Below are 144,179 nucleotides of genomic sequence, written 5' to 3'. Positions count from 1 at the left end.
ACGGAAACCCTCCCTCACGGGGCAGCAGGAGGATGAAATGAGCAAGCCCGAGGAGCTGTTCTGTCCTCAGCATCGCTGCCACCCCTTCTTACTTCCAAGGTATCCTCTGCTGTGATCCTGTGCTGGCCTCTTCCCTGGGTGACTCTAGCACTCACCATGGGATGAGGGTCTCCAGCCTTGATTGCTCACAGCATCTCTTCCTCATCCTTCTCCTCCCTTTTTACATCAGTGGGAATTAGGACTTTCCCAGGAACCGGTCTGGGTGGATCAGTCACAGCTGGTTCTTGACATGCCGAGAGCTGAGCAACCAAGGGCCAGTTGTCAAGGGGCCAAAAGAGCAGAGGAAACTCAGGCTCGCCTCGTGCCAGGGTCTCCATCCAGCGGGATCTGACCCAGCGGTACTTTCTGGGCTCCTCACTTGATACTTTGGAATCCTGTGAGATTCACAAACCAGACACTGTGATTTTCAACTTAGTGAGAGACCTATAAGTGACTTACCCAATGCAAGGCCAAAGTCAACAACAGGACAAATGCCAGGGGATGAGGAGCCAGAGGTACCGCTCAGCCCGGTTCAATCAGTTTAACAAACACTCACTGAGAACCAGGACATCGTTAGACCCAGTGCAGAAAACAAGGGCCCAGAGCAGCAGCAACTGAGACCTGTCTCTCCCTGCTCCCAGGAAGAGGGAGCAGACCTCGTATATTCGGAGAGGGAAGTGGGGGCCCTGGAGCAGGAGTGACCGACCCAATCCAGGGGCTCAGGGGAAACTGGCAACGTGGTAGAAATGCGAGGAAGGGAAGAACTGCCAAGCAGAAAGTGGAAGAGGGAAGCGAAAAGAATAGTGTGGCCCACCTCTGCAAAGGGCTAAGGAAAGAGCCACACACCCTGAGCAACATTCCCTTCTGCTAACTCGGGGGCCAAGGTGGCAGAACCCGAGCTGTTACTACAGAGGTGGAAGAGGAGGAAGGGGGTTAGACCACAGGATAAATGATAGATTATCGTGGAATTTTACTCAGCCATAAAAAGAAATGCATTTGAGTCAGTTCTAATGAGGTGGATGAACCTAGAACCTATTGTATAGAGTGAAGTAAGTCAGAAAGAGCAAGATAAATGCCATATTCTAACACATATATTCAGAATCTAGAAAAATGGTACTGAAGAATTTATTTACAGGCCAACAGTGGAGAAACAGACATAGAGAATAGTTATGAACATGGGGAGAGGGGAGGAGAGGGTGAGAAAGAGTAACATGGAAACTTACATTACCATATGTAAAATAGATAGCTAACAGCTGTATGGCTCAGAAAAAAAAAAAAAGATTATCAATACTTCTTAGCATATGTTTTAAATACCAACTATTCATAAACAGTCCATGCTACTCTCTCTATTCATCTCACGCTCTCCCCAGCACTTGTCTATAAGTCTGTTCTCGATGTCTGCATCTCCATCGCTGCTCTGCAGACAGGTTCGTCGGTACCACATACACTAACATCTGTAAAGACAGAGCCAATGGGAGCTTGCTGTTTGACCTAGGGAACTCAAGCTGGGCTCTGTGATAACCCAGAGGGGTGGGAATGCACAGGAGGTGGGAGGGAGACTCAAGACGGAGGGGACATATATACACCTATGGTTAATTCACGCTGATGTGTGACAGAAATCAAACCAATATTGTAAAGCAATCAACAATTAAAAATAAATATTTTTTTAAAAGGGACAGAAAAGTGCAAAATCAGAGACTCTAAATGTTGCCTTAATTTGCTAATTGCCTTCAGAAAATATTAGCTAACAGTGACTTGGAAATACAGTGTGGTCTGTTTTATGCATGCAGGCTTTTACCTTAGGGAATAATCTAGGTCATCTCCTTTAAGCACCACGGTAGGAAATGTATAATTGGTATTGTATTGTTTTATTACTAAGACTATTCTCCATCGATTGTTTCATTAAATTTTACAGTAAGGGGAAATGCCACAAGCACTGGTTTTCACCACTCTCTACCAAGGTTTTAAGTCTCATTTCTCTCGACTATTATTAAAAATACACAAATGATTTTATTTATTAGAATAACAACTAAAATAGGAAATACGCAGAAAAACATTCAGTTATCATCATGCTAAATTTGGCAGCTATCAATTCCGACATGATCCCCATTACTCACATGAATGCACTGTGTCTATTTCTGAAATGCTCTGCTGCATCAGATTTTAACTGAGTAGATCTTTGAGAGAAAGGTTTGTGTGTGCTGTGTCTTCTCAATGCATTTCCCACGCTTCAGGGACCCACACTGGGATGTTTAAGAAACACAGTTTTTGCCGTCTGGTGCAGAGCTCCGTTCAGTTGATCCTGGAGGCGCCCCTGTCTCCTGGGTGGCCTGCGGCTCAGTGTTCCTCCAGGGAAGACTTCCTGGGTGGGCTTTGGGGAATGTGGATAGTGGCCCGCAGACCTGCAAGAATTACTGCAGCTTTGACTGTGGCCCCTGCTTTGACCGGTAGCCCCCGGCCAGCAGGCAAGCACCCTAGGGGTACCAGACCCCCCACCAGTGAGAAATCTTTACTCCAAGATTCCATATGTACTGATAGATTTTTCACTGCATTCTTCCCTCTGATTGTAAACTCCATGAAAACAGGGCTGTGCTGTGCTCAGTGGTGTCTGACTCTTTGTGACCCCATGGACTGTAGCCCACATGGCTCCTTTGTCCATTGGATTCTCCAGGCAAAGATACTGGATGGAGTAAGTTGCCATTTCCTCCTCCAGAGGATCTTCCTGACCCAGGGATGGAACCCACCTCTCCTACACTGGCAGGCAGATTCTTTGCCACTGAGTCACCTGGGGAATTGTATGAAAATAGGGACCATGACCATTTTATTCACCCATTTTCACAGCAGGAGCAGAGCTCTTGGTACCTGGTGAGAGTGATGCACTGAATGCTTGCATCCTTGCCATGCATGAAAATTCACAGATGGAAGCCCTGGCCCTATGGCATGATGGTATTTGAAGGTGATTAGGTTCAGATGAGGTCATGAGGATGTGCCCCCCCCCAGTGGGATTAGTGCCCTTATGAAAAGAGGGAGAGACAGAAGATCCCCCTCATTCTCCAGATGCTCGCACCATGGAGGGCCTTGTGAGGACGTATGGAGCCTCGCCACTGGCTGCTGTTGGAACAACACAGATTGGGCAGCCTAAACAACAGAGATTGATTTCTCACCATCCTGGAGGCTAGAGGTCAGAGGTCAGCCTCTTATTCCCTTGGGGACAATGTGACCTGAGCTCTGAAGGGAGAGTAAAAGGTCAACTGGACTAAGAGGAGGTGATGAGAAACAGGATTCCAGGAGCGGGGGCCATGGGCGCCGACACGGTGGTGAGCACATGACATGTAGACAGAGGCGGGGAGAGGGGTGAGGCCGGGGGGCAGCGCTGCAGACCCTGCCATGCTTCATCACACCCGGCAAGGACTTTCATCGTCATCCTGAGCCTGCCCCTCCTTAAGAAGGGTTTCTTGCCTGGAGAATTCCACAGACGGAGGAGCCTGGTGGGCTACGGTCCTCAGACTCTCAGAGTCGGACATGACTCAGGGACTTACACTTTCACTGTGGGCTTCTCTGGTGGCTCAGTCTGAAAAGAATCTGCCTGCAATGCAGGAGAACCCAGTTTGATTCCTGGGTCAGGAAGATCCCCCCTGGAGGAGGGCATGGCAACCCACTGCAGTATTCTTGCCTGGAGAATCCCCATGGACGGAGGAGCCTGGCTGGCTGCAGTCCGTGGGGTCCCAAAGAGTTGGACATGACTGGGTGACTAAGCACAGCACAAGAAAGTTTACCCTGACTTCGCTAATGAAGCAAATTCTCTCATTATTCATTGTTAGGGAACCACCTACCTCTTTTTAGAAGCACCCCAGCTGTTACTTGGACATTGTTACCATCGGATTCCATTAGCCTCTGTCTCTCCCACTGTAGCTAAGCTCCCTGAGGGCCAGGGCCAGGCCTCCTTGGTCCTGCAGTTGCCACTTGGCTCACTGTGTTGTCTCCAGCCCAAGGGGCCACACCTGACCCAACTAGATGCTCAAACAGCATTTGCTGAATAAATGAACAAAGAAAACTTATACAACAATCATGAAAAGGCTGAGGTTCCCTCGTGCCAAGTTCTATGATTAAAAGATGAGAAAATGGGGCTGGGTTCCTTTCTGTGCTTTTGCAAACCTTTTTCCCAGTTTCTCTTCCTGGAATCAGTTAATACCATGAACAAGTTTAAGAGCTGAATTCTGAGACCCAGCCCTAAACAGAGCGCAGTATTTGTAAACATTTAACCCAGGCCACCGTCCCAAAGAGCCAAGGTTGGCGTGCACTGCAGCCATGTGGCGTGGGCTACAGGGAGTTCCTTTGTGGGTTTTAATTGAATTGAGGGTTGGAGGTCCCTCCCTACCACAAATAAAAACTGTTTTTAAATCACTAGAAAACTCCCATGTTCGAACCAACTCTCAACTTTCACCCCTTCCTACTGCAAAGTTCAAAAGTTGGCAGTTTCTCGAGTTTAACTCCCCAGATTCAATTCTGTCCTAAGCTGGGCTTTTCTGTCTATAATGGTGGTTACATAAGTCAACCATTCTCTCAAACTCCCCACCCTCGGTTCAGCATTATGGAACCCATAAACGCACAAGGAAGCATTAGCAATTCAGAAAGAATGAACCATTTCAATAGGAACGCGTTTCTTCCTCCAGCCTCCACTAGGAATTGGAAACGCCTAACGTCAGCAAAGCTAGCAAGGCCTGTGTGGCTGTAACCTCCACATGTTTTCAACATATGAGGGTTGTGCGATGTGAAGAAAAGGATGAAACCGTAAAGATCTTTATGGCTCCATGCCCCTAATAATAAGCTCCATGCAGGCAAATATTTTCACCTGGGTTATCCACAGCCTAAAACAGTTCCTGGCACATAACTCAATAAATACTTCTTGAATAATGAACGAGTGAATGGGTAAATGAATTGAAAGCTTAGTATAAGTTATAGACACTTTTCTAAATACTTGACATGGAGCAACTCCTTTCATCCTGACGACCACTTTTTAAGGTGGCCACTCTTGCTCTGTCTACTTTGGGATGAAGAGACTAGACAGAAGAGGGACTACCTCGTGCAGGGCCATGGCGCTTGATGGTCACTTTTTAAAACACATTCATTGATTTGGCCCTGCGGGGTCTCTGTTGCTGCACTGGGGCTTTCTCTAGGTGCGGCAAGTGGGGGTACTCTTGTTGGGGAGCACAGATTCTAGGGTGCTGGGGCTCAGTAGTTGTGGGCATGGACTTTTGTTGCCCCACAGCATGTGGGATCTTCACAGACCAGGGATCGAACCCAAGTGCCCTGCATTGGCACGCCGATTCTCAACCACTGGACCTCAGGGAAGTCCTGAGGTCACTTTTAAGAGTGAGGCTGATCCCCTCGCTGGCCAGGCCCTGAAGCCAGTGCTCTTCCAGGTAACGGGCCCAGTTCATACAGCCAACCACACTCTACGCCCCCAGGTCGACGTTTCCATGCCATAAGGACACCCGGCTCCATACATCTTCCCCGATTTCTAGGAGTGGAGAACAGCAGCCCAGCACATCCCACCACCCCCCAGCTAAAGGAGAGTCCGTCTACTTATGGGTTTTCTCTGCTGGGCTGAGTCACCCACCAGGGAAGCGTTCTGTAAGCAGGGGAGGTACCTGGCAGGAGTGACAGGTCCTCGGGCTGAAGGAGAAGCAGCTATTCTTTGCTGGGGTCGATTTTCCATATTTGCTGGCTTCACTAGGCTGTGACTGTGAAATGAGGTCACGCTTCTTTTTAAGGCCTGAGTACTTGTGGTAAAGACCCCGGGGCCTTCATGCCCACATCCATCCCAACTTCGGGCATCCGCGCCATTGTCTCTGGTTTTCAGGACACAGCATCTCCCAAAGACAAAACCCTGTGTTACTCCACTTTTTCTTACAGAAGGAATTCCACCTCTTTCATCTCCCCAGCACAGATGGCACCACACGTGGACTTTAACAAGAATGTAGGGGAGGTTCAAGGTCAGCAGAGAGATGGCCCCCTGGGTCACAGTCACTCCTGGAACCGGGCACTTAGACACCCAGCTCCCACCAGACCTCAGCATCCCTGCCCAGCCCGGGACACCCAGCTGGGGGCAGCCACCTCTGTCTCCATCAGCAAATATCTCAGTGGCTCTGAACCTACGCGTCCCAGAGAGAGCTCCCCAAACTTGCCCCACGCTCACCCCGATGAGAGCAGCCACAGCTATTTCCTCCAGGGTGGACCCTGGGGCCCACCCTCTACCATCAAATTCAGAAGGCCTGGACCAAACAAGGACAGTAATTCACAGAGCAATACCCGAAGTCTGACGGATTCAGTTCTAAGTAACACCATATGTGGGACCCACCAGCTGGATCCCAGAAACTGTGCTGAGTCCAATTCCATTGTCTGGGTCCCACACACAGGCAAAAAACACCAGGCCTGCTGGGCTCACACCAGGGTCCAGGTTTCCTACTTACCATGTAAGTGCTTAGAAAAGAACACACACACACACACACACACACACCAGGAACTAGAAAGGATCTGCAGACACAGAGCATTGAAGCCACGATTCAAAGGGGAGGAAGAACATTGTAAACCATTCTGCATTAATCGCAGCCTAGGTAAAGTCTGCAGTTTTCGTGACTGGGTGAACTGCGATCCCCCAGCACGACACACGGGCCCTCACGTGATGCTGGGCATTCAGGGCTGTCCAGAAATGGCCCACCTGCCCTTCCACACCCACTCCGCTCCCCACCGTCTGTGTTCTCCGATCCCCTGACCTGTTTGGTGTACATAGGTCACAGAACTCCAGCTGGGCTTGGCCAATGAGGAGTCCGGAGGGAGCCTGGGAAGAAAGGCAGGATCTTTATCCCTGCAGCTCCCTCCCTGTGGGTCCCCCGAACTGCCTGTGCCCCTTTATCCTCCAAAAGCCATCCTCTCAGCGTGATGCTCAGTCATGTCCGACTCTTTGAGACCCCATGGACTGTACCCTGCCAGGCTCCTCTGTCCATGAGATTTTCCAGGCAAGAATATTGGAATGGGTTGCCGTGCCCTCCTCCAGGGCATCTTCCCGACCCAGGGATCGAACGCAGGTCACCCGCATTGCAGGTGGATTCTTTACCGTCTGAGCCACCGGGGAGGCCCTGTGATGCTCCCAGGTCCCCGTAACTACCCTCACCCATGTCCCTCTGGCTCTGGGGTGCGGACAGCTCTGTTTCGTCAACACAGCTTACTGCACTGTCTTTGGGGCTTCCAAACAGTGCATCTAACCTTTGTGAAAGGTCTCTTCATTCCACCCTCCTTCACCCCAGCTGGAGCTGCCAGCCGTCTCCTGCGGGGATGCCGAGAGACTCAAGGGTTTTCCCGGAATAGAGCCGACACCTGAAAGAGCTGGATGTATCTGAGCAAAAGAAGAGGCTGCTGGTAGCTCCTGAAAGCATGGCGGGCGTTCAGTGCCCGCAGGGTAGCGCTGTGGCCCCTGGTTCTTTTTCTGTCTCCTCCCAACGCTGTCTTCCTCCTGCTGCCGCCGGGCTTTTGTTCCCGAACACAATAAAGAAAAGAGTCTGGAAGGGACCAGCACGAGTCTTGACACCTATAGGCAAGATATATTATTAAGCTTGTTTTCCTATGACCTGGAAAAGCAACATCAGGAGAAGGAGAGGAATGTGCTTATGAGCTGGACAACCTCCATCCTGGCCTTCCCAGGCTGCGGTTCAGGACTGGCTTTAGGCGTCCCTGTTTTATAGGAAACATTGGCTTGCAGGCATATTTCTTGCCTTTTCTAACCGCTTGCTTTTTAGATATTATTAAAGACGTGCCCCTAGACGGAGTTTCCATTGCATTTCTAAATTTTAATATTTCTCAAATGATTTGGAAATGTCCCTTTGGAGCCATGTTAAAAGGGCCCTCACATTAACATGTGAGCATATCATGACGGTATGCTCTTAGCCGAGGAATGGGAATTGTCAGTCTCATGAAATACCCTTTTGGGGTCGAGGAGCTGCCTGCTCTGCTGGGGAGACAGTCCAGGGGATCAGATGGGAACAGTGGGGTTATGCGGAGCAGAAGTTTGGGGTGGGTGGGGGGCGCTCTAGGCTACCCGTGGGTCTGGCGATCTAGAAGGGGACTAGGGGTCAGGCGGGTGGGATCACTGTGCCCTCGGACGGCACATGGCCTGCCGTTGCGCCTCTCCCCCTCTATCTCTGGTTGGGAAGGACAAGCTGGCGGTGGAGACCGCAGGGAGGAAGGAGCCTTCTGTTTCCCTGCAGGGGGTTTTCTGTTCCCCTGGGAAGGCTTATGCCGGTGAGTGTCCAGAGCGCCCAGCGCCTTGGTTTCCCCCTGCTCGGAATCCACGTCTACCCCACTGTGGGTTTTTTTAGTTAATTTATTTATTCATCTGGCTGCACCGGGTCTTTGTTGCGGCACATAGGATCCAGTCCCCAGACGAGGGATCGAACCTGGGCCCCCGGCCTTGAGAGCACAGAGTCTTCCCCACTGGACCACCAGGGAAGTCCCTACCCCACTGTTTTTTGTGCTAATTGATTGGGTTGGATCATCAATTTGACCTTGGAAGTTGCTTCCCTGGTGGCACTAATTACCGTCAAGAAACTGGCCTCCGATGCAGGAGATGTAAGAGATGTGAGTTTGATCCCTGGGTTGGGAAGATCCCCTAGAGGAGGGCATGGCCACCCACTCCAGTATTCTTGCCTGGAGAATCCCATGGACAGAGGAGCCTGGCGGGCTGCAGTCCATGGGGTCACAAAGAGTCGGATACAACTGAAGCAACTTAGCACACACATAGCAGACACACGTGTCACTCACACAGTCTTTGCCTCCTTAGTTTTCAAGAGACTGGCTTCACCTCCATCATTGATAGAGACCTTCAGACCCCCCGATCCCACCCGACCCTGCATGGAGCAGAAGAAGCATCCTTCATCCCACCATGGCCAGGGTCCCTTGCCAACCCTTCAGAGAAGGTAGGGTAGGCGGCAAGAGGTGGGTAGAAATATAAGGATGGGAGGATGGAAAGAGATCCATGATGCCCATCCCACCAGACGGACCTAGAGAAACGGCCTCGTTCGAAGTAGGAGGACCTACGTTCAACTCTAGAACGCTGTCCTCACTTAAATCCCTCAAATTTCCATGTCCTTGGTAGGGAAACAGAGATGGTGACATCACTGGGCTGATGCGTGCCAAGAGTAACCGAGAGAAGACACGTGCAGGCATCTGGCACCAGGACCCTCAGGTAAGGGGCATACTGCGATCAGTATGATATTAGAGAGAGTGGATTTTCGTCTCTTGATTCTTTCTGTTCTTATTCCATGGAATGCCTATCATTTCCTCAATGGGAGTCTGCTGGACATTTGGTCTCTGGAGGAAAGGACTAGAACAGAGCACGCTCTGTGGACATTGATGCAGTTTCAGTGGCCAGTGACGCGGCTCCAAGGAAGCATTCCCCAACGGCTCTCCTGCAAGCATGAGTCTAAAAAAGAATGGAAATGCACTGGGCAAGATGGGAACAACTGGGAACATGGAGAGGTCCAGAATCACAAAATCTGTAAAACCAATGAAACACAGAGGCCCTTAGCCTAAAGGAAAAGAAACTCTAGAGGAGATTACTGGGCACCTTCTTTTTCTCTCTTTTTTTTTAAGATCATTTTTTATGTGGATCACTATTAAAGCATTTAATGAATTTGTTACAATATTGTTTCTGTTTTACGTTTTTTTTTTTTTTTTGGCAGTGAGGCACGTGGGATCTTCACTTCCCCATCAAGGATCAAACCCATATCCCTGGAGCTGGAAGGTGAAGTCTTAACCACTAGACCTGCAGGGAAGTTCCTTAGGCACCTTCAGTAGTAACAACAATGATAATCTGTTACTGAGTCCCCCACTGTATGTCTTATACACATTTTCTCAAATCTTCCCAACCACTCTGTAGGTCAGGTCTGATAATCAGCATTTCACAGAAGAAGAGACTGAGGGTCAGAGAGGACAGGACTCTGCCCACAAACCCTCTCCACCTCCCCGCTGAGAGCGGAGTGCTGTCACAGTGAAAAACAGGGCTTGTTTCTTTTCGGGTCGGAGGCATGTAACTGGGAACAATGGGTGGAAATTACAGGAAGGCAGATTTCAGTTTGATAGCAGGAAGAACTCTGGAACCCCAGGGTCGCTCACGGCCGGAAGGCGCTGCCTTTGGAGACTCACAGTTTCCCATGACTGGAGAAACTCACGCATTGTTTGGGAGTGGGGGGCGGGGGTTCTGGGTAGGGCAATGGAGCAGCAGAAGAGCCTCCGCATTAAATTACTTTTGTTTTGTTTTTTTTTTTCTTTTGGTTGCACCACAGAACACGTGGGATCTTAGTCTCCTGACTGGGAATCAAGCCCCTGCACTAGAAGCCTAGAGTCCTAATCACTGGACCACCACTAAGTCCTCTTGCATTAGATGACTTTTATAGGTCCTGTCCTGTCTTTTCCAATGAGTCAGTTCTTCGCATCAGGTGGCCAAAGTATTGGAACTTCAGCTTCAGCATCAGTCCTTCCAATGAATATTCAGGACTGATCTCCTTTAGGATGGACTGGTTGGATCTCCTTGCAGTCCAAGGGACTCTCAAGAGTCTTCTCCAACACCACAGTTCTAAAGCATCAATTCTTCGGTGCTCAGCCTTCTTATGGTCCAACTCTCACTTCTGTACCTGACTACTGGAAAAACCATAGCTTAGGCCTGACAGACCTTCACTGGCAAAGCAACGTCTCTGCTTTTTAATACTCCATCTAGGTTTGTCATAGCACTCTTAAAATGTGTCCAGCCTGTGAAATGATCGACTCCCCAATTCAGAGGAGAGGGGGCATCTCCGCTTTCCCCATCATGTTCTTGCACAGTGACTGAGCAGAAGCTCTCACGTGCCAGGGCTCCAGAGAAGAACTCCCCGACATCTGCTTCCAGCCCACCCCATAAACTGAAGTGCTCTCAGTTCATAAGATTTCAACAAGCTCTCAAACCCATCCCACTGTCTCGTGTGTGATCTTAGCTGGGAAGTGTCCTGAGCCCTGACCCTCGAGAGCTCTGCTCCCACCTTCCAGACTCTTAGAATCATGCATTTGGGCGAAGAAATTCAATATCTCACAAAACCTCCAGCAAAATGAAATGAAATATAACATGTGAAACAGAACAACTTTCTTGCACACAAAACTTTGAAAAGAAAGCCAGCAAGTGTGTTCTAGACATCTCACAAAGTTCATATTGTATTGTGAACCTCTTTAATGAAGCTGTTATTATGCTAGGAGAACGCAATAAAACATCTGAAACCTGAAATTTCCTATTTTTATCACCTCCTGTAAGATTTTCAAAGGGGCCAAAATGATTTGTTTCAAAATGCGTACAGAAATAATTGGATTGAGAGTTTTCATGCCAATTTTCCACTTGGAATGAAATCTAGAGACTGTTACTTCATAAACCACTGCAACTATGAGCACAAAATGAAAAGGGTAAAATATTATGAAATATAAGCATAATCAAACAGAACGTACCCTGGAAGGAACCATTGATTTACCATCTCCCAGTGTGGGGTTCAGCACAGGGACCTCTTTTACATCACAAATAATTGGTTTTAACTGAATCCCCTAATTACTTCTGGAAAGAGAAACGCTATATAGGTGAACTTCTGTGTGTGAACACGTAATACTAAAATACTAAAGTGCAAATCCTACATTGCCTGAGTTTTAAGCACAATAGTATTCTGGATTGTTCAGAAGAATGCTATCCTCGGTCCCTTAATTTTCTCTTGGCAACACAAATCCTTATTCCCTGTTAGAAAACTCTGGCAAAAATCGAATCCTTGTGTGCGAAGCCAATACATTTTAGCATACAAATTGAATCTAAGAAGTTTATTTCAGATTGTGATTTGTTGTAACAGTCCTGCCAAATGACCAGGAATTAATCATACGCCCAAACGTGTAACTATAACAGGAAGATGTTAGTTATCTCATGATTTCAGATTTAATTTTCAATTCGCACCTTTCTGAAAGTCATTCTGGAAGATCGGTCGCTTAGGAAACAGACAAACCCTCCTCGATTGCAAATCAAGTTTCTGGTTTGGGGGGCAACCTTTCCCAAAGCATTCATCTCTGTCAGCGTATCCAGTGCACCGTCTTTCATGAACAGCTTCCAGAATTAAGTAGAGCAATTCTGTCTACCATCTGGCTCTCTGAGCAAAAAGGTTTTTTTTTCCTATGTGAAAGTACAAAACTGGTGTGTCCCTTGGTCTAGACATACAATCTTTCCAAGGATATTGTCCATCTCCCCGTCCATTCCCAATGGATGGGATTTGAGATGGACCAGTCATCAGAGGTGAAAGGAATGGAATCTAATTTCATATGTTTACTCAAGTTGTTTTTAAAGGACATAGGGATTGGAATCAATTTTTTCAGAGTACCACCATCCCTGGGAACTGGCCCAATATTTACTTTTTACTATGTGACAATTGAGCACATTTTCAGAAATGCAGGAGAAAACACTGCATAGTGGAGGCGACAGGGGTCTTATTTAGTCGTTGCAGATGTTGGCAGTTAAAACTACAGCTTTCACTGGTTGATCTGCAGTTCGATCCCCTTCCTTCGGTCACAGTTCTAACCACACAGGCTTATGCTCACACGCTAGATAAAATCATAGTTGGAAAAAAAAAAGGCATAAAAAGTTACTACAAGAGTTTTATCTCTCTTTAACTGCTCTTTTAATTCAATGGATTGTCTGTATGTACTGGGTTGGCTGAAAAGCTTGTCTGTGTTTTTCCATGTCATCTTCTGGAAAAAGACAAACTTTTTGGCCAGCCCAGTCCAACGTGAGTGCGGGTTTCAGCCACAGAGTGGGTTTTCCCTCCATCTTTCTTCTGCCCCACCAGAACAATATTCTGGGTGTTGGAAAGCACAGCCAAGGTCACAAGGTACCCTGACTCCTGCTGCTGTGAAAACTTTAGAGTGGTCGTTTTTAAAACACTTAAACCACGAAGAAAAACTTTCTTAGAGAAATCTTGTCTTTGCTCTACAAACAGTAATTGATAAAACTGGTGCCCATTGGGGAGTAAGGAGCAGTCTCATCTCTATCATGCAATCTGGTAGGAACTGAGGCCACCCAATTCCAACTAACTCAGCCTAGAATCCTGAAGAACAAGATAGAATTCTGTGTGCTCAATCAAGCCTCAGTGAAACCCTATCCTTTTAGGAAGAACTGGTGTTCAGTCGCTAAGTTATGTCTAACTCCCTGCGACCCCATGGACTGCAGCACACCTGGCTTCCCTGTCCATCACCATCTCCCGGAGCTTGCTCAAACTCATGTCCATCGAGTTGGTGATACCGTCCAACCATCTCATCCTCTGTCACCCCCTTCTCCTCCTACCTTCAATCTTCCCCAGCATCAGGATGGACTGATAATCAATCAACATGCCCTAAAAAGTCATGGGCGATCTCCTGCAAAGATCAGATCAGCTGATGCTTCAAAAGCTCAGCTCCGCTGCCCTTCTCCACTGGAGGGCCACCTCTGGCACAGGCGCTAAGGTGCCAGCCCATCTCTTACTCTAGGCAAGTGGCTTCACCTTCCTCTGCCTCCGTTCATCTGTGCAGTGGATATTCTAACAGTGCCTTCCTCACCATGCTATTGGTAAGATTTGATGCATTAACACGCATGCGGGCTAGGTTCCTTCATTTGTGTCCAACTCTATGCCACCCCATGGACTGTAGCCTGCCAGGATCAAGAATGCTCCAGGCAAGAATACTAGAGTGGGTAGCCATTCCTTTCTCCAGGAGATCTTCTGGACCCAGGGATTGAACCTGGGTCTCTCGAATTGCAGGGCAGATTCTTTACCGTCTGAGCCACCAGGGAAGCTGCATTAACACTCAGGTAAAGGAAAGAAGAAAGGTCTTTCTTTCAGCCCTTGACCTACACTGCTAACATATGGAAGAGAGAAATTTTTTACAAAGACTCAGGAAATAGAAACATTTGAAAGAGGTGCCTGAGGACAGCTGGAGGGAAAGCTCCAAGCCTCCCCCTGCCCCTCCTAGGCTGCTCCCCCACCCTCTGTCCCCGCATCTCATCCTGTTCTTTAGTTTCCCGGCGGGGGCAGGAAAATAGACCCTGCTCCTTACAGAGCCGTTCCCACCTCTTCCCAGTGGCTCAGAGTGAGGCTTTGAGAGATTTAACAATGGAAGGGAAAAAGAGCCGAAGACTAATTGATTCTAATGACATCTGCCTCTTGATAGGAGCCTTTGACTTTAGCTCAAGGTTAAGCTCATCATTTCAGACCACATGACACTGGGTAACATTTTTAACTGCAGAAGGCTCTTCCTAGTCTTCTTCATATCATGCAGCTCACCTCACCTCTTTTTTTTTAGTTATATTTTAGGACTATAGTTGATATACAGAGTTTGTTAGTTTCTGCTGTGTGGCAAAGTGAATCAGTTAGACAAGAATCCACACTTTTTTAGATTCTTTTCCTATATAGGTCATTACAGTGTACTGAGTAACCTATGCAATACAGTAGGTTCTTATTAGTTTTCTATTATATATATACATGAAAGTGAAAATCGCTCAGTCCTGTCTGACTCTTTTTGACCCCATGGATGGTATAGTCCATGGAATTCCCCAGGCCAGAAAAGCAGAGTGGGTTGCCATTCCCTTCTCCAGGGGATCTTCCTGACCCAGGGATCGAACCCCGGGTCTCCCACGTTACAGGAGGATTCTTTCTATGGACAGAAGATCCTGGCAGACTACAGTCTATGGGTCACATCTATTTTATATATAATAGTGTGTATATGTCAATTGCAATTTATCCCATGCCCCTCTTCAATTCCCCTCTGGTGACCATATGTTTGGTTGCTAAACTTGTGTCTCTATTTCTGACCCCACTTCTTAGGACTATGGTCAGCCTTGGAAATACAGGCATAACCTAGCATTCTAACCCTAGGGTTCTCTTTCAGCAAACTAGTTGATTCCACTCAAAAGGGCAATGTGACCAATATCAGCTTTACAGAACCAACTTCATTCAGATTGCAATTTAGATAAAGATGATTAGCTTAAGTTTATTTCCCATCAATTGTATTGTTACCTATGATAACAGAAAAATAGCTAAAAGTCTTGATTATATGACAAAGTCTGATTTACATAGACATAATTTTTGATGTTTAATTTTTTGTGTCTGTAATCAAACAACAAAGAACAAATATCTCACAGTTTCAGACCGGACTGTCTGTTGTGCTTAAATCAGAAGCTGGACCTCCTCTGAGTGGTAAATACTGGACTTTCTCTCCTTTCAGCATCTTTTGTCTGCATTGGAGTGGGGCAGCTTGAGCTGCTGTCACCCAGGCTCCCTTGGGTGATTTACCGAGCCTGCCGTTAGGGGGAGCAGAAGGGAAGGCAGTGACCAGGCCTGCGGAGGAGCTGGGTGGGCAGGGGGGGAGGGGGGCAGGAGTGGAGGAAGGGGTGAGGAGTGTGGAGGAGGGTGAGGGGGGGAGAAGGGGTTAGGGGTGAGCAGGGGGAGAGGGTGAGGAGTGAGGAATGGGGTGAGCAGGGGGAGGGAGTGAGCAGGGGGAGGGGGAGGAGTGGGGAAAGGGGGAGTAGGGGGGAGGGGAGAGCAGGGGGGAGGGGCGGTGATGGCTCCTGAGCCCCAGTCCGGGAAGGAGGGGCGGCACCAGGACGCGGAGGAGTCCCGGCGGGACCATCAGAGGCTTTTAGGGAATTGGTCATCCTTGTATTCGGGTTAATGATCAGGCACCCCGATCAACAAGCAAAGGTGGGGGCCTGCAAGGTAAGGTTGTGGGGGGTCCAGTTTCTGGGTCGAGGGGGGATCTCTGCTCCTCTTTTCCCTGCCCCCCAGCAAGGGGTGCAGGGAGATGAAGTCCTGGGCTCCAGATGAGAACCGGGACTTTGCAGGAATTACCAGCCACGAGGGACCGGCTCCCATCACGCTTGGTTTCCTTTTGCTGTTGTTTAGGTTTCCTATTTAATACAGGCTCCCTCCATAACCTCGGTGAGGGGAACTGGGGGGCGGTGCTGGGAGGGGACAGCCTGTGGGTCGCTGCACACAGGCCCCGGGCGGCTCAGCAGGAATGAGCACCGCACCTGCGGTTAAAAAAAGCCACAGTCCCGTCCTAGTCAGCATTTCCCAAGCCTCGCGGCAAGAGTTGTCATTGAAGGAGGTTGTTCATTGTCTGGGTTCCGTCACTGATAAGAACAAACCCAATGAAGCCAGTGGGGCTTCTGTCACTGGGGCTCATACGGGTCATTGTTCTAGCACAGAGGGGTCCAGCCTGGGGCGGCGGGGGGGACAAGGGGAGATGGGGAAGGAGGACCCCAGGCCACTGCTGGCTGTCTAGGCAAAGCCCACCCGGACGACCGAGTCCACGGCAGGAAGAACACGGTCAGTTCTCCTTGTTGGTGGGGTGGGAGGGGGCACAGACCTTGTCTCCACGGAGCCTTTGTTCCACGTTCAAGTCAACACGGAACCCATGAGACAGCGACCTTTGCCAGCCCAGCCGTCACCCTCTCGCTTTATTCCAGTTCTTGGCATAGCATTGACCACTATCCAGCACTGACTCACCCACTCACTCAGGCATCCATTCCTTTCTTTCCCGTCCGTGCCTGCATCTCCACTTTTGTGTTGACCCTGCTTTTTCTCCCCTCCCCTAAGAGCTCAGGTTATAGCTTTGAACACAACATAACTGGCTCAGGGAAAATATTCTGTCAAAGTACTAGGACCACAGATCACACATACGAGTTCTTCCTTGGCCACACTGTTGTGTACATAAACACAAACACATAAAGCAGAAGTATAGTTCCCTTCTCCTCAAATCGAGCAGCACTCTGTGGTTGTTCAGTCACTAAGTTGTGTTTGACACTTTGTGATCCCACGGACTGCAGCACACCAGGCTTCTCTGTCCTCCACCATCTCCTGGAATTTGCTTTAATGCATTTCCATTGAGTGGGTGATGCTATCTAACCATTGCATCCTCTGCCGCCCCCTTCTCATTTTGCTGTCAATCTTTCCCAGCATGCTCTTTGCATCAGGTGGCCACAGTATTGGAGCTTCAGCTTCAGCATTGATCCTTCTAATGAATATTCAGAGTTGATTTCCTTTAGGATTGACTAGTTTGATCTCCTTGGAGTCCAAGAGACTCTGAAGAATCTTCTGCAGCACCACAACTCAAATGCATCAATTCTTTGGCACTCAGCGTTCTTTATGGTTCTCCAACTCTCACATCCGTACATGACTACTGAAAAAAAAACATATCTTTGACTATGTGGACCTTTGTCAGCAAAATGATGTCTCTGTTTTTTAATACGCTGTCTAGGTTTGTCATAGCTTTCCTTCCAAGAACAAGCGTCTACAGGGAACCAGAGCCAAATATGCATTCCACTGGGTTGAGTCTACAAGATGCAAAGTGACTACAGCCGTTCCACACCCACAACCCCTGTCATTCAAGTAGACTGGGAAGACTGCAGCCTCTTTCTGCAGATATTAAGCAAAAGCTCCGTCTGTGTCATCAGCTCTGATTGGGCTGTGTATCCTGAACCAACAATTGTCATCAGATAAACATGGGCTAAGGCCTATGCTCCCTTCCCCAGCTGAGGGTGGAGTCCTGCTCAAGGGCTAATCACGCTACACACAGCGGAGTTTGTATTGACAGCTGAGCTGACAGGACAGTGGAGCAGTGATTTTTCAATAGGGATGCCACCACTCAGAAGGGAGTTTTAAAGATCTGTGGGAGTATTTCCGATTGTCACAGTTATGAAAGGGGAGCTGCTGGGACTGAGGAGGCCAGAAGCCTGGGTTGCTGGATCTCCTGCCCTGCACAGGGTAGTTTGCATAGGAAGCTAGCTCTGAATCTTGCATAATTTCCATGAATCTCATTAAAAACCATGCCTGGGGCTTCCCTGCTGGAGTAGTAGATTAAGAATCTGCCTGCTGATGCAGGGGGCATGGGTTCAGTCCCTGGTCAGGGAAGATCCCACATGCCCCAGAGCTACTAAGTCCTTGTGCCCCAATTACTGAGCCTGAGCTCTAGAGACTGAACACCACAACTCCTATGCCACAGTGCTGAAGCCGGCTCACCTAGACTGTACTCCACAAGAGAAGTCTCCACCGTGAGAAGCCTGAGCACCACGATGGAGAGAAGCCCCCATTCCTCGAAACTAGGAAAGCCTTCACACGGCAATGAAGAAGACCCAGTGCAGTCAAAAGCAAAAAAAAAAAATTCAATTTAAAAAAATTAAAAAAAATTTAAAATTAAAATAAAATTTAAAACATTGAAATAAAAATTTTAAAAATGAAAAGAAAAGCATGCCTGACTAAGTACAGCAAGCTGACTTGCAAAGAGATTTGTTTTCCATAAGACGATCACCACCCTGACCCACATCACAACAAAGAAAAGTATTCTGTCCCTGCACTTACAAATAATACACAAAGCTGAGCTCACTGATAAGATTATCATACTTGCTCATTTTTTTCACTTTAACAGTCTCAGTCTGTAACTTGCCTTGACATGTTATCAACTCAGTTCAATACAGGATATTTCCCTCATCCTCTTATTTTGGAGCCCTGTAAGAAAAAGACTGCAGACTATGAAGCCCCTCTGAGATTCTCCCTCTGGTCCTCAGGGAAGAAGGGGCCACATACAGTCAAATATGAAAGCCAAGACATCCTGATTGCCAGCAGAGAAGGAAGAAGTGCAGCTACAGTCAAAGGTTAGCACATATTTAAGGGGAAGAAAAACAATTCAAAGAATACTGATAATATGCAGTTTAAAAAAGATTACAGCATTTGTCCAGGAAAATTATTAGGTTCTATGAACAAACCACTGTGCTTGTCCAGGCAAGTAAAACCTCAAGAATCTCCTTGTTTATTAAGTTTTTAAACTTAGAATACATGGTATGATCACTTGGCTACTAAAAAGGGATAATTTTTGTCAACACTGGAGTACTTCTGGTTTTCCTAAAACTTGTTTGTAAGCTAGGGCTTCCCCGGTGGCTCAGTGGTAAAGAATCTACCTGCAATGCAGGAGATGCAAGTTCGATCCCTGGGTGGGGAAGACCCCTGGAGAAGGAAATGGCAACCCACTCCAGTATTCTTGCCTGGAGAATCCCATGGACAGAGAGAGGAGCCTGGCGGGCTGCGGTCCATACGGTCACAAAGAATCAGACACGACTTAGCACGCAGACACACACACACAGAGTTTATAAACTGACATTGGTTTTTAATCAATGTCCACTCACATCTCTGCTCTTTCCCATAACTTTCTGCTCAGAATGACTTCTGATCATATTTCCCTTGCATCCTAATGATTCCCTAGAAGCAGATGCAAGCATCTGACAACTTCATCATGGAGTGTTAGTTTCTACTGATGAGTAACTCATTACCCTGAAATGTGGTGGCTTAGAACAACATTTATTATCTCACTTTTTTCTGGGTCAGGAGTCCAGGTAGAGCTCAGCTGGTTCTTCTGTCTCAAGGTCTCTGATAAACCTGCAATCGAGATATCTACTGGGGGATTGCCTGGTGGTCCAGTGGTTAAGACTCTGCGCTTCCAAAGCAGGGGGCGAGAGCTTGGTCCCTGGTCAGGGAACTAAGAGTCCACATTCCCCAGGGCAACAATTAGAGAAATCCTGTGCACCCAACTAAGACCCCAGACAGTCAGATAAATAAATATAAAATAAATAAACAGCTTCAACTATAAGGTTCTTGGACATTCTGAAGTGTCATTTGCTAAGAGACTGCTTTTGTGAAGACATCTCTGCTACATTCTTTGTGCATTCTCAAGGAGCTTATCGTTTAGAAGAAGAGAACTTTGTCTTTTCAGTTTATGTCCTGCTTCTGTGGGCCTCCCTGGTAGCTTAGACGGTAAAGAATCTGCTTCCAATGCAGGAAACCTGGGCTCGATCCCTGGGTAGGGAAGATCCCCTGGAGAAGGGAATGGCAGCCCACTCCAGTATTCCTGCCTGGAGAACTCCATGGACAGAGGAGCCTGGTGGGCTACAGTCCATGGGGGTTGTGCAGAGTCAGACACAACTTTCACTTTCACACTTTCTATGGAAGCTGCTGCTGCTGCTAAGTCGCTTCAGTCGGTGTCCGACTCTGTGCAACCCCACAGACAGCAGCCCACTAGGCTCCTCTGTCCCTGGGATTCTCCAGACAAGAATACTGGAGTGGGTTGCCATTTCCTTCTCCAATGCATGAAAGTGAAAAGTGAAAGTGAAGTCGCTCAGTCGTGCCCAACTCTTAGCGACCCCATGGACTGGAGCCTAGCAGGCTCCTCCGTCCATGGGATTTTCCAGGCAAGAGTACTGGAGTGGGGAGCCATTGCCTTCTCCATCTATGGAAGCAGAAGTCAGCATTTACTCAAGGATCTAGCCCTTACAGGGCAGAAGATACCTACTAGAATGATGACAATATGAGGCAAATGGACAACGTCCCATCAGAGGGCCAAATTACTGCTTCATTCAAAAAAATGTATTGGATGTCTTCTGTTGCCAGATCTGTGTTAATTATTGGACACTGTGCTAGAGGCTAGTTACAATTTTCATAGCAAGCTATTATCTGAGTGAAACTAGGTCAGGGAGACAGAGGAATTAAGTAGAACATTTAGCTCCGAAAGTATCAGACACATGACAGACTGGAATCTCAGCAAAGGTTAACAATAACAGGGAAGTCTCCTATTTGACACAGATGTGGACAGTTTTCCTCTCAACATCCAGCGATGAGCTCAGAGGAGCTCTCTTGGCTTGGGTTGCTAGGAACCGAGCCTGAGAGAGGTTATCTGCTCAGGAGGCGTATTCAGAGAGTGACCTTGGGAGAAGGGTCGGGGTTGGTACCGGAAGTGGGACAGAGCAGGAGGAAAAGCTAAGCCAGAATGTGTGACTCCCTTGAGATGAGCCCCCAGGGAGGCTCGGGGTAGAGATACACACGGTCTGTCCTACCTTGAGGCTATCTATGCCCACGTCACTAGGTCAGGGGCCACAGTCTACGTGGGTTTAGCAACATGAATAGCACTCAGACCTTAATGATAGCATCAACCAGTCTGTCCTAAAGGAAATCAGCCCTGAATGTTTATTGGAAGGACTGATGCTGAAGCTGAAACTCCAGTACTTTGGCCACCTGGTGTGAAGAACTGACTCATTGGAGAAGACCCTGATGCTGGGAAAGATTGAGGGCAAGAGGAGAAGGAGATGACAGAGGATGAGATGGTTGGATGGCACCACCAACTCCATGGATGTGAGTTTGAGTAAACTCTGGGAAACGGTGAAGGACAGGGAAGCCTGGCATGCTGCAGTCCATGGGTGCAGAGTCAGACGTGACTGAGGGAGTGAACAACAATGATGGCAGGCTGGGTAGTGAGGCAGGGGCACAGACCTACTGAGTGTATCCGAGAGAGAATGAGAAGGGAGGAACTGCACCCAGGGGTGGGGATAGCTACTTTTGGGAAGTACTACTGCAAATGGGGCAGCAATGCAGACTTGCAGCCAAATAAGTACACGGAATCAAGGGGTCTTTTCTTAAAAAAAAAAAAAAGAAAAATGGCTGCCCCAGGTCTTTGTTGCAGTGCTGGGTATCTTTTTCTGTTGTTTTTTTTTTTTTTTTTCCTCCAATTGTGGCGTGTGGGATCTAGTTCCCTGACTAGGAATGGAGCTCTGGCCCTAGTCACTGGACGCCCAGGGAAGTTCCAAGATCTTTTTTAAATGGAATTTTTTTTTTTGCTAACGGGGATGATCTAGTAGAGTAGAAACATGATCATGCCAAGAGGAAGGATAGTTTGGAGAGCACTAGCAGGTGGATCCTTTACCACTGAGCCACCAGGGAAGCCCCAGTTCGCCTCGGCAAACAGAGGAAAAGACAGAGTATATTTAAGGGAGTATATTCATGTGAAAGGAGGGCAGGGAGTCTCTGGAGGTTCTCTTCTGATTTCTTTTAGCTTCCCCTGAACTAAAGGAGGACAGGAGACTGAGGACAGAAAATATGTTGGAGGTTTGAGGCGAGCGAGAAAGTACATGGTACAAGGACAGACTTCCCTGGTGGCTCGGCTGGTAAAGAATCCGCCTGCAATGCAGGAGACCTGGGTTCAATCCCTGGGGTGGGAAGATCCCCTGGAGAAGGCATAGGCTACCCACTCCCATGTTCTGGCCTGGAGAATTCCATGGACTGCAAAGAGTAGGACATGACTGACTTTCACTTTTGCTTTTCTTTCAAGCAACTTTGCTGATTCAAGTCGTTTTTGGCTGATGACTTCAGACTGCCTGAAATCATGACTTCTTTCCATATAACAGCATGTCCTTTATTTCTGTTCCATTCCTTTTAAAAAAATATAAAGTTTTTTTTTTTTTTTTAATGCACTGGTCATAACAAATACCCTCTTCCAACAACACAAGAGAAGACTCTACACATGGACATCACCAGATGGTCAACACCGAAATCAGATTGATTATATTCTTTGCAGCCAAAGATGGAGAAGCTCTATACAGTCAGCAAAAACAAGACCGGGAGCTGACTGTGGCTCAGACCATGAACTCCTTATTGCCAAATTCAGACTTAAATTGAAGAAAGTAGGGAAAACCACTAGACCATTCAGGTATGACCTAAATCAAATCCCTTATGATTATACAGTGGAAGTGAGAAATAGATTTAAGGGCCTAGATCTGATAGATAGAGTGCCTGTTGAACTATGGATGGAGGTTCGTGACATTGTACAGGAGACAGGGATCAAGACCATTCCCATGGAAAAGAAATGCAAAAAAGCAAAATGGCTGTCTGGGGAGGCCTTACAAATAGCTGTGAAAAGAAGAGAAGCGAAAAGCAAAGGAGAAAAGGAAAGATATAAACATCTGAATACAGAGTTCCAAAGAATAGCAAGAAGAGATAAGAAAGCCTTCTTCAGCGATCAATGCAAAGAAATAGAGGAAAACAACAGAACGGGAAAGACTAGGGATCTCTTCAAGAAAATCAGAGATACCAAAGGAACATTTCATGCAAAGATGAGCTCGATAAAGGACAGAAATGGTATGGACCTAACAGAAGCAGAAGATATTAAGAAGAGATGGCAAGAATACACAGAAGAACTGTAAAAAAAGATCTTCATGACCCAGATAATCACGATGGTGTAATCACTGACCTAGAGCCAGACATCCTGGAATGTGAAGTCAAGTGGGCCTTAGAAAGCATCACTACGAAAAAAGCTAGTGGAGGTAATGGAATTCCAGTTGAGCTCTTTCAAATCCTGAAAGATGATGCTGTGAAAGTGCTGCACTCAATATGCCAGCAAATTTGGAAAACTCAGCAGTGGCCACAGGACTGCCAAAGGTCAGTTTTCATTCCAATCCCAAAGAAAGGCAATGCCAAAGAATGCTCAAACTACCGCACAATTGCACTCATCTCACATGCTAGTAAAGTAATGCTCAAAATTCTCCAAGCCAGGCTTCAGCAATATGTGAACCGTGAACTTCCTGATGTTCAAGCTGGTTTTAGAAAAGGCAGAGGAACCAGAGATCAAATTGCCAACATCCGCTGGATCATGGAAAAAGCAAGAGAGTTCCAGAAAAACATCTATTTCTGCCTTATTGACTATGCCAAAGCCTTTGACTGTGTGGATCACAATCAACTGTGGAAAACTCTTCAAAAGAAGGGAATACCAGACCACCTGATCTGCCTCTTGAGAAATTTGTATGCAGGTCAGGAAGCAACAGTTAGAATTGGACATGGAACAACAGACTGGTTCCAAATAGGAAAAGGAGTATGTCAAGGCTGTATATTGTCACCCTGTTTATTTAACTTCTATGCAGAGTACATCATGAGAAACGCTGGACTGGAAGAAGCACAAGCTGGAATCAAGATTGCCGGGAGAAATATCAATAACCTCAGATATGCAGATGACACCACCCTTATGGCAGAAAGTGAAGAGGAACTCAAAAGCCTCCTGATGAAAGTGAAAGTGGAGAGTGAAAAAGTTGGCTTAAAGCTCAACATTCAGAAAACCAAGATCATGGCATCCAGTCCCATCACTTCATGGGGAATAGATGGGAAAACAGTGGAAACAGTGTCAGACTTTATTTTTCTGGGCTCCAAAATCACCACAGATGGTGACTGCAGCCATGAAATTAAAAGACGCTTACTCCTTGGAAGGAAAGTTATGACCAACCTAGATAGCATATTCAAAAGCAGAGACATTACTTTGCCAACAAAGGTCTGTCTAGTCAAGGCTATGGTTTTTCCAGTGGTCATGTATGGATGTGAGAGTTGGACTGTGAAGAAGGCTGAGAGCTGAAGAATTGATGCTTTTGAACTGTGGTGTTGGAGAAGACTCTTGAGAGTCCCTTGGACTGCAAGGAGATCCAACCAGTCCATTCTGAAGGAGATCAGCCCTGGGATTTCTTTGGAAGGAATGATGCTAAAGCTAAAACTCCAGTACTTTGGCCACCTCATGTGAAGAGTTGACTCATTGGAAAAGACTTTGATGCTGGGAGGGATTGGGGGTAGGAGGAGAAGGGGACGACAGAGGATAAGATGGCTGGATGGCATCACTGACTCGATGGATGTGAGTCTGATTGAACTCCGGGAGTTGGTGATGGACAGGGAGGCCTGGTGTGCTGCGATTCATGGGGTCGCAAAGAGTCGGACATGACTGAGCGACTGATCTGATCTGATCTGATCTGATTTTTAAAGTCTTCACTGAATTTGTTACATATCGCTTTTGTTGTGTGTTTTGGCTTTTTGGCCACAAGGCGTGTGACATCTCAGCTCCCCCACCAGGGATTAAGCCGGCACCCCTTACACTGAAAGGTGAAGTCAACTGCTGGGCCACCAAAGAAGTCCCTAAAATGAGTTTTCTATCATTCTGTTGGCGTTTGGGAAGGGTCTGCTGTGCTAAGTCACTTCAGTTGTGTCCAGGTCTTTGTGACCCCATGGACTGCAGCCCTCCAGGCTCCTCTGTCCATGGGATTTCTCAGGCAAGAATACTGGAGAGGGTTGCCATTTCCTATTCCACGGGATCTTTGCAGCCCAGGGATTAAACCCAGGTCTCCTGTATTGGCAGAGAGTTCTTTACCATTAAGCCACCAGGGCAGCCCCTTGGGAAGGGTGTGGAGAGTGTTATTTACATGTTCACTGGGTCGCAAAGAGTCAAACATGACTTAGAAACTAAACAACTGTGCTTAAAGGAAAAGTCCCTATGGTAAGTGCTAACTGGAAATGAGAAAGCAGACTGGGTAGTAGTAATGAAGAAACCTTATTCCCTCTCAATCGGGATAAAGTTTTGCTTTTATTCCGACTTCTAAGTTTTCTAAATAAATGCTCTTGAAGGCACACATGGGCAATCCACCCACACACCCTCCCCCATGCCTGCAGAGCTTCGGTGACCAACCACGGAGGCCCACGTTTAAAATAAAATGACTGTGGACTCCGTGGTGGTGCCCAGCGTGATATACAGCTTAAGCAAAAATAATCATGACTTTCCCCACAGACATAAATTGACTCTGCCCATGCATGACTTTGCATTTTAATCCTATCACTATTGAGTGGAACCAACCTTGATGAAACCAACTTAAGCCATAGCAAGAAATGTCAGTTATTTAAAAATGAGCTGGAGTCCATACTCATCCAAGCAAGTAAGAGAATCATAAAGTTCTGAATGGCCTCTCTTTGTTCCGACCTTCAGATATCATGCAGGTGAATCTTTAAAGCGGTGTTGCCTGCCAATTGCCAGGCTTTCAAAGGCCACTGAAGCTGCCAGTCTTATTCAGATCCTTCCTGCCTTTCTCCCTGTCTCCCCCCGGAAACAGACACCCCATTCAGCAAAACCAGAAAGAAAGTGCTGGTGAGCCAATAGCATTCGTTTTGGTGGTGCTGCTGATCAGAGAGGTGAAGACTGTTTAAACATGGCAGGGTTAGTATGAGGAGGAGTCTTGCAGAGATAATTCCCAAGAGGTTGGAGAAAAAGAATCCTTAATTTTTTTTTGGTTAGAAAAGACAATGAACTTGAAGAACTTGGATCCTCCAAGTTTAGCCCCAAAGTGGAAGTGACCAAGTAGAATGGCTACTGTTTTATCCTTCTGTCGTTGGTCTACAGGATATGATGCAGCGTTGGCACATACACTTTTTGTTGGGATTTTTACCAGCTGAGCCACAAGGGAAGCTCAAGAATACTGCAGTGGGTAGCCTGTCCCTTCTCCAGGGGATCCTCCCAACCCAGGAATTGAACTGGGATCTCCTGCATTGCAGGCAGATTCTTTACCAACTGAGCTATGAGGGAAGCCCGGGTAAATAAACAGAATTATCAAAGGAAAATAGTTCAGTAACAATCCTGTTCATGTGCTCTGGAATATTATGTAGTGTTTAAAAAACAAGTTAAATCTCTGCTTTATTGACAGACCAAAACTCCAAAGACATGTGGTTAAGTCATTTAAAAAAGTAAACAAATAATATATTTGATAAATACAGGAAAACATCTAGAGGTATATGCAACAAATATAATAGACATTATCTCTGTGGAAAAAAATACTGAGGGAGACTGTCTTATCCACGTGTGCTGCGTGCTAAGCCGCTTCAGTCGTGTCCGACTCTTAGCAGCCCTATGGACTGGGGCCTCCCAGGCTCCTCTGTCCATGGGATTCTCCAGGCAAGAACACTGGAGTGGGTTGCCATGCCCTCCTCCAGGGGATCTTCTCAACCCAGGGGTCGAACCCACATCTCTTACATCTCTTGTGGTGGCAGGCGAGTACTTTACCATTTGAATATTTTCAACAAGAGCATATTTTTATATTACGTGTGTAGAAAAAAGATAAAGCAAGTGTGCCAATTACCAACTGGTATTTTCCTCTTGTGCACTTATGATAAATTTTCATATTTTACTTCCCTTTTAAATGTCCTATTTACATTTCATTTTTTTAATTTAAAAACTGTAAATTAATCTTTAGTAATTCCTATTTTTCCTACTGATAATACTATTTTTATTGTAATAGCATACTTATTTTGCTATGATTATCATATAATAAACATGTAAACAAACACAAAAATTAACAAAAATTGAACATTATCAGTTTTTCAACCATTTATTTACTATATATGAGGTATTTCCATATGAATATTATACATCTATATCAGTATTCATGGTGATTTCATTCTATTTCATTGGATATATATTATATGGATATATATTGTTATCTCGTAACCCCCTTCTTTTTGAACATTTATGCTGTATTCCTGTTTTTATTTTTAACTATTACAAACAATTCCAAGAAGTATACATTTGAGCTTGATTGGCTTGCATTTTTTAAAAAAATTTAGTAGTGCAAATTATTGTCCAGAAAAGTTGCACTGTTTTAAACTTGCAGTGAGCAGGAATACATTTTCCCCTACCAGTAAAATAATTGTTGATGTCAGCATTTTAAAAAATCTTCAGTATATGGTAAAAAAATAGAATCATTTAATGTTTAAATGTATGAGTCTTTACTTATTAGTGACAATGTTAATATTTGTCTTTCATTCTTTAGTGAAATTTATGCCCTTTCCTTACTGGGATATTCACTTTTGTTATTGAATTATAAGCTCTTTTTATATTTTAAGGCTATTTGGTCTTTACAACATGTGTTGAAATCTTTTTTACCAGATCATTTAATTTTAAACATTCTTTTAAAACTTTCATCATCAAGACTCTTTAAATTCTTATTTATTAAAATTTAGAAATATTTTCTCTTACCATTTTTTCCTCAGTCACATTTTGACAATCACCCAAAATATACATGTAAGAAAATAAAAATCCTTAAAGCACTATTACAGTTTCATTTTTTACCTTTAAAATATTTAAAATATGAATAAAAAAGAAAATGTGTGTCTAGGTGCATAAGACATAAAAACATTAAAGACTTTAATTCACCTTATATTTATTGATTTATTCATACACAAAACAGGTAGGACATGAAATTTATTTTTCCCCAAGTGGTTAGTTAGCTAATCATCCCAGTACCAATAAATATCATTTATTTGCTGTTGTATAATACCACCTTCATTATATCAATAAAATTATAAATAAACACAGCTTGTTTCTGCATTTCTATTCATTCATTCCTTTATTCATTCAACCAATCTTGACTGAGCAAACAGTACGTTCTGGGCACCGTTGAGGCACAAAGAACACGGCATAAATGAGATGCACGGGAGCCTTGCCTTTGGAAGCTTCTGGTGAAGTCACAGGCACAACAGTGAAGGCACTGTGATCAGCAGGAGGACACAAGGCAGAGGGTGGAGCGACAGCGCGGAAGGAGGGGCAGGAGAGAAACCTTACGTACAGGATCAGAAGTGTCCGGGAGGCCTGAGGTCTCAGCACGCCTGAAAGGAGCAAAGGGAACGTGAATGATGCACAGAGCCCCAGATGTAGTGAGGAAATAAACCTGTGAAAGTCCGGGGGTAGAGAAGCAGCCAGTGCAAAGGCCCCAGGGCAGGACCGGGGTGGGGGAGGGGAGGCCAAGGCAGCTGGACAGAGATCAACAAGCACAAGTTCAGAGATTTAGAGTGGCAGGGGGCTCTTTGCAGCTGTGGATCAAAGTGCAAGTGAAAGTCACTCAGTCATGTCTGACTGTGACCCCATGGACTATACAGTCCATGGACTTCTCCAGGCTAGAATACTGGAGTGGGTAGCCCTTCCCTTCTCCACGGGATCTTCCCAACCCAGGGATGGAACCCAGGTCTCCCACATTGTGGGCAGATTCTTTACCAGCTGAGCCACAAGGGAAGCCCAAAAATACTGGGGTGGGTAGCCTATCCCTTCTTCAGGGGATCTTCCTGACCCAGGAATCGAACCTTGGTCTCCTGCATTGCAGGTGGATTCTTTACCAACTGAGCTATCAAGGAAGCGGCTGTTGATGAAGGTTCTGTGTGTAGGAAGTGTGCTCTGATTCACATCACTTAAATGCGCGCCTTCGTAGCTGTGTGGAAAACTGACCACGTGAGCCAGCGCAGGACCAGATTCAAGCTGTGACGCTGAGCTGGAGCTCACAGGACTTGGTGACTGACTGGACACACAGGAGAGGAAGAGGTATGGCTGGAACAGCTGAGGTGGGATGAACTGGAGACGCATGAAGGTTCCGTAAGGAACATCAGGAATCAGGAGTTTGGTTCTGAACAGGTTCCGGCTGAAATTCTTAGGACCTCTCCAAGTGGAGCTATTAAGCAGGTGACTGGATATACAAGTCTGAACCTCGGGGGAAAAGGTCAGGCTGGAAATACAAGTTTGGGAGGGTCAGGAGCATAAAGCTGGTGTACAGGGCCTGTGGGATCTCCAAGGGAGACAAGATAATCAGAGGGCCTGGGGGAGAATGCAAAGGAATGGTCAGTGGGGGAGAGGGTGCGGTGCCCTGAGCCAGTTCGGTGTTTTCAGAACGGCAGGATGTGAGTAGTGACTAAGGTCAAGACTGCAAATGGACGGTTGGGTTCCGTGAGCTCGGGGTCATTAGTGACATGGACAAGTGCTCTTGCAGTAGAGGCTTTCAGCTGAAGAGAGTTCAGGGCAGAAGGAGTAAGGGTAAAGCTATTTCTACAAGACATGGAGGCTGTTTGAGAAGTGTGCACAAGCAGGCACTCGCATTTTTGTTCTTCCCCATGGAAGTTAATTCAGTATCTTTGCACACTGACGAAGTAACCCAGGAGAAAGAAGAAATTAACCATGCAGGTGAGGGGGATAAAGGCAGGAACAAGAGGAAATAAGGGGCTTTTCCTGGTGGCTCAGACAGTAAAGAATCTGCTTGCAATACAGGAGGCCTGAGTTCAATCCCTGGGTCAGGAAGATCCCCTGGAGAAGGGACTGACTACCTACTCCAGCATTCTTGCCTAGGAAATCCCATGGACAGAGGAACCTGGCGGGTTACAGTCCATGGGGTTGGAAAGAGTCGGACATGACTTAGTGACAAACAACAACAGTTCTTGTTTCATTGGCTACTTTTGTAAATATTACACTTACTTTTGTTGCTTAGTTGCTAAGTCATGTCTTTGCAACCCCATGGACAGTAGCCCACCAGGCTCTGTCCATGGGATTTCTCAGGCAAGAATACCAGAGTGGGTTGCCATTTCCTTCTCCAGGGGATCTTCCCCAACCTATAGATCGATCCCGTGTCTCCTGCATTGATGGGGGTTTCTTTACCACTGAGCCACCAGGGAAACCCCCAAAGAAGGATGCACATAAATAAAGACTCTACACAAAGCAAAGAAAGCAGATACTCTAAGCGAAAGACTTTTAAAAAATATTCTAAAACTGGAAAGACAACAGAAACTAATGTGACCGATAAACATCAGTGGTAAAATTCAAACTGGAACCTGTACCATTTCAGTAGGTACAGTTACAGGAAGACCTATAAAACCACAGCTCTGCAGAGGAGCTGGGGACCTACCTAGTACAGCTCTGCATCCTGCAGTTGAGGACAGCAAGGGCTAGAGAGCTGCAAAATCTTACTCAAAATCAAACAGAAGCCTGAGAGTATCTTCCACCTAGAATGCAGCACTACTTTCATTAATGTTCTTTGAAACATTTATTCGTAAAGGGTATGGTGATGATTTTTAAACACACCTGCACATTCTGTGAGCCCTCAGAAAGAGGCCTCTTCCCCTGAAATCTGCACCAACCCTGGTGACTCAATGGTTACAAACAGAATACAGTAGAAGCGATGGCATGGCTTTGGAAGTCACGTTGAGAAAAAGCTTGGGTAGTTTCTGCCTCACTCGTTCTCTTGGGTCACTGACATTGGGAGCACCGAGCTGGCATGAGGCCCCACGGTGTGCCCAGGCCACAGGTAGGTGATGTAGCTGAGTTTCCAGATGCCCCTGGCCGTCAAGTCGTGGTCCCCCTTCTGCTTTCTGCCACTGAACCTTCCCAACTGAGCCCCCAGACAACCTGGAGCAGAGACAAGCCATTTCCACTGTTGTTGTTCAGTCACTCAGTCATGTCTGAGTTTTAACCAACCCATGGGCTGTAGCACACCAGGCTTCCCCTTCCTTTACCATCTCCCGGAGTGTGCTCAAACTCAATGTCCCTTGAGTCAGTGATGCCATCCCACCCATCTCGTCCTCTGTCTTAAGAGGATGAGATGGGTTGGATGGCACCTCCCACTGTACACAGAATCTCTGTGCATGATAAAATGGTTCTTTTAGGCCAAAGTTTTGGGGTGGCTTGTTGCAGCAGCATAAAAATGAATACTATTTTTCCTCCACTACTATGGATTTTTAAATGGAGAGCAAAGAGGAAAAATTTATTCCTAGTCTATTTTATCTTCAAGTCCAACTAAAGCCAAAAGGCTGCACTTGATTGAGAAGAGAAATGAAATAAAACTTGGTTCTGAATTTTAACTTTCTGCAGCACAGAGGAACAAATTATAAGGCTAGCCCAAGAAGTTTTTCTTTTTTAAGTGTCACAAGATTTTCAGATAAACACTTGCTTAGCAGCACAGTTCAGTTCAGTTCATTTCAGTCGCTCAGTCGTGTCCGACTCTGTGACCCCATGAACTGCAGCACGCCAGGCCTCCCTGTCCATCACCAACTCCTGGAGTTCACCCAGACTCACGTCCATCGAGTCGGTGATGCCATCCAGCCATCTCATCCTCTATCGTCCCATTCTCTTCCTGCCCCCAATCCCTTCCAGCATCACAGTCTTTTCCAATGAGTCAACTTTTCGCATGAGGTGGCCAAAGTACTGGAGTTTCAGCTTTAGCATCATTCCTTCCGAAGAACACCCAGGACTGATCTCCTTTAGAATGGACTGGTTGGATCTCCTTGCAGTCCAAGGGACTCTCAAGAGACTTCTCCAACACCGCAGTTCAAAAGCATAGCAGCACAGTACTCAAGCAAATATCTTGGCAATTAATCACATGTATACAAGATTTTTTTTTCCCCTGGGGAGAAATTTTTTGTTGTTGTTGAAGAATAGAGCTGTACTTTAAAAGTATTTGAAAGCAAAAGCAAACCAGAGGCTTCTCTGCTCTAAAGTACAATAAGGCTGACTTACTTTCATAATGTAAACATCTTTTTTTCTTCTAATTAAGCCAAGTAAACAAAGCAGGATGAGGGCTTGTGTTGGTGTCAAGTGTTCTCGGCAGCCCCTGAAATGCCTGGCAGGTACAGACACATTCAGAGACCTGGAAAACCAAGATACTGTATTAAGTGTTTCTGTTAGTTCCCTATGGCTGCTGTAACCAATTACCTCAAAATTTGCGGTTGAAGACAACAGAACTGGACTTCCCTGGCAGCTCAGTGGTAAAGAATCCGCCTGCCAATGCAGGAGACACAGGTTCTATCCCTGATGTGGGCAGATCCCACGTGCAGTGGAGTCACTACGATTACACACCACAACTCTGGAGCCTGTCCTCTAGAGCCCGGGAGCCACAACCACTGAAGCCCACGGGCTGCAACTCCTGAAGCCTGTGTGCTTCAGGAGCAGCTGTGAAGCTGTGCAAAAGCCCTTTCACCTCTCCGGTCTCCCGATACTTATCTGTGAGCAGGGATTAGCCAAGGCAAATGCAGTCACAGACCAGCAACCAGGCATCACCCAGTGAGGAATGCTGACACTCAGGCCCCACCCTGGACCAACTGAGCCAGCACGAGCATTTAAGCTGGAGCCCCAGCAGCTTCCAGTGCACCTTCAAGCTTGAGGAGCACTGAGCACAGTTCCTGAGGCAGGATGACTTGCCAATAAACGCGAATCCCCCATGCCTATAAACCCCACAAAGGCACTTACATAAAATGGCTGAGTTTACATTTAATAACTGAAGACAAAAAGGAAAGAAAGGAGGAGAGTAGGCCATTCTTAAAAAAAAAAAAAAATGGCTAACTAGGAACAGGCTGATACTGAAACACTAATTTCTGGGACTCTTTTGGGGAATCTTTTTAAGAAAAGATTGCTCACGCTACATAGGGAAAAGAAATCCAGATATGAGTCACATCTCACTCACATTTTTTTAAGGCTGTATTATCTGAAAGGAACAGGTGAATTCCTAGGTTACTGGTATATGATTTTTGTGGGAGTTAAAACAATTAAGTGTAAAAACAAAACAAAAAGCTTGGAAGTCATGTCTCCATCTCTCAGAACAAGAAAAGAGCTGCATAAACTGAAAGTGTTAGTCCCTCAGTCATGTCCGACTCTGTGCAACCCCACAGACTGTAGCCCACCAGGTTCCTCTGTCCATGGGATTTTCCAGGCAAGAGGACTGGAGTGGGTTGCCATTTCCTTCTCCAGGGGATCTTTCCAACCCAGGGATCAAACCCAGGTTTCCTGTATTGTAAGCAGATTCTTTACCGTCTGAGCTATCAGCGAAGCCCTGTACAAACTGAAAGTCAAAGAAAGGCAATGCCAAAGAATGCTCAAACTACCGCACAATTGCACTCATCTCACACGCTAGTAAAGTAATGCTCAAAATTCTCCAAGCCAGGCTTCAGCAATATGTGAACCGTGACCTTCCTGATGTTCAAGCTGGTTTTAGAAAAGGCAGAGGAACCAGAAATCAAACTGCCAACATCCGCTGGATCATGGAAAAAGCAAGAGAGTTCCAGAAAAACATCTATTTCTGCTTTATTGACTGTGCCAAAGCCTTTGACTGTGTGGATCACAATAAACCGTGGAAAATTCTGAAAGAGATGGGAATACCAGACCACCTGATCTGCCTCTTGAGAAATTTGTATGCAGGTCAGGAAACAACAGTTAGAACTGGACATGGAACAACAGACTGGTTCCAAATAGGAAAAGGAGTATGTCAAGGCTGTATATTGTCACCCTGTTTATTTAACTTCTATGCAGAGTACATCATGAGAAACGCTGGACTGGAAGAAGCACAAGCTGGAATCAAGATTGCCAGGAGAAATATCAATAACCTCAGATATGCAGATGACACCACCCTTATGGCAGAAAGTGAAGAGGAACTCAAAAGCCTCTTGATGAAAGTGAAAGTGGAGAGTGAAAAAGTTGGCTTAAAGCTCAACATTCAGAAAACCAAGATCATGGCATCCAGTCCCATCACTTCATGGGAAATAGATGGGAAAACAGTGGAAACAGTGTCAGACTTTACTTTTCTGGGCTCCAAAATCACCGCAGATGGTGACTGCAGCCATGAAATTAAAACACGCTTACTCCTTGGAAGGAAAGTTATGACCAACCTAGATAGCATATTCAAAAGCAGAGACATTACTTTGCCAACAAAGGTCTGTCTAGTCAAGGCTATGGTTTTTCCAGTGGTCATGTATGGATGTGAGAGTTGGACTGTGAAAAGGCTGAGCACCGAAGAATTGATGCTTTTGAACTGTGGTGTTGGAGAAGACTCTTGAGAGTCCCTTGGACTGCAAGGAGATCCAACCAGTCCATTCTGAAGGAGATCAGCCCTGGGATTTCTTTGGAAGGAATGATGCTAAAGCTGAAACTCCAGTACTTTGGCCACCTCATGTGAAGAGTTGACTCATTGGAAAAGACTCTGATGCTGGGAGGGATTGGGAGCAAGAGGAGAAGGAGATGACAGAGGATGAGATGGCTGGATGGCATCACTGACTCGATGGACGTGAGTCTGAGTGAACTCCGGGAGTTGGTGATGGACAGGGAGGCCTGGTGTGCTGCGATTCATGGAGTCCCAAACAGCTGGACACGACTGGGCGACTGATCTGATCTGATCAGAGAACTGAGGTCTTGGGATAAACTAACACCCTGAAAACTACAGACAGGTGAGGACCAAGCACACAGGACCGCACAGCAGAAGCCCTGGGACCAGGAGCGGGGCTTTCGTGGTCCCCACAGCACACTGCTAGACGCTGACGATGGGCTACAGACCAAGCAAGGATCCCCACGTTTTCATGGATTTCATGTCCGGCATCCCCATCAGGTTTTCATGGGGAAGATGGGAGAAAAATCCCCTTGTTTGGCTGGGGGTGGGGGGAATAGTAGCCCTTTCAAAATATGTCGTGACAGAAGTTTAACCCAAGTTTGACTAACACACATTTGCTTCCATTGATCAGTGGGGACAAAATAGTTCAGCTCATTTAAGAGCTAAAGCACGGAAATTCGGAGGGTCTGTGTCTGACCTTTTCATAAGTAATCAAGGTACTCCTGTTAAGTCTCATTTAGTCTTATGGGGGAGACAGGTTCCTTGCAGTGAGCTTTTTCTCCCAACATAAAGTATGAGAAATCTCTTAATTGTCACTGTTTTCCAGGAGTATGGGGTTCAGATAACAGCACCATTAACAGTAAGGCTTTCCAAGGCTGATCTAAGATTCTTCACTATTTCTTCTCTGACTCTTCTTTTCTTTATGTAGATCTGAGTTTCTGACCCTTATCTGACCCTTTCCTTCTCTCTGAAGAACTTTAAAAACTGTTTCTTGCAAGGCAGGTATACTTTTGCTTCTCAGAGATCTGTATTTCTCTTTTACTTTTGAAGGATAATTGTGCTGGATACAAAATTCTAGGTCATTGTTTGTTGTTTTTTGTTTTTTTTTCTTTCAAAACTCTGAATATGTCACCCCAAGGTCTTCTACTATGCATGGTTTCCGGTAAGAAGTCTGATATGATGCTGACCTTTGTTTCTCTGCATGTAAGTTCATGGAGTGTGCAATGCTGAAACTTTGTTTGTCCCTCATTGGTTCAGTGCATCCTCAGAGACAAGTTCCCAGTATTGAGTGGCTCTGATCCACTTTTATTTTCCAGTTTTTTTTTCTTAAACTGTTCTTGATGGAGTGCCTCTAAGAGAAGCATGTAGGGTGCTCACTAAAAATGCAGACTCTTGGGTCCAAGCACTCTATGAGAATCTCTGGGAAAAGGACACAGGATTTTATATTAAAAACAAATCTCTAGGTGGTAAAACCATTGCTTCATAGTTACGTATTTTATGTCTCATATAATTATTTAAGAGTGATATTTTATGCTTTCCTATATATTTAGATTTCAATCCATCTTAATTTGCTTTCTGTTATGATGCAAAGGCATTCCTTGGTAGTTCAGATGGTAAAAAATCCACCTGCCATGTGGGAGACTTAGGTTCGATCCCTGGCTTGGGAAGATCTTCTGGAGGAGGGCATGGCAACCACTCCAGTATTCTTGCCTGGAGAATCCCCATGGACAGAGGAGCCTGACAGGCTACCATCCATGGGGTCATAAACAGTAAGACATGACTGAGTGACTAAGCACAGCACATGATGCAAAAATCTAAATTAACTGTATTTTTAATGTTTTTACTTTAATTATGCCAGTAGCATTTATTAATAACCCATCTTTTCCCACTAAATTAAAGCATCACCCTTATGATAGATTGTGGAGTTTCTCACAGTTTTAAAAAAAGACGCATTCCTTTATTCTTTTTGTAAAGTATCATGTACTAATCATAAAGAATTTATGACATGCAGAAAAATTAGGTTGTTTTAAAAACCCAGCTGTCTTAGATTGAACAGTATCCCCCAAAAATTCATGTCAACCTAGATTTGTGAACTTATTTGGAAATGCAATCTTTGCAGATTTAATTACATTAACATGAGATCTTTTAGGATTAGTGAAGTCTTTCAGTCATGTCTGACTCTTTGCGACCCTGTGGACTGTAGCCCACCAGGCTCCTCTGTCCGTGGGATTCTCCAGGCAAGAATACTGGAGTGGGTTGCCATTTCCTTCTTAGGGTGGGTCCTAATTAAAAGAATTAGTACTAACATAAGAAGGGAACCTGGGCTTCCCAGGTGGTACAGTGGTAAAGAATCCGCCTGCCAATGCAGAAGACACAAGAGACACGGATTCAATTCCTGGGTCAGAAAGATCCCCGGGAGAAGGAAATGGCAACCCACTCCAGTATTCTTGCCTAGGAAATCCCATGGACAGAGGAGGCTGGTGGGCTACAGTCCATGGAGTCACAAAGAGTACAACTCAGCACACATGGAGAAAGAACAGATGCACAGTGAATGCCATGAGGGCAGAGACTGAGACTGAAAAGCCAAGGAAAGAAAGCATGCGACTACCAGAAACTAAGGCAGAGGCGGGGTATATAGTCTTCTTCCGAGGCTCCAAAAGAACCAACCTTGCCAACATCTTGAGTTTGGACAGCTGGACCCCAGAGCCACAAGCGACTAAGTTTCTGTTGCTTTGTGCCACCAGTCTGACTGCGGTGCTCTACTACTACTACTACTACTAAGTCGCTTCAGTCGTGTCCGACCCTGTGCAACCCCATAGACGGCAGCCCACCAGGCTCCCCCATCCCTGGAATTCTCCAGGCAAGAAAGCTCTAGGAAACCAATATATCAACTACCAAGAAATAACTAACTTTAACATCAAATGGCCCTCATTCCAGATATATTTAGTTCAGTCGCTCAGTTGTATATGACTCTTTGAGACCCCATGGGCTGCAGCATCCCAGGCTTCCCTGTCCTTCACCAACTCCCAGAGGTTACTGAAACTCATGTCTGTTGAGTTGGTGATGCCATCCATCTCATCCTGTGTTGTCCCCTTCTCCTCCCACCTTCAATCATTTCCAGCATCAGGGTCTCTTCCAATAAGTCAGTTTTTTGCATCAGGTGGCCAAAGTATTGGAGCTTCAGCATCAGTCCTTCCAACGAATACTCAGAGCTGATTTTCCTTTAGGATTGACTGGTTTGATCTTCTTGTAGTCCAAGGGACTCTCAAGAGTCTTCACCAACACCACAGTTCAAAGCATCAATTCTTTGGTACTGAACTTTCTTTATGGTCCAACTCTCACATCCATACATGACTACTGGAAAAACCATAGCTTTGACTAGATGGACCTTTGTCAGCAAAGTAACACAGCATTTAGCATGATGTACTCTGCAAATAAGTTATATAAGCAGGGTGACAATATACAGCCTTGATGTACTCCTTTCCCAATTTGAAACCAATCCATTGTTCCATGTCTAGTTCTAATTGTTGCTTCTTGATCTGCATACAGATTTCTTAGGAGGCAGGTAAAGTGGTTTGGTATTCCCATCTGTTTAAGAATTTTTCAGTTTGTTGTGATCCACACAGTCAAAGGCTTTTGTATAGTCAATAAAGCAGAAGTAAATGTTTTTTTGGAACTCTCTTGCTTTTTCTATGATCCAACGGATGTTGGCAATTTGATCTCTGGTTCCTCTGCCTTTTCTAAATCCAGCTTGAACATCTGGATGTTCTTGGTTCATGTATCATTGAACTCTTGCTTGGGGAATTATATTTAAGCATGAAGTGTAGTGTGAAAGTGTTAGTCACTCAGTCATGTCCAACTCTTTGTGACCCTATGGACTGTAGCCTGCCAGGCTTCTCTGTTCATGGGATTTTTGCCATTTCCTACTCAAGGGGATCTTCCTAACCCTGGGATTGAACCCCGGTCTCCTGCACTGCAGGCAGATTTTTTACCGTCTGAGCCATCAGGCGAGTCCATAATATGTATACACATATTATATATGTAACAGATTGAGAGAAATATTTCCCATACAAGGTAATTCTGTACACTCTATATCCTTAATTATTATTTTACTTGAATGGAGAAGGCAATGGCAACCTACTCCAGTACTCTTGCCTGGAAACTCCTATGGACGGAGGAGCCTGGTAGGCTTCAGTCCATGGGGTTTCGAAGAGTCAGACACGACTGAGCGACTTCACTTTTACTTTTCACTTTCATGCACTAGAGAAGGAAATGGCAACCCACTCGAGTGTTCTTGCCTGGAGAATCCCAGGGATGGCAGAGCCTGGTGGGCTGCCATCTATGGGGTTGCACAGAGTCGGACACAACTGAAGTGACTTAGCAGTAGCAGCATCTTAAAAAAAAGAAAAAAACTGGATTTGTACTATTAGTCTGCTGATGGTTATTTCTGTTTCTGTGCTAACAGCTTGGTGTTTAATTTTTGTATTATTACTCCTTTTTTTAGAGTTTTCTTGACCATTCACAACCGTGTGATCCTCTACACAAAATTTAAAATTAGTTACTTTTAAGTCACCCTCGAGAGAATTTGGGATTTTGATGTCAATTGTGCTAATTTTCAAATTTGACTTGGGAAGAATTGGCCTATTTTTGGTCCTGACTTTTCATCCAAAGATCTGCCACGTTTTTTTCATTTACTCAAGTCTTGTTTTCACCAAGAGTAATGGATTTATTTCATCACCAGGATCTTGTAACTCCTTAAACTTTATTCCTAATTACTTTACAGTTTTTGATGCCACTGCAAATAAAATAATTTCCTTTTTAATAGGTTATTACTTGTTCAAAAGGAAAACTGCTAATTTTCCCTCTGCTTATCTCTCTCGAGTTTTAAGCCTCTTACTAAACTCAGTTTTGATGGAGACATCTGAATTTTGGCACTTGGCCTCTGAAGCGCTGCATTAACCCCTAGCTTTCCTGTATCCCAGCCTCCTTGCCAGCCAGTGAGCTGCACAACCGCGTCATAAAGTGCGGTGTCTCCAGGGCACAGCACCAGCGAGCTCAGCTCAGAGCAAAGTGGTCTGTACCCAGGGCCACTGACACTATTTTGGCCTGCTTGACGAAACCAGCTCCTAAGAAATAACGCCGTCAGTCAGTTCCTACTGAGGCACCTTTCACCTGCGCCAAAAGCAGACGAGCCCAAGATTACGACAGGAGCATCTTACCAGGAAGCAAAAGTGCTCTGGAGCAGAGGCCAGGGAGTCGGCCTCCCGCGCGGCGGGCCGGCGGAAAGAGCCGAGCGCACTCGGAAGCTCCGGCCACGCCTTCCGCAGAGAGCGTCAGGGGGCGGGGCTCGTGCGACGGCGCGTTGAGCGCGGGGCATTGTGGGAGGGGCGGCCGGTGCGGCCGCGGCTGCCATCTTAGCAACTCCTGGCGTTGCGGCCTTGTCGTTGGAGGCGGCCTTCGCGGCGGCCCTCGACCTCAGAGAGAGACGAGAGAGTCAGCTCGCTGACCAGCTTTCTTTCCCTCGGCCTCGACAGACCTGTCGGCCCGCGTCCGGAGGCGGAGGCGCGGGTAGCCCGGCACGTGCAGGGCCCGAAGCCAGCGGTTAGTCACAGCGTCGCCCGGAAGGATGGGCCGGTCTCGGAGCCGGAGCTCGTCCCGCTCCAAGCACACCAAGAGCAGCAAGCACAACAAGAAGCGGAGCCGGTCCCGGTCGCGCTCTCGAGACAAGGAACGCGTGCGGAAGCGCTCTAAGTCCCGGGAAAGTAAACGGAACCGGCGGCGGGAGTCGCGGTCCCGCTCGCGCTCCACCAACACGGCCGTGTCCCGGCGCGAGCGGGACCGGGAGCGCGCCTCGTCCCCGCCCGACCGCATCGACATCTTCGGGCGCACGGTGAGCAAGCGCAGCAGCCTGGACGAGAAGCAGAAGCGAGAGGAGGAGGAGAAGAAGGCAGAGTTCGAGCGGCAGCGGAAAATGTGAGCTTCCGCGCGGGGAATGGTGGGGGTGAGGGGAGTGAGGGGGACGGGGGGAGACGGGGTGGTGAGGGGAGACGGCGAGAGGGAGGTGGTGAGGGGGTTGTGAGGGGAGACGGGGTGACGGGGGGCACCGGTGGGGGCTTGGTGAGGAGAGGGGGGGTGACGGGGTCAATGGGGGGTGGTGAGAGGAGACGGGGGAGAGGGTGGTGAGGGGAGACGGGCTGACGGGCGAGTGGGGGGTGGCAGGGCAAGAAGGGGGTGACGGGGTCAGTGGGGGATGACGGGGACACTGGGGGTGACGGGCAGTGAGAGGTAGCGGGGGTGGCGGGGACACTGGGGTGACGCGGGAGTGAGGGGCGGCGAGGAGGCAGGCGGTGGCTGGGTCGGGGGAGGTGGAGGAGGTTAGAAGAGTCGCCGGGACCGGGCCCCGCGGGCTTGCAGCTTCGGCGTCTGGAAAAGCGGGGGTCAGGACCTACCCGCGAGTTGGTTGGGGAGGAAGACAGCGGGGACCAGCCTGGGAGGGCTTGGAGGGGAGATCGCGTTTTGGCGCGAGAGGAGGCGGCGGCGGCGGCCAGTCCCGGAAGTGGGGGGTGCAGTTCCGAGCGGGCCGGGAGCCGTGTCGGCCCCCGAGGCTGACGAGGGATGCGGGCCTCTGTCGCGTCGGAGACGTAGGACCCGAATTCTCCGGGTAAAGAAAAACACTCCAAAACCAGGCGTTGAGCTTCCGTGTGTTCCTCCTGTTGAGTGATGTCGTGGTCGCTTCTCCCTTCTTGAGCCTCCTCTTTTTTTTGAGGTGTAAAAAGCAAAACGCACGAAGCTTAAGTGTATAGTAAGATGGATCTTGACGCGTGTATTCACTTGTGTAACCACCATCCCGAGCAAAGCTGACTCCCTCCTTTTGCTGTGCTGTGCTTAGTCGCTCAGTCGTGTCCGATTCTGAGACCCCGTGGACTGTAGCCTGCCCGGCTCCTCTGTCCATGGGGATTCTCCAGGCAAGAATACTGGAGTGGGTTGCCATCCCCTCCTCCAGGGGATCTTCCCGACCCAGGATCGAACCCAGGTCTCCCACATTGCAGGCGAATTCTGAGCCACCAGGCAATTGTACTGTTGATTGATTTTGCTGTATAGTTCTCTGTAGCACACTTTGGTGCAAGCCTATTGTTTCCCCTTGTGGTGTACTTGCTGCTGAGAAGACAGATTTGCTTTTACTTTTGCATTGATCCCATGTAGAAGAGGCACCTCTCGAGTTCTCTTTTGATCTAAGACTAGGTGCACATCAGTTCAGTTGAGTTCAGTCGCTCAGTTGTGTCCGTCTCTTTGCGACCTCATGAATCGCAGCACGCCAGGCCTCCCTGTCCATCATCAACTCCTGGAGTTAACTCAAACTCAAATCCATCGAGTCAGTGATGCCATCCAGCCATCTCATCCTCTGTCCTCCCCTTCTTCTGCCCGAAATCCCTCCCCAGCATCAGAGTCTTTTCCAATGAGTCAACTCTTCGCATGAGGTGGCCAAAGTACTGGGGTTTCAGCTTTAGCATCATTCCTTCCAAAGAACATCCAGGACTGATCTCCTTCAGAATGGACTGGTTGGATCTCCTTGCAGTCCAAGGGACTCTCAAGAGTCTTCTCCAACACCACAGTTCAAAAGCATCAATTGTCCCACACTCAGCTTTCTTCACATAGTCCCAAGCTAATGAAATGGCTTGGGATAATACGGTCTAATCATGAAATTTTGGTTTTAAAGTATAGGGTTCTGTTTTGGTTCAAGACTATGGTGCTCTGATGCTTTGGGTGTTCTTTCCCACCGAGAATTCGACTTGCTGACTCTACCTGTTTAACCAGCCATCTTCCATAGCTCTTGAATGCATGTTTCGAACGTGCCCGTGAGGCAAGACAATTACTGAATGTTGAATTTTCCCGAGCCAAGTTTTTCTTGTATACTGATTGTGCAGGGATTTTAACTTTATCTGCAGTGTGGCTTGTTTCTAAAAGCAAATCATTAAGAGGTCTGGGAATAGAAAACTAATATTACCATGGAAGCATTACCTGAAGAGTCCCTTCACTGCATTCCTTTAAAACATGGAAATGCTTTCATTTTTCCTTAGAAATGTCAGTGATTGTATGAACACCAAGTACCCATAATTGTGTCAGAGGAAATTTCGATTACATAGAATCCAGTTTTGTAAAGATGTAGCTCTCAAATAACTATCAACGTATGAGTATTTAAAAAAATTAAGACATCTCTGAGATAATATTTACATATGAAACCAAAGGATACCTCCAAAGAGTAATGGTTTGCCATTTGCTAGAAAGCTCAAGACTAGAAAGCTCCCATACATACGTATGGGAGGAATAGTTAGAAGGATTTAGCAGACTTAACACGAATAACAGAGAAGAAATCCAGAGATGAAATGAGAACATAGAGCAGTTATGTAGTTACAAGTTGATAGAGGAGGCACACTTCCATTAGCTTGTATGAAGGGAGGAGGGGGCAGAACTAGCATCCACCTTAAACTGAATTCCTGTGTGTCCTGCCGTTAGTCACTCAGACATGTCCAACTCTTTGTGACCCATGGACACTAGCCCACCGGCTCCTTTGTCCATGAAATTCTCCAGGCAAGAGTACTGGATGGGTAGCCATTCCCTTCGGAGAAGGCAATGGCACCCCATCCAGTACTCTTGCCTGGAAAATCCCATGGATGGAAGAGCCTGGTGGGCTCCAGTCCATGAGGTCGGTAAGAGTCAGACATGACTGAGCAACTTCACTTTCATGCCTTATGCCAAGAGCTGTTATTCTGAAAGATGATTGACCGTCCAGGATCTCAGTCTAGCTTGAAGATGTATAGGTGGGTAGGTAGGTTATAATACAGTGTGGTAAATTCCGTGATAGTGATGTGACTGTGAAAAGGAGGCATCCTAGACAGCTCAACACCTTAGTTCTCTTGAGGAGTGAGTGGCAGATAAAGATAGGAGACTGTCAGGCTTGCCATAGGATACGTGGGCACCCAGGGAGGGAGTCCCCCCACCCCTGCCAGAATAAAGGGAGAGGTGCAGATGGTCTTAATGTGGAGTAAAGATATGAATATGGACTTGAAATTCCGTAAGTACGAAAGTCATGGAGTGACTGTAAAGGTAGATTTAGGCTGGGAATCATGGGAAGGGTCTTGTAGGCTGAATTACTGAGCTTGAATTTTGTCATAGAAACCAGAAGGGTTTAAAGCAGGCAAATGGTGTGGGGTTGTTGATTTGTTTTTAAACAGATCAACTGCTGTGTAGGATAAATTACAGTAAATACACATAGGAGTAGTGAAGGAGCAGTTGTTGAAATGGACAAAAGGGACAGATTTAAGAAACATTTAGAGCAAATAAAATTTCATGTGAAACATAAGGGAAGTAAAGCATATTCTTGCCTCTGTTGTGGCCATTGCACCTCAGCTACCAGATGTTTAAGTCATGACACTGTGGGTCAGACTCAGGTAAAATGTCAGAAGCCTGGTGCATGGTGGAGGGGGAGAAATAAAGGGAGTTTCCACTTGGCACTTCCAATGTAGGCACTAGATTTTGAATATAGTGAGTTTATCCAAGCTTGATAGTGGGGGACTGAAACCTGAGAACCTTTGATCCTAGATAGAATGACCCAGGGAGAGTGTGGGGAAGAGCGGGGGTCACAGGGATGTCTGTGTTTACTATTGGACAGAAGGAAAGTGCGTGGTCAGGCAGTGAGTGAAGAAGGAGTGGAAGATACACTGTCGAGTGTACCTTCTGGTGAGAGGTCCAGTGTGGGGTGGAGAGAGACAGCAAAATTAAAATTGATTGGGCTTTAGCGATTAGAAAGTCTCAGTAAGATTGGAAACCAGGCTGTTTTGCCATTTACACTTCTGAGACCTTGAATAAACTACCTACCTTGGAGCTTGATTTCTTATCAGTAAAATGGAGATAGCTCTCATGTTTATTGTGAAGGTTAGAAATAGTGCATTTGGGGTACCTAGGTGGTATTTGTCATGTATGCAGTAAGACTCAATAATGTTGTTTGTAACTTGCATACATGCAACCAGATTGAACCTGGTGAATTTAAGAAGTGACCTTGTAAGTCATAATTTTAATACAATAAAAGGCAGACCTTAAAATTAAAAAATTCTTTTTCTCAATTTTGAGGTTGATAATTCAGTTGGAAAGATCTCCTCATGTCCCAGTCATTCAGTGTTGCGCTCTCTCTCTGCTTCTGCACCCTTATTTTCATGTTTTATTTTGAGATGCTTTATGCCTGTTGTAATAACTGTTGGGGAAAGAGTGACTAAAAATGGCTTGCAACAAATCAGGATAGTAGTGGCGTAGTAACTAGTGTTCAGCTGCATGACTTTGAGCGCCTTCTAAATGAGAGTATCTGAAGTGAACTGGGGTCTTAGATAGATTCTGAGAATACTTGGGAGCTTATTGTGAGAGCAAATTCAGTGTGTTGGAACTGCATACCAGGGAGGATAGGGCTTTGAGAAGAACTTTAGGGAGAAAGATCAGGCTGATGTTGAAAAGAATTTTATCAATTTTTAAAGTATTTTGTAGCCAAGTTTTTGTGCATACCTGTGCTGTCCACATTTGTCTGGGGAAATCATGCAGAGTAGGTCATTGCCTGTGGAGCAGCTAGGTTGAGGGCCACCCCTCAGCCACCTGCTTTGCCTCAGAGCCCATCAGAGATGTACATGATGATGTGGTGTATAAAGCTTTGGGCAGAGTAGTCAGTACTGAGTAAGTACTGTTTGCTAATATTATGAAGCAGTTCCTAGAATTAAGCTCCTTGCACTGAGTTTGTACATTTTAAAGACTTAAAATAATATTGCGTGATACTCTGTGCAAAGTCCCACTCGAATTAATGGTGCTGTGTTGCTGGGCCTTTGCTGTTTGTTCTAGTGGTTGCTGTTTTAAGGTTGATTGTGATCAGTGTTTTTAAAAGACCTGAGACAAAGGAGAAAACTTGGTTTTGATTCACCCCTTTCATCAGTGTCAGGTTCTTAACAAGGGGATGAATTTAGCAGAGGACTTTGAGGAAAAAATTAAAGAAAAGAATATCAAGAATGACACTCCTATGACCAAAGTTTAACGAATGGGTATGCAGTAATTATAGTGATATGTTTCATAAGATACTAGTGATGAAATTGGGTTGTTGTTTTTTTTCTTTTCCTGAGAAAGTTTCAGTGCCTCTTTTGAAAGTCAGCCTAATAGCTGCCTTATCAGTGATTATGATAATAAATTTGTCATCAGTAAAAATGAACTCAATTTTTTTTAAGAGCTATCCACCCATCCCACCCTCCTTCAGCTGAGTGGTACAGCAACGTTATGTTGTATTAGGTTTTATTCAGTTTTATACTATATATCTTTGCTTTTGTGGGAAGACAGACAAAGAAAGGGATCCAGACAAAAGAACGGTGGAGTAAATGGATCCAGAGTCACAGTCGGAAGTCCAGGCTGTGGCTTCTAGCACAGCACCTAGTGCACAGTGGGTGGCTCCTAGAGGCTTGTCCTGTCTCTCAGGTGCTTAATCCCCTGTGCTTGTGTCATTGAGTTTCTGGATTCACGTGTGTGGAGGGAGGGGAATTAAAACAGTGTTGGGCTTTTAACTTTTTCAGAGCTGGATCTAGAGATTGATTACTTTTTTCTGATTGCTGAAATAGCAGTTCTAACCTTACCAAGAATAACAGTGATTATATCATTGATAATCCTTGTAGGGGGCAGCTCTGCACTGGTGCCCTGACCTTGCCTGTCTCCTGACCGGGCACAGCAGCAAGGCCTAATTACAGTCCGGAGTGGGGGTGCCTGTTCCTCCAGGAACAGAGAGAGATAAGCAGCCTTGTGAGAAAGTCCACTGGGCCATTTCCCATCTCCTGGTTTCAGTTAAGCTTGGCAGTTTCTGCTTGCCCTCCCCTCGAGACTGTGAAACTGCTGAGCTGTAGTTACAGAGTTGACTCCTTAGCCGCAGCTGCCTCTTGCCTACACTGCTTGTCACCATGTGTGGCATGTCACCTGGCCCCTCTGGTTTGGTGGCCATCAGTGGGAGCAGAGACCCAGGGAGCTGATACCATGCTGGTGTGGCTTTTGCTGTAAGTAATAACACTGAATTTGTTTAGGCTCATTTAGTACTTACTGACCAAATCTGTGGAAATGTGGCCCCATCAGCCATTGTGCTGTATTGCTGTCATTTAGGGACTGTTTGCTTGTCAGAAACACTAAATATATGTCAGATCTCTTCCATCTTTACCAAACTCCTTAGTTAATTAGGCAGCTTTTCTGCTGATAACCTAACTCAAAGCCTTATCCCATTCTTTTCCCTCTTTACTACTTTGTGTGGAAAGTTTTTAATTGGAACTTGGCTTATAGTGTCCTTTTAAGAGTTGAGTTGTACCATTTTTGAAATTTTTAAATGAAATTTCTTCTAGACTTACACATTTATTAATTTTATAAGAACCAACTAACAAAAGAACGTGTACAGGTTATGTGTGTACTTTTAAAACTTGGTGTTAGGAAAGCTTTCCAGTTTACCAAAATGGAGTACTGTAATCCTCATACTTCATACAGGTTCAGCAATTGTTAGCCTTGCTTGTTTCTTTTCATGTTTGTCTTTCTCTTTGGATGAAGTAGAGAAACAACATGGTTGTATTTGAAATGTTTTAATTTGTATTGAAGTCACTGCCTGATTTCCTTTAGATATTCTGGTCACTCAATTTTAGTGCTGAGGTAAATACCTGTTCTATTTTACTGAGCTGCTGTAGATGAAGGCTTATTGGAACTGCCTTAATACGATATTTTATTGAAACTTAAAAAAGGAAAAGGAGCATAGTTAGAGTACATGTTAGGCTTTCATGTTTTCCCCTCCAATTATAATCACCAATAATGTAATGTTGGGAAGAGATAGTTAAGAGGCAAGCAACAGAATCTTCAGAATGGTTATTTCAGATATCTGAAACCTAACAAATTATGCTTTCTCAAGAAGCTCCTATCTCCCTGGCAGAAATACGTAGAGATTATAAATGCAGAAACAGATATGAATCGGAATGTAAGATATGCTGGTGTTAGTATGGTATCACTGAATAAATAACAGGAGTTAAGAATGAAAGCACCTTAGTGGAAATTGAATCACCCCCAAAATAGTTGACTTGAAGTGGATTAGGATATTTAAAGGTCACTTAGAAACTATAAAGTCTTGATAGATAAATTGAATGACTTCATACATACATATGAGTCATCAAAAGATAGAAAGTTTACAGATTTTGTTTAATTTTGTGGTTGTGAGAAAGTTGAAGCATTAATAGATTGACCTCTTAGTATTTAGGTATACTTTCAGAGTCTTGCATTCATTTCAGCACAGATTGTCTCAAATAATGCTGTTGAATAGAAATGTAATGTGAGTCAGATTAAAAAGAAACTAGTGAAGTTAATTTTAATATATTCTGTATCTTTATTTTTTTCTTTTTACTAATCTTCAGTTCAGACTGGATGCATGTGACTAGTGGCTGTCATATTGGAGATGACTTGTATAGTGCGAGGTTTCCACCATGGTGCCTTGATAAATGTCAATATCTTCAGCACCGAATTTCGCCTTGAGTAAATAAGTTCTTATATATTATCTAAATGGGATTAGAATAATTCAGCAATATCATGGTGCATTGAACTTTTTAGTAGAAGTGATGATACAAATGCATTTCATCCACTTCCCCATATCTGGAGAAGGAAATGGCAACCCACTCCAGTATTCTTACCTGGAGAATTCCATGGACAGAGGAGCCTGGTGGGCTACAGTCCATGCGGTTGCAAAGAGACACAACTGAGTGACTAGCACTCCCCATATTTGGTAGAGCTTTGAATTGACAGTTAACAAAAGAAAGAACAGGTTCATTAAAGGGAAGAGTTGTGAAGCTAAATAAATCTGTGTTTTGTCTAAAAGCTGAAGTACTATTGCTTTCGCACTGTGAATTTCTTTGGATCTGTATTTATTCTTACCTTGCTTGTAGTGGGGGAGGAGGAATCAATTGAATTGCTTGCTACATAAGTTTCTCCTAACTTTTCTGTAATTCATGGCTTAGATTAAATGGATTGGCAGATGAGCAAATCATATATTTAATAGCTTGTCCTTTCATTATAAAGCTGATAGTTTAAGTAGATTTCCTGTTTCAGATTTACTCTGCGGTTCCTAAAGCTAAGGCATTAAGCTCTTTGTATATACTAGTTTTTTTGTATTTACTTTAGAAAGTGACAGAAGAAAAAACCATGATGTTATATTTATTTGAATTTTGGTATCACTTGACCTCTTGGTATTTATCTTTTCCTTGTAATGTTACATGAGAATGAGTTGTAAAATCATGGAAATATATAATCGGACTCTGTTTTACAGACTTAGAACTAGTTCTATTTCAACTCTTCGTTTATTATATTATCAAAATCATTTTTCCCACTTTGTTTGCTAGTCGGCAGCAGGAAATAGAAGAAAAACTCATTGAGGAAGAAACAGCACGAAGAGTGGAAGAACTGGTGGCCAAAAGGGTAGAGGAAGAATTGGAGAAAAGGAAGGATGAAATCGAGCGAGAAGTTCTCCGAAGGGTGGAGGAAGCCAAGCGCATCATGGAAAAGCAGTTGCTCGAAGAACTCGAGCGACAGAGACAAGCTGAGCTTGCAGCACAAAAAGCCAGAGAGGTAACGCTCGGTCGTTGGGAAAGTAGAGACAGTCCATGGCAAAACTTTCAGTGTCGGGTGCCTCCTGCTCAGTTCAGAAAGAGATGGAATACAGACTCATTCCTTTCTCGTCTAAACTTAACATTGCTGTGAAAGTTAATTTTTTAGCCTATTCAGATGTGCTGACTGATACTTAAAAGTTATTTCCATAAAACTATCCAAGGATACTTTTTGATTGAATGAAACTGGCTTACATATTTGAGAAGTGTTTGAAACTTTTGCCATGGCTGCAGGACTTACATTTTTCTTTGGGAGGGTGGGGGGAGACAGGGAGTGGTAAAGGGAAAAGGTTAATAATCCACCTGTGGTTATGTGTTCTTCTTTTCTGTTCATCACTCTTACTGCCTAGACTGTGAGAGGCTTTTTGCCTTCAGTCAGATTAAAAAGAGCAGGGCCTAACGTTGAGTGACAGCACCTGCTTTTGATAAATAGGTTTTCTTGCTCTTCTTTTTTTCCTTCTTTTATTCCTTGCCCCCTACCCCAAATCCTGCTTCAACACAATGGACTAATTCTAGCATTCTGATCATAAGGCCCTCCATTTTCCTAATGTGTTTCAAGGATCTTTTTAGGAAAAATGTCCAGATATTCATCCACTTTTTTAGTATCTACTAACAACTCCTTTTTTCCTCTAGAGAGTTATGAAGGAACAGGTTGTCCTTGTCTGGAGTCAAGCTAAACACACGATTTGTTTTATCAGCAGCTGGAGCAGAAGTTGAAAATGTCTTTCTGTGAGACAGTAATTTGCTACTGAAGCTTTATGGCTTGTTTGCACTGATTACTCCAGGATCCTAAAACTTGCTGAAAGTCACTGAAACAGTCGAGGCAAATTACTTTACAGCACTGAGTGTCCCTCAACATAGTTGCATAATAACTGAATTCCATTGATGTGTGCCATAGGAAAACCCGTAGTTCTATTTTGTTGAACTTCAATGTTTTATTCAAAATAATGTGATTGATCGTCATTTTTAATCTTGACATTATTGTGGAAAAGTTGACCTTATATTAAATCTTTGTTTTCCAGTAAGCATAGTTTTTCAAATGCATTTTCCCTCGTGCTGTCTTTAACTAGATATACATGTCTATATTTAGTGGATGTCACAGCCTCTGCAATTGAGTATATGAAATTTTGATTAGTGCTTTTCATGACGAAGATACTTTTGGAGTAATGGTGCTGTCTTGTAGCGAGTTATTAATCATAGGAAGATTTTTTTCTCTTCGTTTGCTTTTTGTTTCATATTAACAAATTTTTTTTTTACACGGACACAACCCTCCTGACAGTCTTCCCAAATATTAAAATCATTTGAATATGTATGCTGTGATCTCAACACTGCCCAAACCATCAAGCAGTCTTCATATAGTTTGCATTATAAAATCTCATTAAATTCTCCAAGAAAAACTAAATTACAGAATTTTATTTCCTGACCATGCACCCCCTGGATTCCTGATTTTCAGTTCAGATTGTAGATGACAAGATAAGCTGCCTTTAGAAATTGTCAACAATTCTGAATGTTAAGTCCATTTTCCCCATGGAAGAAGCCCTTAGTTCCATGAAGTATGGATTACCATTTGTATTTTTCACTAACAGTAAATGTATTTTTCTTATTAATTGTTTGCCTTAGGAATGATGAATTACATTTTTTGTTCCTTCTTACCATAAACATCTGCATTCCTCAGCTCAGCCTTCCTTGTATGTTGTTTCTTTATAAATGGTTGAGCTGCTGATGCAGGTTTTGCCAAGCTAACAGTACAAATCATTTTAAAGAGGAAGCTGGCGCGTATGGCAGCCGAGGAGCACACTCTGCAGGACACTGGACAAGACAGTAAATATTCAACTTTTAATGCTGATTAAAGGAGTATAGGTAAAGAATACGTAGGTATACATAATTGGTGAGACAAATATTCACTTTATTTATCTTTTATATATTATTTTTTAATTTGGTAAATACTATCCAGTTTTGTAGTTGTCCTTGTTGATTTGTGTGATGTTAAAGTATTAGTAGTAACTGCCAGGAAACTGTCATTAGGGAGGGTGTAGTCGGTTGCTGTTTGGACTGGGAGGGATGATTGAAATTTAGTGCTAGAAACAAATGTTAGTGGCTGCACAGTTTATCATTTGTCAGACAGAAGGTAGCTATACAGCTGCCCTGTTAAGTCAGATCAAAAAAGTTCAGAGGAAGATTAGTAAGTATTTATCAATTAAAAAAAAAACATTTTATCTTTCTAACATCTTAACATGTCCTCCCCTTTAGGAGGAAGAACGTGCAAAACGTGAGGAGCTGGAGCGAATACTAGAAGAGAATAACCGAAAAATTGCAGAAGCACAAGCCAAACTGGTATGTATAAAGCAAACATGAAAACCAGTTCAGAGCTCTCAGGACTGTTGTAAGGAATTTGATGCAGGAGTAGGAATAGTTCACTAGATTTTGGCTACTACCTCTAGAGGAATCTCTTTGGGGCAAGCCAGAAATTCTGGTTAGTCTGGAGAAAATTCCAGGATTCACAGTGGTTTAGAACAGATTTTCTAGGGGAAATTGAACTGTCCCTAATTTTTTTCTATCCTAACCTCATTCACATTTCTTCTCTACCTAAAACACAAAACCAAAAGTCTGAAGGTATTTACACCCAATAATATGCAGTATTTCACTTGGCATAAGTTGCTGTTATCAATTACTAGACAAAATAAGTAGACAGTATTTGATAAAGTGTACCAGGTTAGAAAGTGTTTTGTGTTTTTCAAGTTTATAATCTAACAAAGAACAGAGACTTAAATAATGGCATTGTGAAATAGGCATATGAAAGGAGATACAATTTTTACATTTCAGTAAAGTCAACATAAGAATACCGAAGTAAATTTTTTCAATAGAAAAGCTAATACACATCACTTCTGTTTTTCGTTTCCATTCTGTATTTTAGTACTCCAGTTTTTTGTGTTTGTAGCATATACTAGCATTTAAAAGTAGATACAGTTTTTGTTGTAGTAGGATTTTCCCACTTAAAAGTGTGAATATATTTTGAAGCATACTCAGTATGATGAAAAAGAAAGCTAGAATTAAAGGAGTATAGATATAAATAAATCAAAAACAAAAAAAGATAGACATTATAAGGGAAAACTTTCTTATACAGATGGCATATAGGAATTCTACTTCAAAGTAAGAATATAAATCAAAGATAGAGGAACATGTACTTAACGATGAATGAGCGTTAGTGGTAGTTCCTGCCCAGGAATGAAAACATGGCCCAAGAGGGACTTTTGATTGTAGACAAGTTTTGCGTAGTTAGAAATGGTTGTGAATAATATAGCCATGGGAAAACAGTTGCCACTAAGTTACACTGTAGACTGGGGGGGAAGCAAGATGTAGTTTCCATTTAAGTGGTTTAGAAAAAACAAATTCTGTGACTGTGTTTCTAAAGGCACAGAAAAAGATCTGGGAGTGTCTAAGCAATTTGAGTTTGAGCAGACTCAAACTCAGAGATACAGAAGGACAAGGAAGCCTGGAATGCTGCAGTTCATGGGGCCGAAGAGTGGGACAAGGCAGTTAGAGCTGGATCCTTATGGCCAGGTCGGGGGAATGAGGGAAGACGGCGAATACTTGTTTATAATGAATAAGAATGTGAAAGGTAAACCACCAGCAGTTGGTTCTAGAGCATGATCTTTTACAAGATAATGTACCCCACATAAGAGCCAAACTCGAAATATTCTGAACAACTTACTGAGCTTGACATAAGGACTCTTATTTAATATCATTGTCCTGGTTAAAGTGAAAGCCACAAGGAAAAGGAAAGACTCACTTCTGCTTTACCAAGGAAGAGACATTAATATCTGCTTAGGTAGAAGAGGCACCATGAATGTGAAGTGGATGAGAAGTCATAGTAAGATATATCACTGTATGCTGATGAATAAGTATGTGATAATTTTTTTTTTTTAATAATTCCACATAAGGAAATCTCAGTACAAATAGAGAGTATAAGTTGGAAGTATGCCTCTTAATTTTAGTTTTGCAAGTTGAGCTTTGAATGGTACACGCAGTCTGGTTTGTAAGGCATGGATATTTGTAGAAAACAGGAACAGTGTAGTTTGGGTTGAAACACTGAAGCCAAATTACCCAGCAGGTGAGGTGGGATTCCTTTCAGAACATGGTGTAAGAGATTGGATAGTAAAGGGGTTTGGGTTGTGGATGGCCTGAAACGCTGGATGGTGACTCTTGAACTGGGTATATGCTGCTGCAGTCCTGATCCTCCTGACCCGGGCTGTCTGGGTGCCTAGGGACACCTCCGCCTCTGGTGTTCCTCTAAGAGTGTACCCACACGAACCTTAAATTTAGAGCCTTCTGTTTGTCATCACTGGGAAAAGATGAGCAAACATACTCTGGAGCAGCTTCTCAAGTGGTAGTAAAACTGGCCAGATTTTGTTTTTGTCTTGGTTTGCCTCAGACCCCTACTTTTGCAGAACACAGTTAGGATGCGTTATTAGAAAACTGAGATCAGAGTGCTGTAGGAGTTGCTGAAATGCTTCCTGGCTTCTCTTTTGTGGGTCAGTGACAGTTTGCACCGTCTTTGGTCCCTGGACCGTACTTAGACCAGCTGCTCCGGGGCAGTATTAACAGATGGTGCAGTGACGCTACTGTTAACTGCACGTTGCCAGTGAAACTTGGGTGAAAAGAAAGGTGTCGTACAGGGAAAGAAGCTAGAATTTGAAAGTTGGTAAGAATTTGGACATAATTAGTCCATTTGCTTCTTGGTTAGGTTCAGTAAAGTTGCAAGTATAAGTTACTGTTCATATTGGAAAAGATTAATTTTTATTCGGTTCTCTTGGTGAACATTTCCTTGCAGGGAAAGTTAGAGTGTCCTTTGTGTAGGGAGACAAAATGTATATTTTGCAAAACATATATTGCAGTTTCTTTAATTTTTGTTTTCTCTCCTCTTCCTCTGAATTTTGAGTGCAGTTCTTTAATCTTTATACATATTTACCAAGAAATGGGCTTACCTGGTGGCTCAGTGGTAAGGAACTCGCCTGCTAATGCAGGATATACAGGTTCAATCCCTGGGTCAGGAAGATTCCCTGGAGAAGGAAATGGCAACTCACTCAGTATTCTTGCCTGGGAAATCCCAGGGTTAGAGGAGGCTGGCAGACTACAGTCCATGGGGTCACAAAGAGTCAGACATTACTAGGGAATTCTACATGGAATATATTGAAAATCTTGTTAAAATGATAGATACAATGTATAAAGAACAATATGAAGATAAAAAGGAGTCAAGTCTCTTAAAGACTTTAATGTATTAATTGTGGAGACAAGCACAGTTCCAAGAAAAGTCAACTAATAATATGGAACTGCTTGGTAAGGAGTATGAATTATGTGAGACAACTGACATATCGCCCTGAGAACCTTCCTGGAAGAGAGACCTCTGATCTGGACCCTGATGGACAGAATGAGGACCAGAGTGTGAGGAAATGAAATGTAGTGCAAAGGCCTGGAGGGAAGTAGAGATGGAGAAACAGCAGGAGTTGGGGGACGGGAAGAGCAGTAGCAGTTGTGGTAGTAAGACCACTTTGTGTGTAGCAAGCTGTGTGGTAAGTAATGGGAGAGTAGCTGTCACAGATTCCTGAAAATAAAACCTCTCCTTAGTAGGGAAGCAAAGAAATGGCCCTCTCTTTGCTTTTTCTCTGATACTACATGCCACGTTTGAAGATCTTTTCCTCCTGTCAGTGCCCAGTGCTGGCAGGGATGTGGTCACAGGGACCCTTTGTGCAGAGCGCTGTCCTGGGAGTGGAAATGGGCATGATCATTTTCAGTTCAGTTGCTTATGGACTGTATCCTACCAGGCTCCTCTGTCCATGGGCTTCTCCAGGCAAACATACTGGAGTGGGTTGCCATTCCCTTCTCCAGGGATCTTCCCGACCCAGGGATAGAACTCTGTAATACAGGGAAAGTAGCTAAATACAAAACTTGCATACATACTATGATTTTCCTAATTTGAAACGTACATTTGCACATTTAATAGAAAAATACGCCAAAGTGCTGAGAATAGATATCTCAGATTGGTAGGCTTGTAAGTGATTTTATACTTTTCTCCAGTTTCTACAAGTAATACATGTCACCGTTGTAATCCCAAAAGAGTAACTAGTAAAGAAAGTAAACTTAGGCCACACTTAGACTAACATTTAAGTAGGTCTTCTTGACGAAACTACAGAGATAGATCCCAGTAATGTCTGTAATAAGAAACATGAGCCAAGTGCTGGGCTCTCCTGTGTGACAATCATGTTAAGTGGTCTAGACCAAGAATAATTTTTGCTTATTTCAATTCCAAGTTATCAAGATACTTGATTTTATCTGTTCATAAGGAGACAAAATATTAATGGACATACACGTTTGCTTTATAAAATCAAATGAAAATTAATCAAAATGTGAATTGACTTGGCTTGGCTTTTTGGCACACCGGGTTAGTATTGGCAGTGTACAGATAGCATCAAACATTTGCAAGGCTGTTAGCATGATGAGATGGAGAATTTTAATTTTCTTCAGTGTTAATACTTAAAAACTGTGTGAAGGTCTTTGCACAGTTTTTTAGTGATGTGTCTGGGAAGAGCCCAGATACTGTTCTGAAATGTATATGAATCTTACTTATTCAGAAAGGGGAACAAACTAAATTAAGGTGATAGGTATTGGCATGGAATAAAATGTTCTAGGCGGTTATATCAGTAGGAAAAATGACCCTCAAATAGTTCCATGAAATTATTGATCTATCATATATTTCCTCTCTTTAACGTTGAATAGTTTTCCCCCTTTTCCCTTATCGCATAGTGAGATTTCCCATGTTCATTGCGCTACATGACAATTGGTATCTCACCAGTTTGAGAGATTTAAAAAATAGTACCATTGTTTACTATGTATGAAATATATCCATATTCTTAGTTTGAATTAAACTAGATCTTACTTTGCAGTTAGGAGAGACTGTAAAAAGTTTTTAGAAAGATGCAAGAAAGCACTTTTTTAAAGCATGTGTACACATGTTGTTGAATACAGATGACTTTCAGTGTTGCAGGTGCACAGCAGGGCGCTTCAGTTAGACACATACATTATTTTTGAAATTATTTTCCATTATAGGTTATCATATTGACTAGTTCCCTATGCTATATAGTAAATCTTTGTTGCTTGTTGCACATCTATTTTTTTAATTAGAAATCTAGCTTTCTATTCATACTAAGACAAGAGGAATAATAGTGTCATAATTTTTTAGGCAAAAACTCAAGTTTTCTAAAATATATATTTGCATACTATGTATGTATACAAAAGCTTTTAAACTATACTTGTAAAGGCTTGAAAACACAAAAGAAGAGAGATGGAGAAATTGGAGAACATAAACTAAATGAAATGGGAGTACTGAATATGAAATAGAAAAAATGAAACAAACTAGATAAAAGTAAAAGATCATCATATAGTCCAGTTGTTTAAACATGGCTGCTCATTGGAAACATACCTGGAGCTCTGGAGAAAAAGGCAATACCTGAGCATTTGTATTTTTCAAAAGAATTTCAAGATAATTCTGATATGCATGTGGATTTTAAAAAGTATTTACAGGTTTTTCTATTAAATCCTAGTTTTGATGATACAAAGTTTGATTATTTTTCTGTTGACCAATTGTGATAACAGTGGTATTGACTAATAGTTACATAATCACAGTAGTAAAAATGTTTTATCAGTTTTCACAATCAATAGCCAGACGCCCCCCCCCCCCAAAAAAAAAAGATAATTACAGTTACAAGCCATAATGGAAAGATGCTTAACTTAACAGTATAAAATAATGACATACAATTTGGGGGTGTCAAGCAGAGTGATGTTGTAAGTGGAACTGTGTGGATGCACATGTCTTCATCCCCCGAGTCAGTCACTGTCTTTTGGTTGGTGCGTGTAATCTGTTTACATTTAAGGTAGTTATTGATATATGTGATCCTATTACCATTTTCTTAATTGTTTTGGGTTTATTTTCTGTGGGTCTTTCCCTTCTCTTGTGTTTCCTGCCTGGAGAAGTTCCTTTAGCATTTGTTGCAAAGCTAGTTTGGTGGTACTGAATTCTCTTAACTTTTGCTTGTCTGGAAAGCTTTCGATTTCTGCATCAAATCTGAATGAGAGTCTTGCAGGGTTGAGTATTTTTGGTTGTAGGTTCTTCCCTTTCATCACTTTAAATGTATCCCATTTACATGCCATTCCCTCTGGCTTGTAGAGTTTCTGTTGAGAAATCAGCTGATAGCCTGATGGGAGTTCCCTTGTATGTTATTTGTCGTTTTTCCCTTGTTGCTTCTAATATTTTATCTTTCTTTAATTTTTGTCAGTTTGATCACTGTGTGTCTGGGTGTGAGACACCTCCTTGAGTTTATCTTTCCTGGGACTCTCTGTGCTTCCTGGACTTGGGTGACTATTTCCTTTCCCATGTTCAGGAAGTTTTTAGCTATTATTTCTTCAAATATTTTCTTAAGTCCTTTCTCTCTTCCAGCTCCTTCTGGGACCCTTGTAATGCAAATGTTGGTGCGTTTAATTGTCCTCAGGTTGTCCAGAGGTCTTGTAGTCTGTCTTCATTTGTTTTCATTCTTTTTTCTATATTCTGTCCTCCCTTTGTCCGTTCTTCTGCCTCAGTTATTCTGATGTTAATTCTTTCTAGTGTATTATTCATCCCTCTTTGTTCTTTAGTTCTTGTAGGTCTTTGGTAAACATTTCTTGCATCTTCTCAATATTTGCCTCCATGCTTTTTCTGAGATCCTGGATCATCTTCACTATCATCATTCTGAATTCTTTTTCTGGAGGGTTGCCTATCGCCACTTCATTAGTTGTTTTTCTGGGATTTTATCTTGTCCCTTCATCTGGGACATAACTTTCTGCTCTGTCATCATGATTAACTTTCTGTAATACGGTTTTTGTTTTAGCTGCTATGAGACTGCTTCTTCTGGCTGCTTCTGGCTGCCTTCTGATGGAGGAAGCTAAGGGGCTTGTGTAAGCTTCCTGATGGGAGGAACAGGTGCTGGGAAAAATTGGGCCTTGCTCTGGTGGGCAGGGCCTTGCTCAGGAAAGCTTTAATCTGATTATCTGCTGCTGGGCCTGGGGCAGAGATGGAGGAGGGAGTGGGTCACACTCCATCTCTAGTAGTTGTTTGGTCTGAGGTGACCCAACCCTAGGGTCTCCAGGGCTCTATGGTAGGGTTAGTGGCAAACTCCCAGAGGGTTTACGCTACAGGGGACCCTCCAGTGCCCCTGTCCCTGCGGTGAGCCCCTGCGACCCAGCCTCCCCAGGAGGCCCTCCAGCACTAGCAAGTAGTTTTGGTTAAGTCTCCTGTGGGGTCACTGCTCCTCTTCTCTAGGTCTTGGTGTGTGCAAAACTTTGTTTGTGCTAAGACTGGAGTCTCTGTTTTCCTCAGCCTCCTGGGAGGTCTATGATCAAATCCTGTTGGCTCTCAAGGCCAGATTCCCTGGGGATCCCCAGTCCCTTTGTTGGATCCCAGGCTGGCAAGCCCAATGTGGTGTTCAGAACCTTCACAACAGTGGGAGATCTGTTTTGGTATTATTATTCTCCAGTCTGTGGATCACCCACCTGGCAAGTATGGGGTTTGATTTCATCGTGATTGTGCACCTCCTCCCATCTCACTGCAGCGTCTTTTTCTTTGGACGTGGGGTGTCTTTTTTGGTGGGTTCCAGTGGTGGTTCTACAGCTCGTTAAAGTTTTGTTGCTCTCACAGGAGATGAGTGCATGTCCTTCTACTCTGCCATCTTGAACCAAAAGCACTTTTTAATGTTAGTGTAGTAGACTGAAAAATAGCCTCCAGCCCCCTAAAAAAAGATATCCATGTTCGAATCCCCAAAACTTGAGAATGTTACCTTATATGACAGATTAAGAGTTTTACAGATATAAGTTCAGGTCTTGGGGTGGAAAGTCTATCCTGAATTATTACTATGCCCTGAATGCCTTCAGACATTCACCAACTCATCACCAACTCCATGGATGTGAGTTTGAGTAAACTCTGAGAGTTGGTGATAGACAAGGAGGCCTGGCGTGCTGCAATCCATGGTGTCACAAAGAGTCAGACACGACTGAGCGACTGAACTGAACTGAATGCCTTCACATGTATCCTTTCAAGAGGGAGCTAGAAGAGGTTTTACCACAGAACACACAGAAGATAGCAAGAAGAGAGAGGTTGAAAGATACTAGCCTTGAAGACAAGAGTGATGTGGTCAGAATGGAAGAAGTCGTCCTCGCGGCCCACAGGACCGGGAAGAAGCTCGCAGTGGACTCCCCTAGGCCTTCCCGAGGGAGCACAGCCTGCCGACACCTTGGTATGGGCCCAGCGATGCCGATTTTGGATTTCCAGCCCTCAGATGAACTTTGTGTTGTTTTGAGCCTACCTAGTTTGTGCTAACTTGTTACCTAAAAATGTGGGCATATTTTTGGAATTGGACAGTGGATAGAGGCTGGAAGAATTTTGAGGCACATGATAGAAAATGCCTGGACTGCTTTTGAGAGACTCTAGGTAGGAATATGGACTTGCTAAAGTGCCTCTGGGCCCTGCTGGTTAGGGGTGGGAAGAAAACAAATAACATGTTAATGAAACTGGAGGCAAGGAATTCCTTATTATACAGTGGGAGAAACCTAGCTGGATTGTATCCTACAATTGTGCGAGAGGTAGAACTTACATCATGATGATCTTCAATTCTAAGTAAAGTGCAGTCTTGTTTCTTCTCATACTTTATGAAAAATGCAAGAAGAGAGAAATTGAGCAAAGAACCAGGAAGTAAACTAGATGAGAACTTGATGTTTGTGCTAGAAAGAAGGCCAAGGGTATGACTGGACATCTTGATAATGGGAAAAAGGTTAGGCGTGTGACTCACAGGTTACCTCAGCCATTTTAGCAGAAGCCAGGAGTAGATGAGATTATCCAAGAAGGACCCGTGGAAGAGCCTGTTGGCTCATGGCCACATGTGCCTGGGAGATCAGCAGAAGCACTGCCAACATGGACTGAGAGAGAAGACACCGTGGCAGAAGGGTTTCAGACTTCCAAGCAGATGAGACAGTGGTATGGAGTCAGAACAGAGATGGGAAGATCCTGGCGGAAGGAATGTGGCCCTAGAATGTCAGCACCTTGATTCTGCTGCAGTGATAACTGCCTGCTGGATACACTTCTGTTGTTTTAAGCTGTCCAGTTTGTGGTAATATGTTACAGTGGCTACCGGAAACTAACATAGAAAAGAACGTTTGTAATAGAGCTGAGTGTATGTAAGTTGACTGGTAACGACATGTTTATACAATTTAAGAGATGGGAAAACATGGTATGGCATCAAATTTACAGGTCAATTTAAATATCTTAATTTGAGTTGGAATGGTGGGCAAGTTAGGGTTTTCAGGCATTGAGAGGCTTGTTCCCAGATGATAAGGTAGAAAACTGATTTAATTATGTTGGTGTATTCTGGGCAACTGTTTTTTAAAAACTATGAACATTAAATGTATTGACATTGTGCAGTGTGGTGTGAAGGACAGAGGCTATAGAAACAAGAAAGCCACTGAGGTCATGAAAAGGTGGGCACTTGATAAGGTGGAAATAGAAATAGTAAAGAGAGAACAGCTGAACTTGGTGAGTGAGGAGGGTGTGCAGAGGGAGGAAGAAGAGGAGAGAGAAGAGAAGGAAATCTGCAGTAGGAACCGGGAAGGCCTGGTGTGGTCACGACAAGAGCCGGGGGTCACCAGGCATTAAAAGAAAGCTTTCACAAAAGGAATGCTTATTGAACAAGATAAAAGAACTGAGTAAAAGAGAATTTAGGGCACAGAATTAAAAGAAGTGCATCTAGAAGAGTACAGTTTCTTTTTTGTGAAATTTTAAGACATGAATGGTAAAATCCTGAAAGTGTCAGCTCTCTCTCTTGGCAGTAACGTCGAGCAGTCTCTCCAGAGATCTGGAAGGCAGTGATTTCTGTACCCAGTGTTTCATACCATGCTCAGTTACCAGACAGTTCTTGAAGCAGTTGTTTGTATTTTAGGTAAAATGAAGAGAGAGGAGATGTTATCTAAAGTATGTTTGTTATAAAGGTAGCAAAGGGGAATTGACCTGGAGAGAAAGGGGGCTAGAGGGGGGGTGGTCACGGTTTCTCTGTAGAGAGTAGTTGATGGTACGTGATGGTATATATCCTCAGAAGGTGTCTGTCAGAATAACTGAACTGCCATGGGCCCTTGAGGGGAAAGAGGGTATTACTTTTTTCAAGCCAAACCCTCCCCCCCCCCTTTTTTTGGCTTTGTACATGAATAACATAAAATAGTTTGCCAAGGGTCAAAACTAATTACATCAGATTTTCTTTTTAATACTTTTTACTCATTTTTTATCTAAAATGGGACCTGTATTATACTTGTTAATAGAGGGAAGGGTGTGTTAAAATTGCAAAATGGCAGAGTGAAACATATGCTTTGGAAGGTTAAAATGCAGAAATTCACATTTCCAAGTTAGGGGCATGATTCCTAATTGTAATATTTTTTTATTTTTTCCCATCATTCCTGATACATATTTCATAAAAATTCATATGTATTCCAAGTAGAGAGTGATGGTTTTCAGTATCGCTATTTGCTAAAGAAACTGCTGCTAAGAACCTTGATCCAAAATCGTAGACAGGGTAAGGAGAACGCTTAGAAAAGCGTTAATTTTTACAAAGGTAATAGAACCTCTGGGTAAAGAGGGACAGGGAGACAAAAGATCCTGGGAGAGGGGCTAGGTAGACCCTTGTATTACGGCAGTATATGCTGCTTTTGTGTATTTCATCTTAGCAGTTCTTTTGAATGGGGTGAGAGTTGAAAACCTTTTTGAGACCAAGCAGGGCCCTGGGTGCAGTGGCCGGGAAGGCTGGCTTACATCATCAGTGTTGACCTTTCTCTTCGGCCTCCATGGTGTAAGAGAACTTGGTGTTGTCCATCGGTACGAACATGCCTGTGTGTGTCTGCCTCTCATTTGGAAGAATGGTTTCTTGTGTGCACATTGGAAACAAAGATGGGAGAGGAATAAAATGCATACTTGCTTGCAAACGGGATCATGAGAGACAGAGCAGCAGGTCAGTTAGCTGAGAGGGCTGCAGGGCCTTAGAGGAATACCTTTCCAGGCGGCTGTGGAGTCCCACCACACACACTGATGCCCAGTCAGGTTTCCATCTCTTGAAAGGCACTGAGTTAAAATGAGAGAAGACTGGTTTTTCTCAACTGGCCTTTTTTAATATAAAGTTTACTTTATTGTCAAGGTTTATCAATTTACCAACATACTAATTAACTTGCAGTTGAAAAGGACTTTGTAATTTTATCAGTTCAACATAGTTTTCTTATTTTAGAGCTAAAATAATGGTTTTTCTTTGGTCACTGTACTTAGGCCTCATATTTTTTGTTTGGCTTAAAGGATAATTTCTAGCATTTATAAAGTATTGTACTTTACAGTACACTCTCATAATTACCTTATTTCATCTTGTAATTACCCTATAATTACTCTGTGATCATTTCATAGTTATTATCATTGCTATTAGAGTCATTCTTTATATATAAGGGTCAAAAATAATTAAGAATTTCCCCAAGATTATTGAAGTACTGAATCTTAAAAACCAACTTTTATGCATGTCAAATTCTTCCGTTTTACAAAATCTTTGAGTGTTTTACAAATAGGGAGCCTTCCCTAATATATTAAAATTGTTAAAAAACTTATTTCAGGCCACATTTTGGAATACATGTTCTTTACACAAAGACACTTATTTCTGTACCATTTTATTTGAAAATGTCTGTTTTGTTACTTTTTATTTTTTTCTTACAGTTTTGTTGAGATATAATTGACATACAGCACTGTATAGATTAGTGTATAGCCTAAACATTTGACTTATGAAATGATTACCATAAGTTTGCTGAAAATCCATCTCTTTTTTTTGCCCAAAAATATGCTTAGTTTAAAGCCATAATAAACAAACTACGAGTGTGTGTGCATAGAGGCGTGAAAGGCGCTTCAGGTTCCGAGACTCGTTCATCGTCAGGTGCCGGCAGCGGGCCCCGGGCCTCGCTAGCACTGGGCATAGCACTTGTTAGAGTCATCCCAGTTTCATAATGCTCCCCCACTACACAGACACTGTCATCTCCTGTATTTGTAGACTTAATGAAAATGAACCTTTGTTTTTTCTTCACTCAAATCTGAAGTTAATTTGAGTACAGTCGAAATAGTTTTTTCTGTCTGTGAAGGAAGTTGCTGTTTAAAGCTTGTTTGATTTTTTTGATAGGTAGTATCACGTAATTCTGGGTTTAACAGTTACGCAGTATTTTCTTTTATAGGGTTTTTCCAGTCTTTTACAAACCATGTTGCAATAAATTTGTTCAATTTTGCATGTATGCAAGTATATTTATAGAATAAAACTAGTAGAAAATGAAATTGCTGGATATAAAAGTGCTGTGAAAATGTAGTTTGGGGTAGATTAGTGCCAAAGTGCTTTTCATAAATTTCTCAAGTGGGTTGTTGAGGTTGTGATATAAAATCCTTCAATCCCCAGGGTTCTTTCTAATATGCTTTCCTTAAGGCTGAGTTAGAACTTTAGGGATGTCTGTATTGGTGAAAGTTTCTGAAGCACAGGCATGCACCCTGAGAGTCTTTACTACACCTTGATTCAGCTGCGTGTGCCATGCCCCGACCATCTAGAAAGCAATTACAGGAGAATAATGGAGATGAAAGCAATGAATTTTTGACTTTGGAAATAAAAAGCCATTCAGATGATGCAGTGAATATTTTACGGTCAAGGTCAAATAGGGAGAAGAGGACAACTCAGTAATAACTGAGATTCAGAAGTCAAGGGTTAGAGCAGGTGGTCTAAACCTTGGCACTGTTAAACTTTGGAGTGAGTTGTTTGTTGTGGGGGCTGTCCTGTGCTTTGGGTGTTTGGCAGTCTGTTCTCTCCTCACGAGATGCCAGCAGCCACCCTCAGTTGGGATGGCTCAAGTCACCACCACACACTGCCTGATGTCCCCTGGGGGAGAGTGGAGTGGAATTGCACCTAGTTGAGAGTTTAAGGAAGTGGACATGGTATCTTTGGAGAGAAGAGCGACTTGAAGAGGAAAGAGCTGGTGAGAATGGCCTGAATTTTCTTGGTGCAGAGAGGAAATCTGTAGAGAACACAGAAAGTTGGTTGCTTGAGACTGAAGGAGTTGAAGTTATTGCAGGAATTAATTTTATTGGTGTCTATTGAAATTAGCCAGGGAAGCCCAAGAATACTGGAGTGGGTAGCCTATCCCTTCTCTAGGGGATCTTCCCAACCCAGGAGGTACACCTTCAGGTTAAAGATAAACCTTCTGGTAAATTTTCTTGAAATTGGACTGCAAGGAGATCATACCAGTTCATCCTAAAGGAAATCAGTCCTGAATAGTCATTGGAAGGACTGATACTGAAGCTGAAACTCCCAATACTTGGGCTACCTGATTCGAAGAACTGACTCATTGAAAAAGACCCTGATGCTGGGAAAGATTGAAGGCAGGAGAAGGGGACAACAGAGGATGAGATGGTTGGATGGCATCACTGACTTGATGGACATGAGTTTGAGCAAGCTCCGGAAGTTGAAGGACAGGGAAGCCTTGGATGCTGCAGTCCATGGGGTTGCAAAGAGTCAGACATGACTGAGCGGCTGAACTGAACTGATTGAAATTAGCGTTTTATAGTCAGCCAAGTCAGAAAGGTTTATTTTTCTCTCCAGAAAAAAGTTTATTATTTTTTGGTTGTCAATATGACAGTATAATGTAGCACCATTGAGGATTTTTGTTTGCCTTTCTGATTACAAATTTAGTTAAATTGGTAGATAGAATACTCTTTAGAATTCATGCCTCGATTCGTAATTGACAGTTTGTTAGTCTGGTTACTAAAATGATAGATAAAAATAGGTAATAGGACAAAATGTATACTGAGCTCAAGGCATGATTATAGAAACTTCTTTTGATCTTCACAATGTTCACGTGCTTTCCTAACAATATGTTCATATATTTTTCACAAAAAACAATATCGGAAAATGTTGGAATAACTTATAAGGAGTTCTTTTCGACTTCCTCAGTGTTTTTCCCTGATACCTTCTATGTCATCTTAGGCAAGATTTTTTTAAACATAAACTTTTGTATACCACTTTTGATTAATTTGTTAGAATATTACAAATAAAAGATTCTAATTTTTTACTTTTAACTTACAGGCTGAAGAACAGTTGAGAATTGTTGAAGAACAAAGAAAGATTCATGAGGAAAGGATGAAACTAGAACAAGAGCGACAGCGTCAACAAAAAGAAGAACAAAAAATTATCCTGGGCAAGGGGAAGTCCAGGCCGAAACTGTCCTTCTCGTTAAAAACCCAGGATTAGACTGCGAACTCTGAACTTTTTACGAAGAAATATGGAAAAACTTTGTATGGTAGCTTCATGTTGAAGTGGTTTTTTTTTTTGTTTGTTTTTTGTTTTTTTAATTTGGAAAATCTGGAAAGTTAGCTTGTTTTAATAGGGGCTATGCTCTACACTTCCCTCCCCTCCCCCTGCCCGCCCACCTCCCAACCCACTCTTAACGTCCATAAGTCAGATCCTTATCAGATCATTGTTACCTTCTAAAAAGCGATCTATTTTTCACCTGTTGGACTCTGTTAGTGGTCTGAGGAAGAACAGATCACTTTGTAAACTACGGATGGTCTGATAAGGTTTTTACTGACCCACTGACTTTAGAGTTACACTCTGTTTACTACATCATAATGCTGGTTTTGCTGACTTTTTGTTTTTTTATATATTTATAAAAAAAGAAAAAGTTGGTGATTGCATTGGAAGCCCAGGGCGTCACTGGACCTTTGTGGTGTATTGTTAACCAGTGTCTCGTGATACCGTTGCTCTTGGTGTTCCTGACACAGGTAAGGAAACAGTTGGTCACCTCTGGTACAAAATACATACACAATTCAGTATTGTCTCTGTTCACCTTGTTTTTATTTCATTGACAGAATCAAACCAGCATTCCCCACTGTGTAAATAAATGATTTTGCTGAATAAAGTAAAGTCTTAAATTCATATGTTGAAGCAATTTTTTTTAAAGTTCTGATAAGTCTTAAAGAGGGTGGTTTACTTTTTGATGTCAACAATCTAGAAATCCTAGGACTATGCTATATATTTCTTCTAGCTTATACTTTGAACATAGGATTTATATGTACTTTAAATATACTTGAGAATTAGTATTTAATGGCTATTTTTACAAATACGTAATTTATGCTGACACAAATTATGGCAGCAATATTACCTTTAAGAAAGATTAAGCACCCAGAAAAAGATGTAAATTCTCGATTCTACACCTCTATTTTAGGATAATAAGTATTATCACCACAAATTATACTTAATAAAGACTAGAAAAATGCTTCTAAAAATTTACAGTATCTTAAATTATTTTCACAGTGGGCCATCAGAAAGAACTTAGCTCTGTTCTTTTACAAAAGGCTAAGGTGGTCAGATCACCCTCAGGGGAGGGTACCTGCACGTTTCTTTTGGGGAAAACACATTTCAACTTAAAAGTTTTTCTTTTGTTTTTGCATGTGGTATCTTATAAATGACTTTTATACACTAGAATCTGCCTCGTTTATCTTTACATAGGTTTAAGTCAACTGGCATTAAAACATTTATTCAAGAAAAGGAGATGGATATAAAAAAGCTGCCTGAGATGCATAGATATGTCATCAAAGTAGAGAAACCTTCCAATATTTTTGAGACAGTTTGACCAGTCTTTTAAAAAGTGAAAACATAAGTTAATGAGATGACTAAATGCTAGATTATTTTGTGTGTGCATGCTTTAGTTTGAGCTCTTCATGAGTCTAATTGTGGTAAGGAACAATAAACTAGGTTTAAGTATCTTTAAAGATAGAATTTTAAATAGGCATGAACTGTAGTGAGAACTGACTTTTAGTAAACATGGTACCTTCTATTCTAATAAAACATTCACTTTATTTACCTAAAGAATTTAGGTTGCTTATGAATCCTTTTTTTAATCTCTAGGTTAGCTCTAATTATTTTATGATTCTTAACACTTTTTTTTTAATGTAACTTTTTTTTGGGGGGGGGGGTGCAGATCCATTGTTCCTAAGTTGTGTATTCAAGTTTTTGGAAATGTTTATTTAAAAATTGTTTTGCTATACAAGTGTTCTAAACATTGTATCTAAGAGAGTAGCCTGGACTCTAGAATATATGAAATCAGCTATGCGTGCCTTTTTTAACTTTTAAAAGCTTTCTCCTGCCTCATACGGTGTGAAATCACAGTGAGTTGCTCAGTAACGTATTGCAGTACCCGTTTGCTGTTGGAGACTCCTGTCCAATAATGAAATTGTTCCTGCTCCAGGCTGCAGGAAAGAGGATGGAATTGTTAATAAAGTACACCCAATCTTCTCTGTGCAACAGCAGTATGTAGTCATTTGTTTTCTTCATTTCTACTGCTTTTGTATACATATTATAAAAGTTCAAATTCTTTCCCAAACTATTAGCAGTTCAGATGTTCCTTAATTTATTAAGTATGCTTTTCTTCACAATTTGTTTTTTAAAGTTATAAGTTCTTACTGCATTACAGAACTAATGACTTTGTTTATTTTTATTACAGTATTTAAAATATGTAGTTATTGCCATTTATATTGTGGAGTTTGCAGAATGAAATCAGTTGTATAAACTAAACCTTTAAATTAGCTATGTGTGAGGACTCTTTAATGCTTGCAAAGAGGGGAAGGGGTTTGTAGTTAAATATACACTACTTGAGTTTCTCTTGTGAAGACAGCAAATTAGGCTCTCCCTGTCCTCAGTTAATTTCTGAGTCAGTTTTACTAGTATTGTCCACAGCTTTTCTGTGTAACCACCAGTACTTTAAGAATTTGCAAATAATTTAGTGTACCAAAAAAAAAAATTTGCAAAAGAAAATTCGTACTATTTAAATTTTCTGAGGTAAAATAAGCATAGAATCCTGGCCAGTTGAGGTGTATGTATGGTTTCCAAGGCTTTGTTTTATATCAGAGTTCTCAACTAAAGTTTCTCCAAAGATGTTAATAAAACCAGAGCTTCTGTCATCGATTGCCTCAGTTTTCTGCTCCTTTACACCCAGAGCCATCCGTCTGTTTTGTCTGTTGGCCATGAGAAATTCTAAAACAGGGTATCAATTTTTGAGACTCCATCCAGGAGGCTTGCGAACCCTCAGGTACCAAAGTATGACTGACTAGCGAAAGGACCAGAAGCAGTGAAGGTACAGGCTCTGGGAGGCGTGTGAAGGCCAAGCAGTAGGCCCGCTCGGATTGGTTGAATTGCCACTTGTGGAGGTGTTCATTCTTCACCATCACCTTTGTCATTGATACATTTTCTTGTTGACCCTTGTGTTTTAAGTGCTGTTTTCTCTTTTTTAAACAGTCTGTGGTCCAGTGTCACAGAGTTGCCAGTGGAGCAGTAATTTGTTTTATACTGAATGTTTCGCACTGTATGTTTTGTAGCAGATAGCCATAATTGGTCTTCAGATGGTCAAGTCACATTGCCTGATCCATTTACTGTGTATCTATAATTACTAGAATGAATGACTTGCCGCTAGGAAGCAATGGAAAGAAAGGGATACAGACAACCCAGCAGGACTTAAAGGTTGGTGTGTGTGTGATTGGACTTGATGGGACGTTGTTTCACAAGATTGTCCCTTTCCTGAGCCTCTGGTGGTTGACCAGGGGATGCTGGGACAGGTTCACTTTTTTTTTAATCTTGCCACGTCTGAAGCCAGTACACCCAGATGGCTCTGAGTGTAAAGGAGCAGTTTCAGAGTAAAAGTAAAATCAGTGTTCAGGTAGTTTTCACTACCACTCAAGCGAAGGTTTATGTGTGTGTGTGTTCAGTAGCGTCAGTAACCTTGTAAGATTGCTGTAACTGCTCATCGCTAAGCCTGGTTTATTAGGGTTAGAATAAAATGGGTTCTTTGTATACATTTGGGTAATGATTGTTGCCTTCCTCATTTTCCAGGCTTTCACAATGGATTAAATTAATGACAACATGAATTAAAGGAATATATAATTCCAGTTGGTTCTAGGTACTATGAAATTTCTTACTGCAAAATGGGATAAAGGAGCAAAAATGGTTTGATGGAGACTGCTGGTTAGTAATACCCCTTACATGTTGAGAGCAGAATTTATTACACGGATGTCTGTATCTTAACAGTGCACAAAGTGGGAATCTCAGCATGTTCAGTCACTAAGGCGTGTCCAACTCTTTCCAACCCCACGAACCATAACCTACAAGGCACTTAACGTCCTTCACTGTCTCCCGGAGTTTGCTCAAATTCATGTTCATTGAGTCGGTGATGCCATCTAACCATCTCATCCTCTATTGCCCCCTTCTTTTGCCTTTAGTGTCTCAGCATCAGAGTCTACCAGCTCTTTGGATCAGGTGGCCAAAGTATTGAAGCTTCAGCATCAGTCCTTCCAGTGAATATTGAGGATTGATTTCCTCCAGGGTTGACTGGTTGGATCTAACGTGAAGTCTTGTGCCAGGTTCCCCAGCTAGTTGGAGCCATACCTACATTCTTTCTACATACAGTGCTTCTGCATTAATATAAGAGCAGTGATCATTTGAGCTGGAGATTTATTAGATTACTATGTGTTTGCCCAGTTGTGTCCAACTCTTGGTGACCCCATGGACTGCAGCCTGCCAGGCTCCTCTGTCCATGGGATTTCCCAGGCAAGAGTACTGCCGTGGGCTGCCATTTACTTCTCCAGGGGATCTTCCTGACCCAGCAATCACGCTCATTTCTCTTGTATATCCTGCTTTGGCAGGTGGGTTCTTTACCACTGGAAAGTCACCTTGGAAGCCATCTGTAGTAGAAAGGAATGGTATTTGGTTCCTTTAAGAATATATTAGGGTCTATAAGGTCATGAAACTTCCCAAAGGGGAAAAATTACTCTCTTGACCAAGAACCCTATGTAATGACTAATACTTTTTTCCTACCAAAGTAATAGACACTAACTTAGCATGCTGCAATGTGTAATAATACGAATTTTATAAGCTGATGGGGCAGGAATGTGTGGCAAAGGTGATCTAAGAAAGAGTTCTGTTTTGAAAGGTCTTAACCTGGAAGACCAAGCAAAGTGTCACTCGGGGGAAGAGCTCTTACAACTTAAGTACCTTGTAGGACATGAACTGTATGTAGTGCAGTAGAGGCTTCCAGCCATGTTAGAAAATTCACGGCTTTGACAACATTGAATCCACAAGAATCAAACGTCAGCAATTTTTCTGTAATGTTAAACTTAGACATTTCTTTAGTTTTTTGAAAGTTAAAGGTGTCTTTCAAAGTAAGTCTTGGAATACTGTACAAGGAGTATGTAAGAAAAGTAAGTTCCAAAGACTAAAGCTTGAGTATGAACCCCAAAGGGGTAGGAACATGACTAGTAAGGCACGTTTACTTGGACAAAATTCATTGCCCTCTTATTTTTAAAACTACCACTATCGAACTTTTATATTGACCACTTCATTCTATGTTTATTCAAATTTATATCCATCAACTTTTATATTTGGTTATGTCTGAAATCCCTCAAAGTTTGATTAGGGTTTTAAAAATTTCTTAACACTGGAGGTAGTTGAAGTAATTTTTGCTGAAATAAAATCTCATTTTTAGATGTAGGGTTAAATACGTGCCGGTAGAATTACAGGTTTTCAAAAATAACCACGTTTCTCCCAGTTGTAAAATTCAAAGTCCAAATACAATGAAGTCCAAATACAAAGAGCTGTTAAACTGACCCACACGGGCAGACGGGACTGCTGGGTTCTCCTTGGAGATACACGCACAATAGATACAAGTGACTTGGGGTGACGCTTTTAGTTATTGTCATTAAAGAGCGGTGGTGGTGCTACTGCTGGTGGCTTTCACATAGTTTCCTACAGTTACTTTTACTGAAAGTGAGATTCACACTAAAGGTACATAATAGGAATCGTTTGGTGTAATTTTATTTTTTGGTCAAGAACACACTTTATTCTTTTTTGTTTAAAAGGAAGCCATTTAAACATGTATATTTACATTTTCCCCAAGGTAAAATGCTCTGGATGTGAGAATATCTGATTGACTAAAAATGGAAGCCAGGGTTATTTTCAGACAATGCAAATTTCCTTTATTTCCTCTGGTTTACTTGGAGAGAGGATGTAGGCACTAAGAGGTCACAACTTAAATTTTACAACGTAAGTCTGCTAAATGTGAAACAGCTACTGAGACACTCGGTTTTAGTACTTTTAAAGGGTTATAAGCTAGCTTTATATTAAGTTTCAAATGAATGCCTTAAATGTAAGCTTATTAAAAAAAACGTGAAATATACTTCCTGTTCGCTCCCAGTTTTTCAGTCCTCTGGGAGTCAGGTGACTTCCAATCGGTTTGCTGTCTTTGAGACTTTAAAATACTTTAGCAAGTTGGAGTCTTTCATTGAAAACTAGCAAATGCAGAGAATATAGTTGTTTTCTTCTTGTAAAGAGTTGTTTGGAATAATATGAATGTATTGGGTACCTCGCCTGCCTTGGTATTTTCAGCCTCAAAAAGTAGCCTTCACAGAAGTTTTAACATTCCCAGTTGAAATGTACATTCTTAATGTCCAAAAACCGAATACTGAATGCACTATAAAACCCTTCCAAAGTTATTACAAAGAAGACGGAAAGGGAAACTCAAACTATCTAAACGAGATTTTTTTTTTTTACCATATAAATAATTGTTTTAAATTTAGTGGATAATCCGTCTTAAAAATTAAGAATTCGTAGCAATAGTAGTGACCGGTTCTTTGCGTTTAAAACATTAAGGGAAACCTGGTGTAGAAAGGAATTTTTTAAAGCATGCTGTAGGTAGGTATACAACATAAATTTTTCAAACCGAATCGTTGCAATCGTGCACAGCGCCTCGTCCCCGCCGCGGTTCCTCACTCCGCCGATCTCGCCCGCGGCCCCTCTGCGCGGCGGGACGCGCGCGCGGAGTAACGGCCGCCGGAGGGTTCCGCTGTGGCCGCGGAGCGCGCAGACCGGCCGCTAGTGGGCGCTGTGGGTTCGCGGAAGCGGCGGCGCGGCGCGGCGCTCCGGGGGCCCGCGCTCCAAAGGGACTCGGAGAAAAGAATGCCCGCCTCCCCTCCGCTTCTCTGTCCCCGTCACCCCCGAGATTCGCGGTCACCTTGGGGAGGTGTGAGCGTGTCCCGATCAAGGAGACTGTCCGGCGGCGCGCGCGGGGAGAAGCGCTGCCTTCGTGGGGCCAGGGCCTCGGGGCTCGGCCACCCCGCCGGATCCCCGGCAGACGCGCTCTGCCTCTCCCGGCCCCCGTGCACTGGGATCGGGCGCCTCGGCCAGCGTTTGGCGCAGAAATCAGGTGTGCGAAGCGTCACTGCCAAGCCCTGGAGAGGGGATGGCTAGGGGCTGCGCGAGGGGCCGCGAGCCCCTCTACGCAGATTTTGGGGGGGGAAGTTCTCCGCCTCTTAAGGAGGAAGACCCTCGGGAAACCCACCGCCTTCCCCTCCGCAGGGAAAAGGGGCGCCCTCGCCGTGGTGTCTCTGCCGAACTTCAGGGTGCTTGCTGGGCTTTGAGATCGCGGCTGCTGGGCGCTGCCGGGCGCGGGGACAGGTGGCCCACGCTGCCCGCGCTCCTGCTCGCCCCCTGGGGCCTAGCGTCTCCACGCCGTCGCTCCGGGGACGCCAGGGGCTCGCGCGCGGGCCAGTCCCCCTTGGCCCCGGCTCCCCGGCGCTGCTGAGCTCGTACCGCCCGCCCGGGGGCGGGGGCGGGGCTCACCTGTCAGCTGGCACCGCCCACTGTCGGGTGGGGGGCGGGGTGGAGGCTGACGGGCAAGCCGGCCGCCCAACTGGCTGGCGAGAGCCGCGCGGCGGGCCAATGGGCGGTGCGCCACGGGGCGGGGCTCCGCGTTTATAGCGCTCTGACAGCGCGCCGGCCGAGCGGACTCTGCTCGGCGGGGACGGCGGCGCCGGCCGAAGCGAGGAGCCGCGCGCGGAGCTGGTCCCGGCGCCCTCCCCGCGCACAAAGGGCTCCCCTCACCCCGCAGCCCCGCGCGCGCGTTTTGGCGCTCGCGGTGAGGACCGAGCCCCCCGCTCCTGCCTGCCCCGCGGGCTGGGATCCGCGAGGACTGTGGAGGCTCCCCGTGCGCCCGGAGGCGCCCCTCGCCGCTCGCGCCCCGCGCGCGCTCCGGGACATGGAACGGCGCCGAAGCGGCGCCCGCGCGCTCGGGCCGCTGCCTGGCCCCCTGGATCTATAGTGCGAGGCGGCCCCGCTCGGGGCGCCGCGCCCGCCGCCGCGTCGTCTCTCCGCCTTTGTGTCCCGGCCGCGCGCCCTCCCCGCTTCCCGGCGCCCGGCACCCTGGAGCCGCACGGGAGCCGGCTGTCCGAGCTGCGTCCGGCGCGGCGCCCCGGAGCCCCGAGCCCGCCGCGCCGCCGCGCCCCGCGCGTGCGCTCCCGCCCCGCGCTCTGAGGGCCCCCGCGGAGAGCGCCCCCGTGCCTCGGCGACCGCTGGAGCTGCTGATCGGCGCGCCCCGGAGCTGCCTGCGGTCTCCCCCGTGTCTGCCCGGAGGACTGGGGTTCCCGGCCCGCACTTCGTTCCTCCGGCGCCAGGAGCGCGCGGAGCTGGGAGCGGCTTGGCCATGGCCGCGAGGAGGAACTCCTTGTGGAAGTACTGCTGGGGAGTTTTGATGGTTTTATGCAGAACTGCGATTTCCAGATCGATAGTTTTAGAACCCATCTATTGGAATTCCTCGAACTCCAAGTAAGTAGCGTCCACGATGCCCCTCGTTCGCCGCCCCGGGGTCCGCCGCTCCGCGCAGCCCCGAAGGGAGGATGGGTCGGGCCGCCGAGCCTCGGAGTCTGTTTCTGGATGCTCGATCCCTCGCGCCCCCTCGTCCCCCACCCCCGCCGCCTTTCGCTTTGTGGTGATTCCGCTCGGCCTTGCAGCCGGAGCGCCGGCCCTGAGGGGCGCCCTCCTCGTCCTCTTCGCCCTGTGAACAGGCTCCCGGGCGCAAAAAAAGCCCCTTGTTGACTTGGGTGTCACGTCCGGAGAGGTGTCCGATGGCGATCCCTGACCCTGACTTCTCCAGGGCGGAGAACGGGGCCACAAACAGGGCCGGCTGGCGCGCCGAAGCTGGTGGGCTCCGGAGACGCGAGGATGCGGGGCTCCAGAGGAGCGGCGGGGCGCGGGCCGGGCCGGCTGGGCGGGCGGGGCAAGCAGGCCGGGGGGCAGAGGAGCGCTCCCGGGAGAAGGGAGCCGGGGGTCCCTGGGCCGCCCGGAGCTCGAGCGCCTGGGCGCCGCGCCGCCTGCCCGAGGGTGCGCGGGGAGCTCGCTCGCCCAGAACTCGGGCGGCGAGCCCTTCCCTCCCTGCCCGGGAAACCGGCCTTTGGCTGCTCCCGGGGAACCGTCTGCAGGTCGGCCTCTCCCTTCGTTTCTAAACCCACGGGCCGGACTCTGTGGTCCCGAAAGCTAACTTGATTTTAAGGATGCTTTGCGCAAAAGCTTCATTAAGGCCCTGCCCAGTCGCCACACAGCTCCTGAAGCCTTCGCGCTTGGGGAGCCTGGCCGGGAATGGGAGCCTTGGGTCCGATTTGCTTTATTGAAAGGTGCAGCCCGAAGAAGCCAGGCCTGGCGGAGATTAAGTTTCAGTGTGAGCAGCCCGATTACGTTTAGCATTTAGAAAAGGCGATCCATCTCGAAATATACATATATAATATATATACGTATATGGCCGTGACTGGTAATTAGTCAGCTGTGCACTCAGTATTGCATTATTACCTCACTCTCGGGAGACGTTTCAAATCCTAGCCAAAATTATTTTACAGAACCATAGGATTTTTTGACCTTGGGAAACTTGGGGGGAAAGTCTGAAGACACTGGTCGTTCCCAGAGTCAGCATTTGAGATCAGAAGCGAAATCAATGACCTAATACGAAGTTGAGCTGAGTTGGCCGTGGATTTAGGAATAAAGCGATGGGGGTGGGGATGGGGTTGATTGGAAGATCACGTCTCAATCAGAGAATTATATCCACGCTTTTAAAAGTGGTGAATTTCAGATTCACCAACATGCTAACCAAGAATTCCCTCGTAAAGAGCGAAAAAACCTCACGGCTATAAAGCGGATGAAACCGAGATTCTTGCACGAGGCTGGATGGCTTTATCCCAAGACTGCTCCCGTGTATAATAAAAGTTACTCAGTGCGGTTTCTTTCCCTGTAGCCTGATCTTTATGGACTTGTGTTTCTCTTTCCTCACCTTGGTGTAAGATACTGTATTTGCTGAGAAAGTGCTGGCAGTGAGAGCGGGCCTCCGCTCCCGCAGCGTGAGGCGCCGGGTGGTGCGGGAGAACGCGGGGCTGGGAGCCTGGGCCCGGGCACCCGGGACCCGGGGAGACGGGAGCCGGGCCAGGGCAGCCGGCCCCGTGGAGCCGGCCCAGGGCGGCCGGCGCTCGCTTCCTGCCTACAGGGGTCACTCTTCCCTGCGCTGTCGCCGAGCTGGCCCTCGCCTCCTCCCTGGGCCTGCCTTGCACTTTCACTCACCGACTGGCTTTGGGGGACTGGTTTTTGGGTTTGGGTTTCCACTCTCCTCCTCCTCCCAATAAGATTTAATTTTTACATCCCTGTGTTTAAAGAAATTCCCATTAACCCCTTCAGGTTTCAGCTCAGTAGAAGTCACCTTTTTGCATTATTAACTACTGGTTTGTGGGATTTGCAAATAGCTACTTGGAAACAATAAAGGTAGTGCAGTAATTATTTCAGCCTACGGTTTCCTCCTGAATATCTTCTTCCTCTAAGATGCTGGGGGAACTGGTGACTGATACTCACTAGCCTGATATGAGGATCAGGCTGCTCTTCTGAGCTGGGCTCGGATTTAGAGCCCTCCTGGAGGCCTGGTTGTGGAGAAGCCTGCCTCCCTGCACCGACAGTGTTGCTGTTGGTGAGCTGTCTCTGGCCCCCAAGAGGAGAATTTCTTCTATAATCCTCACGATAATGGCTGGCCTAGAGGAGAGGATCGTTTGTTCCCTGGCGAAAGTCTACTTAACTCAGTTATGCAGCTGAATGCTAGCTTGAGAGATCAGAAAGATTTCTTCCTGGGGGAATGCTATAAAAGAACCTTTTCTAAGTTTGAGAATGAATTAAAAAAAAAAGGGGGTGCCAAGGAGTTGCTCTGTTTGTTAGGGGAGGGTGCATATTTATTTCCAGGGGGGGAGTCAGGAAATGTGGCAGGAGAGTAATCAACTGCATTGAAGTCGCCCATGGGTTTGTCCAAGTGTAGAACAATTCACTTGTAATGAAGCGGCCATCAGTAATTAGGTTTGTTTCACTCGGAGGTCAGCTTTTTTAGCAGGTGGTGGACAGAGGGAGCACACAGCAGCTGTTTGGAGACACAGTCCAGAAAATCCTTTGTAAATTCACCGTCTCCATAACTACTTCAATCACACTGTCCGCTTCTCCCGCCGCACCCACCCCCCCCCCCTCCCCCGGACAGTTTTGAAGAAGTTTTACTGACTAAAAAGTTAGCCCCTGCATCCACAGGTTCAAGGAAGAGTTGTGTCAACTGTGGCCATTTCGGTTGTGCAGCTATTTTTTTTTTTAACTCTGGAGAGAAAAGCAGAGCCTGGCTTTCATTGCTAATTAACGTTTCAGTAGAATAATTTTTTCCAAGCATGATGTTTTTGCCAAAAATAAAAAAGGTTTACGCTTTAAAATACACACACGTATATATATTTATTATTCACTTCACTTTAGAGTGAGCAAGTCTGTATTGGTGTGGAATTCTGGAATGAATCACACTAGCTTTGTTGAATTTGGAGCGCTCATTTCTTCTGTCTAGGAGTGCTGTTCCCTAGTATATGCCCCATATACTAGTTAACCAAGCGTTTTGCTTTTCTCCGGTCATTTTTCCCCTACATAATGGTGAATTCCTGATATTGATTGACTTGATACAAAAGAATGGCTGGATAATGTCCAGATAACCTATAATACTTAGGCTCTGCCACAGTCAGGCTCTGAATAAATACAGACCTGTCAGAGATTGATAAAATAAACTACAATGGATAGTGCTGTTTAAACAGTCCATTCAATACCATATATAAGCCGGCCGGCCTTCCATTGTGTCTGAAATTCTTATTTTTGTAGGTAAACAAATGCACATTCAGCAAGGATTCAATAGCCCCTTGAACTATGCTCCCCAGTTTGCATTTGGGTTAATCTTGTCGGTTTTAATATAGAGAGGGGGGAAAAAAAGCACAAAGCACCAGGGGTGGAATTGTTCGTGCTTTCACATCCACAGCCCTCACATTTTGTCAGGATGATAAACTGTAGGTAATGGACTGTCGCTGTTGCACAGGACGACCGAGCCAGGGCGAGCACAAAGCCGGGGCGGCCTCGGGATCTCACCGCAGGCTTGGGAGCCTTCTTTTCAGACCAGGAGAGAATTGATTTGGGAATCGTGTGTCCAGCAACTGCACTTTTTAACCTCAGCAATTACAGCCTCGAGCTTCAGAAATGGGAGCTGGAGGTTAAGATGATTCCTTAAGCACTTCGTTCAAAATCTTTCAAAAAGGGTAGCTCTTGACACTTGTCCTAGGAGGCAAAGACATGCAAATGACTCCCACGTCCCGAAACGTGCCGGGCTGAAGCAGGGGGACAGGTAAATGAGCCATCAAGCCCCGTACCAGCTGAGAACTGCTTGCTGATGGGCTTGATTCCTCCAGACGGAGTCAGCTGAAGAGTCAGCGGTATATTCAGAATCCTTATCGTAAAACCTTTTATCTGGAAATACACCGAGAGGAATCCTCTGGTTGGTGGGTCAGCATGATGATTACCTGCAGAGGGACTTTGCTACCTGGCCCCGCACTGAAATAATTCAGGTAGTACCGGGGGTGGCTGAGAGTGACCCCCCCCCGCCCCCACCAGCCGCCTACGTCTCCAGCGAGAGCACCTAATGGGAAGTGATTCGAGATCCCAGCGTGACTGCAGTGACGCGTCACAGGGATGGGAGTGGCAGGGGGAAGGAAATACAGACTTGAGACCCTCATCAGAAAAGAAAGGAAAAAGAACAAGCAGGCTATTTCTTGAGCATTCCATGAAAACTTTATTCTTGAACTCTCCCGCTGCAAATAAGACGAAAAGGAGGGCTCTTCTAAGGAAAATAATCATCCAGACGGTACTGAGGGCTGCCTAGCCTCTGGCTGCTGCCATAAAAACCTGTTTTTCAGGTCACTTTTCATATATCTGCATAGATTTACTTAGGAGCTCGGTCTTGGTGCAGTAAAGTAGAGCCTTAAATGGGGAGTGTTCAATTGCTTAAAATATTTTCATTAACATATACAGACTAGAAGCTGCTAGTCCGGAATTAGATCTTTCAGGAAAGAGCTCCCCCCACTCCTTTTTTTTTTTTTTAAGGGGAGGAATTAGAATGGGGCTGGGAGAGAGGAGGAGAAGAAAAGGCAAGAGGGAAGGGGTAGGGTAGGGAAGGGACAGAGTTCCGAACAGCTTGGAAAAACTCCTGTGGCTTCATTGTCTCTCTAAAGCCAAAGAACACAAAGACATAGGCAATTCAGCCCTTCTCCCATGATGGAAAATGTAGACCGTGGACGTGGCTCTCCTGTTTGACTTGTTTAATTCTCATTTTAAATTCAGTACTATACGAGCCGTGTGAACTCTGAAGATTTCTTTAGTAATCCATTTTGTAGTTCCGAATCAAAAACAAAGTGAAAGGGTCTGACACAATTTGCTTTTATTTTTAGGCAAATCAACCCTGGTCATAGTTAATAAGGGGATTACAACCCAGACTGGGTCTTTACAGATGTAATGTAAATCAAGGGCAGAGTAAAAAGACACGGATCCCTTTTGATTGAAGTATGGTAAAAAGGCATAGAGAAGCTAGCAGCGGTAATCTGATTGTATGGCAATAAAACCACCATTTTCTGTCTTTCAGATAAAAATAATGTGGTAAATCCATGCAGTTCATAAGATGTAAAGGCAGATAAAGGGTGAAGCCATGGCAACATATAGATTAGCTGGATGTGGGGAATGACACGTCTCTGAAAAGAGTGTAGAAAGGAAGGCCCTTGCTTCAGGCTGTTGGCTATTATGTGGGAGCCATACAGACTTGGAAACTCGGATTAGAAGGTATGAAAGCCCCCCTTGTGGCCTGGGATGGTTGAAGCCGGGAAGAAAAGATGGCTCAGTTCTTGCTCATTGGTGGCGGATAATATGGCCAAGGTAGGTTCCCATTGACTGCCTTTTCCAGAGGTTGAGGTTGCGGCTGATTAAAACCTCAGCTCACTGCAGTGAGTTCAGGCCTGCAAGCTTTTCCTTTTTAACTCCTGGCCTAACAGGGGCCGCAGTAATGTAGGATTAGCCGCCCTTGGCGGTACCTGCCTTCATCTCTTTGGGCTCCAGGCGGGGACCTGCTGGGGATGAACAGAGCCCAGAGGGGCTAGGAAGGGCCGCAGGGACCTGAAAAGAAAACACAGACCTTTTGATTTCAGCCATCTTTCAGCCCCAGCCCAGGGAAAAGCTGAGCTAAACATTTATATATCACCCCCATCCCCTGCCTCTGCCAGGGACCCCCTCTCTGAGTTTTGTTTCCCACCCCCAGGGGAAAAAAAAATGTATAATTAAGCAAAATCACAGGGGGAATTGCGTCTTCACTCGGATGGGTAGTAATCCGAAATGCCTCTACCGGTGGAGACTTTCACTCCTAACCCTGAGTTGAGTTGAATGGGACAGGCCCCCACTGGGGAAACGGTGAGGCTGTAAAAGTGTGATTGCTGCCAGCTTGAAACTTAAAAACAGAAGAGGCTCTTGCTGCCCTGTGCCCTGAACAGCTCTGTCCATAGGCCGGGCTTTTGTCTTGGAGGTGCACATTTTGCATTTTAGTCATTAACCAAAGTCGGCCTTTGAAGCCGTGATTGGGTTCCAGGCAGAGTGGCATCGGCAAGTTAGGTCAGGCCAGAAAGGAGATTTTTGCTTTTTCTGCCTCCTATTTGGCGTCTTAGAAAAGTCTCAGCATTTCTTTAGGAAAGTCTGAACTCTTTAAGAGGCTGGAATACTGAAAGCTACAAACCCCCCAGGGTGATTGACTTGCTGGAGTGGGTAGAGGGCATTTGGTGGCCATCCTCGGAAAAACAGCATGATGACTTTCTAGATGAACGCGTCCCGTGTCTGAAGATCCTCACTAAATCGAAATTATTCTGCTTTAGATCCACCTCGTGGGTTTTGTTCCTAATTCTCAGAGAGCCAACTCGCCGGTGCAGGGCGACGGCTTTCTGACACGTGTTGCCTGCTTCTCTGGCCGCTGCGGTGCAGCTTTCACCACTTCCACACACGTGAGAGAGGGCCCAGAGACCTGCCCTCCTCAGGGCCTGCTACTCTGCCTTCCTCTCCAGTGCAATTCAGAAATCATGTCAAAAGACCCAGTGCGTTTGCCCAGGTTCATCCAAGAGAAGGGGCACCCCCTCATTTACAAGCTGGTCACATCCCAGCACCTTGCATTCTGCATCTGACAATGAGCCCTAATGGTCCATTCAGCGAAAGTATTTGCTTGTTAGGGGGAACAGAGCATGATAAATGTCCAGCAAGCTTGCGGCCTCCTTCAGCCTTTCAGTCGCAGGCTGGTGCATATTTATGGCAGGCAAGTGACAGAAGAAGCCGCTGAATTGCCCTGGCCCCCAGCTCTCTACGAGGAGCAGGGTTAAAGCGATTAAAGAAACGATGCAGGCAAGTCCTGCCACTTGTTTACGAGCCAGCCTCCAACCCACAGCTTCGCGTCCTACCTCTGAGAACCCCTTGCAGGAGCGTTAGGGATCAGGATGTTTGGATCCGGTGGCCCCGTGGAAAGAGAAGGTGATCCCTTATGAACTGTTCTGCACACGCGCTGGATGCCAGGTGCGCCAATTTCTGTGGCTCCCGTGGAGAAGTGGCAGAGGGTCTTTATTCCCCTTTTCATGTATAAATATCAAATATGTAATTCTAGTCCAGGGCGTTTTGTGGCTGGTGAGTGCAGCTGTGCTGGTTTCAAAGAAAACACCGTAGTAGGAGAAAGCGCCATGAAAGGCAAACAGGTTGTTTCTGCCCTTCGTAATTCCCCCAACAAAATATGAAGACAAAATTGGCAGTAGTGAAGTGTTAATAGTTCGCTCTTTCCATTCTCGAGAGCACGGGTAGGTGAATGTTCTAACTGCTTGGTACTGGGCAGGCATTCAGAAGACTGTGAATGAAACATGCTCTGAAAACTTCATCTTCTTGGTATTTTCTGTATGAAACTCGAAAACCATCCAGATTTTTCTTCTCAGTTTACATTTGGTGGCACCCAGTTTTAATTACAGTCCTTGGATCCTTCTACAAGTATTAATGTGCATGCATGCTAAATCGCTTCATTCGTGTCTGACTCTTTGCGACCCCCTGGACTGTAGCCCGCCAGGTTCCTCTGTCCATGGGATTCTCCAGGCAGGAATCCTAGAGTGGGTTGCCATGGCCTCCTCTGGGGGATCTTCCTGACCCAGGAATCGAACCCGTGTCTCCTGCATTGGTAGGTAGGTTCCTTACCACGGGCACCACCTGGGGAGCCCATGGGTATTCACGGATGCTAGTTAAGTCTCGCTTGCTTCTGAGACAGAACTCTTTGCGTTTCACATACTGAGTACTCCTGCATTCCACCAGAGTGGTGATGGGTGCCACCCACCCAACCCTGCGCACCTCAGTAGCTCTGACCTGCAGAGCTAATGTTTGAAATGGCCCTTTTAGCATCTCTGCAGCATCTCCCGTACCAGCTGATGAACCTGAGGGCCAGCGTGGTGCTCTCACCTGAGGAAGCACTTCTGGATCTCAGTCCTTGCTTTTTCTACCTGTTAAACTGGCTCACTGGCTCGAAACTTTTGTCCCAAGTAGGAACTGTCTGATGAGTGAGTGGGGCCAGGCTGCTTCTAGTCAAGGCAGCTCAGAGTGCCTCTACTGCAGAAGTTAGAAGAGGTCAGTTTTCACTTAGATCTGTTGCTGTTGTTTCGTCACTCAGTCGTGACCAACTCTTTTTTGACCCCATGAACTGAAGCCCACCAGGCTCCTCTGTCCATGGGATTTCCCAGGCAAGAACACTGGAGTGGGTTGCCATTATCTTGCTCCAGGGGATCTTCCCAACACAGGGATTGAACCCGTGTCTCCTGCATTGGCAGGCAAATTCTTTACCGATGAGCCACTGTTAGCTTACCAGAACTGTATTTGGGGTACTTTTTTTTTTTTTGCAATAAACAGTGTATTTTCATCTCTATTCTTTTATATTCAGTACAAATATATGCATAGTTAGTGTTAGGAATATCATCTAATGTGTAGTGCCCTTCTCTTATGTTAAATACGTGACCTTTAAACAGTAAGTATTTTAATCTTGCAAACTCCAATCAGCAGAAAATAAATGTCTAATTGTATGGGGGAAATAATTAAAAATAAGATTGACCTTCTCTATGATTGCATATTGTGTTATTTTGTTTAATTAATTTTTATTGGAGTATTGTTCCCTGGGTTGGGAAGATCCCCTGGAGAAAGAAATAGCAACCCACTCCAGTATTCTTGCCTGGAGAATCTCATGGACAGGGGAGCCTGGTGGGCTACAGTCCATGGGGTCACAAAGGGTCGGACATGACTAACTGACACTTTCACTCTACCTTCATAGTTGGCTTTACAACGTTGGGTACACCAAAGTGAATCAACTGTGTGTATACATACAAGCCCTCTTTTTCGGATTTCCTTTCCATTTAGGTCACCACAGAGCATCAAGTAGAATTCCCTGTGCTGCACAGTAGGTTCTTGGGGTACGTTTTCGATAAAAACAGGCTCTCCTAAGCCCTGCACCCCACTTTGTCTATGGGAAAATGGATCTTCATGAGAAATGGACTGTCCTTAAAGGTCACCGTTTCCCCTGAAATGACTGCTCTCTCTTGATGGAGTAGATCAAACACAGTTTCTTTAAATCTTGGCCCTATAATCCCACAGCACTTTAGTTAAATACCCAGGGCATAGAAATAACATGATACATGGCACTGTCATGATTCATATGCAAGTCTTAATCCCCCACCACCCAGACTATCCCTAAAAGGCAGGGAGCAGAATTCTTTCATGTCATCAATCTCTACCAGCGAGCATTGACATCCAATAAGTATTAGTTGAAAGAGCAGTCACAACTCAGAGGTCTGTTTCTGGCTGCCCCTGTTAACAAATCACCTGATCCTGGGGTGCTCCCTCCAGCCCAGTGGCTCTAGAACCATCAGAATCACCTGGAAAACTTGTTAAAACAGGCTGGCCGCCCTCCCCCAGAGTTCCGGATTCCTGAGGGCTGCGTGGGACTTGAAATTCACATTTCTAACAAGCTCTCAGCTGATGCCACACCTTAGGAACGGCTGCCCTCTTTCCAACTTTTTTTTGGAAAATGGCTCAAGATTAGATCACCATCCTCTGAAAGGCTGATAAGGATCACTGAAGAAAGCCCTGGATCGCTGAAGAAATCGGAGGCCCTTGTCTCCCAGCTCTTGACCTCTGTTTTTGCCTGGTTGATCACTGATGGTAGATAATTCATCGATTTGTTGGATGAGCATTTGTGAACAGTGAGATCTGTTAATGCTGGGCTCTGAGAATACAGAAAAGAGAAGTCTCTACCCTCAAGAGACTTAAACCTAAGGGAGAAAGGGTATCCCATGGGGAAGGCAAATAAGGCCTATGCAGTGCTGCATGGCTGGGGTGGCCATGGGCACAGAGGAAGAAAGGGATTGGTGTTCCTCCTACGGGAGGGGAAACTGAGTCAGGAGAGACAACAGTATCGCTAAGCAAAATCCCTGGAGATCTCCGAAACAGAACCATAGTTAGCAAATCAAAGAAACACGTTTCAGCTAAGGGTGGCCACTGTCTACACCGTATGTCTTTAATAATCTGCCTCATTTCCTATGTCTCAGTGGAGCTTGAAGACAGATGCCCACAAGTGAACAAATAGACCCTGCGGGACAGCTAACCCAGCGATTCTAGCCCCCTTACTCTCAGGAGAACTAGCAGAAGCTATTGGTTTTCAGAAGGTCTGTGCTGATAATGGAAAGGTCAGGTGATTCAATTTAGCAAAGTGAGCCAGGCCAGGGCTATTTTAGTTTGCTTAAGAGGACGGGCCTTGGAATCTGGCTGTAGGAGCCCACTCCCAGGTTAGTCATTTTTTCGCTATGTAGCTTTGGGAGCAAAACCCCCTGTGTTTCTCACTTGTCCCATTTCTAAAGTGGGGGACAGTGATCTAACAGGACTGAAGAAGAAGCCTGCTAGAACTGTGCTCAGGATTAAGATTCTAGCTCCGGACGTGGCACAACGAACCGATACAGGTCAGCTCCTCCTGTTGAAAGTTAACTGAGCATCTACTGTACGCCTGGCTGTCTGGTTCAGTTTGCCTTCTACATACAGATGCCAAGTAAATAAAATGTTAGTAAGGATTAGGACGTGGTGCCTGCACCTTTTAAAGTCCCTGTTTAGCCGCCTGTGTTCCACTCATCTCACATGCTTCGCTGCTACGGGAAGCACCTTTTTAGCTCCCTTCTGTTACCAAATTGGATGCTCTCTCCTCTGCTTCCTGCCCTGGTGCTGTGTTGTAACATTCATAACCCTGAATTCACTCAGCTTCTCCACCAGGGCTGGGGAAGGGCTGGATCCTGGGCGAGCCCCCTTTATGGGCAGGGCGCGGGAAGCCATTGGGTTGTTGAATGAATACTCGAAGACAGCCGGGTGGCCTTTCGGCATTCAGTGCCATGCTGTTGCTTATTTAGCAGCCTCCTCACCTGGTGGGCACAGTCTGTTTCATTGAACGACAGTTGCCTGCAGCACACGCTGGGGGCTGTGACTATTCTAACTGCCCACAAATACTGACTCATTCAGACTTCATAATGACCACTTGAGGGAGGAACTGTCATGACCCCCGTGACAGCGATGGGGAAACCAAGGCGGAGAGTAGCTCCTCATCTTGCCTCAACTCATGCAGCTCATAGGTGCTACAGTCTGTATTTGAACCTGAGTGTTCTGACTCCAGGATCCTTCCTCTAAAGTCTCCAGCTCTCTTTTTCAGGCTGTTGCATGGAGTGGTTAGAAATCACATAACCCAGTGAAGCCTACGTGTGCTCAAAGCAGTACCCACAAGGTGGGTTGAAAGGAGGTTTGGGGTATCACTCCTCGCCTGTCCATCTTGATTTATGGTCTTTCCTGTGATGGACATGTGATTCTAAATGGATCCTTTAAATCTTTGATAACAAGGTTTTACCCAATGGAAGCTAGACAGTTACAAAAGTCCATCATATTAATAATGCATTTATTGAGTATTACTCCTCTGACTATTAACATTTTCCTTTTAAAAATGGGAGCATTTGATCGTCTCTTTGCTGGGAGAAGACAAGGTCAGGTTTTCGTGGACAGTTCCGTGGGGTTCGATGCTGTACACGTGTCAAGCTAAGGAGATAGGATGACATCTTTTTTAGAGTCTAGTCACAATTAAATGCCATTTTATTTTGGATTTTGGGATCTGAGCCAGCTTCCATCTTGTCAGAGCTGAGAAGACTCAAATCAAGTCCAGGCCTATTTCTACAGCAAACTGGGCTTCTGGCTTCCTGCCTGTGGATTCATTCAGTGTAGCCCATCTGGCTTTTGATGTTCGGCGAGTTTGGAGCAGTTTGTTTCAGGAAGCGAGGCGGGGAGGATCAGTGGGCCTGGGATGCTCTTGACTCCCAAGCAGATCCTCCCCAACCCCGTTGCATCCCCTCAGGGCTCAGGGTCTGCTCACCTGCAGCCCTGGCGTGGGTTGGGGACTTGATAAGGGACTCTCACACCTCCAGCCCTCATTCCTGCCCAAGTCAGGGCCTCCTCTTATCTCATCATGGTCCAGTTCCCCTCCTGGAGTTCAGTAGCAGCCTGGGTGACTCAGGGTGGTGAACTCCCATCGTGTTTGTTTTTAGGTCCAGCTCATCCCAGGCTGCTGGTGGCGACCGAGCAGGAAATATGTGGTCCACAAAGTTACGGCGGCATGCCATCCACATTTTTCTCCCTAGTGTACACACCTTGGGGGTGATCTGCAAGGGAATCCATCACCCAGTCTGGTTTTCCTCCTTTCTGATGATCATGGCGCAGACCTGACTTCAGGAACTGCTTGCTTTCTCTTCCTGTCTTCTGCTCCTGCTCCCTGGGTTGTGGCCCAGCCCGGGGAGGTGCAGGAGAATGGTCAGCATCACCTGCCCACAGCAGACCTGTCCCTGACCCTCTCTGGAGTGAGGAAGGAGGAAGCCTCCAGAAGGCAACCGCGTAGGTGGCTGTGAAGGGCTGGCGGGCAGCCTTCTAAATTGTGTTGGTAGCTGATGCTTGCCTGGCAAGGGGATTCTCTGCTCATGGCAAGAGAGACCGGGAATCTCGCCTCTTTCTTAAACCTTACTTCGGAAAATGCTCTTTCTACTATTACACAGACACTCACTGAGCCCACACTTGACAGGGGGGCAAACTGGGCTGGGAGCCCCAGGGTCCAGTGCTGAACAGTCCTAGGGTCACACTCCAGCCTGGAGAGCCGGCGTCCCACCCCCATGGCATGTCCTTTCTTTCAAGTCTGTTTTCCCCACCAAAGGGGAGAGGTTTCGTTCAAGCATAAAATGTGGCTGGATGGTCTCTCTCATTGGGCACAATTGTTAGAAATTAAAAGGTGTGTTTATGGAAACGAAAGGGATGCTCAAGGGCCCTCGATGGTGGTGCTGCGCGGAGATCCCAGGTCCATCTCCTTAAGATGCCAGCCCGTTTCTGGACAGTGTCCTTCTGCTTTTCCTCCCTGTGGTGTTCCCACTCAGGTAGCCGAGCACAGGGGGTCCGTACTTCGATCTGAAACAGCAGAGACCTGGCTGGAAATGCCCTTCGAATGGCTTTCTGCAGGAAAGCTGGTTTTCTGGGTTTTCTTTCTGGGCCCTCAGCTGTGAATAGAGAGAGTCCCACCTTCCTTTATAGACTCTTGCTAAGAGCATGCTTTGGAGCAAGACCGTACAGGCGCAAACAAATTACACTTGGGAAGAAGCCTGCTTGCACCGGCTCCCGCCTGCGAGGGTTACGAAATTCTTGTTTCGATAATGGGGCCGCGTGGTCGGGCCAGCCCGACAGAGGTTGGCCTGGGTGATTCACCCTCCCCTCCACCAGCCGCTTTCCCAGGCACATCCCAGCATTTCCAGCCCTCCCTGCCTCACCCCCCAACCCCCAACCCTTTAGCTACAAAATTCATGGCATGATTTTTTTTTTGGAAAGTTTTGAAGGAGATGTTTGGGTCACTTCCATAAAGACAGACCTTGAATTTTTGGTGTGTGTTTTGAGCCCAGTGGTTGATTTTTGTTTTTAATTCCATGCTGGAGATTAACTAGCCTCTGTGAACCTGAGAAAAGGAACCCATGACCTCTGCCCTTCCCACTCTTAAATTCTAACTTAACCACTAAATATGTATCTAGTCCAACCTCGGCTCGTTAAAGGCTAGCCTTCTGTGAATTGGAGGGTTTTGTTATGGAGAAAATTGTGGTAGGGATCAAAAAATTAAATACCTACTTGTGTTATTTTCTGAAAATAAAATTTAAAGCTTGAGCATCATGTCTTCGAGCACTGGAGACTGAAATTCACTTTAAGCCACCAGTGTTCTGAGCCTTATATCACAGATAACAAACAAGAGTAACATCAAAGGGAGTCAGTTTTCGCCCCATTGTGCAGCCTTGGAGGCTGTGAAATTTGATATTATTTTGACTTGTACGGTAATTGTAGAATGACAGAGGGAAATGGATTAAGTTGAAATGAAAGGATACACCGCCCTGCACACACATACTGCCAAATGCAGGTTGAGGTCATTGGGCCAAGAATGGGGGCCCGGAGTTGCGTCCTTGCAGATCAGGACTTAAATAAAACTTTGCTTCAGTCACCGCAGTCTACAGTTCTTTCGAGTGCCTGCGTAGAGGAGGAGTCCGCCTCCCCTTGGAGAGTTGCAGAACTGGATCGGGCACCTGTGCTCACCGCCCGTGTGAATTTCAGTGCTTCTCATCTTTCCTTTCCTTGAGAAGATGCTGCCTGTCCTGGTGTGAAGTTTGAGACGTACTCTCCACCCCCACCCCCTCCCCACCCCCACCAGCTCTTGGATTAAGACTGCTGTGATGGTCCAAATTGTAGAGCCAGCTTTTATACACCTTTTCTTTTCCTTGAATGAATCAGTTTCATGTTGCAGATGATATTTGTTTCTAGAAAAGTGTGAAAGAAGGGACACCTGTGAAAACAGACAATTGTCCCAGCACCGTGCACATTGGAATCAAAAGCTGCAAATGCCAACTAAAGCCTCCAGTGACTACCTTATTTCTTAGAGCTTTCAAGCCACTGAGAAGACAGTGAGTGGTGCGTTTACTTGAAGTTTTAAGGTAATTACTTGTTCCTCCGAGGTGGGGTCTGGTAACCTAATTCTGTATCGGCCTGACACCCTATAGAGACACCCCACTATCTCTCTGGTTTCAGAGTAAGTGTGCAGACACTTGTTCTGATATTAGAGTACAAGAGGGGGCAGTGAAGTGCTGTCCACAAAAGCAGCACAACGTTTTCCCCGAGTCTTTCTTACGGTCGGTATTGCCTAAGTCTTTCTTGGGCCCTGCTTTTATTCATTGAAGACAAGCTCTTCTGTTAGGGGCGTTTGGAGTTGATCGTATTAAGCCGTAGCAGCAATCTAGCATTAAACGGAAGTAAGGCAAGCCTGAAAGTCCTGCCTGTTTATGAAATGTGCCATCAAATTCACACACTCATGAGCTTAAGTCATTTTGGGGGGAGGGGGGTTTTTTGTTCCCAAGTGCACTGAGCATCTCTGGAATGAATCTCGGGGTGCTGTGTTAATGCTGTTTTAGCTCCACCCCTTCAAAGCCCCAAATGCGTGGGGAGGTCACAGGGTTAAGGATCTGGGCTCATCTCTAGCACCGAGTCCGTCGTTTTCAGGAGGGAGTTAGGAAGGTGTGCCATGGCGAGCAGAGCAGTAGCGGGCTTGTCCTCATTCAGAATTTCAGAGACAGCGGTTTACACACCAACTGCTCTTCTTCCTGCAGCCTCTGACATTTAATTAAAAATAAAAGCATTTTCTGGGGAAAATGCATGTTTTCCAAAACATGGTAAACTCAGAGTGTACTTAAGTGTACTCTGGCTTGTGAATGAGCCTATTCTGTGGTATGATTTGGGGTGTGCCAACTGTTAGGGTAATAAAAACTTGTTCCTAAAGCTGGGACTCAAGCGTGCCTGAAATGTTAGCCAACTCCCAGATCTGTGCAGTTGAATGATTAAGCAGAAACTGTATCCCATAGTTTTCATCTTTTTGAATAAACTACTTGTATGTGACCACATACAGCTTTTGTAGATTCAAGAACTGCTTCGTTAAATAGACTGCAGTTCAGAGAACGATAATTTTATTTAGTTGCGTTCTCAGGAAATGCATCCCCCAAAAGTGTAAAAGTCTACAGGCCTTGAAAATCTTATTTTAGACTGGAATCCTGAAAGACTGCTCCAGAATGTAGTAGTTTGTTTTTCAAACTGGACCTTGACGCATAATGTTCTAATCAGATTACAAAGGCATTTGATGTTTATCGCAGAGAATTCTGAAAAAAACGCAGAAAGCTGACAGTCACCCCAAGTCCACCATCCAGTAGCTCAAAGCAGCCTCAGATAAAGGCCCTGCGTTTGACCATCGGCGTCTGTGTTTTCTGTCTGGTCAGCGAAATGAGCAGAGCAACACGCTCTGTGTATGCATATGTGTGTGTATTTTCAACTGAACTTAGCCATTTACTTAAATAATCATAAACTCTAATGACGTAATGTTTTTCGAATCTTTTTATTTTGTGTTGGGGTATACCCCAATTAACAACACCGTTGTGATGGTGTTAGGTGAACAGTGAAGGGACTGAGCCATACATATATTAAATACATGTATCCATTCTCCCCCAGACTGCCCTCCCACCCAGGCTGGCCCATGACATTGAGCAGAGTTCCCTGTGCTCTACAGTAGGTCCTTGTTGGCTCTCCGTTTGGAATATGGCAGTGTGCACATGGGCATCTAATGATGTAATTCTGAAACGAAAGGAAAAATAAAATCAGCCATACACATGGGCTTCCAGGTGGCTCAGGCGGTGAAGAATCTACCCGCACTGCAGGAGACCTGGGTTGGATCCCTGCAGTCTCCTGGAAAGTCCCCTGGAGGAGAGCATGGCAACCTACTCCGGTATTCTTGGCCTGGAGAATCCCATGCACAGAGGAGCCTGGTGGGCTACAGTCCACGGGGTCGTGAAGAGTCAGACACGACCGAGTGACTGACAGACACGCGTGCCAAAGTCAGGTCTATTCACTCAGACACGGAAACTGCATTCGCTCGGCGTTTTGTTCAGAGGCAGAAGAGTGTCACCTGTTGGTTCCTTTCTCCCAGTTTGCACAGCGGCAGGGTTTGCATGGGTCCTGTTATATGAGTGACGTGCTCCTGTTCTCAGCCGGACGATACCTGCCACAAGTACGTGGAAATATTAGATACTCAGAGAGATGCTGAAATTGTGTGTGTACCACAGTACCCAGAGAGGACTCCAAGTCGGAGCTGACACACTTTAAAACAAGAAGCTCGGTGGTCATGCCTGTCTGGAGGGCGTTTGCCTGGCCCGGTTATTTGTTTGGACCCAGAAGCTGGTCATTCTTGTCTGCATCCTTTCATTCCCATCTCTCCTGCTCTGGGTCAGCGGGACGTTTTTGCATTTGGCAGCAGTGTATCAATTTGCCCTTATTACTATGGCAGTTCCCTGTGTTCTCCAGTCATCTACCTGGACGTGCTGTTGCCTTCAGGAGAGCAAGGGCTCCTTATTTCAAGTATTTTCAGACTCTTGGAGCATCAAGGGGCCACAGTGATTTGGCTGTCCTTCTAGGTTCAACCTACGTATTTTTGGCAACCTCAGAGAAAAGTGTGAGAAGTCCTTGCACGTTTGTCCTGAGGGGCGTATGTTATGATGGAGGCATGAATGGAGGAGTGGGAAAGGGAGAAAAGAGAAGCAAGGAAAACGGGGTGTCCGTGAGGGGGTGGGGAGAATAACTGTGGGCCCGTGACCAGCCAGCCCTGGGCATCTCAGCTCCTGGCTCCTGTGGACCTCACTGTTCCGTCGGGCCTCGTTCGGAAGGCAGGCAGGCAGCCATTGCCCCATCTGATGTACCTGTGAAACCTGGGCGTGCGATGCTAGTCGACAGAAGGGTCCAGACTGGAGAAGGTAACGTGTGATACTCAGATCTGTCATGACCCCTAAACTCCTCTAAGTGGAAAGTTTCGGCTTTAACTGCATTATGCCAGGTTTTTAAACAAGCATGGGATCCTAGTGTGGATTAAAGCATTAAGGAAATTTGTGTCACCAGGGAACTAAATTCAATATCCTATGACAAACCTTATGGAAAAAATATGAAAAAGAATGTACTGTGTATGTATCACTGAGTCCTGTGCTGCACAGCAGGAATTGTTGATTAGATGTCTGTCTGACTCTTCCCAACCCCACGGATTGTAGCCTGTCATGGGGTTCTCCAGGCAAGAATACTGGAGTCAGTTGCCATTTCCTTCTCCAGGGGAATCTTCCCAACACAGGGATCAAACTTGTGTTCCCTGCACTGCGGGTGGATTCTTTACCGCTGAGCCACCTGGGAAGGAGGGCACAGCAGAAATCAACACATGCTAATCAGCTCTACTCCCATAAAATAAATTAAAAAAAAAATGTTGTGTCACATAATGGTTGCATTATTTTAAAAGTTTCCACAGTGATGAATATGGAGTTGAAATATCTAATTGAGATTATTAGAGATCTAATTTAGATTATTAAACATTAAAGTCTAATTTAGGTTATTAGATTGATTCAGAGTATTCCCCGTGGAAGTGTTAAGAGTCTAGTTTGGTGAATAACTTTTAAAAACTTGGATTCAGGTTGATAGGTAATCAGAAGATAAAAACAGATCCTACTAGGAAAGCATTTCATCAGGGACTTTCCGGGCGGTCCAGTGGTTAAGATTGTGCTTCCACAGCAGCGGGGACAGGTTCCATCCCTGGTTGGGGAGCTTGGACCCCACAACTTGTGTGGCGCGACCAAAATAATCATCATCACAATAAATTTCAGGCAGGGAAACGTCAGAAACCCTACTCAGAGTTTCCATTTGTTCCACATTATACTGTCCCTGGGTTTGGCTCAGAGTCACCATATCTTATTGTCTTGCTTGGGAGTGATTCATTGGGAAAAACTGAAAAACCATAGGAGTTCCCCGTTTCTGCTCGGCTCACCCCACTCCTATGCCTTCCCACGGAAGCCCTCCAGGGAGAGACCCAGAACCACAGCCCCAACACTCTGGGCAGCCATCCTGACCGTGAGCCCCCCGATGTGTGGGAAGACGGGCCTCCCCCTCCCAGGAGGGCAGCAGGGTAACTTGCCCTGACTCTGAGCCCCTGGCCCCGAAGGGGGTCTGACCCACTGTGTCTGCTCTCCTATGTAGGACATGAGACAGTGTGAGTCTTTTTGTTCTTTGTTTTCCATCAAAAGCCAGTAGATATTATTGACGAAGACCCCTAACCACTTTTTTTTTTTTCCTTTTTGGATGTGGTTGAACAACGACAACCTCAGCTCTGTGGCATGGGTTACAAACGTGTGGATTTTCCCCTGGGCTTCTTTGGCTATAGAAATGGACATGATCTCATCACACAGAAGGAAATCTGCACTTGATATTCACTAGGTAGGGTCACTAGGCTTCCCTGGCAGCTTGGTGGTAATGAATCTGCCGACCAATGCAGGAGATGAGGGTTCAGTCCCTTAGTAGGGAAGATTCCCAGGTCAGGAAGATCCCCAGAGAAGGAAAAGGCAGCTCAGTCCAGTATTCCTGTCTGGGAAGTCCCATGAACAGAGGAGCCTGGCAGGCTGCAGTCCATGGGGTCATGAAAGAGTCAGACACGACTTAACAACTAAACAACAGGCAGAGTCAGTGTAGTAATTTAAAATTAGCCAGTTGTCCCCACCCTAATAATTCTTTAAAAAAAAAAAAATTCCCAAGTCAACAATAAGACAAGTGTCTTACTATTACCAAATGTTCAGGGCACAGATGTTCTGTGTGGTCTGACTTGTTAACATTTCTGAGCAATCTTGAGGTGATAAAATGCAAATATAAGTGACCTGGCTTCAAAAACAGAACTCTATGGTCACTGCCTGGGCTTTAACCCAGGGGACACGTTGTTTTCCATTCGGGAATGATACTATCAGGAGATCCACGCCGTTTTCTTCCCACACACATTCTGCGATTCTCACCAACTGTCCAGATCGCTCTGTAACATTACACTGAAAACACAAGTTGCACGTCTGGTCCGTTTTCCCCCTCACCCTTTGGTCCTTGGCTCCCTGGACACAGCTTGAGATGGACACGAAGGTGGATCCATCAGTCTGCTACGGACCCTGGTCTCTGACGCCTGGGCAGAGGCATGCACGTGGATTGACTTTCTTTCTCTTGATTTGCCTTTATCTGTGTTTTTTCTATGAAAAGCTCAATTGAGAGAAAGCTGCATTTCCCCAAACCTGATTTACGCTTTAAGGCAGTGCAGGCAGAGCTGAGAAGTGTGCAGGGCGGGGGCTTTTCCTGTCACATCTCGAGTGCGGCACGCGTGTCCTCATCTGGTCTGTGTCAGGTCCGTGTGCGGGGACTGAATGGAGACCGTGGTGGAGGGTGCTGTGATCAGTGCTCACTTACGGAAGAGTCAGTGCTCAAAAGCAGCCTCGCTTCTGGGGGTGGCGCACGGCTTTGCATTGTAACCAGGGAAGGGTTGCAGGAAACTGCCGATACCCATGACTCTGGGGAGAACGAATCCAGAACTCCACCTGCAGCGCCCCTGAGTGTCCAGAGACGCAACCTGCTGGGGTGGTTCCGCTCGGTTCTCAGCACCACCACCCTCCCGCCCACCTCCCCCAGCCCCATCCCAGCTCCAGCTCCTCCTTTCTTCAGAATCCCTTCCGTGCCTGCCATCTGCAGCTAGTTCATGGCACTAGATTTGACTTAAATTTATTGTGTGTGTCTTAGCTGCCGCTGGTTCTTTAAGCATCTACCAGATGTTAGCACTTGGATGCTCTGTGTTGTCAGCCACACCTGGGAGCTGCCTGCCCTCAGGAAGCCGGATTGTAAAGTCCTGACATCCGGGTCCTACTTTCTGTCATCATAGCGTCTCTGATGGAGATGCAGGCGTCTCGGTCATTACCCTCACTTGACTCTGCTTGCTCCCTGTTGCCTTAGAGACAGTGAAGGTGCTTGGATAGACCTGAAGGGCATCCTGCCTGCTTAGTAAGTGAGCCGGAGACAGGTACAGTTTGTGATCCCTTACGTGTGGAATCTAAAAACCAAACTAGTGATTGTAACCAAAAAGAAAAGTTTACAGATATGGAGAACAAACCAGTGGTTATTAATTGAGGGGGGCAGGCAGAGGAAGGTGGGAGGGGCAGAGAATTAAGAGCCACAAGCCACTGTGTATAAAATAAATAAGCTACAGGGGTACATTGTACAGCACAGGACTGTAATCAATATTTCATAATAATTGTAAATGGAGGAGAACCATGCACGTTTTGAATCACAAGGTAGTTGCACCTGGAAGTAATATAATATCATAAATCAACTATATCTCAATTAAAAAACAACAACCGTGAAGTCCCCTGGGAGGCAAAGGAATTTCTGGGCTTAATGCACTTAGTGGTAACGTGTGCAGGAAATTCAGCCCAAATCATTTGTCCACTGAGAAACCATAATCGCTCATCAATTAAAGAAATGAGTGTGCTGAGCGCTGGTATATCTGTTCTATATAACTGTATAGTCAGTCAGTCAGTTCAGTCGCTCAGTCACGTCCGACTCCTTGCTACCCCATGAATCGCAGCACGCCAGGCCTCCCTGTCCATCACCAGCTCCTGGAGTTCACTCAGACTCATGTCCATCGAGTCGGTGATGCCATCCAGCCATCTCGTCCTCTGTCGTCCCCTTCTCCTCTTGCCCCCAATCCCTCCCAGCATCAGAGTCTTTTCCAATGAGTCAACTATTCGCATGAGGTGGCCAAAGTACTGGAGTTTCAGCTTCAGCATCATTCCCTCCAGAGAAATCCCAGGGCTGATCTCCTTCAGAATGGACTGGTTGGATCTCCTTGCAGTCCAAGGGACTCTCAAGAGTCTTCTCCAACACCACAGTTCAAAAGCATCAATTCTTCAGCACTCAGCCTTCTTCACAGTCCAACTCTCACATCCATACATGACCACAGGAAAAACCACAGCCTTGACTAGACGGACCTTTTTTGGCAAAGTAATGTCTCTGCTTTTGAATATGCTATCTAGGTAGGTCATAATCCTCCTTCCAAGGAGTAAGCGTCTTTTAATTTCATGGCTGCAGTCACCATCTGCCGTGATTTTGGAGCCCCCAGAAATAAAGTCTGACCCTGTTTCCACTGTTTCCCCATCATTTCCCATGAAGTGATGGGACCAGATGCCATGATCTTCGTTTTCCGAATGTTGAGCTTTAAGCCAACTTTTTCACTCTCCTCTTTTACTTTCATCAAGAGGCTTTTTAGTTCTTCTTCACTTTCTGCCATAAGGGTGGTGTCATCTGCATATCTGAGGTGATTGATATTTCTCCCTGCAAGCTTGATTCCGGCTTGTGCTTCTTCCAGCCCAGCGTTTCTCATGATGTACTCTGCATATAAGTTAAATAAGCAGGGTAGGTAAAAAAAAATCAACCTCTAAAGTGCTCAAGTGTCGGGTCCTGTTGTATGGATTTAAAGAAGGAATAATTTTTTTTAGGAACCCTTGAAACCAGTTTTCAGAGTGAAGGAGCAAATCCTTGCCTGACTTTCTGCCACAATGCCTTCTGAAAAGTGAATTGATGCTTTTGCAAGCATTAGGAATAGTGGGTTTCATCAGGATTTACTTTTTGTAAGTGCATCCAATATGCTTATTGCAATTGAGATTCCTCCCTCTCAAAAAGCATCCCCTGGGTTAACTCCTCCCCAGACATGGCTCCCCTGTCATTGACCATTACCAGCCTGCCAATGCAGGAGACGTGAGAGATGAGGATTTGATCCCTGGGTCAGGAAGATGCCCTGGAGAAGGAAAAGGCAACCCACTCCAGTATTCTTGCCCAGAGAATCCCATGGACAGAGGAGCCTGGCGGGCTACATGGGATCACAAAGAGTCGGACACGACTAAAGCGACTTAGCCAATATAATCAGTACCTCCTGAGAATCTGGTCTGAAACATGGAGATGCTTGTAGCTAAACCAGTTCATGTGTCCTCTGTTCTTGACTTCACCCCTCAGCTCCAGCAGAAACTGGAACTTGGATTTGGTGAGTGAAGAGAGAGTCACGAGGAGGGGCTCACGGGGGCGGAGAGGGAACCACCAGCGAGTCTTTGGTTATACAGGAAAAAAAAATCTTCGTGAGGGAAACAGGATCTGGGTAGCATCTTGAATGAAGAAAGAGCATGGTGAGCCAAACCTGAGACGTAGGCGTGATGTGGGAGAGCGTGGAGATGTGCAGAGATGATACATGGCTTTCGGGTGGGGATGGGCCTGATGTCTTAAAGGAACTGAGTGGATGGGCAAGAGCATGGGTCTGTCTGTCTCAGGATCCTGAGGTCCGGAGCCTGGTGGTCCAGGGTGAAGGTCGCTCAGCGTGGAGGTCAGAGCTGAAAGGAGGCAGGTCTGGGCATCCAGGCTACAGATTTCACTCCAGCTAACACAGGTGCCCACGGTGTGCCGGCTGCTCTCGGAGCACGTTTAGGGGAGAAGGTGTTTGGAGAGGGGTGGGAAACCCCAGGCAGGAGTCCCCCCCCTTGGTTCTCAGATGCAGTGAAGATTTCCTAAGAAGGTCCAGGGATAAGACATGAGGAAAATGATGTGTCGGAAGGTGAGCAGCATTAACACTCGCTGTATCTCATCTGTATGGACTGTCAGTCTCCCTGCCCCCGCTTCCCAACCGCGGCAGCATCACTTAGAAAAGACTAAAAAAGCCTCAGACGTTCAGATTCTGCCCTTCAGTCTGTCCACCAGAAGCCAGAGCCGGGTTTTAGCCACAGAAAAGACAGGGACCACTGACCCTCGGGGTGGAGAGAGAGCGCCGGAGGCCTGCTGTCCTCTGGAGTCCAGTTTTCCAAGCAGCTTTCCAGAAAACTGCAGAAATGGCCCAGAGGTTCCCCAAGAAGCTCCTACGCAGTGGTGCTCTACATTTGCAACAGTTCTAGAGAATTCTTCAAGGGTGCACAGCATGGTTGTCTGAGACTTGTCATTCATTCTGAGTTCTGCTTCAAGGAAAGATTTTTGTCAGGTGGTTCTCATCCACTGTTCTTTCTTTCCTAACTTAAAAAAAGTGTCATGTATCCCTGCTTTAGAAATCTCAGTTAAGACAATATAAGAAAGAAAGGGGGCCACCCTCTCTTTGGGATTGTAGAAAGGCACATCCTGGGGAAAAGTGACAAGCCATCGTGTGCAACTTGCCTTTTTTTTTTTTTTTTTCTGACACAGGAATATTGATTTTTCACATAAATCTGCTATCTAGTTCTGCTATCTAGTTTTTGTTCTGTGATGCGCTATAAACAACCTCGTGCACGTTTCAGAAAAACTCATACCGCTCATTAGCACACATCATCATCTGTTCCTTCAGTATCGGTTTGAAACTGGGGACGCCCCATTCCCCCTGGTTTCTCTCTCTCTTTCTCAGTGAATTACGTCCCATTCATGGTCATGGCTGGTGGCCTTCCCTGGTTCAGTAAACGTTGCATCAGACATGACGCTTTGTTCTCAGACTTTAATACTTGAATGAGCCTGCAGGCTTGGTTTCCTTGAAAGGAATGAGATGGGCTTCCTAAGTGTGTTTTTAATGTTAGCACTTGTAGAAGGATGTTCACTGAGAAGCCCTTGTTTCAGGTTCTCAGAGGAGCTCCCTGATAGGAAAGACCTTTCAGCAGCAGGGCTGGGAAGAAAGAATGGGGAGGAGGGAGGCTGTTAGCGGTAAGCATCGTGGGGATAGTGTATCAGGAGTTTGGGTTCTAAAGATCTGCACCTAAGAATTAATTGAAGCAAATATGTCTCAAGGGAGGGGGAAAATGGTTTGTGGGGCCAGGACGGTAGACGCTGTCCTCCTGAGCTGGGGACTTTTCATCTTGCAGCTGAATCAATCCTCCAACTAATTATTTCTGGTTAACTTTTTATGGGTTTGTAAGACGTTCCTTTTGTTCAGGGTAATAAAGGAGCCATTGTTTGATCAGTGACTGACTAATTATGATAAGTAATTTGAAACATTCTTGATGAAACTTGTCTGTTAATTAGCATCAACAGCAAATGGAAGCTAGCAGGACAACAAAGTCTTAGTTGCATCCACCATCCCCTGGAATTGAGGCGTCTTTCTGTGGCGTGCCCAATAAACGGAGGCTGCCAATGGTTAAAAAATAACAAACAAGTGGGAAGGTCTGACTCACCATCAAGGAAAAGGCATTGTGAAGCCACACAAAGGAGCACTGAGATGTTACAAGTGAGGGGGTGGGAAAGGACTATCAGCAGGGCGACTTGATCCTACTGCGCAAAGATAAGCGTGTGGTTTCTTTCTGTTTCTTTCTTTTTTCTTTAAAGCTTAGTTCCTAAATACATGCATCCCCTGCTGATCTGAACTCAGGCAGTTGTCGCTCAGTGGTGTCCCACTCTCTGTGCACGCCAGGCCTCCGTGTCCATCACCATCTCCTGGAGTTGTACTCAAACTCACGTCCATTGAGCCACTGATGCCATCCAACCATCTCATCCTCTGTCATCCCCTTCTTCTCCTACCCTCAATCTTCCCCAGCATCAGGGTCTTTTACAATGAGTCTGCTCTCTGCATCAGGTGGCCTAAGTATTGGAGCTTCAGCATCAGTCTTTCCAATGATATTCAGGGTTGATTTCCTTTAGGATGGACTGGTTGGATCTCCTTGCTGTCCAAAGGAGTCTCAAGAGCCTTCTCCAGCAGCACAGTTTGAAAGCATCAGTTCTTCATCACTCAGTCTTCTTTATGGTCCAACTCTCACATCCGAACATGACTACTGGAAAAGCTATAGCTTTGACTATACAGACTTTTGTCGGCAAAGTGAACTCAGATACTGTTGATCAATAAAAGTGTGGAACTATGAAATTGCAGTTTGGAATTCTTGATGTTGTCTGACTATACTGTCATTATCATTAACACGGTTAATTTTTTAAAATAAACTCAATGGTACCTTTTCTTTTATGCTTGTAGATTTCTACCTGGACAAGGACTGGTACTATACCCACAGATAGGAGACAAATTGGATATTATTTGCCCCAAGGTGGACTCTAAAACTGTTGGCCAGTATGAATATTATAAAGTTTATATGGTGGACAAAGACCAAGCAGACAGATGCACTATTAAGAAGGAAAATACCCCTCTTCTCAACTGTGCCAGACCAGATCAAGATGTAAAGTTCACTATCAAGTTCCAAGAATTCAGCCCTAACCTCTGGGGTCTAGAATTTCAGAAGAACAGAGATTATTACATTATATGTAAGTATAATTCTATTCATTTATTTTATAGAAATTAGGATAAGCTAAATAGGTTTGTATCCATTTTTGTTTCCTTAAAATTATTACTGTGGCAAATAATTTGGTGGGAATCTTTGCTGAAAATTGTTCATTTTTTTTAAAAGAAGCCTTAATTGAATGAAGGACCCTGTACTAGTAATACGCATTAATATAAATACCTAAAGAGAAAGAGCCTCCTAGAATTTTTGTAGCATTGAAATAAGTGGATATATTTGAATATACTCAGCATCTCTACTGACAAAACCATTTTTAAGAAACATTGGTGAGATTTTGATAGGTGAATCTTATGCGATGACTTTTATCTTCATCCATCCATCCATCCATCCATCCATTCATTTCGTGTTTACTCTGTGCCAGAAACTGTGCATCAGTGCTAAGGCTTCAGCAGTGAGCAAGATGATAAAATGGTATCCATTCCTCAGGGAGCGTGCAGGTCAAAGGATGGGCGCTCCAGGCAACCACTGTCATACATGGGCAGGCTGAAACCGGCTTTGGAAGAATAAGAATAAAGTTAGGTTTGTTCAATGAATTTCTTTTTTTTCTCCCCATATAATTAATTTGACACATCCTGTGTACCTCTTGGGGTCTATCTGAGCTCCTGCTGTTCACTCCTGAGGCTGTGAAATCCAGTGAGGCAGGCTGTGCCTAGTAGGTACAGGAGTTAGGTTGTTCCAGGCCCGGGGTATGTCAGCGCCCAGTCTGGGTGCCCAGGACAGCTGACACATCAGGCAAGCAGCACAGCCGTTTTCCTCGGTTTCTTTGGGAGTCTCCACTCAGTCGTCATGCTGGGCTCCACTTTGTCAGGGGCGCTGAGCTGCTGCCTGCTGGGAGACCGTCTCTGGGGGATCAGACTGAAACTCTCTTGGCTGCTCTTGAGAAACTGTAAAATCAACAATTCATTGACTACATATGAAGTACTCAATAATGTATTGTTTTCTGTTTTTTTATTACAGTCATTAGTAATTAAAACAAAGACGGTCATAACCGTCTAATCCTTGTCCTTTGCCGTGAACCTGAAATGCCACAGCGACGGAAAGCCTATTTTTAAACCAGCATAATGCAGAGAGTGGCTTAGGGAGAATAAGTAACAAAGAAAAAGGGAAAGTGGTGAATTACAGATTTAAAAGCAGAGTGATCATACAATGGAAGGAAAAGTGTTTCTGAGGGATGGGACAAGCAGATGGGGTGGTAATATGTATGAAATAAGAGGGAAATCTTTGAAAATGTAAAATAGTCATTAGGTAAAATAAATGGAAATCTTAAGCTTTTGGAAGTCCATCAGTGTCTTTAAAAAAAAAAAAAAAAGACTTTTTAAAATAAGATTTCTTGTTGTTTAGTCTCTAAGTCATGTCTGACTCTTTTGCGACCCCATGAACTATAGCTCTCCAGGCTCCTCTGTCCATGGAATTTGCCAGGCAGGAATATTGGAGTGGGTTGCTGCTTCTTTTTCCCAGGGACCTTCCTGACCCAGGGATGGAACCTGGGTCTCCTGTACTGCAGGCGGATTCTTTACCTCTGAGCCATCAGGAAGCCCGACAATGTATATTACATGAGTTTAACTCCAAATCCTTGCATCCAGCTAGTAGGTACCTTCATAACTAAGAGTATTAGTCCAGTCAGCATCATTACTGTATCCTGGTTTCTTTCCGTGGGTAGGAAGAACAGAAGTGACACTTGGAGCAGTTGTTCACAACCCCCAGAGAGGGACAGTCCCAGTTGCCAGGGGACCGAATTGGAGCAGTTGTTCACAACCCCCAGAGAGGAACAGTCCCAGTTGCCAGGGGACCAAATTGGAACAGTCGTTCACAACCCCCAGAGAGGAACAGTCCCAGTTGCCAGGGGACCGAATTGGAGCAGTTGTTCACAACCCCCAGAGAGGAACAGTCCCAGTTGCCAGGGGACCGAATTGCAATTGGTGTTGGGTCGTTCCCTAGGTGAACTGATGCCAGGAGCCCTGAGACCTGGGTTCTAGTCCTGCTGCCTAAACTTAATGAGAAGTTACTTTATTTCTTTGAATTTTGATGTCTTCTGTAGGAAACGGCTTTTATTATTTTATTGTTCTTATTCCAGCTAACGGTGCAAGTCTCCAGTTCCAAACCATTTATGGCTGGATGCGTACGTCTAGTCTAGAGTCTAGAGTCTCTTGTCAAGGTGGCTCTTCTCCAATCGAATGGACAGGAGCCACCGTAAACTCTTTAAAGACACTGATTTGTAGTATTAACAGGTTTATAACACAGGCATCACACTTTTTTTAAGTTTTAGAAGTCAATATTAACTTTTAATTGGGAATGTATTTTTAAACCTACCAAGTATCCGCTGAGCTCCCCTAAGAAAGGACATGACAATGGTGTTCACCTAATTAGTTTTTCTCCTAGATGATTGTTTGCTTTGGCGTGGGGCAAAATGATATATACGGGTTTTCCTCATGTTGAGAAGTGACTTTTTCCAGTGACCTGGGCCAGTCATTAACCTTGGGTTTAATTTGCATAATAAAATCTCCTAATCTTAAATCTTCCAAAGGTGAGGATATTGCAGCCGTTTGGTCTGTTTTTCATTATATTCTGATTCTTAATTGCCTCAAAGACAAACATTTTATATAAGCTACAGGTTTTTTTTTTTTTTTTATCATATCTTTACATTTTTTAAAAAAGTTTATAAAATAACTCTCTGTTCTGAAGTGACCCATTGTCAAAGGAAGCCCAGTCTCAGAAAAACACTCCAGTGAATACTAGGCAAGCATTCCTAACTGTGTCCTCAGCCTTATTTGTGTCAAATTTATGCTTGGTTTCCAGTTTCTTTTTAGAAGTGATAACCCAGAAGGATTTGCTTGCTTCCAAATATCAAATTGGGAGTCATTGTCACTGATTTCTTTGGAATCGTTAAATAACTCACTTGCATTATCTCTGGGGCTTCCCTGGTGACTCAGATGGTAAAGAATCTGCCTGCAATGCAGAAAACTGGGATTCAATCCCTGGGTCAGGAAGATCCCCTGAAAAAGGGAATGGCACCCCACTCCAGTATTCTTGCCTGGGAAATCCCACAGAGCAGCCTGGGGGGCTACAGTCCGTGGGGTTGCAAAGAGTCGGACATGACTGAGCGACTAACACTTTCACTTTGTATTATCTGTGCCTTCCACAGCAGAGATTCAGCTTTTGTGGGCTTGTTAACCAGGATATTTCTAGACCTAAGCATGGTATGGGCTGCATAGTTGGTGCTTAAGAGTTATTTATTTATGTATTTGTTTTTATTTTTTATCAATAGTTATTCATGAAAAGAGAAGAATAAATAAATGGCTGAAGGATTTGAAAAGTTAAAAAAAAAGGGGGGGGGAATTAATAATTCAGAGCTGAATGAATCAGCAGTTTTGCTGTGGAGGCCCTTTGCAGTATTAACCCTCAGGAAGGTCCCTTGGGTTGGTCAGCCAGCCACAGCGTAAAATCTTGCAAAATACCTGCAAAGAGGTTTTCATCACACTACCAAAACCCTGTGAGTCATAGACAGTGACAATGAATGCCCTTGTGTGGATAATTTTTAAGTGAACCATGCCCACAGCCCAGCTGTTAGGAGGAACACCATCCGCCCAGGGCACCTCCCAATTTACCCTTGAGTGGTTGGTACGTTCTTTTACCGCAAACCCATAGCCAGGATGTGGATTGTGGAACAGTGTAAAAGGCGTCATTTCTAACGACTGTTTGACTGATTAGACGCTGTTCTGTAACTCCACCCTGCTGTGTTCGCAGTGGTCCTTCAGAAAGCCACCCCTCGGGAAAGTCTTCCTTGAGAAACGCTGAATGAATCTGAATGAGTCACCATTTCATAGGCCCATCATGGGTTTCATTCTCCAAAACAATTTTTTTTTAATGTTATCAGAGCATATAAAATTGGAAAGCTCCTCAGTCAGCTTTGCTATTTTTTAGGCATAAGCTCCACTTCTGAGCAAAATTGCAAAATAAATTAAAATGTTTGCACACAAATATAAGGAAACACCATTCTTAAAGAATCAAAACAGAACAGCAGATTCCATTCCTGTATTTTTGTGGAGTGTTTTCCTTTTTGTTTTTCTTTTTGGTTTTGGGTTTCCTTATTTCTGGGAGTAAGTGTAGCAAGTGGCACTAAATATACTGAATAGAGACTTCCCTGGTGGTCCAGTGGTTAGATTTCATGCTGCCAGTGGAGGGGGTGCAGGTTCGATCCCTGGTCGGGAAACTAAGATCCTCCCTGCTGAGTGGTGTGGCCAAAAGATTAAGGATACATATACATAAACGAAAAATAAAATATGCTGAATGTACTATAAGCCCTTTCCCTAGCAAAATCGTTATGGGAAGTTTCAGATGTCCTTCTACACATAGATTTATTTTAGAATATATGTGTGGTCTCTGCAGTTGATTATGGGCTTTAGTTGATGAGTTATTTACATGATAAAGGTGGCAAAAGCTGTATTTCCCTCACGGAACATTATCAAGTTCACAAGTATGACAGTATGAGCCTGTCACTTATCCGACTTTGGGGTAAGGATTTATGTCTGATACCTGGCATAGAATTACCTTGCATATAAACTCAAGAATTAAATGCATTTTTATTTTTAACTTAGAACTCCTGGCTTCATAGACTGGTGTGCGGCAGTCCACGGGGTCGCAAAGAGTTGGACACGACTGAGCGACTGAACTGAACTGATTGGCTTCATCATAGAATGCTCGTCGACTCTTTGCAACCCTGTGGACTGTAGCCCCCCAGGCTCCTCTGTCTATTGGATTCTCCAGGCAAGGATACTGGAGTGGGTTGCCATTTCCTTCTCCTGAGGGATCCTCCCAATCCAGGGATTGAACCTGCATCTCCTGCCTTGGCAGGCGGGTTCTTGACCATTGAGCCACCTGGGAAAACCCAGTTGGGAGCTTGGGAGTCAGGCACAGCTGGGTTCTCGAATGCCCCTCAACAAGGAACTGAACCAGTCCCTGCCTCAAGCCCCTGTCTGTCAGCTGGGGATGATGTGCCTTTAAGTGGGGTGCTGTATGTGAAGTGCTTACCATGGCGGGCCCCCAAGTAAGCACAGCTGGGGGTCTCTAGGGGAGAGGCAGGGGGCGGAGGGATGTGAGAGGCAGGAGATTAAAGGCAAGCCTGTGCGCTCCTGTGAGCTGGCAGATGGGGAGGATGCACTCCAAAAGTGTCATTTATTTGAAAAACCATCCACAAAATGAAACTCCAGAGACTTTACAAGTTTCAGTAATGCTGCATAACTTAATTAGAAGACCTTCCCTCTTTTTTGTCTTCTTGGAGTGTTATAAAAGTTCTTTTGTCCTTGGGCTTTCCTTACTGAGAAACATGCATTTATGGATCTTTGTGTCGGAGGAATTGCCCAAGCTTGTTAGCAGATCCTCTGTAAGACCCAAAAGAGACAGCCTGGGCGGAGTCTTCTACACGTATAATCATCTCCCACTTAGCATCTCACCAGCCTTGCCAGGTCTGTTTCTCTATTCCCTGTTACACAAAGGAGATGCTGTTTTTATTGATCATTTCCACAGCATCCCAACGTGGTATACATGTTCTTCTAGAGAAAACGTAGTCATCACGGTTGCCTCATCACTGAGACGAACTGAGACCATACTTCCTTTCACATGGTCACGGTCTGACCATGAGAGCATCGTTTCTGTTATTTTTAGCGTAACATAAAATCCTTTTATGACCGTATTGGATGCACTCTCGCGGAGTACATCAGTAAGACTCCTTGTTCACTTGAATATGAATAAAGCTTAGATGCTTTATAATTTCAGGAATAAAATCTCAACTTCTGCTTCGCTGGAGCTTGTGCTGGGAAATGCCTGGCTTGCAGGTCTGATGGAGTCATGGCCATTGGGGTATTTATCCCGTATCTCTTGGGGTTTAGGAGGATTAGGCTATTGTAGGTTGAGACTCTGTTCATGTTCAATGGCGTCACCTAGGCGGTAGTGACAGCTTATCTTATTTAAAGCTAGACAGAGATTGTCCTCTGAGCACCATTCCTTTTTCCCAAAATAACCTATGAACGGACAAGATGACTCTGGTCCTTAAAGCAATGGGGAGAGACTAAAAGCCTCTCATGTAAAATAAGAATACATGAGGAGTGAAGGCAATTCCTTGGAAAAAAAGAATTATTTAGGAATTGCTCAGAATAAAACTGCCTTTACTGTTTCATAAATTACATCTTAATTTCCCTAGCACCTGTATTTATAGCTTTTGCAAAGTTTACTTAGACTTGTAAATAATTGAACAGTCCTGGAGACTCTGTGGAAGCATGAGGACGCATTTCTTTCTTAATAGCCTTTAAATATTTATCATGAAAATCAAAATTTAAAGCAAAATAAAGTACTTCAAGAAATAGCCAGGAGGCATTAGACAGACATGAAAAGATTACTTGGCAAGAACTTATTTATATCATTCTTAAGAGTCCCGGGTTTGTTCCTGATTGAAATCTCAGGCTCTGGTGTTTGATCACTTACAAGAAAGTGTGATGGCCTCACACACTCTGTCACTGTGCAGTCTCAAAACACAGGTGACAGGAATTTTGATCACCGTGAGAAAACAGAAACTTAGGACGTGTGTGTGGTTTAGTGCAGTTCACACGGCCCTGCAGCGTCAGGGGCGAAACTGAGACCAGGGCTTTCAGCCCCTTGGACGAGCATCGTTAGATGGTGACAGTGCTCCTCGGGGTTGTCAGGCACATACCTGCATACAGATGGAGAGGAAAGACAGTCTACAGCCAGAGCATCCTACATACCAGGACACACGTGTCACATACACAGTGACAGCAGAGAGAGCGTATGTACATACAGAGTGCATGCATAGCAGTAGCAGGCATGGATACCCAGACGCCCAAGCAGGGGTGCTCACCACGGATACCCAGAGACCTCTGTGCTTGGATCAGACGTGTCGGACCAGAGGTGCTGGCCTGTGTCGTGTAAATGTGCAACTACCCTCAGGCTTCCCTGGTGGCTCAGATGGTAAAGAATCTGCCTGCAATGCAGGAGACCCAGGTTCCATCCCTGGGTTGGGAAGATCTTTGGAGAAGGGAATGGCTACCCACTCCAGTATTTTTGCCTGGAGAATCCCCATGGACAAGAGGAGCCTAGCGGACTACAGTCCATGAGGTCCCAAAGAATCAGACACAACTGAGTGACTAAGCGTGATCACAATGATGGCTAGCTTCAATCTTATGCCCTGAAGTTGACCTACGAAAATTCTGTAGAGCAGTAGGAAAGGAGAAAGGGCCACTGGTTAACCGTGGTGGTAGTGGCAATTTGTCAGATCTTCAGAATTTTCATTTTTCTTTTTAGAGCTACTATCAGTCAGTTCCATTTCTCCAGTAAGACGGAGCTTTGTGTTTTATCAAGTACAGTTGACCCTTGAACAGCACGGGTTGAACAGGTTGGATCCACTTACGTGCAGATTTTTTCAGTAGTAGCTATTCCAGCACCTTAGGATCTGCTGTTGGTTGAATTCAAAGATATGGAAGAACCACGGGTAAGGAGGGCCCACCGTAAACTCTACTGCTTGGGGGTTGGGACCTCGAACCCTCACGTTGTTCAAGGGTGCGGTGTACTTTGCCTGTCAGTGAGAAGTGGCTAATAGTAAAATTAAAAATAATAAAGAATCTCTCAAGTGTACAAAAGAGGTAATAAGAGACTTCAAATTTTCTTAGCCAAGTACAAGCGTACAGTTTGTGTGGATGGAGGGATGGATGGAGGCATGGAGGGATGGATAGAGAAATGGATGGAGAGAGGGGTGGAGGAATGGATGGGTAGATGGATGGGTGGATAAATGGATGGAGCAAGGGATGGATGGATGGGTGGATGGGTGGGTGGGTAGGTGGATGGATGGATGGAGGAAGGGATAGAGGGAGGGATGGATGGGTGGGTGGGCAGGCAGAACCTCTGGCAGGAGCACAGTTGACCACTTCACAGAGGAGCCAGGCTGTGTGTCGTTAAAGACCGTCTTGCTTTGCAAATGGCTTTTTGCCTTGGTGGAGTAACCCAGTTTCATCGTTCCTGGTGTTAAACCAGGAACTTAAGGACGCAAACATGTGGGAAATGTGGCTTCTTGGAGTCTAGGACGTGTCCCCTGAATGGAATTAGGTTCACGTGTAGGGCAGATTCAGACAGGGCACTTTATCGGGGTTCCTGCTGGTCTCTAGGTGGTCAAAGCAAATAACTTCATGTCCGTCTGAGCTTTTATACATTTTCTCATCTGCAGTGTTATGTTCTAAACTGTCAGCAAGCATTAATTCAGTCTCTGGTGAAGCCCTACCACCCAGAGATGAACTCTGCCTCAGATGGAAGTTTTCCACTTCAGTGCCGCAGTCTCCCAATTACTGGGTCATTAATATCATTGCCTGTGATTAGGGACGAGCAGGAGGCTTGTGGGCTGTGCCCGCCCCACCATGAACTTTTTACTCTGACCCTTCACTATCTAGAGGTTTCCACATCTCCACAAAGATATTTTAATGATGAAGACCGTTAAACACTCAGGAGCGGGCTAGAAATCGTGTGCTGGAAATAATTCGCCAAACACACGCTTCTTCGTGGCCAAAATGTTTTTATTAGATATTATCACTCTCTCTGGACTGGAAAGTCTCATTTTTATTAAAAAAAAAAAATTCAGAATGCCAAAGCAAAGCTAATATAGACAATAGGGCATTATGTTTTATCTTTAGAACTCTGACCTCATTCTTTTTTTAATGTGAGTTTGGTCATTCTATTGAAGTGATCATCTGGCCCCCTAATTTTTTTTTTGAACCACAGCCATGGCAATGAGAGTCTGCAATCCTAACTAACCACTAGGCCACCAGGGAGTTGGCACCCTATTTTTAAAATGTGATTCCTCTGTTGAAGTAGATTTTGGCCCATATTAAGGTTGACTGTCGCATGTAGAAGGTGATTATTCTTTTACTGTTAGCGATCACATTCTTTCAATTCTGAATCATTGTGACACTCTCTTAAAGCACACTTGATGCAAAGCTTTTTCTTTTTTTAAAAAATCTTGTTGAAATTTTTGTTTTGCCTAATGAGAGATCCTACCTGCATAAATCATTATCACTGTAGCAATAAAATTTTAGACTCTGAAAGGAATGCTTTCCCACAACAGAATTTATGAAAAATCAAGACATCAAGGTGTTGCAAGCCATATTTTGAGGAAAATAAAGTAAGCCACTCATAAAGGACCCCATGTATTTAAGCCTGCCTCTTGTAAAAAGAGGGGACTGGTGATTTATTTCCAGGACTGTTTGATCTTTCTCAGCGAAATGTCAGAGCAGCCGTTGAGCCTGGGAGGTATTTCTGTCATCGACATATACCTGCGATGTGTGCCCACGCTTACACACACACATTCACTTCTTCTCCTTTTCCCATTTTCTTCCACTCTGGTTTTTTGTGTAGTCAGTGACTGTTCAGGGCTGTCTCATCAAAGGTGACTATGGCTTTTAGCATCTTCAGTGATTGTCCCACCTTGGACTCTGTATATACTTCCTCATGGTGAAGGGGTCTTATGAGTAAGCTGTGATGAAATCTCTTATGCTCTGATGGTCATATTTATTGTTTTCAATTATTACTGTTCTCTCGATTGGCTGAATTCTCTCAACATCCAAGTCTCATATGATGTAGGAGATATAATAACATATGTTGGCACCTTTAGACTCAGTTCTAAGTGGTATCTTTGCATCTTCCCTCTTTCCCCAAAGAGTAATATTAGAAAAGTAATATGTCATACAATCTTTTAGTGAACACACAAGCAGAAGCAGTTCACTAAACTGTTTCAAGGTTGTTACATTTTTCAAAACTCTCATTACTGAGTTGTCAGTAGAATATCCTATCTCTGTTCATGGTGAACATTTAAAATTGAGAAAATAAAATTATACCACTTTATGCAAGAGCATTCATTTATACTGGATACCCACATCTGTTGATACATGCATGCTACGTTGCTTCAGTCGTGTCTGACTCTTTGAGACCCCATGGACCATAGCCCGCCAGGCTCCTCTGTCCATGGGATTTCCTAGGCAAGAATACTGGAGTGGGTTGCCATTTCCTCCTCCAGGGGATCTTCCTGAGCCAGGGATCAAACCCACGTCTCAAGTCTCCTGCATTGCCAGGAGGTTCTTTACCACTAGCGCTACCTGCGAAGTAGGTATCTTTACTTGTATTTTAATATGGGAGGAGGGGCTAAATTGTGACTCTGGTTTTTAAATCATTTCTCCAAATCATTCTGTCTAGTGGAGAAACTAACTAAATGTGTTGTATAGAAGTCACTGGGGCTAAGCCAGTTATTACCTCCAAATACCTGATTTACTGTTTTAAAAGGTCAAAACACACCCAGAATGATGTGGGGTTAAGTTCAAGTGACTCTTCCCATCATTACTGAAACAATGTTTCCTTGGGTGAAAAATGCACACATCCTGTATCTTCCTTTGTATTTTTCTTCCTTCAAATCGAGACTTTTAGAAATATCTATAAAACTTTCACTCTAAGATCAGGCATTCTGGGATGAAATGCCATATGACTTGAATTAATGCTGAACTTTTTTTGATACTGCGCCAAGCAAAAATAGTGAGGACCTTGGAAAACCATGGTGGTGTATTCGCCATTCCTTTAACTATAAAACCACAGAGGAAAGCATATAAAAAAGAAGTTAGAAGTGATGTTTTTTTCACCTTCCTTTTGACACATTATGCAGATGTTTTTGTTTTATTAGTTAAAGCAAAGGGCAAGTTCCTTTTGGCATTTAGTGATTGTTATCATTTCCATGTTTAGAATTTTTCTTCGAAGTTGGCATATTAAAGGATAACTATGATAATACCCAAGGCATTTAACTACATTGAGTTCTAGAAACTGAATCCCTGTGTCTTTTATAGTTTGAATATACATCATATGTTTTGAATTTGAATTCATGTCAGGGCGCGAAATAGGTAGATCTTAGCTCCCTGGGTTGTATGTTCATATTAAGTAGTTACACTTTTCTCAGCCTTCTGGTTTTCAACTTACATAGCTCAGTTCTTTTTTTTTTCTTTTAGAAACTCAAAGTTTTGCCCACTGTCTGGAAGGAAACAGTCGCCCCGTCCGTGTGTCACATGCATTTTAGTGACACCGCTTTACTTTTCAAGTTTCTCACTTGCTTTTGCTTCTTTGAGTTCCTCACTGTGCCAGGTAGTAGGTCTCAAGTTCTTCCAGTTCTTGAGTTGAGTTTCGGGAGACCCGTGTGTAGAAGGGCTGCCCAAAGAAACCAAAATTAGCAAGGCCAGCATCAGATGACACAGCGTTCGCCAATAGTCCCAAGAAGACGATGTTGACAGAGGATTTTCATAAAATGCTCTTTGTTTCATAACCAAATAAGAGTAAATTACATCATGTGCAGTTTTATATGGACACAAAGTTTTTATTCTTACTACAAAACTGAACTCTCTCACTTCCTGACCCTGTATGCTTATTATCTGTCTCTTTGGTGCATCTCTCTGGTGAGAAAAGGATTTGCTTTGGGGATGTCCATCAATCCCCTCTTCCCCGCTCCCCACTCCATCCCAGCCCCATCCCAGTAAGCTACATTTTAAAATGGTCTGGGGACTTCCCTGGCAGTCCAGTGGCTAAGACGCTGTGCTTCCATTGCAGGGGCGAAGGTGTGATCCCTGGTCAAGGAACTAAGATCCCACAAGCTGAGAGGTGTGGCCATGAAAATAAACAAATAAAATGTATGAAATACCCTGCATAGGATATCTCGATGTTTCATTCTTTCCATCCTAACCTAAAAATGATGGATGTGCTTCGTCGGGAGGCGCCCACTCTGTAGAATTTCTTGGTGCTGACCTCTCTGTGCATGGGACTGACCCAAGTATGCGTAGGCACGCAGCCAGCAGTTAATTCTCCATCCAGTTACCAAGGTGGAAGACTGAAATAAAAACAGCAGAGATCCAGGACTCCAGCTCACCCTCCCCCGGGTGCAGAGCCATAACCACCAAGTGAAGACACATTAGAATGTGATAGGACATCCTCTCCGTGGGCACAGTCCAAAAACACAGCCAGAAATGCAGTCTGCCTTGCCCACTGGTTCTCCTCTATTACTCAGATCACCAGCACGCTGCCTACCTGCAGCGAGGGAGAAACTGCAGTTAAGTCCGCGTACAAATACACGGGCAGGTACAGATGTTCACCGAGTAGTTTTCAAAGGTGAAGAGAACTTTTAGGCAATATGAACTCAGGGTATTCCCCCCCACCACTGAGCCATGATCTCCACCCACTTAAAATCAGGCCCTGGGGGAACAAGCGAGTGATTTCAATACAATAGCTCGGTGCAATTAGATACCAGAAGCAAAAGCTTTTAAAAGCAGGCTATAAAATGCCCATGTATCTTTATGAACCCTCCTTTCTAACTAGATAGAGATACTCTTCTGATAATTTTTGATTCGATAAAATCTAGTTTTTCTCTGAGTCAAGGGGGGAAAAAACTCTGGGCACTAAAAGCTTAGATATAACAATGTTACTTTTTCTCTGTAAATGATTAAATGCAATTTCATCCATTTAGTTCAGTCATACTATGATTGTGGTGGCATTAGATGATGCTGGTTGAGAGATGCAAAGAAAAATTAAGTAGAATGAGGTTAGCAATTTATTTTTACCTTCTCCCAGTTAAAAATTCCCAATACATTCAAATCAACAATAATTGCAAAACTGTCTCCTGAAGTAGAAGTAGATTTTACTCCCAAGTCTTAGCACTTGTTGTATTTCAAAGTCAGCCACTAAGCCTTTTAAAGCTTGTTGGTGACTAGCTGTTGCAGCAGAAATCAGAATATTAATCTTGAGGCTTTATTTCAGAGTTCGTGGCCAATAATGAGGTGTCATCAGGTCAGAAGACTTTCAGCTGTGCCATTTCTCAAGGTTGGGGACGGAGGGAGGGCAGGGGACACCTCTAGAATTAGGACCACATGCCCTACATTCCTTGATAAGAAGGTCCTGAGGAACACAGACATTAGTTTTCACTGTGAGATTAAATATAACATAAGTTGAAATTACTCTTGAGTTATTTTATAACTGAACTTGCTGTGAAGTTTACCGTCTGAAGTTTCCATTGGTACTCACATCTTAAAACAGGGTTTTCCCAGACAGCTTACATCATTCCTAACTCAAGGCAAAAATCCTTTCGTGGTGGAACGTATAACTGTATTCTTTTTTTTTTTTTTTTTGACCGAGCTGCATGGTTTGTGGGATCTTAGTTCCCTGACCAGGGATTGAACTCGGGGTCTCATCAAGGAGAATGTCAAGTCCTAACCACTGGACTGCCAGGGAATTCCCTCTTAACTGTATTTTAAAGTTTAGCCCCATTTTATTTTTTTAAGTTTTTGCTGGAGTACAGTTGCTTTACAAAGTTGTGTTAGTTTCTACTGGACAGCAAAGTAAATCAGCTATACATACACGTATATCCCCTCTTGTTGGGATTTCCTTCCCATCTAGGTCACCACGGAGCTTTGAGTATCGAGTCCCCTGTGCTGTACAATGGAGTATCAATAGCGTATATGTGTCAGGACCTACTGTACAGCTCAGGGAACGCTGCTCAGGGTTACGCAGCAGCCTGGATGGGAGGTGAGTTTGGGGAGAATGGATACCTGTAAGGCTGAGTCCCTTCCGGCTTCACCTGAAGCTGCCACAACACTGTTAATCCACTATACTCCGATACAAAATGAAACATTAAAAAAAAAAAGCAACAGGGTATATGTATCAATCCCAATCTCCTAATTCATCCCACCCAGCCCCCACTTCACACCCTTTTAAACAGCCAAGTATTGGGATGCTAAAACAAACATTAGGAATGAAATTTTCAATATCTTCTAGTAACTTTGCGACTTCCAAGTGGACTTAGAGGGAAGGGATGCAGAGCCCAGAGTGGAGAGAAGAACCTTCCGCGGTCACAGTCTTCTGCTCCTGGCCGCCCTCCACCCTCATCCCCAACCCCCACCCCAGCAGTGGCCTCGGCCTCAAGAACTCAGCCAAAGCTGCATCTTCAGGTTTCCTTCTGGGACTCTCCAGGGCTTGAGGGTTTTTTTTTTTCCCCTCCCCAAGGAATAAAAATGTCCTCAGTTGGAGATGCAAAGCAGTCTTCTGCTACAACACAGTTTCTGCCTGCCGTGTATAGTTTGTGGATGCTAAATTATAGATGGCCTTTTGATTTGAATACTTCTGGAGTTCTTTACGTTTAGGGGCTCCTCAGACATCACTTTGAGTAAACCAAAGGGAGCTCTCCACGGAGGCACTGGTATTCAGAGAAGGCACTGACCTATAAATTAAAATCAAAAGAAAAGTCACTCGAATTACATGCACCCCTCCTGCTTCCAAACTGACAAGTGGAAGTCGGCTGTAGTTTCTGCGTCTGCAGATGCGGTTCTGAATGTTATTCACCAGTGACTTTTCTCTGCTGTGACTTGTCTATCCTTTTTTTTTACTTTTAGACCTGAATCTTTGATTGTTTTACATCAAGGTTAAAATAAATAAATCTATATTCCTTCCCCTTACCTGTTTTTTTTTTTTCTTCTTCTGTGTATCAACCTTCAAATCTTATTTTTATCATTTGTCAGCTCAACGTTAAAAGTTTTAGCAAGAAATACTTAGTCATTGAACTTTGCATTGGAGTGCATTTATGTGTGTATGAATTAGAAAAGATGAGAATTCCACTTCAGTTAAGTAACTAAACCTTTGAGACTGTCAGCCAGATAAAGACATCAGCTTTTCACCATTTTTTCTGTATAAAAACATATCCTAAATTGAGAAAACGCAAGTGACAATTATAGTTCTGCTCTGATATTGCTCAGAAAGAGTGCCTGCTCACACTAACCCACACTATTCTAGGCCTTTGGGAGGAAAAGATACTTTGAAATTTAAGCCCAGGTTTGGAAAAAACAAAAGGGAAAGAAGACAGAAAATGGAAAGAAAAAATAAAAATTTTTTTAGAATCGCCAAAGCATGCAAGCCTCTTAGGTATTTATTCTAACTTATCTGCCAAACATTTTCTCAGACATCTACAAGAGGATACTATCTACTTTTTACTCTTAAAAAAAAATTATGATGGTAATTTTTGTCCAGTTTCCCAGGAGAAACTCAGTATCAGCAAGAACAGAAGAGTAAGATATGATTGTAAGCCTGGACTTTAAGGAAGCACTCAGATAAGCAAAGAGATATTTATACACACAAGAGGCAGCCATTGTTATTAAGGAAAGGAGTGAAAGTAAAAGTCAGTAACTCGAGAACACAAAAGCGAGTCAACCCGGGCCTTCTTTTCCAGCTCAGGTAATTATCCACAGCATACATATTTCTATGCACACCTGTCCAGATTTGTCTGCTGCCCTGCCGTTTGGGAAACAAACAGCCCATTAAAAGAATGTCATTGGATGTATTTTTAACAGAAAGTCTGTCCCCTTTTCAGTACTTTTAAAAGTGTAGAGTTAGTAGGCACGACTTTGGTAATTAGAGAAGGGAGACTACTATGAGGGTCCAGTGGTTAGGGTCTGGGCTTACCGTAGGGGCCACAGGTTAGAACCCTGGTCAGGGAACTAAGATCCAGAATGCCACACAACATGACCGAAAAAGGAAAAAAAAAAAGAGAGAGAGAGAAAAATAATAGAGAAGGATTTATACGGCAGAATTGGATGTGAAATATTTGTGTTCCCTGCCCTTGAACTGTGGAGGAACAGAAGTGTCTAAACGTCCACCTCCTTTTCTCGTCTGGAGCTTGACCTGTAATTTAAATCCTGTCCCTCAGCAAGTTAGCTAGCAGCCTGTCTTTTTTCGGCTTTAGTTACAATGCTCTTCAGAGAACTCACTGTCCTAAAGAGATAGACCTTTGTCTTCAAATAGAGTAGGGCATGGATTGCTGGGGAAAAAAAAGACATCCTGCCTTCCCCCTCCTGCTCGAGGTGGAAAGGGAATCGAGCTGGTGGACCTGAACCATGTCCTTGCCTTATGTCCTGAGCTGCCCCGGGCGACTCGCAGAGCAGTGGGCACGTGTGGGTACCTCTGTCCACCCAGAGTTCTGCACCAGGGAGTCTGGTTGATGAGTCTGGCCAAGGTCGATGGTGGTGGTAATAGCACATCCATTCATTCGAGTTGAGTACAAAATGATGGAGGAGGAAAACTCCAGAGCTGGAAGATGTGAATTCTACTACAACCTCTTAAGCTCCAGAAAGGCTGGGGAAAGAAAAAGGGGCGTGGGAGTCTCCTCTCTGAGTGTTTATAGAACTTGGACGCTTGACAATCAGGGAGCATCAAGGTAATTGTTCTTGAGGCAGGAAATCAGTAGTAGAGGAAGCAGGTGCTGGGTGATGATTACCACGGTTTGAAATTACCGTATTTACTGTACTGCTCTTTGGAGGCTGAACTCCAAAATAGTCAGCTTTTGGAAGATGCCGTTCCTTTTATCTACAGACTCAGACGAAATCCGTTGATTATAAAGGGAGGAGAAAGCACTTGAGTCCATTGGAGACCAGAGGTCATACGTGCAGCGGTGTGGATGGCATCATCGCTCTTTGTTTCTTTATTTTTTTCGTTTTGCCTTTCAGCATCCCATACTTTCAGCAAACCTGTGACTAAGAGTGAATTCTTATTTTCCGAATTGTTTTCAGACATTTCATGTTCATGTAAACTTGGCTTATTGATTTCCTGATTTTTTCTTTATTTTTTTGTTTTGTCCATTTTATTTTTGATCAGCTACATCAAATGGGTCTTTGGAGGGCCTGGATAACCAGGAGGGAGGGGTGTGCCAGACAAGAGCCATGAAGATCCTCATGAAAGTTGGACAAGGTAAAAACCGTCTGCTGATTCACGGAGCCTCTGATCTGGTTGGGCCCCCAGCTAGTATGGCTGCCCCCAGGGCTGCGCACACGCACCTCCACTCACTCTTCCGCTTAGTTTCCAAAGCAAAGCTTTCTGCGCACCTCGAGCCACTGACCGATTTCCTTAAGTTGATGCAGCCCATTTCTTTTTATTGGAGACACTTCTAAAAGTTGAGGTCAGCCAGGTTCAGTGTCTATGGCCATGTCTGTATCTGCAGATAGATTTTTCCTTCTTCAAGGCAAAACACCCCCTTTGGCTCACAATGAAAATTTCCAGAATGCAAACTAAAGTTTCTGCCATTTTGCCCCTTTCTGCCTCTCGACTACGGAAGACTTGTGTTCACTGAGCCTTTTCACACAGAGATGACCTCTTGTGCAGAGAGAATTATTCTTCTAATTAGAAATTGGGGTAGTAGTCAGTCAACTTGCTCAGTTAAATTAAAATGTCATCTGCAATGTTCTGCCTGCCAAATGCAAGAATCCCTATAGTTTCCACAGATGGCCTCACTAGCTAAACCTCTGAAATAACTAGTAGAACTGTTGTGCTTTCAAAGGAAAAGTATATTCTTGCATCTCACAGTACTTTGCATAAAGAATCTTATGTTCATTGCTATTCGTGCCTCTTGAGATTTAGATCCAGCTCCTAAAGGTAGATCCCGTCAGATCTCTGTGCTGTAAGTAATTGCTTGTTTTTCATATAGATGCAAGTTCTGCTGGGTCAACCAGGCATAGTGATCCAACGAGGAGGCCAGAATTTGAAGCTGGTACAAATGGAAGAAGTTCAACAACAAGTCCCTTTGTCAAACCAAATTCAGGTACAGCAGCGTGACTTATGTGTGACTAGCCTGTGTGTGCCACTGTTCCTGTGTACCACGCTTACTGTGTTGCACGCAGCGGGGAGTACCAGAGTGTGGCGGGTACTTCTGCCCCAGAACGTGAACTTGAACTTCCCACAGTCAGTAATCTTTGCTCTCGGTTAGTTGTTATTAATTACCCAATCAGAATACAATAATTCAGTCCCACGCAAAGTCTTAGATTCAAGAGAGCAGAATCCATCAAATCTCAGCACCAATTATTAGCACTGCTCTTTCAGATCAAAGTTATTTTCATTGGCTGACACTTTATCATGCTGGTTGCAACACTAGCTTCAAGCTGGTGTTAATGTATATATAATTAAGGCTCTAATGCCTCATCTAATTATATCTAATCCACAGAGAGCCTGATTGATCCTCTTCTACATTTAAGGTGGTAACATCTTAAAATATTGCACAATGCTACATTTTTCAGGTGGTTTCATCAAATTTTTTTTTCCACAAATTCAGTGTAAAATGAGATATTAAAGGGAGTGCTGGCAAAAGTTTAGAATACTGGATAAAACTGACTGTTGTGTAACTTCGCTTTTTTAGCAGTCTTTGAGCAAATAGCTATGTGTTTGTTACCACTGGAATGAACTTGTTATGTGGTGGTCGCTGAGCAGACGTCAGATCCGCACGCCTGGTTGGTAGTCGCACGAATTTAGCATCTGTAGCAATATTCCATCTCTTTCCAAGCGTCAAGGAGGGAAGTTGTTATTTCTAACTTTCAATGACAAGATGTGTCAAATTCTTATGACAAACTGATAAATGGATAATATAATGATGCCAGGCAGTTTTTTAGTGCTTAACATTTGGGTTGGCAGTCTGTTCCGTGTGAGAGTTTCTACTGCCTTCCAGATATATTTTAAGTGTAAATCAAGTAATACAAACGAGTTACGGGTTGAACGTTTTCCCAGGTCCCATCCCTCTTCGCGAGCACTCCCGCCATTCTGCGGGGGGGCGGGGCTTGTCCTTAATGACAGGGGGTTTGGAGCTTCCCAGGAAGCCTTGGGAGCCAGAAGGCGGTCCAAGAGCCGTGCCGCCTGAGCGGCAGACGCTGACCTGAAGACCTGGCCACTTCCTTTCCTGCGCCCTGTGGTGGCTGCAGGCTGGCTGACCTGGGTTGAGACGTGGGGCAAGATCAAGGGCTGCCTGTCACAGCCCGTTCTCGCGGCTGATGGATGATGATGTATGGAAGGGAAATGAAGCAGTCTGGGAGCAGCATGAAAGCCCCACCTGGAGTCCCGTCTCCCCCCAGGGCTGGCTTCTGCCATTTGCATTTAGCTGTTTTGTTTTGTTTTGTTTTTAACTGAAGTGCAGTAGTGGCTTGCTGGTTTAAAAAAAAAAAAAAAAAAAAAATCTGCCTGCCAATGCAGGAGATGCAGGTTCAATCCCTGGATCAGGAAAATCCCTTGGAGAAGGAAATGGCAACTCATTCCAGTATTCTTGCCTGGGAAATCCCATGGACAGAGAAGCCTGGTGGGTTACAGTCCATGGGGTCGGCAAAGACTCACAGGACTTAGTGACTAAACAAAACATAATTATCATGCCGTGTTACTTTCAGGTGTATAGCACAGCGATCCAGGTGTGCATATATGCTCTTTGTCAGATTCTTTTCCCTTATAAGTTACTACAAAATACTGAGTATCGTTCCCTGGGCTATACAGGATTTTATTATATTGTTAGTTGCTCAGTGGTGTCTGATGCTTTGCAACCCCATGGACTGTAGCCCACCAGAGATTCTTCAGGGAAGAATACTGGAGTGGGTTACCATTTCCTTCTCCAGGGGATCTTCCGGATCCAGGGATGGAACCTGGGTCTCCTGCATTGCAGGCAGATTCTTTACCTTCTGAGCCACCAGGGAAGCCCACAGTAGGTCCTTGTTGGTTTTCTAGTTTATATATAGTAGTAGTTGGTCAATTCCAATTTTCTGATTTACCCTTGCATTTGGCTAATAAACAAGGTGTGCTTTACCAGAGTCTAGCTGCCAGGGAAATGTTCCCCCGCTGAGTTTTACCACCTGGACACCACCATCCCCGCGCCCCCCATTCCCCAGCAGCGCTCCAGACCCCCCCTGGGGACAGCGCTGACTCTTCTGACTGCTCTTCCCACCCCCATTCTCCCCACAGGTTCCAGCACAGACGGTAGCAGCGCCGGACATTCTGGGAGCAATATCCTCGGTTCCGAAGTGGCCTTATTCGCAGGGATAGCTTCAGGATGCATCATCTTCATCGTCATCATCATCACGCTGGTGGTGCTGCTGCTCAAATACCGCCGGCGGCACCGCAAGCACTCGCCGCAGCACACGGCCACGCTGTCGCTGAGCACGCTGGCCACGCCCAAGCGCGGCGGCAACAACAACGGCTCGGAGCCCAGCGACATCATCATCCCGCTAAGGACCGCGGACAGTGTCTTCTGCCCCCACTACGAGAAGGTCAGCGGGGACTACGGGCACCCGGTGTACATAGTCCAGGAGATGCCCCCGCAGAGCCCGGCGAACATTTACTACAAGGTCTGAGCCTCGGCGGTGCCTTCGCTTCCCGGAGGAAACTTACTGTCCCCGCTGCTGCCCGCCGAGGGTCCGAGACCCCCTGTGTCTGCGACGGACTGACGCGCAGCGGGGAGCGGGGACACCCCTTCTCGGAAGAGCCCCGTGGAGTCGGACAGCTTACTAGTCTGTAGCGTTTCGGCCGCGGTGACGGAGGATGCGTCCCGCCCGTCGGAAGACTCGCGTAGAAGATGTGCGCGCGCGCCCCGCCCCTCTCCTCCTCCGGGTACCACTGGGTACCACGAGCGCGCGCGCCCGCGGGCCTCCGCAGGAGCCGGGAGACCGAGCGGCTGGTGGGCAGGAGCGAGAGCTGGGAGCATCCCAGGCCCCTGGGTCGCCGGGCCTGGCGGGGCCGCCCTCTGCCTCGGGCGTGGCCCCCGAACCCCACTCCTGGGCTGCACCCCGGACTTGTCTTGTCGCACAGACTCTGGCTGCGTGAGGCCTCGGGAGACCGCTGGCTTCTAGTCCTCACTGTTGCACACGCTCTGTCATCCAGGGCTCTGCAGGCCTTCACACGAGATCCCCCCCTTCCCCCAACACCACACTCGCATTACTCACGGGACATTAACGTTGGGCGTCTCCTACTCCATCCTTCTGCAACAACAGCCGCAGCGAAAGGGGCCACACGTTGATAGGAATGGCGTTTGCAGGTAAAAAGGAGCCTTCCAGCCAGATGCTCGGCTGTCAGCCCAGGAAGACGAGGAGTTTCGTGAGAAGGGGGCGTGGGGGAGACGCAAAGGCTGTCTGTCTGCAAAGGCAGTTCCGTGCTGCCGCCTCTGAAACAAGATTTGGGAAGGGAAAGCCCCAATTAGAGAGCACAGCACTTTGGTTTTGCTAAGATTTTTAAGAGGCAAGTAGGAGACACAACGACACACACAGTAGATTAGGGTGCATTTGAAGGAATTCACTCTTATCAAATAGCAATGCACAGGAATAATGAAATAAATAGTCCCTCTCTAGCCGGGTGGAACAAAGGGGCATTGTTGGTAGAGGACCAGGCTTGGAGAGAAGGGTGATTCGGGCAGGACTTTCTTGGTACTGGCAATAGACGTACAGCTGTGAAGCTGTAGGGAAGTCGTCGGTCTGCTTTGGATGTTATTTAAAGCGGACCCAGCTGCTATACTTACCACATTTTATTAACACAGGGAGAGCCTTTAGGAGAATAGCAGAGAGCCAAATCTGACCTAGAAGTTTAAAAAGCCAAAGGTCACACGGGCTGTAATTCCATCATCATAGACATTATTAAGGCATCTTCATATCTGAAAGGAAGGTCAGATCCCCCTACCCCCTCATTGCCCCTCCCCTGCCACCCCCTCTCCTCATCTCGCCTTGTGACACTTTGGTTTATGGTGGTGCCACCCTGGCCTCGGGGCGAGGGGTGGGTACTGAGCGAGACTGCAGTCCCGGGTACTGTGTCGGGGTGAGGCACACACGGCAACCCTCCTAGGAGTCCCGAGGACCCAAATGATGATGATGTCCAGGGAGGAGAAGGAAGGCAGGATGTGTTTATAATAGGTATATAGAACACAAGGGATATAAAATGAAAGAGTTTTACTAATATATATTTTAAGATTGCACACAATCCACACCAGAAGATGTGAAACTCATTTGTGGTGATTAAGTGGTCTCAAACGCTCCGTGGTTGTTTTTTTTTTTTTTCAATTGGACTGCTACTTCTGGGAAAAACGACATTACTCCAAAAATAACAATAATGGGAGCAAACACAAAAATAACCAAGTCCTCTGAAGGCATGTCACGTCACCATAGACTAGGAAGTGCAAGCCCCAAATACCAGGAAATCAGTGTTCACTGCATCGTGTTTTCAACAATGAGAAGATGTGCCGGCCTTTAGCTTCTGTGCTGTGTTTTCCTTGCCTCATGGGCTGAAGTGTTCGCTAGAATCCACCGGGTCACGTCCAGGGGGCTTCAGCTGAAAGTTCAGCCTGAACCCCTTCCTTCCTCGCTCCCCCCTCCCCTCGCCCCTTCCCTGCTGGGAAAAGAAGCGAGTAAACAGGAAACCTACTTTTTATGTGCTATGCAAAATAGACATCTTTAACATAGTCCCGTTACTATGGTAACACTTTGCTTTCTGAATTGGGAGAAAAAAAAAAAAGAAATGAAGCAACAGCATTTTAAGGTTCTCAAACCTCCAGTGAATACCTGCAAAAATGAGTTATCACAGAAATTCTTCTTCTTTCTACTCCCTGAACCTGAAAATGATGTTGGTCCAAAGTGCGTGTGTGTTTGTGTGAGTGGGTGTGTGGTATACATGTGTACATATATGTATAATATATATCGACAGTATATATTATATATATCTATATCATATTTCTGTGAAAGGTTGCCATGGTGACCAGCCACAGTACATATGTAATTCTTTCCATCACCCTGGCCTCTCCTGTACGTGCATTCATATAAGGTTTTCTTGTAAGCCATCAAAAATTGACCTTTAGGATGGGGGAGAGGGGCGAGTAGGGGAAAAATGGGAAACAGTCTGATTTTAATGCAATTGAAGGTGTGCGTCATCAGTTGGCTACATTTTGAGTATGTGCTAAACTGTGAAAAAAAATCAGATGAGTTGATGAAGAGTTGCCTGCAGGCAGTTGACAGTAGTCTGTGCGTCTGTTTTGTGTGTGGTGCAGAATATGACAATCTACCAACTGTCCCTTTGTCTGAAGTTGGTTCAGCTTTGGAAAGTTACTGTAAATGCCTTCCTTGTATTCTCATCCCTAGTCGCCTGACTTTGGAATTTGCACCATAATGTTCAAGTGAAGATGCTGTAAATAAGTTCAGATTTTACTGTATATGGATTTGGGGTGTTACAGTAGCCTTATTCACCTTTTTAATAAAAATACACATGAAAAACAAGACAGAAATGGCTTTTCTTACCCAGATTGTGTACATAGAGCAATGTTGGTTTTTTATAAAGTCTAAGCGAGATGTTTTGTATAAAATCTGAATTTTGCAATGTATTTAGCTACAGCTTGTTAAACAGCAGTGTCATTCCCCTTTGCACTGTAATGAGGAAAAAAAAATGGTATAAAAGGTTGCCAAATTGCTGCATATTTGTGCCGTAATTATGTACCATGAATATTTATTTAAAATTTCGTTGTCCAATTTGTAAGTAACACAGTATTATGCTTGAGTTATAAATATTTTTTCTTTCCTTTGTTTTATTTTGATAGCCTGTCATAGGTTTTTTGATCTGCTTTAGTTCCACATTGCAGTTAGCCCCCAGCCAATGAAGTCACGTTCCAAACCTGTTTCAAACTGAATTTGTTCTTAAAAAAATAAAATATTTTTTTCCTATGGAAAAAGCGCCTTCAAAGTATTTTCCTTTCCTGCTTGTTTTCTTTTCCTTTGGCTTTTTTTTTCTGTTGGTTATTTTAATTTGCCTCCCATGTTTCTCTGTGAGTGCAGTTACCCAAACCCTTCTGCCCAATAGGCGTGCACGCGCCCATTTTTCAAACCAGGCCGTGCGCACAGCGGAAAGGTTCACCTTGCCCCACACTGCTGCGTGAGCCCCGTCGTTTCCCCGTAAAACTTCTGAACTCAGTTTTAGTGTCAGGTTTTACATGGACTCCTCTTTATCCTGAGTAGTTTGACCTGCGCAGTGTGAAAACAGCCGTGAGGAAAAGAGAGACTTCTAGAAACTATTTTCATCTATTTGGCTGCACTGGGTGCTGGTTATGGCTCACAGGACCTTGCGTTGCATCTCGAGGGCTCTTAGTTGACACGTGTGGAGTCAAGTTCCCTGACCAGAGATCGAACCGGAAATGAAATGAGAGTCACTCGGTCGTGTCCAACTCTTGTGACCCCATGGACTGTAGCCTGCAAGGCTCCTCTGTCCATGGGATTCTCCAGGCAAGAATACTGGAGAGGGTTGCTATTTCCTTCTCCAGGGGATCTTCCCCACCCAGGAATCAAACCCGAGGCACTGCAGGCAGATTCTTTCCATGGAAAGAGAGCTTAGCTTCCATGGAACCAGAGCCCCCTGCATTAGGAGAACAGAGTCTTAGCCACTGGGCCACCAGGAAAGTCCCAGAATAAGGACTTTTATTCCAACCTTAGTTCCGGATTGATCTGGTTTCCATTCAAACAGAGCAGTTTGCTTCCCTTTCCTTCACAAAATAATCCCGGGAGGACAGAAAAAGTCAAATGTTCTTTGTGAAGATGTAGCACGGATGAAAGCGAATGTTGTGATGCCGGACTGAGGCAAGCAGTGAATTTAGCTTTAGCCACCCTTGCTGTGCACCTACCGGGGAAGGTGAGTGCTGCCCAAAGTGTTTTCCCCAATCTTGTGGTCTTTGAGGCCTTAGTATTGATCATCAGACCCCCACCGTGGTCATCCTTCGATTTCCGAGGGCAGAGCTGTGGTCAAGCCAAAAAGTGACTGGTGACCATGCAGGGCTCAGTTCTCCACTTACACTGGTGCTATGCAGCACATGAGTGTTCAGCTTCTCAGTCGTGTCTGACTCTGCGTGACCCCCTGGACTGCAGCCCACCAGGCCCCTCTGTTCATGGTATTTCCCTGGCAAGAGTGCTGGAGTGAGTGGCCAGGACTTCAGAACCTCACTGGAGTGAGACCCTCCAGGGAACCTTCCTTGCCCAGGAATTGAACCTGCATCTCCTGCACTGGCAGGCGGTTTCTTTAGCCAGAGCTACCTCGGAAGCCCTCACTGGCTACCTGAGCTCTGGTTAATCCTTCCCTTAAGGAGTAAAGCCTTTTAGGTTGAGAGGATGAGAAAGGACCCCTGAAGTAAGGAGCCAGAGATGGTTCCAGCCCACGGTGATTTGCCCCAGACCACGGCTGCAGCAAATGAAGAATCTGTTTCAGAAGCCCCTCAGGAGACTGTCATGAAAGTCTGCGTCTGCAGCCTTGGCCCAGCAGACTTGGGCTAAAGGCGTGTTTGTCGAACAAACGCTCTCTTTCCGAAAACCAGAAACGAAATTCTCCAGAGGCCTGCAGCTTCACTTGGTGCTTGAGTAGTAGTTCGTCTTCCCCATCAGGTTATTTCACTGCCCCTCCAGTGCAAATCCGAGGTTCCGGCACAGCTGACAGCCACGTGCCCCAGCTGAAGGTTCAACCCCGATCACGAATGATTAGTCTGAGTAAAAAAAAACCGATGACAAAATACCGTTTTCAACTTAGCGTTGTGACCCCTGACACAGTTTCAGTGGTCGCGTGCATAGTGCCATTTCTGCCACTTTGTTTTTGAAACCATCCTTTCCAAACTAAGTCAGCCTCAACTGAGAAAAATGAAATGTGCCCAACAGTTGTGATTCTTCTCGATCAGAGAGAGGGAATGTCACATACAGAAACTCCTTGCAGAGCTTGCAAAAGCAGGAGCCCTGCGTCCTGTTTGAAAGGTAAGCCCGCGGTTGCGACTTCCCTGCCTTGTATCCCCAAGTGTTGTCCGGCCAGCTGACGACCCTTCGGAACAACTCTCTCTGTTGTCAGTCTCCTTTTTGGTAAAGCAGTTGTCCATTCAAAGACTGTGATAAAGGTTCACAATGGAAATGAGAAAAAAAATAAAATAAAATATCAGTGTCCGGCTGTGCAGCTTGGTATCAGTCTGTGGCCCCAATCCAGAGAAGAATAAGGGGAAGAAGAAAAAATAAATAAAATTCAGAGGAATAAAGCTGACTGCTAATGTACATAGAAAAGACTAATTACCTGCCTTTTGGTTGGGTAGAAAAGAGGTCTTCAGGTGACTCAACAGGAGGCAAACTTGCAACTGCATCCAAAGGCCCAGGATGGTCTTCTGTTTCTGTTTTCAGTGAATTTGGCATAATGTTTGTGATATTTACACAACAGATGCCCTTGACGGCACAATTTCTGTATTTCCTAAATATTTTCCTTTTTCTGTATTTCCTACCTCATATTTCCAGGTAACGAAGCATTTATCAGTGATCAAGGGGATGTTAAAATATTATACTTTTTCTAGCAAAATACAGATAAATGAATCTACTTTTTAGTGATGAAAGTGTGCTCCCAAAGCTGAAAAATGTATTCACGTCAAGGTTTTTATACCGTGGTAAATGAACTAACAGAATCTCTTAGAAACAGTTCTTCACATGAAGCTAATTATATATATATATAATATATGTATATGATTATATATATATACTATATATTTTTTTTAAAGAGGGGGTCTTTGCTGGTGGCTCAGACAGTAAAGAACTTGCAATGAAGGAGACTCGGGTTCGATCCCTGGGTCGGGAAGATCCCCTGGAGAAGGAAGTGGCAACCCACTCCAGTATTCTTGCCTGGAGAATCCCATGGACAGAGGAGCCTAGGGGGCTACAGTCTCAGGAGGTTGCAGAGAGTCAGACACAACTGAGCAACAAACACACACACACATTTTAAAAAACAACCAAACTCCTCAAAAAAAAATCTCTATAGACATAAGCGTGTGACATGAGGAATAAGGAGAGCCGCACAGTTCACGGACAATCGTAGATAGTCGATACATGTGTCAAATGAATGAAAGTAAGACCTGGCTTCCTGCTCTGTCTCTACTGCCACTGACTCCATGGCCTTTTAGCAAATCACTTTGTGCTCCGCACCCCAGCAGCCTTCACCTGTAAAGTGAGAGGGCGTGTCTCCAACACACTGAAGGTCGCTTTCAGCTTTTTACAGGATTTGCAGCAAAGCCATCAGTCTTCTGTACAAAAGGATCTCGATGCAAGCTCCTATTTATCCTGGCATCCCACAGACAGAGCTCTGAAGACTGTTCACTGTCAAACCCCACCCCCCCTGGGGCTGCACTTGACCGTTCACCCCTCCCCCATCGAGAGTCCACCTCCGGCTCTGAGCTCGGCTGCTCGCCACCCCTTCCTGCCGGTAAAACTAGAAAGATCCAACTTCTAACAATCTGCACACACTGACTGAACTGGAAGCCCTGCTCTTGTGTGTTTGGGCTTTTAGCCATAACTTTTAAGAACAGGCACATCTCAGAGATAGTTCGAGTTTGGTTCCGGACCGAAACAAAGTAAATACTGCAATAAAGGCAAGTCACATGAATTTTTTGATTTTCCGGTGCATATAAAAAAGCTATACTTACACTATACTGTAGTCTAGCACCAATGGCTTAGCGGTAAAGAATCTGCCTGCAGTGCAGGAGAAGCAGAAGATGAAGGTTCGATCCCTGGGTCAGGAAGATCCCCTGGAGGAGGGCATGACAACTCACACCAGGATTCTTGCCTGACAATCCCACGGACAGAGGAGCCTGGTGGGCCACAGTCCGTGGTGTTGCAAAGAGTCGGACACGACTAAAGTGACTGAGCACGCACACACATGGTCTAGTAAGTGTGCAATAACATTATGTTTAAACAAATGTACAGACCTTAATTTTTAAATTGTTTTATTGCTAAAAAATGCCAAAACAATTACAGCAGTAACATCAAAGATCACTGACCACACCATAACAAATGTAACAGAAATGAAAAAGTTTGAAATATTGTAAAAATTACCAAAATGTAACAGAGTCACCAAGTGAGAAAATGCTATTGGAAAAAATGGTTCCAACAGACTTGCTGGTTGAAGGTTGCCCCAAATCTTCAATTTGTAGCAACAACAAACAAAAGGCAGTCAAGCTAAGTTCAGTAAAACAAAGCATGCCTGCAAATCTTTTTTTTTTTTTTCTTTATTTAAAAACATTGTCAGGCCACTCTGAGCAGGCTCCCAGCTTCTGTTTAAAGATCTCATGAGGGGCCAGGCAATGTGGTAGCGATTGGTCATGTTCTCGTCCACCAGTTAACTGAGCCCAAGTTCACTTTGTTTTCCTTGTACTTGAGATTAACTTGCTCAGTAGTTCATTCTTTCCATGCTGGTTGCTGGAACACGTCTTTATTATTAATACGTCCTTTCTGATTTACACCTCTGCTTCTGCAGTCTGTGGCAAAGAAGTACCTGACTGAAAAACATCTTTTGGTTGTTAAGAGCGCTATTATTTCCTAAGAATCATTCACGCATAATAAAGACATCACAGAGTTTTTGTGTGTGTTGTTTTTAAAGCCATCCCTGACTCTATCTATAAAAACTCAAGAACAGTCGAGGAGATAATGGTCATCAAAGAAAACTGCTTAAAATCGACTGAAATCTGAAGATGCCTTTGAGGTGTATCATTTTTGTCTAGTAGCCTCATTAAGGCCACATGAAAGGGAGACAAAAAAGGTGGTCGAGATTAATGTCTGGCTCCAGGACGTATCAGGTGGGAAAGCAACAAGGACACCACAGGAGAAGCTCCTGTACCAGTTCTCTTTCGAGTCTACAAGGTATTTGGTCCCTTGGTCATCCTGGCAATCTGCATATTGTTCAAGATGCTGAGAAGTCTATAAGCGGTTTCTACAAACATCACCGCAAATTTCTTTGTTTTACACGTGGCATTTACTGTGTTTGGGTTCCTTCATATCCTTCTGATGAAGTATCATTTGCCTGAGAGAATGCATACAACTCTCAGAACTGGGGACACCCGTCTGGAGCTTCTGGTTCCTTGTAGGATTCCCCCCAACCCCGACCCCGCCACCTGGCTCCAGGCAAAGTGCATAGCTGTTCCTTCCTCCTCCGAGGACAGTCATCTGAAAGTGGGTTTTAGGGACACTCACTCATAAGGTTTAACTTAATTCCTTGCATCCCATTTTGACGTGTAGCTTATAAAACACAACAAATCAAAAGCTATTATCTATGTAGCTTCCTGGGAGTGAACGCTTAGAGATTAGCAGGTAATCATGACAAAGAAGCAGAATTAGCAGTGACTTTGGCTTCCCTCGTGGCTCAGACAGTAAAGCGTCTGCCTGCAATGCGGGAGACCCAGGTTCGATTCCTGGGTCTGGAAGATCCTCTGGAGAAGGAAATGGCAATCCACTCCAGCACTCTTGCCTGGAAAATCCCATGGACAGAGGAGGCTGATAGGCTACAGTCCATGGGGTCACAAAGAGTCGGACAGGACTGAGTGACTTCACTTTCACTTTCAGCATCCTCAGAGAGATCCTTTTTACCAGATTGGTCCAAGACACTAACAAGGGGCCCAGTAGGCTCTACACAAGTCTAGAAGCTTCTGTCCACTGAAAACACACACACATTTAACTTGCCCACTTACCCATCATGCATCTATTTAACAGTTAATATATGCCAGGCGGGGCCCTAAGCCTTGGAAATGACGACATGAATCAGAAGATTCCTCCTGTTAGGGAGCTCAGAGTCCAGTCGTCAATTCAAAACCTTCACAAATAAAAATGAAGCATCTCAAACGCATGTAAAGAGGGGAGTAACAACTCTAATAACCACGCTATGATTTATTCCCAGAGCATCTTTTGTAAGAAGTATTTGTCCATTAGCAGCCTATGTCTTTGTTACTGTGGGTTACATTTCTTTCCTTTTAAATCTTTCATTACATATATGCCAACTGGCTGGTTCAGACGCTAAATTTAGTGTAACCGTTCTTCAAAATATCTTCAGAGTCTGCCTCAAGCGTCTGCCTCTGGCCTTAAAGGGCAAATCAAAACGTTTCCAATTGGTTTCCAGCCCACATTACAATGTGTATGTGTATTTGAAAGACTGTTTCTTGGCTATAATTGGTAGTTTTCTTGTAGCTAGTTCTGAGGAAAGAATTGCAGAGAGCTCTCTGTCTGCTAACAGTAGTTAGCGCTGAGCTCAAAAACAGCAGGAAAAAAAATGAAGTCTGAGTGTCTGGGATGCTTGCCAGACTGACCTCCAGAGTTTCTTGCAGCAGAAGGTTTTTAGCCGAGCAGACGCAGGGCTTCTCCTGTCGAGACCAGGGCTCTGCCTTTTAACTTCTCTCCTTGCAGTGGAGAGAAGAAAAGGTAACCACCAACTCCTTTAATTATCTTGCAGAAATCTCACTGTCATCAGTGACACACGTAAGACTTGGATTCCTCCATACTGTGGTCAGGAAAAGACAAGATGACACCACGCATGTTCTTTCCAGGAGCACGCGTGTCACATTCAAAGAGGAAGTCACCATTCGTTTTGTCGGAAGATGGAAGATAGCCTGTGATGGTTCCTTTCCTCCGGGCCCCTTGGCTCTGCACCGTGGGGACGAGGTTTGGCTGCGTGTGATTGCTGAATGTGGGAAACACTGCAGCCTGCATGGAACGCAACGGACAAGAATCTGTGTGTAGCATCATGTGGGATGCGGAGAGAGGCCCCCAGCCACTGGGGTGGCAGCATCACTGCCTCACCGAGGATGACCTGCAGGAACACACCTTCTCGTGAGTCACCATCACCTCAAGGACACAGGAGAGGACGGATTACCGTCACTGGGCTTTTCATCCCCCTGCACTGTTTTGAAGAGTCTCCTTTAGGTTAACTTGAAGAACAGATTCCAGAAAAGGATCTGATACAAGGCAACCTAACTTTTCAAACAGCATCTCCAGCCAAGAAGGTAGCATGATTATGACAGCGATGAAGCAGTTGAAAGAGTCTCGTTACCCTTACCAAGTTTTCCCAGCTTCTCCTAGGCCTGAACAGAAATCCTTCCAGAGAGCTCCTTCCACCAGACCGTGGTCTCCACTCTTTCTGTGGTGCATCTTCATTTCAGATTTTAATGCCTGATTTCTGACATTTTTAATACGGCAACCTGTGAACGCTGCCTACATCAGGAAGACGGGGGATCTCTGAAGCTCTCTGTCCTAAGGTGCCAAGCTTTTTAATTATTTCATTTTCCTTAGCTTTTTACTTTGAAAAATCTCAGATATACAGAAAGCTGAAAGACCAGAACAGTAAACTGCCACAGAGCTACCATGCAGATTCAACAATTCACATTTTGCACATAAGTGTGTATTCTGTGGGCACGTGTGTGAGCGCATGCACACGATTCTCCGGCTAAAGCATTTGAAAGTAGTTACAGATTTCACGACATTTCCTTTCACCGCTCATCATCTAAGAAGAGAGAAAGTCAGGACCTCCCTGGAGGTCCAGGGGTTAAGACCCCGAGCTTCCGGTGCAAGGGGCATGGGTTTGATCCCTGGTCAGGGAACTAAGATCCTATGTGCTGCGCAGCACGGCCAAGAAAATATTTAAAATAAAAGAACAAAGATTCCCCTCTCATGGAACTAAAATACCATGATCAATCTTGAGAAAACTAAGAATTTCATAATATTATTAACTAGTGTGTTAGAGTTATCTTTTTAGCGATCTTATTTTGGGTAAAATTAGTACTGAGCTTGCATCTGGCAAAAATTATCTTTCTTTTCCTGTCCCTTCCTTCATTCCTCATGGCAACCATGGTGAACTGAACCATGTCTGTCTGTTCAGAAAAGCACTGTATACTTGCATATGTGCATTCTCTGAATGATGTCTCTAGAGATCACGCTGCACATTGTCCATGTTTTGTTTCTTTTCTTTTTTTGCTAAATAATACATCTAGGAGGTCTTTCCTTATTCGAACATACAGATTCATTTTTTAAACCACCATATTATAATATATCACGGCTTATTTAAATCATTGGCCACTAGCAAAATTTGGTTTTTCACCTTGGACACACAATACATCATGTGTAGCTCACGGTTAGTGGCAGAGACAGTGGGGTTCATTGGCTAATTACATACTCCTGTGCTTTTCTCAGCTTCATTTGCAATTAGGTTGAAGGCAATGGGCGGTGATGGGGATGTCGTATGAAGGACAAAAAAGCAGGTGAGGGGTTGCCACGCTTCCCTCCTCCCCAGCCGTCATGACGAGGCTGCCACAAGTTCCAGAGGGCACAGTTCAAAGGCAGTGGAGGCTGGGTCTGGCCTGCCTGGATCCTGAGTGACCGTATGGAGCAGAGCCTCCGCTGGTCTGTGCTACTGTGCTCTGCGTGTGATGACTCAAGTTTACATGGTAAGCCAGAAGATCTGGGGGCGGGGGGCGGTGTTGTTACCACAGCCTGTGCCTACCTACCCTAATTTATACATCCTCACCATCTCGAGGTATTTTTCCAAGTATATCCATAGGGCAAATTCCTAGTGGTGAAATTGCTATACAAAAGGCAATACACATTTGAAATGTTGATAAATACTGCCAGATTGCCTTCCAATTACCTTCCTCTTTTTTTTTTTTTTTTTTCTGATTTAAATATACAACTTCTGCTCCACTCCATTGCCTCCCTTCCCTAGTTTGTTTACATTTTTCCTCTGTGATGTGCTTTAAAACCTGCAAGAGGCAAATGGGATGAAAAAGATTAATACCACCAGGAGCTTTTTGCTTGCATGTGTGGCTGTGTTTAAAGTACCTTCTCCCTAGGTAGCAATTGTTAAGGCACTAAATATTGCTTTGGTGCCAAGCTCTGGGAATTAGAAATATCACACACACAAATACGCATATTTATATTTACATAGGACGAAGTGCCTTCTAGAGTGCTCACAACCTTCAGTCTTGCTTTGTGATTACAATGTAAGGAGACATATTTTGCTCCTAGTAAGAAGATGCCTGGGCTTCCCCTATGACTCAGCTGTTAAAGAACCTGTCTGCCAATGCAGGAGACACAGGTTCAATTCCTGGGTCAGGAAGATCCCTTGGAGGAGGAAATGGCAACCCACTCCAGTATTCTTGCCTGGACAGTCCCATGGGCAGTGGAGCTTGGTGGGCTACAGTCCATGGGGTCACAAAGAGTCAGACAGAAGTAACTGAGCATTATCAGGGCTAGAACTTAGATCTCAGACTCCCTAGATTGTACTGCCTATGTAGTTGTCCAAGCAGTCTATGAGTAAAGCTTGTCCTCAGCATCAAACACCTCCTCTCCAGGCCTCTTCAATATTCACCTGGGCCTTGCCTGTCTGCCTGTATTACAGATGATTCAGAAACAAACTTTACACAGAGGGGCCCGCAAAAGGATCAGCTCTTAGCAAGACAATGACGTTGGTTCTGGATGAGTTTAATGCCCTTCTTTTTGCTCACATGTGGCTGTATTTAAAGTACCTTCTCCTTAGGTAGCAATTGTTAAGACACTAAACTTTTGCCCATCCTCCTCCCAGTGAAGCGGGCTGGCCCTCCTTGCCCGGATCCCTTCATCCCATCACACGCTGCCAACTTCACTCTGGCGGGAACCACACCCACTGACGTCGCCCCGTATCTCAGTTCCTCCACTCCCAAATTTCAGCCGCCTAATCTGATGAGCAGTTTCTACAAGTGAGAAGGCTTTGCTCAGGAAACACATGGTTTATTTAACTCGGGCCTTCTGAAGACAATGTCCCTGTTTTTCTTGTTTCTCCCAATAAAAATCAGCTCGTAGCAAGTCAATACAGAATTATTTTTTGGGCAACAAAAGCTTCTCTGTAACATTCAAACTATGCGTTTCCCTGTCCAGAAGTAGGGTTGGTTTTGGCCATGGCTCCTTAGAACAGCGAGGACAGGCATAATCGTTTTTCTTTCCTTCTCTCTTTTGCATGCCATGAACATTCCCAACTTTTTCACAGAGGCATTAGAAACTGGTTGAGTCTTTCAACTGTTTCAGACGCACACACACAATCCGTAGCTAATGGTGATAACCGAGAGAACACGAGGCCTGTTTGTTTTCTTTTGGGCTCTTGCCCTTTCTTTTTTGCCAATTTCCACAGGCAGGGAAGGAGCTCACAGGACTTGCACTCCGTGGATCCGAGCGACGGGAGGCTGAAACAGAGCATTAGCAAAACACATTAGGGAAAGATCACGTTGCGAGAAGAGCAGGTTGGAGCTGGGAGGGCGGCCTCCCGCTGAGTTTGGAATCCAGGGGTGTGCAGCTGGGTGCGATGGTGCTCCCTGGGGATGTTCCCCTCCCTGCATTGTGTAGGATCTGCCAGGCGGGACCTCCCTGTTCAACCCAAACTGTGGTACGTGGCACCTGATATAAAGGGACTCTCTCAGAAAAGCCTTGCTATCATCAGCACAGCTTCCATGAACCTTCGCTCAGAGCGCGTTCCCATTGGCTACGGGCGACTCTGGCCCCGCTGCTGATTGGCTGCGTGTCTAGGTACTTGACCTCCTGGAACCTCTGGTTTCTTCATCAATGAAAAGAGTTAATGCCCACCTTGAGAGCTGTTGTGAAGATTCGTGGAAATACCATACGTCAATGGGTCTGGAAGACAGTAGGCCCTGCGCAATGATCTCTGAAGTGTGTCTGTATCAAACGGCCCATCCCAAAGCTTGGCTTTTGATGGATTTTACTCTTGACCACAAGTCACCCTGCATTGCTGTTTTTTTTTTTTTTCCTTTAAAATCTCTGTCTCTTTCAATGGACATACAAAGCATTCATATTAAAGACATTACATAACATACATAGCATCTTTGTATCCCTCTACCCGGAGATGGGACTTCCGTGTTGGCTGAGATGGTAAAAGCGTCTGCCTAAAACGCGGGAGACCCGGATTCGATCCCTGGGTCGGGAAGATCCCCTGGAGAAGGAAATGGCAACCCACTCCAGTATTCTTGCCTGGAAAATCCCATGGACGGAGGATCCTGGTAGGCTACAGTCCATGGGGTTGCAAAGAGTCAGATATGACTGAGCGACTTCACTCACCCAGAGATAGGGAAGGACAGGAAGCCTGGTGTGCTGCAGTCCATGGGGTCTCAAAGAGTCGGACATGACTTAGCGACTGAACAACAGCAAAATGAAGGGGGAAACCATTAGCAATTTTTTGCCAGAGTAAGGAGAGAACAAACCTTCTTTGCACTTTACTTTTCTGCCTTGACTATTTAAGCCAGTCCAGGTTCCATGCAGGATACAGGAAGCTTGGGGCTGGTGCACTGGGATGACCCAGAGGGATGGTATGGGGAGGGAAGTGGGAGGGGGGTTCAGGAGGTGGGAACACGTGTACACCCATGGCAGATGCATGTTGATGTATGGCAAAACCAATATAATATTGTAAAGTAAAATAATAATAATAAAATTTAAAAAAAACCAATGGCCATGCATTTATAAAGTTGAGCTTAAAGCCAGTGCTATATATGTAGCATATACATATACAGCATATACAGCATATATATATACAAGTTCAACGTAATGGACTTAATACATATGTACTTAAAGCAAAGAGTCAAGAATGACTGAGCACACAAACATGTATCATCCAAACAGGACCCTCTCAGATAACCAGATATGATACTTGTTTATTTTTTGTTGTTGTTGTTGTTTAGTCGCTAAGTTGTGTCTGACTCTTTTGTGACCCTGTTGATAGCCTGCCAGGCTCCTCCATCCATGGGATTTCCCAGGAAAGAATACTGGAGTGGGTTGCCATTTCCTCCCCCAGGGGATCTTCCCAACCCAGGGATTGAACCCGTGTCTCTTTCATCTCCGGCATTGGCAGACAGATTCCATTAATGAATTAAGTAAAAGCTTTAATGTGCGTCTATTATCTTTAATATTAGAGAATATTTATTCCTTTCCATCTGTGACTATTTTCTTGAATAGTATCTTTATCTATATGAGCAATGTATTTAGACTTCATTAAACAAAATATCTCTTTTTTTATCGTTTACCCCTCTATGTGCCTTTGAAATAGAATATTAATTATAACTGTGTGTCCATTTTCCTATTGATTATGGAAGCATGATTCCACCTATTTTGGGAAAAATTATGCTTTAACACTGGGTAAAGGGATTATGTTATTTGGGCAGATTTAACTGTTGACTATGTTGTCCTACAAAAACACCAAGAAGCCCCAGTGTGAGAGGCAATAAGTTATAAAGTTTTAATGCAGCAGGCTGTCCTTCAGCGCTGGGTTGCTGAGTGTCAGGCTAGGAGTTGGACAGACAGAACGATGCACAGCTCAGAGCAGGGCCTGGAATCCCGCAGATTTTGGTCTGCTTCCAGATGGCAACTTAATTGTTGTGACCTCGGAAAGCCTTTGGCACTCGGTTTTCTCACTATAAAATGGCCATAGTCATAGTAAGTACTGCACAGGACTGAAACGAGTCAGTGACTGCAAGAGGTGGGTCATAGTCCAAGACCACGTGCGAAGAGCATGCTGAATAGCATGTGAGCTGATGAAATGCAGGCAGTTATTGTTACGAAGGCAAAAAAAAAATGATGAGTTTGACGGCAAATGTGACTCGGGAAGAGGTTTTGCCCTGTTTGTCTGGGTGGCAGCGTTAAATGTTCAGGGGGATTTGGCAAGGAGGTGCTGTCATGGCCAAGGGTGTATAAGTCTGCCGTATCTCCGAACCTGACAATGGCTGGGAATTTCTGTGGACATTTTCTGCCAATGATTCATACTTGCAAATTTTGTGATAATATGTAACAAAAACACAGTCACAAGGCTATTCCCACAAAGGGCTGGCATGTGAACAGCCTGTGTCGCTGCTGGGTCCAGCACAGCCAGAAAAGCTTCTGGGTCCTGAGAACGTATGAGGGTCAGGTTGCAGCATCAGGCTGAAACAATACAGCTTAAGAGGACGCAACGTTTTGTGTTCTTCAGGATGCTCTTTATTCTTTAGCACAGCTCTCAGGGGATGATGAACCCATCAAGTCTCAAAGCATGCTATGCTATGGATTACTTCTTACTCATTTTCTTTCAGTTCAGTTCAGTTCAGTCGCTCAGTCGTGTCTGACTCTTTGCGACCCCATGAACTGCAGCACGCCAGGCCTCCCTGTCCATCACCAACTCCTGGAGTTTACCCAAACTCATGTTCATTGAGTCAGTGATGCCATCCAACCATCTCATCCTCTGTTGTCCCCTTCTCCTCCTGCCCCCTATCCCTCTCAGCATCAGGGTCTTTTCCAATGAGTCAGCTCTTTGCATCAGGTGGCCAAAGTATTGGAGTTTCAGCTTCAACATCAGTCCTTCCAATGAACACCCAGGACTAATCTCCTTTAGGATGGACTGGTTGGATCTCCTTGCAGTCCAAGGGACTCTCGAGAGTCTTCTCCAACACCACAGTTCAAAAGCATCAATTCTTCAGCACTCAGCCTTCTTCACAGTCCAAATCTCACATCCATACATGACCACTGGAAAAATCATAGCCTTGACTAGATGGACCTTTGTTGACAAAGTAATGTCTCTGCTTTTTAATATGCTGTCTAGGTTCAAGTAGTTATTAATTGTATTTTAAAAATAACTCTGTCCAAATTATGATTCAAAATGTCTGCCTACACCGGAAGCGAAGTCCCACAAATTCAACAAAGAAGCAATAAACTGCAACCACGCTGACTTCTAAACTAGAAGTAGAAGGGATACAGGATGAAGATGGCTTAGCCAATCACCAAGAAGCTTTCGAACCTTGGCAAGGATGCTCTTCATTGTAACCCAAGGGAGGGTGAGACAGGGTCTCTATAAGGGCTGCTTATCCTGGGACCTCGACTAACAGTAAATGACATTTACAAAGGCTCCAACAGCCAGGATCTAGCTGCCAGTTTAGTGAGAGTCACTTTAGGCTAAATGCCGGTGCAGATCTGTTCAGGAGGGGCGATGGGAGGGAAAAGGGCAGGAGAGGAGCCGGTTGCCATAGCTTCCTTGCGGTCACCATCACAAGCGAGTCACGCTGTGTGTGTGGGTTCATTTCTTGGGGTTCCGTGTTTAATTCCCGCCATGAAGATAGTATGCTTGGTTCTCACCGGGAAAGATACAGACAGACAGCTGTCATTGTGCTCCAGAGGCAAAGGGGTAGGATACCTGAGCTCAGATCAGCGTAAGGAGCCAGTTGAGCATTTTCGGGCAGGGTCCAGTTAATTCAGCAAGAGTTCACGTCTCACAGTGCTGCCCCAGGCTGAGTGCAGGCTGGTCACACAGCTTGTGAATTTCTTTCCACTGTAATGCAATTATGTTACTGGTACATGGTTACTTCACACACACACACACACACACACACAACTGAAGGAAAGTTTCATGAAACATTCATTATTGAGATGCAAACTGCTTTTTACATAACTTTTGTTCTATTTCATTTTAAAAAATCAAACTTGAACTGGTTATCTATTTTAGATATGGTCATGCATATGTTTCAATGCTAGTCTCTCAGATCATCCCACCCTCTCCCCTTCTTCCCACTGAGTCCAAAAGTCTGTTCTTCATGACTCTTTGCAACACTATGGACTGTAGCCCACCAGGCTCCTCTGTCCATGGGATTCTCCAGATGAGAACACTGGAGTGGGTTTCCATGCCCTCCTCCAGGGGATCTTCTTGACCCAGAGATCGAACCCACGTCTCCACCATTTCCTGCATTGGGAGGCAGGTTCTTTACCCCTAGTGCCACCTGGGAAGCACAAATATAGCAAATTACATTTTCACAATTTTACATAAAGCCCATATTATGTACTTGCCTTCAGTCTCACAGGAAGTGGAAGTTTTTAGTCTTGCTCTATCTGTTTATATTGTATGGAGATCTCTATATTTGACAGTTTTATTATACACCATTTCTTCTTCCATTTGAGTTAATAAGCCTCAGTTTCAGTGTACAAGAACAATGAAAAACAATAAAGTATGAACTAGAAGGCTGAACAACAACAAAGAATCTGATTCAATACATGTATCTTGCAACTTTTCCCAATTTCCTATGGAATCAAAACCCACAATTTGAAAATCACTGATAGAGGAGTTTTACAGTTTTCAAAAAGCGTTCGAGATAAGACGGATGTTAAGGGAAGGCCATCAGAGCCTTGAACCAAGAGAAATATTCTTGCATCCACATGGTTATACTTCTTCAGTCTTGGCTCACAATGAGTACAGGTTTCTAAATGGACCCAAGCCTCAGTTTCCCCACCTGTAACGTGAGGGAACTGAGAGTACCAATCTCACAGAGTCATCACGATGGCAGATGGGTTAACATAATAAAAAAGGAAAGTTCTTAAAATAATGTTGTCAGGACTTGCCTGGTGTCCAGTTGAGGCTCCAATGTGGGGGCACAAGTTCGAGTCCTGGTCAGGGAACTAAGATCCCACATGATTCACAATGTGACCAAAATAAAATTAAAAAGAATCATTTTGTCTATAGAAAGAGTGCTAGGTTTTATTGCTATTCTCATTGTCGTATTTCCATGCAGCAGATTCAATGAGTTTGTAAAGATACAGTTATTTATCTATTTTTTATGGAGACATAACTGCAATATATTAGTTTCAGCTGAACAACATAATGATTTTAAAAATCAGAGCTGAGGATGAATGCTCTTGCTACCTTATGCTTCTCATTAAAAATTGTTGTTGTGTTACTCACTAAGTCGTGTCCAACTCTCTGAAACTCCTTGGACTGTAGCCGACCAGACTCCTCTGTCCATGGAATTCTCCAGGCAAGAATACTGGAGTGAGTTGCCATTCCCTCCTCCAGGGGATCTTCCCAACCCAGGGATCGAACCCATATCTCCTGCACTGCAGGCAGATTCTTTACCGTCTGAGTCACCAGCGAAGCCCCGTTAAAAATCGGGCAACCATTAAAAATTGCACTTGTGCGTAATAGTAAGTCAGAAGCTCCCACAGCGCTTTTCTCAGCTTACCAACTTACAAACCGACACAGCTTCCAAACCATCTATTATCAGCACAATATGCCAATGAAAAGAATACTGGCAAGGCTTCGCTTTACAGAACCACAAGCCCCATCTCTGTTATGAAGAGCTCCTCCAAAGCCTCCGCCGACTCTGCTCTCTGTTTAATTGAACTTCGGGGCCCTGGAGGCTGGTTCCAGGATGCTGCTTCATCACGCCAGCATGAGGTGGTACCCGGCCTGGGCGTGATCATCACCCCAGGGCGCGGGCCTGTCTAGGGCAGCTAGAGGGCCGGGGGTACTGGCTGACGTCTGCAATGAGCCAAGGAGCTTCCTAGGGAAGGAACGTCAGCAAACCAGGATGAGACGGGGCTGGGTGATTTGGTCCAAGGCCCCAGGCTGAGGTCCTGGTGAGGCGTGATCCAGCCCATGACAGTCTGCCCCTCCGGAGGCCCCTGGCCTAACCCTCACACACTCCCATCAAAGTCCTGGGCAAGGGGCCGAAATCAAAGCAGTGTACCATTTGGCAGAGCAAATTGGGACTTCCCTGGGGGCCCAGTGGCCAAGACTGCGTTCCCAATTCAGGGGGCCTGGGTTCGATCCCTGGTCAGGCAATTAGTTCCCAAGTGCCTGCAACGGAAGATCTTGTATGCAGCAATGAAAATGGAAGATCCCGCGTGCTGCAGCTTAGACCTGGTGCAGCCAGATAAATAAAAGAATATTTTACAAGGAGAAGAAGAAGAGCAATTTGACTGAAGTCTCTGCTGCCTGGTGAGAGCCCAAGGCCTACTTCAATTCAGAAAACATCTCAGCCTGCCGACCACCCACCAGGCACCGTGCCAGGAGTGCCCCAGAAGGCCCACGTGGGCCCACGGGAAGCACTGACCGACACAGGCAGCAGGGTCTTCCACGGGGGCAATAGCACCCTGGGCCCCTCTCATGCAGCAGCTACACTGGCATCACCCCGGGCAGCCATGTCACAGGTGGACACAGGTAACTTGGCCCCAAGAAGAAGATGCTTCAGGGCAGCTGCAGCTGAGGCAGGAAAAAGGGTGATGAGCTCCTGGTCATCCAGAGGACTTGAGGAACCCACATCAGACCCCCCTCCCACAGCAGCCACCCACTAAAGGGAGCTGAAAGGAGCTTAAGAGGGAGGCAAGCCTGCATCACCATGCACACCGACTGCAGCCGTGAGGTTGAAAGATGCCTGCTCCTTGGGAGAAAAGCCACAGCCAACCTAGACAGTGTATGAAAAAGCACAGACACCACTTTGCCAGCAATGGTCTGTACAGTCAAAGCTTTGGCTTTTCCAGTGTCATGTATGCATGTGAGAGTTGGACCATTAAGAAGGCTGAGAGCCAAAGAATTGATGCTTTTGAACTGTGGTGTTGGAGAAGACTCTTGAGAGTCTGTTGGACTGCAAGGAGATCCAACCAGTCCATCCTAAAGGAGATCAGTCCTGAATATTCATTGGAAGTACCGATGCTGAAGCTGAAACTCCAATACTTTGGCCACCTGATGGGAAGAACCAGAACCAACTCATTGGAAAAGACCCTGATGCTGGAAAAGACTGAAGGCAGGAGGAGAAGGGGACAACAGAGGATGAGATGGTTGGATGGCACCACTGACTCGATGGACATAAGTTTGTGCAAGCTTCAGGAGTTGGTGATGGACAGGGAAGCTTGGCGTGCTACAGTCCATGGGGTTGCAAAGAGTCGGACACGACTGAGCGACCGAACTTTACTGAGTAAAGTTTACTGTGCTGCATGTGTGGGACTTCCCGGGTGGTGCTAGGGGTGAAGAATCCATCTGCCAAAGCAGGAGATGCAGGCTCTATCCCTGGGTTGGGAAGATCCCCTGGAGTAGGAAATGGCAACCCACTCCAGTAGTCTTGCCTGGGAGATCCCATGGACAGAGGAACCTGGAGAGCTACAGTCCTTGGGGTTGCTAAGAGTTGGACATGACTGAGTGACTGAGCAGGTACCTACGCACATTACATACCTGAAAGTTGCTAAGAGAGTAGATCTTCAAAGCTTTCACCACAAGAAGAAAAAAAGCGTGTGTACTAAGTGTGATGATGGAGGTTAACTAGGCTCATTAAGATGATCATGATGTTGTACACCTGAAACTAATATAATGTTATGTGTCAATTATATCTTTAAAAGAGAGAGAAGTCGAGTTGGTCAGATGTGTCATTTCTAGAAAGATGGGCTGAGTCAAGGAGCAGGCGGATAGCAGAAGTCAGGCCTCGGAAGATGAGTCAAGCCGAGAAGGAAACCGCAGAGCTGACAGACGGGAGTCAAACCGTGGCTGGGAAACCAGAAGTCAGAGGCAGAGCAGGAGACACGTGGGGGAGCCTGGGGTTTGTGAAGGCAGCCAGGGGCCCTCTCCTGTCACGCAGGGCTCAGCGGACTCAGTGCCGGGGGCTGTGCTCCCAGGTGAAACCAGGTGGGCTCCAGACGGGCACGGCCCGCCCCTCTCCAGGCTGGCCACAGGTACCAGCCAGTCACCCACCCTAGGGAAGGAGGAGGAACCAGTTGCCCAATTTCAAGAAGACTGCTTCACAGCTGAGAAGGAGCCACTTCTGTACCCGAGAGAGGCAGTGAAGAGACTTAACCAACTGCTGAGCCAAAGACCCTTCTAGCAATCTGGCGAAGCCTAAGGGTCCCTACTAGGAACAATATTTTAAAACCCATCGCATAAAAATATAAGACACCAAAGACACTGCAACTGAAGGTGGGATCTGCCTGTTCACCAGTCTAAAGCGAATAAAGTCTTTATTGAAAGAGGCACGTTGATCGGTGCAAAGGAAAATTTGCTTTATTTTGGATGCTGGCAAATTGGGGGTCAGTGGGGGGCGAATGCCTGTCCAGTCCTCCCCACTGCCCCACTGACAACCAGGGGACGAGAGCTTTCATATGCTGAGGGAGGGGGCTCCGTGCAGAACAGCACAGTCAGCTCCAACACTTGTCTTGACTCTGGTCATCGGCGGTCTGACCAACATCATCCTGATGGTTTTAAGGACAGTCGGTCTTTGGTTCTAGGGTTGGCTTGGTCCCATGTCTTTGAGGCCAGTTCTCAGAACTGTGGCAGCTTTGGTCATGGCTACGGTCTGGTCACCATGTAACTTCTCCCACCCGCTGGGGGTTTCAGTATCTACAAGACAGCTCACAGGATACGGCTCAGAATATTGTCTATAGCCCATGAAGAGGAAATGAAGGTCCTTGATTATTCTTAACGATTAAACTATTATTATCTAGTTTTGTTGGACTGGTTTTCTTTGTTTCTGCCTTTTCTCCTTTCTCTCATTTAAATTTTTCTCTGGCTAAAGTTTTCCCACAGGCAAAAGGCAGGCGGAAAACAGGGCATGGGAAGGACCATAGGGTCCTGCTGTGTTTCCAAACCAATTATATTGAAACAGAGTTATCAAAGGAAACTAAATATCAAGAAACAGAGTTACTAAAACATTAGAATAGCTGAGTTTAGTAATCTCAGGGTCTCTTCTTTATTAACTCACTGAATAGCAAGGTCTGCATGGAGAAAGCAATGGCAAGCCACTCCAGTACTCTTGCCTAGAAAATCCCGTGGATGGAGGAGCCTGGTAGGCTTCAGTCCATGGGGTCGCTACCAGTCAAACGCAACTGAGTTACTTCACTTTCACTTTTCACTTTCACACAATGGAGAAGGAAATGGCAACCCACTCCAGTGTTCTTGCCTGGAGAATCCCAGGGATGGCAGAGCCTGATGGGCTGCTGTCTATGGGGTCACACAGAGTCGGACACGACTGAAGTGACTTAGCAGCAGCAGCAGCAGCATGTAACTCAGGAGTAGTGATGAGTGGTGATGACATTGCAAGGTATTTGTGCCACCTTCCATGTGCTGTGAAAATAGCTGCATTTTCCATTGGTGATAAAGCGACACTTCATGTCACACATTCTTTCAGGGAGGGCATGGTGTGTCTCCTTGCTTCTCAGAATAGTATGGTGCCCACGGGAAGGAGCTCACGACAAAGCAGCTTCCACTGATGTGACTGAGGCACTTAGAGTTAGCCGTTCCATCTTTCAAATTCAGAACCACAAGGAGGAATGTCACTATTCAGTAACATTAAAAACGGCTTGAACACATTGTTTTTCTTCAGGGTAAGAGCTCTGGGGCTTCCCTGGTGGCTCGGTGGTGAAGAATTCACCTGCCAATGTAAGAGACAGGGGTTTGATCCCTGGTCTGGGAAGATCTCACATGCCGAGGTGCGATTAAGCCCATGAGTCACAACTGTTGAGCCTGTGCTCTGGAGCCCAGAGCTGCAGCTGCTGAAGCCTGCAAGCCCTAGAGACTCTGCTCTGCAACGAAAGCCCACACACCACAGCCTCTGCTCTGCAACAAAAGATGCCGCCACATGAGAAGCCCACGCACCACAGCTGGGAAAAGCAGCCCTCCTAGCCACAACCAGGGAAAGTCCGTGCAGCACTGAAGACGCAGCACAGTCAGAATAAACTAAAGAAGAAACACAAAATGTAAAACACAGTAGGATCTCTCAAAAATATCCAACCATGACACACCACGCCAAACATAATTTGCTTATGATTCCCCATGTAGATGTTCTATGTAAATGTGGGTGTGTGTGCTCAGTCGTGTCTGACTCTTTGAGCGACCCCATGGACTGTAGCCCGCCAGGCTCCTCTGTCCATGGGATTTCCCAGGCAAGAATCCTGGAGTGGGGTGCTAGTTTCTACTCGTGGGGATCTTCCTGACCCAGGAAATCTTCCTGCATCTCAGGTGGATTTTTTACCTCTGTGCCACCTGGGAAACCCCATTCTATGTTAAT

The 144,179-nt window shown here is 45.1% G+C and overlaps 2 protein-coding genes and 1 long non-coding RNA gene across 3 annotated transcripts; 2 read left to right on the top strand and 1 right to left on the bottom strand.

The window, feature by feature from the left end:
• Window positions 1-15,085: 15,085 nt before the first annotated feature.
• On the bottom strand, window positions 15,086-21,572 carry LOC112449087 (uncharacterized). Its single transcript, XR_003037578.2, has 3 exons — window positions 18,135-21,572; window positions 16,145-17,295; window positions 15,086-15,412 (listed from the first exon to the last, which is right to left on the bottom strand). It is a non-coding gene; the product is annotated as an uncharacterized lncRNA (long non-coding RNA).
• An 18,226-nt stretch (window positions 21,573-39,798) lies between these two features.
• Window positions 39,799-65,515, top strand: ARGLU1 (arginine and glutamate rich 1). Its single transcript, NM_001038190.2, is given in 4 exon segments — window positions 39,799-40,378; window positions 48,832-49,057; window positions 51,346-51,429; window positions 65,301-65,515. Coding segments are annotated over 4 exon segments (822 nt in total). The 5' UTR covers window positions 39,799-40,031; the 3' UTR covers window positions 65,466-65,515.
• Window positions 65,516-73,429: 7,914 nt separating this feature from the next.
• On the top strand, window positions 73,430-123,284 carry EFNB2 (ephrin B2). Its single transcript, XM_025000166.2, has 5 exons — window positions 73,430-73,859; window positions 99,412-99,695; window positions 116,441-116,533; window positions 117,267-117,380; window positions 119,549-123,284. Exons 1-5 carry the CDS (start codon window positions 73,738-73,740, stop codon window positions 119,935-119,937), a joined length of 1,002 nt encoding a protein of 333 aa, XP_024855934.1. The 5' UTR covers window positions 73,430-73,737; the 3' UTR covers window positions 119,938-123,284.
• Window positions 123,285-144,179: the final 20,895 nt, after the last annotated feature.

The sequence above is a fragment of the Bos taurus genome, chromosome 12 (assembly GCF_002263795.3).
Source record: "Bos taurus isolate L1 Dominette 01449 registration number 42190680 breed Hereford chromosome 12, ARS-UCD2.0, whole genome shotgun sequence".
Lineage (NCBI taxonomy): Eukaryota > Metazoa > Chordata > Mammalia > Artiodactyla > Bovidae > Bos > Bos taurus.
Note: the sequence above shows the minus strand (reverse complement) of the source record. Positions and strands in the feature narration are given on the sequence as shown.

Coding starts and splice junctions, on each gene's coding strand:
- EFNB2 (XM_025000166.2), top strand. CDS start 73,738: ATGGCCGCGAGGAGGAACTCCTTGTGGAAGTACTGCTGGGGAGTTTTG. Junction 99,696..116,440: donor CAGAGATTATTACATTATAT/GTAAGTATAATT, acceptor ATTTTTGATCAG/CTACATCAAATGGGTCTTTG. Junction 116,534..117,266: donor CCTCATGAAAGTTGGACAAG/GTAAAAACCGTC, acceptor TTTTTCATATAG/ATGCAAGTTCTGCTGGGTCA.